Source organism: Papio anubis, chromosome 12 (assembly GCF_008728515.1).
Source record: "Papio anubis isolate 15944 chromosome 12, Panubis1.0, whole genome shotgun sequence".
Taxonomy (NCBI): domain Eukaryota; kingdom Metazoa; phylum Chordata; class Mammalia; order Primates; family Cercopithecidae; genus Papio; species Papio anubis.
Genome location: NC_044987.1, coordinates 123141918 through 123279405, shown reverse-complemented (window position 1 = coordinate 123279405; position 137488 = coordinate 123141918). Strand labels below are relative to the sequence as shown.

The 137488-nt window shown below is 57.6% G+C and overlaps 6 protein-coding genes, 1 long non-coding RNA gene and 1 pseudogene across 16 annotated transcripts; 4 read left to right on the top strand and 4 right to left on the bottom strand.

Annotated features, from left to right (window-relative positions):
* The first annotated feature begins 13879 nt into the window (after positions 1-13879).
* B4GALNT4 (beta-1,4-N-acetyl-galactosaminyltransferase 4) lies at positions 13880-25759 on the top strand. Its single transcript, XM_003909311.3, has 20 exons — positions 13880-14337; positions 16412-16515; positions 16979-17071; positions 17163-17258; positions 17337-17427; positions 17503-17603; positions 17754-17821; positions 18047-18125; positions 19308-19374; positions 19480-19614; positions 19688-19797; positions 19921-20021; positions 20102-20202; positions 20272-21175; positions 23110-23393; positions 23558-23711; positions 23822-23894; positions 23984-24137; positions 24504-24630; positions 25305-25759. Exons 1-20 carry the CDS (start codon positions 14166-14168, stop codon positions 25426-25428), a joined length of 3138 nt encoding a protein of 1045 aa, XP_003909360.2. The 5' UTR covers positions 13880-14165; the 3' UTR covers positions 25429-25759.
* A 9364-nt stretch (positions 25760-35123) lies between these two features.
* Positions 35124-43173, top strand: PKP3 (plakophilin 3). Its single transcript, XM_031653982.1, has 10 exons — positions 35124-35465; positions 37563-37642; positions 37769-38394; positions 38485-38744; positions 39978-40431; positions 40633-40762; positions 41340-41529; positions 42193-42238; positions 42477-42564; positions 42798-43173. The coding sequence occupies exons 1-10, from the start codon at positions 35234-35236 to the stop codon at positions 42831-42833; spliced, it is 2142 nt and encodes a 713-aa protein (XP_031509842.1). The 5' UTR covers positions 35124-35233; the 3' UTR covers positions 42834-43173.
* A 776-nt stretch (positions 43174-43949) lies between these two features.
* Positions 43950-45690, bottom strand: SIGIRR (single Ig and TIR domain containing; the record flags this gene model as incomplete). The annotated part of the gene is given in 5 exon segments (XM_031653981.1): positions 43950-44283; positions 44576-44765; positions 45064-45266; positions 45361-45565; positions 45568-45690. Coding segments are annotated over 5 exon segments (885 nt in total), but the record flags the coding sequence as incomplete, so codon positions are not given.
* Positions 45691-56470: 10780 nt separating this feature from the next.
* ANO9 (anoctamin 9) lies at positions 56471-68144 on the bottom strand. The gene is made up of 14 exons (XM_031653855.1): positions 68023-68144; positions 61464-61538; positions 61264-61377; positions 60911-61056; positions 59599-59648; positions 59447-59505; positions 59294-59367; positions 58708-58842; positions 58507-58618; positions 58012-58095; positions 57468-57572; positions 57221-57385; positions 57104-57140; positions 56471-56946 (listed from the first exon to the last, which is right to left on the bottom strand). Exons 1-14 carry the CDS (start codon positions 68026-68028, stop codon positions 56831-56833), a joined length of 1278 nt encoding a protein of 425 aa, XP_031509715.1. The 5' UTR covers positions 68029-68144; the 3' UTR covers positions 56471-56830.
* A 5668-nt stretch (positions 68145-73812) lies between these two features.
* On the top strand, positions 73813-112315 carry PTDSS2 (phosphatidylserine synthase 2). 4 transcript variants are annotated; one of them, XM_009185186.4, is made up of 12 exons: positions 73835-73962; positions 86855-86956; positions 98360-98442; positions 102982-103049; positions 107844-107978; positions 108331-108381; positions 109105-109218; positions 109356-109474; positions 110274-110388; positions 110462-110607; positions 110866-111051; positions 111386-112315. In XM_009185186.4, coding segments are annotated over exons 1-12 (1284 nt in total). In that variant the 5' UTR covers positions 73835-73960; the 3' UTR covers positions 111549-112315. The 4 variants fall into 4 exon arrangements, with proteins under 4 accessions (XP_021781046.1, XP_009183450.1, XP_003909364.1 ...); XM_003909315.5 differs by lacking the exon at positions 73835-73962 and adding an exon at positions 75829-76182; XM_021925354.2 differs by lacking the exon at positions 98360-98442 and having other exon boundaries at positions 73813-73962.
* A 2688-nt stretch (positions 112316-115003) lies between these two features.
* RNH1 (ribonuclease/angiogenin inhibitor 1) lies at positions 115004-128663 on the bottom strand. Of its 7 annotated transcripts, none has more exons than XM_003909316.4 (10): positions 128504-128663; positions 123199-123370; positions 121380-121550; positions 120733-120903; positions 119959-120129; positions 119709-119879; positions 119400-119570; positions 118916-119086; positions 115371-115541; positions 115004-115270 (listed from the first exon to the last, which is right to left on the bottom strand). In XM_003909316.4, the coding sequence occupies exons 2-10, from the start codon at positions 123282-123284 to the stop codon at positions 115183-115185; spliced, it is 1371 nt and encodes a 456-aa protein (XP_003909365.1). In that variant the 5' UTR covers positions 123285-123370; positions 128504-128663; the 3' UTR covers positions 115004-115182. The 7 variants fall into 7 exon arrangements, with proteins under 7 accessions (XP_003909365.1, XP_009183455.1, XP_009183451.1 ...); XM_009185191.4 differs by lacking the exon at positions 128504-128663 and adding an exon at positions 125908-126112 and having other exon boundaries at positions 123199-123302; XM_009185187.4 differs by lacking the exon at positions 128504-128663 and adding an exon at positions 125908-126111.
* LOC103877353 lies at positions 123347-124693 on the bottom strand (annotated as a pseudogene).
* LOC103877352 lies at positions 128543-129557 on the top strand. Its single transcript, XR_637009.3, has 2 exons — positions 128543-128659; positions 128950-129557. It is a non-coding gene; the product is annotated as an uncharacterized LOC103877352 (long non-coding RNA).
* Positions 129558-137488: the final 7931 nt, after the last annotated feature.

Below are 137488 nucleotides of genomic sequence, written 5' to 3'. Positions count from 1 at the left end.
ATTCCAGCAAGTTGTTTTGTGGCTACTGACAAACCGATTCCAAAGTTTCTGTGGAAACTCAAACACTCAGAATAGCCAATATCATACTAAAAAAAATAATAAAGTTAGAGGACTGACACTGCATGACTTACTGTAAAGCTATAGTCATCAAAACAGCCTGGTATCAGCAAAATAAGAGACAAATAGATCAATGGAACAGAATTGGGAGCCCAGAAATAGGTCCATACAAATATAGTCAACTGATCTTTGAGAAAGGAACAAAGGAAATTCAATAAAGAATGATAACCTTTTCAACAAATTGTGGTGGAACAATTGGACATCCATATACAGAAAGATGAATCTAGACACAGACCTTACACTTACCACAAAAATTAACTCAAAATGGATCACAGATCTAAATGTAAAATGCAAGACTATAAAACTAGATGATAACATAGGAGATAATTTAGGTGAGCTTAGATTTAGCAATGAGTTTTTTAGATACATCATGAGCATCCATGAAAGAAATTTAGGCCGGGCACGGTGGCTCAAGCCTGTAATCCCAGCACTTTGGGAGGCCAGGACGGGCGGATCATGAGGTCAGGAGATCGAGACCATCCTGGCTAACACGGTGAAACCCTGTCTCTACTAAAAAATACAAAAAACTAGCCGGGCGAGGTGGCGGGCGCCTGTAGTCCCAGCTACTCAGGAGGCTGAGGCAGGAGAATGGCGTAAATCTGGGAGGCGGAGCTTGCAGTGAGCTGAGATTCCCCCACTGCACTCCAGCCTGGGCGACAGAGCGAGACTCCGTCTCAAAAAAAAAAAAAAAAAGAAAGAAATTAGTTGGACTTTATTAAAATTAAAAATTTGGTTCTGGGCTGGGCGCAGGGGCTCACGCCTGTAATCCCAGCACTTTGGGAGACCGAGGTGGGTGGATCACCTGAGTTTGGGAGTTCGAGACCAGCCTGACCAACACGGGAAAATACAAAATTAGCCAGGCATGGTGGTGCACGCCTGTAATCCCAGCTACTCGGGAGGCTGAGGCAGGAGAATCGCTTGAACCCAGGAGGCAGTGAGCCGAGATCACACCACACCACCCTAGCTAAGGTGACGAGACCCCGGCTCTACTAAAAGATACAAAAAACTAGCCGGGCGTGGTGGCGGGCGCCTGTAGTCCCAGCTACTCCGGAGGCTGAGGCAGGAGAATGGCGTGAACCCGGGAGGCGGAGCTTGCAGTGAGCCGAGATCGGGCCACTGCAATCCAGCCTGGGCGACAGAGCGAGACTCCGTCTCAAAAAAAAAAAAAGGAAAGAAAAGAAAAAAGAAAAAGAAACAGTGAATGGATAAACTGTTTAGAACATTCATATAATGAAATATTGCTCAGCAATAAATAAGAGCTATCAAGTTACAAAGAAACATGGCTGACCCATATGTGCATATGGCTAAGAGAAAGGAGCTAGTCTGAAAAGGCTGCATGCTCTACAATTCCAACAGTATCACATTCTGGAGAAAGTAAAACTACAGAGACCAGAGGCACAGGGACCTGGGGATGAAATGAATATGGGAAGGGCAGAGGAATGTCTTAGAATGGTAAAACTATTATGTATGATACTGTAATGGTTGATACATGACAATCAAAACCTTGAAACTGGACAACACAGAGTGAACCTTCATGAATGAAAATTTTGTTTTATTTTTGAGACAAGGTCTTGCTCTGTCTTCCAGGCTGGGGTGTGGTGGTATGATCACCGCTCACTGCAGCCTTAACCTCGTGGGCTCAAGTGATCCCCCCACCTCAGACTCCCCAGTAGCAGAGACTGTAGGTGCACACCACCACACCTGGCTAATTTTTGTGGGATCTCGTCATGATGCCCAGGCTGGTCTTGAACTCCCGGCTCAAGCGATTCTCCAGCCTCAGCTCCCAAAGTGCTGGGATTACATACCCAGCCTCAAAAAATTTAAATAATAATTTAGGAGGGCAGGGGATCCCAAGAAAGATGTAGAATGTGACAGAAGAATGCAATTGTGTTACAAAGGTATGAAAGACCTTGTTGAAGCGGGCAGGGGAGAGGAGCTGACCTAAGTGGCTCTGGAAATGAGTGGGGTCTGTGAGACCAAAGGCAAAAGGAACTCGCATGTGCAGTGTGCTTTAGTTGATGCAGTTGCTTCCCACGGGGATACAGGTTGGCAATTCTGATATCACGGTACATCCGTACTGGGGTTGAGCAGCTAAATAAGTAAAGAGCAGATGGTGGAGCTCCGTCCCTCGCTCGCAGAGGCGAGTTTAAAGATCATGAAGGGGAGGCAGCTGAATGATCCTGGTGGTGACAGGCGGGACTGGAGGCATCTGTGAGGGTTCCTGTTTAACTTAACATAGACACAGATGGCTACAGACAAAACTATGTACAGGTGAGTGCATATACATGTTAGCACACACACGTATTTATTGCTTTTGTCTGCAAGGGAACATAAAGGAAATAACACCCCAGCAGCAGTGAACACACCTGGCACCCGGATCTTGGTTTCCTAGTCCCGTTCTGCCCGAAGGCAACCAGCGCTCCATGGGGAAGTGGCTGATTCTAGGACTGGGACGGGAAAAATACAAGGTGGGTCTGGAGCATCCTGCACTGCCAGAAAGGAAGGAAGTGCTCAGAACAAACAAGTACAGACCCCACACACACGCACACACATGCACCATGCACACACACACACCACAAACTCACACACACACACCACAAACACATACACATGCACAATGGACACACACACGCACACACATGCACCATGCACACACACACACTATGCACACACACACACCACAAACTCACACACACCACAAACTCACACACACCACAAACACATACACATGCACAATGGACACACACACGCATACACACAAAGGCACCATGCACACACATACACACCACAAACACATACACACACCACAAACACAAACACACACACACCACTACACACCATGCACTCACACGCAGGCACCGTGCATACACATACACACCACAAACATACACACATACATTCACACACATGCCACACACACACACATGCACCATGCACACACACACATACACACCACAAACATACATACACTCACACACACCATGCACACACACACCACAAACACACATACACACACTACAAACACACATGCACCATGCACACAAATATACACACACACACACACACACCATACACTCACACACAGGCACTGTGCACACACACACATACACACCACAAACACACATACACACCACAAACATACATACACACATACACTCACACACACACCATGCACACATATACACATCACACACATACACCACAAACACACACACATACATACACACAAAGGCACCATGCACACACACACACCAGGCACCATGCACACACACACACTCCACAAACATACATACACACACTCACACACACACACACGACAAACACGCATACATACACATACCACAAACACATCACATACACCATGCACACACGCACACACCACAAACACACATACACATACACCCACCATGCACATACACACACCACAAACATGCGCACCATGCACACACACACCACAAACACACACCTTGCACATACACATACACACCACAAACATACACTCACACACATGCACCATGCACACACATATACACACACCAGACACATACATGCACCATGCACATACACACCCCACACGCATACACACATGCACCATGCACATACACACCATTAATAATAATAATAATTCATGCACACACATATATACACACCACCTGCATACATATGTCATACACACATACACCACACACACACATACAAACACACCACAACACACATATACACACACCACAAACACACCACACACACATCACACACATACACAGCACACACACTACACACATGCACCATGCACACACATATATACACATACCACACACACCACACACACATGCACCATACACACACACACACCACAAACATACATACACACATACACTCACACACATACACACCCAAACTCACACACACACCATGCACACACCACAAACAGGCATACATACATACACTTTTACACACACACCATACATACATACACACACCACCAACACACATACAACATACACACACCAGAAACACATACACGCCCCATACACACACACATACACACACCACACATATACACATACACCACACACATACGCATGCACCATGCACACACATACACACAACATACACATACACACCACAAATATGCACCATGCCCACAAATACACACACACCACACATACAACATACACACAAGCACCATGCACATACACGCACCATGCATACACACATATACCCACATATACACCACATACACATACACACGCACATACACACATACACTAAACGCATACATATGCACACACCACACACACATACACATGCACACACGTGCACATACACATGTATACACATACACATGCACACACATACACACCAAACACAAAGATACACACACACCCTCGATGTAAATATGCGAGTGGACCCAGCGTCCAACGGAGTGAACTCCCAGAGTTTGAGCAACACAATGAATGAAGTAGCACCTCATTCTACATCCCTAACCCAAAGTGTGCTGTAAATATCTACAAGTCCATAGCGATATAAATAAGTGATCAAATAAATTCACAAATGGGGGAGAAGAGACCAATCTCCTCTGTGGAAGAATTCTAAACCAATGGTGTAGACACTGCCCCGAAGGAGGAGCAGAGCCCCCCACCCAGCCCCTCGACTTCGGCTGGCACAGTGCCGCTCGTCCAGAGAGCGCGGGGTGGGAAGGGCTGGGCTCCTTCTTCGAGGCTCCACCTGCAGAAACCCTCGGGGCTGGCTGATCCCTCGTGGCTAGCAGAGGAGCCTGAGGGCTCTGCCGCTGCAGAAGACGAGGCCGGAGCCAAGTCAGGAGTCCACCGATGATGTTGCCCTTAATAGGATGGATGAAGATGCTGCTTCACCTCTGGCATCTTCTTCCAAAAAACCTGTAACTCCAGCCTCATCATGAGAAAAAGAGCAGGCGAATCTCAGCAGGGACATCCCGCCACGGACCCGGCCTCTTCGGAGCTGTCCAGGTTGTCAAAAACAAGGAGTCTGTGAAATGGCCCAGCCCAGAGGCCCTGGGAGACAGACGCTGAGGAATGTGGTCCTGGAACGCAGAAAGGATGTCAGGGAAAACAAATGAGGGAATCTGAACCGTGACTTTATTTGGTCAATAATGCGTTGATACTGGTTCATTCATTATAACAAATATACCAAACTAAGGCAAGACGGTAATAACGAGGCGAACTGTGGGTGGGGTTGGGGGGGCAGGGAAGCTCTCTGTATTATTTCTGTAAATCTCAAACCCTTCCAAAAAATAAAGTCCATTCGTTTTTTTAAAATGCTAAACTGGGGCCAGGCACAGTGGCTCATGCCTGTAATCCCAGCACTTTGGGAGGCCGAGGCGGGTGGATCATCTGAAGTCAAGAGTTTGAGACCATCCTGACCAATATGGCGAAATCCTATCTGTACTAAAAGCACACGAATTAGCCGGGCATGGTGGGGGATGCCTGTAGTCCCAGCTACTCGGGAGGCTGAGGCAGGAGAATCACTTGAACCCGGGAGGCGGAGGTTGCAGTGAGCCAAGATCAGTCACATTACTGCACTCCAGCCTGGGCGACAGAGCGAGATTCCTCGCCTCAAAAAAAAAAAAAAAAAAAAAAGCAAAACTGACTATGTTGTCATGCTCCCCCCTCCCTCCTAATTATGAAAGGCACAATTAGGTGTTGCAGTGGGCCCTGGAAATGGGGTCTCTCCCGGCCCCAGCATGGTAGGAGGGGGATGGTACCTCATGTCTACAGACAGGAGGATGTGGCCACAGAAACGGGCAGTGCGGCCCAGGCAGGGTCAGCATGGCTCCACCTGCAGAGCCCTCGGAGCTGGCTGACCCATCTTGGCACCCCTTGGCTTGGGGCTGCCCGCTGAAGCCTCACTTGGTTTGTGTAATCAGAAAAACTCTGGGTGTGGTGGATAGAAGTATGTCAGTCAGCTCAGTCTGCCATCACAAAATACCGCAGAACAGAAATGTATTTTCTCCCCTTTCTGGCTGCTGGAAGCCTGAGATCAGGGTGCCAGTGTGGTCAGGTTCAGAGGCTCTGGCTCCATCTCTGTGTCCTCCAGGGGCTTTCCTCAGCATATGCATGTTGAGGGGAGAGACAGAGAGGGAGAGAGAGATGGGGGAGAGACAGAGAGGGAGAGAGAGAAAGAGGAGAGAGAGAGGGGGGAGAGACAGAGGGAGAGAGAGGTGGGGGAGAGACAGAGGGAGATAGGGATGGGGGAGACACAGAGAAGGAGAGAGAGATGGAGGAGAGACAGAGACAGACAGAGAGAGAGATGGGAGAGAGACAGAGCGGAAGAGAGAGATGAAGGAGAGAGAGAGACAGAGAGAGATGGGGAGAGACAGAGAAGGAGAGAGAGATGGGGAGAGACAGAGATAGGGAGATAGATGGAGGAGAGAGGGAGAGAGAGACATGGAGACAGAGAGAATTTGCAGGGAGAGAGTGCATGAGCTCTGGGCTTCCCCTGTTATCAGGGCACCAACCCTGTCCTGTGAGCCCAGCCTCAAGACTTTATCTGACCCTAATCACCTCCCAAGGGCCCCCTCCAAATGCTGTCACATAGGCTTAGGGCTTCCACATATGGATTTGTTCAGTCCACAGCGAGAAGCCTGGGTTCCTCACAACAGAGCTGTGGCGCCTCTGCCAATTTCCATTCCAAGTCAGTCCACAGAGCCAGGCCCTGAGGAAGGACCTGATGACTCTGCCGAGGGATTTTTTTTTTTTTTTTTTGAGACAGAGTCTCGCTGTGTCGCCCAGGCTGGGGTGCAGTGGTGTGATCTCGGCTCACTGCAAGCTCCTCCTCCCGGGTTCACGCCATTCTCCTGCCTCAGCCTCCCAAGTAGCTGGCACTACAGGTGCCCGCCACCTCGCCTGGCCAACACTGCCAAGGATTTTACTGTAAATTTCCTTCCTGGACTTCCCATAGGCCCCTAAGAACCACGTGCCAGATGGCTATGAAGGGAAGGAGAGAAACACAGTCTTTTCAGGGACCTGGCTATGCATGGATGTTGATTCCACAGTGGTCTGCTCGGCATAGCAGGGGCTTGTGGCCATCTGGTGATCCCTGAGTTCTAGCTGAGATCTGTCTCTGGCGAGGGCAGTGACCTGCTTTCTGGTTTCGGAATGCATCATTGGCACAGACATCCTCAGAATCCTACATTGGTCCCTGACCCATGGGATGAGGCGTCTCATGTTGGAAAAGGCCAGAAGGAGGCCATAGAGCTGCCTCTTCCCAGGAAAATAGTTCATCGAAGTCAGTCCTGCCTCCTGGAGGAACAGCAGAGAATAGTGCCACCGTCGAGGACCTGAAGATGCAGGGCTGGAGATTCCACCACAGCCCAGTTTGCCTCCCTTATTTGGCCTGTGCAGAAGGCAGATGGATCTTGAAGAAGGACAGGGAATTGCTGTAAAAATAATCAGACGGTGGTTAGTGTAACTACCGCTGCTGACATGCTTTCGTTGAGCAGCAAATCCACACGTCCCTCGCGGCCTCATGGGCAGCGTATTCATCAGGGAAGGCCTTTGTCTCCACGCCTGCGGGTGAAGACCATCGGGAGACTCTGCCTTCAATAGGCAAGGCCAACAGTTCACCTTCACTTCCCTCCCTCTAGGGACGCCAGCGCCCAGCTCAGAGTCGTCCTCTGGTGACGGGAACCCACATCGCGCTCGCTGCCCTCGCTTGCAGGGAATCACACACCGCTCCTTCCGTGGGAGGCCATCGTGTGGACTGGACTCGCTGAGCAGAAAGTAGCCGCTGCCCTCAACACCTCCCTTGAGCATCTGCGAGCCAAACGCCTGGGGCCCACACTCCGGCACATCTAGGGACCCAGCAAGGCCTACCCCCTTCCCAAAGCTACAAAGGCAAGTGCCTCAGCAACCTTCCCACACAGCAGAAAACAGTGTCTGCTGCTGCCAAACTTAATCATGTAAATCAATCAGATCATAAGGGAATATAAAATTAATATAATAATATCAATGATAATGATAAATTTAGGACTCCCAGAGAGGAGGAAGATTATGATGTTCAATGGGAAATATGAGATGGACTTGAGTATAGAGAGATGGATGATGATGGATGATGATTAGACCAGATGGGGAGGTGATGATTGCATTTATTTGATGACACGACGATGGTAGGCATTATTTATTCACGGCATTATTTCACTTGATTACTTTCACCCATGCATGACGGCAACTGCGGCTGCTCGGCCACTTGGACCCCATGGTAGGGGCCACGCGCCACGTGGGCTGCTCTGCCACTTGGACCTCATGGTAGGGGCCACGCGCCACGTGGGCTGCTCTGCCACTTGGATCTCATGGCCGAGCAGACCCAGTGGTGCTTGAACTGTGTGGAGCTTCTGGCTGGACCTCTAGTTGGCCCCTGCACTGACCTTCAGCAGAGCGTTGCCACCATCTGGAGAGAGGTGTCCCAGGGGTCCACCATCTGGACAGAGCTGTTGCAGCCCATGTCATCTGGAGATAGGTGTCCTGGCACCCACCATTTGAAGAGAAGTGTCCTGGTTCCCACCATCTGGAGATAGCTAAGCCAGACCCACCATCTGGAGAGAGGTATCTCGGCTCCCACCATCTGGGGAGAGCTGTCTGGCTCCCACCACGCTCCAGATACTGAGCAGGGTCAAGGGCCACATTCTTTTTTTTTTTTTTTTTTTTTTTTTTGAGACGGAGTCTCGCGCTGTCGCCCAGGCTGGAGTGCAGTGGCCGGATCTCAGCTCACTGCAAGCTCCGCCTCCCGGGTTCACGCCATTCTCCGGCCTCAGCCTCCCGAGTAGCTGGGACTACAGGCGCTGCCACCTCGCCCAGCTATTTTTTGTATTTCTTAGTAGAGACGGGGTTTCACCGTGTTAGCCAGGATGGTCTCGATCTCCTGACCTCGTGATCCGCCCATCTCGGCCTCCCAAAGTGCTGGGATTACAGGCTTGAGCCACCGCGCCCGGCCCACATTCTTTTTTTTTGGATAAGGTCTTGCTTTGTCGCTCAGTCTGGAGTGCAGTGGCATAATCACGGGTCTGCAGCCTCGACCTCCCAGGCCTCAGCAATCCTTCCACCCCAGCCTCTCAAGTAGCTGAGACTACAGGTTTGACCACACCCGGCAAATGTTTGTATGTTTTGCAGAGATAGAGTCTCCTTGTGTTGCCAAGGCTGGTCTCAAACGCCCGTGCTCCAGCGATCCTCCCACCTCCACCTCCCAAAGTGTTGAGATTACAGGCATAAGCCGCCGTGCCCAGCCCCAAGGGCCACATTCTAACGCCTGGGCTGCCGTCGTGCCCTGGGTGTGGTCGGACCCACCAGCCTCAGGGCTGGGTGTGCACAGCAGATGCCACTGACAGAAGTGGTCTATGCCTGATCAGCTCAAACAGGTCCTGGGGGGCCCGAGGTCCTGAACAGGCGTGAACAGGCAGCTCCCCTCACTCTGCCTCATCTCTCTGAAATACACCACTGGGTCGTGAGGAGTTCCCTGGGACCGGATGACTAACAAAGCACAAATGCAGCCCTGGTCACAGATGGCTCTGCATAATAAGCTGGCACCACCCCGAAGTGGGCACCCCAGCACGGCAGCGCCACCTGGGTGTGGGAGGCCAGGCCTGCACGACAGACGCAGAGGCAGGTCCTCGCCGGGCAGAGCAGCAAGCAGGATGAAGGAGGAGGCAGAGCTCCGTGGACCCCCCGCCATGGCCGACCATCTAGCTGACAGCCAGGCACTTGGAGGGGTATGACTACAAAGTCAGAGATGAAAAGGTCTGGGTGACAGTGTGTAGACAGACCTCCTGGGGTGGGCAGAGTGTGAAGAATTTGTGTGCAAAGACCTGCCTCAGCAGAGGAGGACCCTAACAGTCAGATGGACAAAATGACCCATTCGTGCGCATAAGCCAGCCTCTTTCCTCAGCTCCCCTTGTCCCGAGTCAGGGCCAAGTGGCTGTGGCAGTGGGAAGTGGATTACCCTGCGTGCCCCGCAGCCAACAGCAGAGACCAACACTGGCCCCTTCCTCCACCATGGAGGACGCTTGGCCCAGCAGGAAGGGCTCCCACCCCGGCTGTGGAATGCTCAGTGCCCTCAATGCCTCTGCCCAAACCACCACCCCGCACATTCGAGGCACCTCACCCACCCACGGGGTGCTCCACACGGCGGCGCTGCCATTGTCCTGGGGACAGCAATGGGCCGGTGCTCCTGGAACCCACGGATCTCGCCGTGTTCCTCACGGAATGGCCTTTGGGAGGCTCAGTTTTGGCACCAGCTGAGTGGCAATGCTGTGGATTCGGGGTCCTCCGGATGCAGCGGACCCACTGAATCAGCACCTGATCTCTGGCTTTTCCCAAAGCTGGGGCTCACTGGTCCAGGTGTGGAGGAGTGGAAACCACAATGTTTTCCCATTGTCATTAATCTCCAGTGAGCCACACATGAAAGTTTTGCCCCCTGCAGTGTCGCCCGCTGTTGGTCTAGAGGCCTCAGATTCCCAGGGACCAACTCATTCCAGTTGGCTTAAGACTTTGCCAGGTTTAAAACGGAAAGTCCCATGTCCTAGGAATCCCCCTGGTCCTGGGAAAGCTCTGGAGTGCTTCCACCAGGGGACACGTTATGCAGGAAGCTGAGACTGCCCACCTGGACGAGGGTTCCTCACACCGGGGGGTCGACAAAGAAGAGGGTCCCTGTGCTGGCCGGGCTGACTGACCCTAACAAGGGGAACCTGGAACCCGATTACAGAATGGGGCTAAGGAGGAGAAATTTGGGGGGCAGGAGATCATCTGTAATATCGCGTAGCTCCCCTAAGCCTTGTATAAAACGCCACTGGAAAACCAGAACCACCCCATAAGGCAAAAGTGCTAACGGCATAGGCCTTTTGGGAAGGAACGTTTGGGTCACCCCACCAGGCAATGAACCATGGCCAGCAGTGGTGCTTGCAGAGGGCAAAGGGCCCACACAGGAGTGACGGAAGAGCGTGGCCATAAAGACGGCACCAGCCACGACCACGTGACTGTAGAATTGAGTACCTCTTATCCTCACACAAGTCATATTTGTACTAACATTATCCAATCATTCTTCCTGCTTTTCTCCTCTTCCGTTGCCCTGTTATCTGCATAAAATGTGTTAACAATAGTTAACTTCACATTTCATATCAGTATTTGTGTCATCCAACCCCCGAACATGCTCTTTGGAGTGTCAAGTGTTAAATGCTCTTAGAGAAACTGAGTGGAAGAACAAGGATCATCTTCTGAAATGTGGATAAAATGACACGAACCTTTTGTTCAGTCCCTTCTGGTTGGAATATTTGCATCATATTATGTAGAAGCATGAATTTGTTTTTTGCTTTATTCGGAAGTTAAATGTGGTTTTTAAGCGACGTGTGCGTGTGTGCTGAGTTGTCAAGAGGAGGGCCCTGCCAGGTTGTCCCCTTATTCCAAGCTGGAGACCCGTTTCCCAGAACCTTTGCCTCTGTGGTTGGGTCACACAGAAGTGAGGCAGTGGCCATTCTTCTCTGGAAGGGGCCAAGATGGATGTGGTATCATATGGAGCATCTGTGTCCGGCAGATCCCAGCCTGCCCCTCAATTGCACAATTGAGCCGGTCCCTCAATTGGATCCACAGAGGACACCATCTGGCTGTGGACCCATCAAGCGTCCCAAACGCGTCTCTCCCAACATTGCCAACACTTGCCTTCTAAGAACCCTGTTTATGGATCAGGCCAGCCGTTGCCTCCCCAGAGAGAGACTGTGGAGCTGAAGCCAGCCTCCCTCCATCCCCCATCTCATCTCCTTCACGTCACTCACCATCAGCAAAGTTACTATGTGTTCACTGGTTTGTCCCTGCCTAGTAACATGTAAACTCCATGAAAGGGGGCCCCTTTCTGTCTTGCTCACTGCTGTGTCCCATAAGTCCCAGCTCGTCAGGACACTAGAATATTAGGTAACGTCCACTGGCTGGATGAGTGTGCCTAGGATGGGGTGCCATGCAGTGAAAAGACGGAAAGCATTAGATGCACAGCAAGACAGACACACATAAAAATTATGGAGGCCTTGGAGAAACAGAATGATACATAAAAGAGCACTATTGGCTGGGCACAGTGGCTCACACCTAGAATCCCAGCACTTTGGGAGGCCAAGGCGGGAGGATCACTTGAACCCAGGAGTTCGATGCCAGCCTGGGCCACATGGTGAGACCCTGAGTCTATTAAAAAAATACAAAAAATTAGCCCGGCATGGTGACGCCTGACTGTAGTCCCAGCTCCTCAAGAAGCTGAAGTGGGAGGATCGCTTGAGCCCAGGAGGTCAAGGCTGCTGTGAGCTGAGATTGCACCACTGCACTCTAGCCTCAGAGACAGTGAGACTCTGTCTCAAAAAGGGGTGGGGCACTATATTTTAATGAATATGCAGATAACAGAAATATGGAAAGTGGACTGCAGGAGGTAGGAGAGGAGGAGCTGATGGGGTAGGGGAAGGTTTGAGAGATTGGGTGTTGTTTAAGGGCTGCTATGAACAGCAGGATGCAACCAGCTTGCTTCTTACTTGGAAGTTACGGGAGGAGGGAGGGGAAGGAGGGATGAAGGCAACTTCTGGGCAATCTTCCACTGTGAGGTGGGGTCCACGTCCCCACAACCCACAAACTTGGGTGGCCATGGCGGCATGTGGCAACCTGGCAGGTGATTCCAAGAGGCTTCACTCTGTGTGCTGGACCGGCAGGCTGCCCCGGGAGCTGGGCGTGCAGGTGCCCTGGCCAACCACCCAAGGTGAGCCCAGCCATTCATGCCCAGGGTGCGCCCGCTCAGGGCAGAAGCCTCTGGATGGCTCCAGCCTGTCCCGCAGAGCCGGCCCCACCACTCACGTCTTCCCACGGGAGGCCAGCACCTAGAGAAGCAGAGAGGAGCTGTTCCCGAGTGCCCCGAGTTCCTGACCCACAGAGGACACCATCCGGCTGTGGACCCATCAAGTGTCCCAAACAGGTCTGCCCCTCTGCGGAACACAGGAACGCTGTAGTTGGACAGCACTGAGGTTGGGTGGTTTGTTACACACCCAGAGACAGCTGAACAGAGGGAGAAGAGTAGGGTCAAGCTGGCAGCTGGACAAGGGAAGTACTTGGGGGACAAAGGGATTGGCGGGGGTTGGTGCAGACCAGGCGAGAAAGGGCACAAAGGGGTACAAGGTCCCGGTGAGAGGCATGGCACGGTTACCTGCCTCAGGCCGCGCTAGATGGGGCGAGGGCCACCAGCTGGGGCCGCTCCTGCCGCCCAGACAGGCGAGATCCCGCAGCGACTGCCACCCCTGGGCTGAAGTCGGTGCTTGCCCACCCTCCTCCCGCCTCTCTCGGCCTCCCCCATCCCCACCCTCATTCCCCGCCCCCCAGCTCCCCGGGTCCCTCCCTTCCCTCCTCGTTGTCTGGCTCCAGTCCTTCGGGTCACTGTTCTCAGGAGGCTGCCCCGCTCCTAGTCGGGCTGTGCCCATCCCCTGCCGTCAGCCTCCTTACTTGTCCCCGGAGCCGCGCCTCCAGGGCTCCAGGTGACGCGCCCCGCACCCCCGTCCCCCGCATCCCTGCCCTCCGCCCCTGCACCCCGCGCCCCTGCCCCATCCCTGCCCACCCTCCTGCATCCCTGCTCCTCCGCTCCCACACCCGCGCCCCGCACCCCTGCCCCACCCCCGCGCCTGCCTCGGGTGCCTCCTACTCCTGCCTCCGCCTGCCGCCATTGGCTCCCTGGCTGGGCGGCCTGGCTCGGCCCGATTATCTCAAGGCGGCTGGGGCCTGATCCGCGGGTGGCAGCTCCAAGGGATGCTGGTCCCGCTGCCGCCCCAGGAGCGCGGAGCTGGAGCGTCAAGGGGGCACCGCGAGGAGGCTGCCCTCACCCCCTCGGGCCAGCCCAGGCCGAGGGAAAATTGTCGCGGCTCGGCATCTCCGGTGGCTGCACGCATGACAAAGGACTGACACAGTGGGGCTGGGTGAGTGCTGAGCGCGCGGCGCGGGCAAGGGCTGGGATGGCGGGCGGCGGGGGCCGGGGGTTGCAGCGGCGGCACACGCTGAGCGCGGCCTGCTATGGCGGGCGCGGCGGCCGCGATGCCGCGGCTCCCGGTGAAGAAGATCCGCAAACAGATGAAGCTGCTGCTGCTGCTGCTACTGCTGAGCTGCGCCGCGTGGCTCACCTACGTGCACCTGGGCCTGGTGCGCCAGGGCCGAGCGCTGCGCCAGCGCCTGGGCTACGGGCGAGGTACGGCGCGAGGGGCGCGGGCGGCGGGGGCCCCGGGGCGCGGGCCGAGCCTCCCACCGCACGGGGGTCTCTGCTGGGCCCGGCCCGCCCGGAGACCCCGCCCGCTGTTCCCCGCCCTGCGATTTGTGAGGAGGGGGCGCGGTTCGGCTCGGCCCGGACGCTGGATGACGTCCGCAGTGACGCGCGCGACCCTCTCTGGGAGGGACCCTGGCTTGGATCTGGTAGTGAGCGGCTGACGGTGGGCTCCCGGGGGATTCTCTGCCCCAGACCCTGCTGAGCCTTCCGAGAGGCCTTCTCAGGCCTCGCCTCCATCCCCTGCCCGCTTAGCAGGGCCTCAGTTTCCCCGTGTGCTGGGGACCCGGGCCCGGGCTTGGCGAAGTGGCCGGTGCAGCTGGGACGCTTCCCGGCGGGGGCGCCCTCGGTGAACTGTGCCAGTGTTGTGGGGGTCCGTGCGTGGGGATGGGGCCCAGCTTGCAAAGCCTGGCGTAAACTCTCCCGACCCCAACCCACAAACAAAGCAGATCGGGTCACGGTGAGCCAGCCGGGGTAGGGCCCCCTGGAGATGCTGATCTTTGACACACACCAGACAGGAAGGCGCAGATGAAAGCCTGGGGGGTGGGGGGAGAAGGAGGGACAAAATGCCCCCTCCTGAGGAGGAGGGAGGTTAGTGCCATGCCCAGACCAGGAGAGACCCCAGCTGGCTGCCTCTGAGCCTTCTCCAGGGAGCCGGGTGTCCTGAGGGGGCAGAACAATGATACTGGCGGGGGACACCTGGGCCACTCCACCTGCCAAAGCTCCTCTGTCTTCTCTTCGTGCGCTGGGAGGCCGGGACCCACACAGGCCAACGGTCTGGGGCTTGTCCCAACCCACATACCTCGCAGCTGCCACCCCCTCAAGAGACCCCAGATACTGCTGAATCCCTAAAAGAAGCTCCACCCCAGCTCTTAGCAGACAGGGCAGGATCCACAGCTGCCCCAATGACACAGAACAGAACCAGCCCCCTCCGCAGGAGCCTCTGTAGTTTTCGGAGCAGCGAAGGGATCTAAGCCCAATCTGGAGGGGGCGGATGCATAGGAATCCCCCTTCCAAGGACCCCTTGAGGCTAAGCGAGCTCCGCCCCAGGGCACCTGTACTACTTGCTACCTTTGAGGCCAGGGCCAGGACAAGAGGAACTCAACAGCTGCCCAGGGAGATGGGGAGTGAGCAGACTGTTCTGTCGGGGGAGCTGGGGCCAAAGTCGGGGGAGCCCCCCGAGGACCCTTCCCAGGTCTGCCTGTGGACATCTCTACTGCCTCCCCACAAGCCTGGGCAGGCCAGCTCTGCGCCCCAGCCCTCTCCACTTCCTGGACCTCCCTAAGCTGAGGACCTAGACATCCTGACTGCGGCCCCAGGGGGTTCCACGCCCTGGGACCTGAGCATCTGAAGGGATGCTTCACTTCACCCCATTTCTGCCCCTCCTGGTCCTCCTACCCAGGGACACTCAATCCAGGGCCACCCTCTGCTCCAGGGCCACGCCTGGGCTTCCGCATCCATGCCTGTCCCTCAGTCCAGACTTTGAGAGCTCAAATCCTTCAGGAGAGGCAGTGCCGGCTTTCCTGACTACAGTCCCTTGGCACTAACCCTGAGTTCTCAGTTCTGGTAAGGGAGGCAGACATGGAACACACCAGCACACAGAGAAAGTGCTGAGGGCACAGGGCAGTCCTGGGGTCTTCCTGGAGGCAGAGCCACTTAACAAGAATGGCCAGATGGGGGTGCATGTGGGTGCCTACACACACCAGCTGGCGCACCCAGCTTTCCTCCCTCACACCTGCTGGAGGTTGGGAACAGCCTGCTGGAAGGCTCAGCCCGGGCTGCCCCACCAGAGGTGGGGTGTGGAAGAAGTTGCCTCGCTGTGGGGTGGGGCATCTGGTGGTAGAGGACGCAGATGAGGAGAGATTTGGCTTTAGTGAGAGACACCACAGCCTCCTTGCCCTGCTCTGGCCATGTGGGTCCCCAGCCTGGCTGACCCCAGCAGCAGGCAGAATGGCCTTGGAGAGAGCCTGGGCCCGAGACAGGCCTCACGTGCCACCTGCAGATGGTGAGAAGCTGACCAGTGTGACCGACGGCCGGGGGGTCCATGCTGCGCCATCCACACAGAGGGTTGAGGACTCCAGTGAGAGCCGTGAAGAGGAGCAGGCGGTGAGCAAGGCCTTGGGGAGAACGCGTGTGCACGAGACGAGACCCCAAAGCCCCGAAGCCACTTGAGCATTGGTGTCTTGAGAACCTGTCCCTTCTGGAGGACACAGCAGGGGGGCATGAGACACAGGACATGTGGGTGGGGAGCACAGCATGGCTTGTCAGTGTGAGCTGCAGCACCAGGCATCCTGTCTGGAGCTCTGTGTCTGGGGGCTGCAGCAGGTGCATGAATGCACCAGCCGGTCAGTATGTGGGGTGGCTGGGCATCTGCTTGGGCGAGAGTGACCAGGGGGTCTGAGTGTACGTGCCGGGGCCATGGGTCAGGGTTTGCGCGGCTGTGGGCTCGCAGGCATTTAGGCCTGTGTGGCTCCATGTTGGAAGGGGTCTTTGTGAAGGTCTGTCTTGCCGTTTGTGACCTCCTCCCTGCCCTTCCAGCCCTGACCCCGCTGCCTTTTCTCTCCTGCAGCCCGAAGGTCAGGATCTAGATATGCTGTTTCCTGCAGGGGCTGGGAAGCTGCCACTGAACTTCACCCATCAGACACCCCCATGGCGGGAGGAGGTGAGCTGGCTCAGCCTGTAAGGGGCTGGGAGGCAGGGCGGGGCTGGGGGGGCGGCGGGCCGTGCAGAAGGTAAGGCCCCCCGATCCCCAGTACAAGGGGCAGGTGAACCTGCACGTGTTTGAGGACTGGTGTGGGGGCGCCGTGGGCCACCTGAGGAGGAACCTGCACTTCCCGCTGTTCCCTCATGTGAGTGCCGGGGTTGGGGGGTGCAGGGCGGGCAGGGCACGCAGGGGGCTTCGACAGCAACAGTCACTGCCCCCTCAGACTCGCACCACCGTGAAGAAGTTGGCCGTGTCCCCCAAGTGGAAGAACTATGGACTCCGTATTTTTGGTTTCATCCACCCAGCGAGGGATGGTACGGGGGTGAGGGTGCCCTGGGGGAGGGGTGTCGTGAGGCTGCACCCCCCCTGAGCCTAGTCTTGTGGACTAGGAGACGTCCAGTTTTCTGTGGCCTCAGACGACAACTCGGAGTTCTGGCTGAGTCCGGACGAAAGCCCCGCTGCTGCTCAGCTTGTGGCCTTTGTGGGCAAGGTACCCCCACCCCACCCCTGGTGTCTTCCCAGGCCTCCTGCAGCTCAGTCACCTGTCCCCACCAGCCTCTTGGGAATGAGGACCCGATGGGTTTGGTGTCCCCAGGGAGAGAGTGAACCCCCCCGCCGCCCCTCCCCTATCACCCCCCAGACTGGTTCCGAGTGGACAGCGCCTGGAGAATTCACCAAGTTCAGCTCCCAGGTGTCCAAGCCCAGGCGGTGAGTGACTGTGGGGTGCATGTGCATGCACTTGTGTATTCGTGGGAGGGGGCTACGTGGTGTTTCCTTACCCGGTGCACGATTGCACACACTCTGCACAAGCACCCGCCCAGCCCAGCTGCCATCCTCCTGAGGGCCAGCCCTGAGGGGTGTGGGCACCACCTGTCCCCTTCCCTGGCTCCACTATGCATGGCGGGGCCCAACCCTTGCTCCTCGTGTCCCCAGGCTCATGGCCTCCCGGAGGTACTACTTTGAGTTGCTGCACAAGCAGGACGACCGCGGCTCGGACCACGTGGAAGTGGGCGTGAGTGCCCCCCGCCCCCGGGAGTTTCTGGAGACTCCACTTCCGCTGCCTCCCTTCAGGACAACTGCAGTGGAGTCCCCGTCCCAAAGCTGACAAAGCAGTTGGTCAGGGCCATGGGCCTGAGGTCAGGAGGGTCTGCTCCGCCCTCTTGGGGGGCTCGGTGAGGCCTCACTAGGAGTCACCTTTGAGTAGAGTCTTGAGAGAATGGAGACATTCAGTAGGGAGATGTGGGGGGCAGATAATTTGGGGTGGGGCGTATGGCGGGTGAATTCTAGACCACGAGAGCAGCGAAGGAACAGACCCAGCAGAGGAAGCGGGTCTTTGAGACTGGGAAGGCTCTGGTGGCCAGACCAGGCGGGGCCTGAGCACCACTCTGCACAGATAGGGCTTTGTCCTGAGAATGAGGCCATGGCATTTGCATTCCAGGAAAAAACCCCTGGCCACAGAGTGGAGAGAGCCTGGGGGAAGGGTTTTTACTGTGGCCTTTGGTCCTCGAACCCAGGGAGGTGGCTGTGGGGATGGATGGGGGAAGCGGAAAGGGGTTACACAGCAAGGCAGAGGGCCTGGAGCCTGGTGGGTGTTGCGGGCTGCTCCGTGGTGCCTGTGTCTGGTGTGTGGAGGGCGCGTTTCACCCCAGCTCAGCTGGGCAGAGGGCCCAGGCTGGAGACAGGGGTTTGAGGTGGTCTGTGGAGGCCCCAGGATGAGGTGGGAACAGAAGGACCCTGGAGCCCCAGCTTGGCGGTGGGGGCAGAGTGGAGAGGGAATCCAGCCCGGCCCTTAGGGGGCCAGCAGTGACCTCACTGGGAATGGGCAGGGTTGGAAGTCATAACCTGAGGCGGGCAGGGGGGCGGACCTCAGGGAGGGAGGGAGGAGGGGGAGGGGGGCCTCAGGGAGGGAGGGAGGGAGGGAGGGATGAAAGGAGGGGGGCCTCAGGTAGGAAAGGTGAGGAAGGGAGTATGGGGAGGTCTGGCCCTGCTCCCAGGGCCCCTCAGCTTTCTAGGCTTCCTTCCCCAGCTTCCCTGCTGCCCCTTGTTGGAACCCCCGGACCCCTCTACCATCTCCCCTCCTGCATCCTTTAAGGGATTGGTCCTACTAGTCCCCCGCCCTGAGCCGGGGTAGACCCTTTCTTCCCTGGACCCAGCCACTGCCCTGCCCCTGACGCCCACCCTCTCTGCCCCGCAGTGGCGAGCTTTCCTGCCCGGCCTGAAGTTCGAGGTCATCAGCTCTGCTCACATCTCCCTGTACACAGGTGCGCGGGCGCCGCTGGGGATGTGGGGCTCCTTGGGATGGGCTCTGGGTGGGAGCGGGAGGAATGGAGGAGTCTGAGCACACCCTGGAACCCCTCTTCCCCCAGATGAGTCAGCCCTGAAGATGGACCACGTGGCCCACGTCCCCCAGTCTCCAGCCAGCCACGTGGGGGGGCGTCTGCCGCAGGAGGACACCAGCGCAGACATGCTGCGGCCAGATCCCAGGGATACCTTTTTCCTCAGTGAGAGGGGGCCCGCGCGGGGGCGAGGGCGGGGGTGCCTGCCCCAGCCGCCCCATAACCGCACCTCCTGCAGCTCCGCGCATGGAATCTTCGAGCCTGGAGAACGTGCTGGAGCCCTGTGCCTACGCCCCCACCTACGTGGTCAAGGACTTCCCCATCGCCAGATACCAGGGACTGCAATTTGTGAGTGCGGGTGGAGACCTGGTCTCCCGTCCGGGACTCCGCGGAGCCTTCTCCAGCCCCTTGGGAGGCCGCCCCGGGAGGTCCCCGCCCTGAGCCCTGAGCCCGCCTCCTCCCCGCCCCCAGGTGTACCTGTCCTTCGTTTATCCCAACGACTACACCCGCCTCACCCACATGGAGACGGACAACAAGTGCTTCTACCGCGAGTCTCCGCTGTACCTGGAGAGGTGGGCTCGCAGCCCGGCTGGAAAATGCGGGGCGGGGCGGGCAGGGCGGGATCGGCTCTGATGCTTCCGCTCCGCCCCAGGTTTGGGTTCTATAAGTACATGAAGATGGACAAGGAGGAGGGGGACGAGGATGAAGAAGAGGAGGTGCAGCGCCGAGCCTTCCTCTTCCTCAACCCGGACGGTGAGTGTCCGCAGCGCCCCCAGCCCTTACCCACCCGCGCAGGGAGCTTCTGACCCGCGTTTCCCGCAGACTTCCTGGACGACGAGGACGAGGGGGAGCTGCTCGACAGCCTGGAGCCCACGGAGGCGGCCCCGTCCAGGAGCGGCCCCCCGTCCCCCGCCCCAGCGGTCCACGCGGAGCCCGGAGCCACCCCTGCTCCGCCAACCCCTCCCCGCCCCCGGGACGAGGGGGCCCCCAGGCACTCCCGGGCCCTGAGCTGGGCCTCCCGCGCCCGCCCCTTGCCGCTCTTCTTGGGCCGAGCTCCGCCCCCGCGCCCTGCAGCGGAGCAGCAGCCCCCGAAGGTGTACGTGACCAGGGTGCGGCCGGGACAGCGGGCATCCCCCCGGGCCCCAGCGCCGCGCGCGCCCTGGCCGCCCTTTCCCGGCGTCTTCCTGCACCCCAGGCCTCTGCCCAGAGTGCAGCTGCGGGCGCCCCCACGCCCACCCCGGCCCCACGGCCGCAGGACCGGCGGCCCCCAGGCCACACAGCCGAGGCCCCCAGCCAGGGCGCAGGCCACCCAAGGGGGCCAGGAGGGCCAGGCGCGCACGCTGGGACCTGCGGTGCCCACAGTGGACTCAAACTTGTCCTCCGAAGCGCGGCCCGTGACCTCCTTCCTGAGCTTGTCCCAGGTGTCCGGGCCACAGCTGCCCGGGGAGGGCGAAGAGGAGGAGGAAGGGGAGGACGATGGGGCCCCGGGCGACGAGGCTGCGTCGGAGGACAGCGAGGAGGCCGCGGGCCCGGCGCTCGGACGCTGGCGTGAGGACGCCATCGACTGGCAGCGCACGTTCAGCGTGGGCGCCGTGGACTTCGAGCTGCTGCGCTCGGACTGGAACGACCTGCGGTGCAACGTTTCGGGGAACCTTCAGCTGCCGGAGGCGGAGGCTGTGGACGTGGCGGCTCAGTACATGGAGCGGCTCAACGCGCTCCACGGCGGGTATGGGGCCGGCTCAACGCGCGCCAGGGCGGTTGTGGGGCCGGGGACAGCCGGGGAGAGGAGGTCCTGGCCTTGGTGGGCCCCTCAGACCTTCCCCAGGGCTCAATGGTGTACCGGCCTGGGCTGAGGCACCGCCCCCCACCCCAGCGAAGCCCCAGGTTCTCCCCTTCCTTCCCTGTGTCCTGACTGCCCAGGGCACTTGTCCAGCCTCAGGGACCTCCCTGGAGCCCCACCCAGGGCTGGCGCCTCATCCTTGCACCTGCGAACCCCACTTCTGTCATCCTGGACCTGGGCCCAGGGATGAGTCCAGGCTACATAGGTCAGCGTCAGTCCCAACCAGTTGCTGGGCAGACAGCCCCATTCAGGGGCCAGGCTGAGACACTTAGGGCAAAGCTCAGGACCCCTGGACCCCTCCTCCTCTCCCCTGGCAGTGCCCCTGGGTGTTCCCAGGTGCTCAGGGCCTGACTGCAGAGGAGGGTGCAGGGCTTCTGCCCATTGGCCCCTCTGCTCTCCCCCAGGCCCCAGGAATCTAGTGCTGTCTGCCCTCTCTGCAGGCTGGCGGGGGCGAGTGGGGAGTCTAATTTGGCCTCCGGGAGGCCTGTGGCATCCTAAGAAGAGGCAGCATCTGTTGTGCCCAGCCTTGAAAGCGAGTTAGGAGCTGCGCAGTGATGACAGGCAGAGGCAGGGTCAGAGGATGGAGGCAGAGCTGGGACTGTTTCTCCTGTGCGTGATGGAAGGTTGTGAGCAGGGCAGGAATTCCACCGGTTTGGGTACAGACAGGTGTGCCGCTGCCTGGAGGGGAAGGGATGGTGGTGGTGGTGACTGACAGCCTGGAGCCCTGGGGGGTGGGTGCTGGATTCAAGGTGGCTCAGAGGGCACGCCTGCCCCTGGCTCTAAGCTTCCTGAGAGCAGCTCATCATGCCATGGAGGCCTCATGGGATGGTCATTGTTGTGGTCCCACCTTTGCACACTTGGGTGTGGCTCAAGGAGCAACAGTGTAGAGAGACCAAGAGCATTTGGGGCAGGAGGTCTCTGACACTCAGGGCTTTGGGGTGGGGAAGGACAGGAATTGGAGGGAGGCCTCGGACCTCTCGGCACCCAGGTGGGCGTCCCCCGGTGAAGGGCACAGACTGCCAAGGGAGGATGTGAGGCCGACTGAAGAGAAAGCGTCGTCTAGGGCAGGATCCTATTTTCTCCAGATGAGGAGAGCAAAGTGGAGGGAAACTGAGGTTATCGGCTGGGCAGAATGAGGAGGAAGGGGCCGGGAACAGGCTCCCAGCATTGAAGCCTCCTCCACTCGGGGATCAGGACAGGCCCAGAGCTGCTGCCTGGGGGAAAGGGGTTCCGTGAAGGCACGGGGCGGGCGGGGAGGGCTTCTCAGAAGAGGTGACCCAGGGCCTGGAAGAGGAGTGGCTGGGAGGGCTGGGGCAAATATCCCAGGCAGGGGACTCCTCAGGACAAAGGAGAGGAGACAGTGGCTGTGCCTGAGGAGGAGTCTGCTACCCCAGTAGGAGGGGAAAATTGAAGGCCACAAATTCGACACTGCTTAAGGTCCTAGAATGCCATAGAAGCCGTTTGAACCTTGTCCCATGGGCAGTGGCCAACTCCTGAAGGTTTCTGAGCAAAGGGGTAACAGGACAGCTGGACATGTCATAAATGTCACCTGGGATGTGCATGGTGGCCAGGAGGCCCGCGAGGGGATGAGGATGGGCCTGGGCTTGCTGGTGTGCCCCCAGTCCTGCCCCGACCCTGGAGGGGTGGCTGGAAGGTGGACCTGCCTGCTGGGCCTGCCTGGAGGGGCAGAAGCTGTGCCGCGGAGCCCGCAGCCTCCCGCAACTCCAAGTCAGCTGAGTTTCTGTGGCCAGGGCGGCCCAGGGTTGCGGGTGGGGTGCAGGCTGGAAGCCTTCCTACCGGCTGACCACCCAGCCTTGCAGGCGCTTCGCGCTTCTACGCATTGTGAACGTGGAGAAGCGCCGGGACTCGGCGCGAGGGAGTCGCTTCCTGCTGGAGCTGGAGCTGCAGGAGCGCGGGGGAGGCCGCCTGCGACTCTCCGAGTACGTCTTCCTGCGGCTGCCGGGAGCCCACGTGGGGGATGCAGACAGAGGAAGTCCCGAGCCCGCTCCCGCGGCCTCTGTGCGCCCCGATGGCCGCCCCGAGCTCTGCCGGCCACTGCGCCTGGCCTGGCGCCAGGACGTGATGGTTCACTTCATCGTGCCAGGTGTGCAGGGCGGGCTCGGGGTCTCCGGGAGACCGCGTGGGAGGAATGTGGACCCTAATGACTAGGAAAGGGTGTGGGTGTCCGGGATGAGGTTCTTCGGAGCTGGGAGGCCCCAGCATACAGTCAGGGTCGGCTCAGCGCCCCGCCCCCCATTTCTCCTCCAGTGAAAAACCAGGCGCGGTGGGTGGCGCAGTTCCTGGCGGACATGGCTGCGCTGCACGCGCGCACCGGGGACTCGCGTTTCAGCGTCGTCCTGGTGGATTTCGAGAGCGAGGATATGGACGTGGAGCGGGCCCTGCGCACTGCGCGCCTGCCCCGGTAACGGCCCCTACTTCCACCTGGGCGGACCCAGCGCACCTTTCCTCCCCGGGAGGTGGGTTTCTCTGACCCCACCCCCAGAGATCGTGCCTGTGACTCCTCCTCCCCAGGTACCAGTACCTGAGACGAACCGGGAACTTCGAGCGCTCCGCCGGGCTGCAGGCGGGAGTGGACGCGGTGGAGGTCCGAGGGCCAGATGGGGGTCGGGGAGCAAAACGGGGCGTATCCGGGGAGGAGCGGAGGGCGGGGCTCAGACCTCCCGCACCCCCCAGGACGCCAGCAGCATCGTGTTCCTCTGCGACCTGCACATCCACTTCCCACCCAACATCCTGGACGGCATCCGCAAGCACTGCGTGGAGGGCAGGCTGGCCTTCGCGCCGGTGGTCATGCGTCTGAGCTGCGGGAGCTCGCCCCGGGATCCCCACGGTGAGGCCCCAAGCGCCCCACCCTGTGATGGCAAGGTTCCCACCAACCGCCACGGTAACGTCCAGGAACCCGGGGCCTCTCAGTCCCCAGGGGAGGCCTGGGAGTCCATCAGTGCTCCCCGTAGAGCCCAGAGCCCCAGTCCCCCGGCACCAGCACACCCAGGGCCATGCGGGGGTCCCCGGGGACCTCCTGCAGTATCCTGCGTTTATGCATCGCGCTCCAGGGTCATTACCGGGCACCGCCGGAAGCCCCCATGGTGATGGGACCCTACCCCTGAGGCCCTCCCGAGGTCTCCTGGCGGCCCTTTGCGGGGAGGCCTTGCAGGACCTGGTCTGAAGGGCAGCACTCCTCACCCGCCCGCCCCAGGTTACTGGGAGGTGAACGGCTTTGGCCTTTTTGGGATCTACAAGTCGGACTTTGACCGGGTCGGAGGCATGAATACGGAAGAGTTCCGAGACCAGTGGGGGGGTGAAGACTGGGAGCTCCTGGACAGGTGACCGCCTCCCACTCCCCTGAACCCTGCGTCCTCCTCGGAATGAGGAAAATGGTGCCCACATGCTGAGAGAACTCTACCCTTCCCCATCTTCCCAGTATCCTGCAGGCTCAGAGAGACCCCCTCCACCCGAATCACTCCTGAGACCCTGTCCCACCCCCAGGTCCTGCAAGCTCAGGGACATCCCTGAACCAGCTCTGCCCCCGATCCTGTAGGCCTTGGGTGGCCCTGAGTCCCCAACCTCCCACTAGGGCCCTGGAAGCTGGAGGCAGCCCTGACACCCCCAGTCCCTGGACCAGGGTCCTGATCACCTCTCTCTGCCCCCAGCCCCGGGTCCCGACCACCGTTCTGTCTGCCCCCGGCCCCAGGGTCCCGACCACCTCTCCTCTCTCTGCCCCCGGCCCCGGGTCCTGATCACTTCTCTCTGCCCCTGGCCCCGGGGTCCTGATCACCTCTCTGCCCCTGGCCCCGGGGTCCTGACGCCTCTCTCTGTCCCCGGCCCCGGGGTCCCGACCTCCTCTCTGCCCCTGGCCCCGGGGTCCCGACCACCTCTCTCTCTGCCCCCTGTCCCGGGTCCTGATCACCTCTCTCTGCCCCTGGCCCCTGGGTCCTGACCACCTCTCTCTCTTCCCCCTGCCCTGAGTCCTGATCACCTCTCCTCTCTCTGCCCCCAGGGTCCTGCAGGCAGGGCTGGAGGTGGAGCGACTCCGGCTGCGGAACTTCTACCACCACTACCACTCCAAGAGGGGCATGTGGAGCGTCCGCAGCAGGAAGGGCTCTCACACGGGGGTGTCCTGAGGACGGGCAGCCCCTCCCAGCCCCGGTGGGAGTCCGGAGGCAGCTGCTGGGGGCTGGGCTTTGAGCTTGGTCCCGAGGGACCCGGCAGGGCTGGTCAGGGGGGCACAGCCACCACCTGTGCCTGTTCCTCTCTGGCCCACTGGGCCCCAGCGTCATGCCCCTCCCTGGAGAGGCAGCCTTCACAGCGGGTCAGGGCCTGGCCTTGGTCCCCACTCTGCGATGATTTCTGTGAAATTTTGCTGTAGCGACGACATTGTTTTCAGGATTTCCAAGAGTTCTGTCTGTTCTGTTTTTTATTCAGAATGAAATGAAATATTTTTTTTAGTTCTGACTTGTCCTCTGTGCCTGTTCTCTTGAGAGGTGGAGTCCTCACCACTGGGGGACCCTGAGCACGACCTCCTGACTTCCAGCGGCAGCCCTTCCAGACCCCAGCTTCTCCCACCCCCAAGACCACTTTCCCCTTCCTGCCTGTGAGGTTCGGTGCCCAGCCCTGTGGGGAGGGGGCTTCCGACTTCTTCCTCCCGCCCTGTGTCTGTGGGGTCTGTGCCTGCTGATAACAGACATAGACAGCACAGGGCCCCCCCACACTGGGGCGAGGAATGAGCAGTCACCGCCACAGTGCCCCATTCTGCAAACAGAATCGGGTGTCAGTCCCACCCCAGCCTCCTCTAGGGTGGAGGAGCTGTGTGCACCCAGGTGAGGCATGTCTTGTGCTGGGGCTGGGGGTGATCAGGCAAAACTTGGGGTTGCCAGAAACAGAAACCCAACTCGAGCCAGTGAAGCCATAATCAGGGGGCCTGTATGACTTTGGTACCTTCAAGGTCAGGGTCAGCAGGGCACCAGAGAAGGACTGACTCAAAGGCTGGTCGAAGCCCACTCCTGCCTTGTCTCCTCTCTGCCCGTGGGTCCAGCTCGGTCCTGGCCTGGGCTGGGTCACAGGAGGGAGGCTGTACTCTGCCAGGCACCGAGTGGCCGTGTAAGTTCCTTATGGCTGCTGTAGCGAATTGGCACAAGTGTAGTGGCTTAAAAAATTTTATTATCTTACAGTTCTGGAGATAAAAAGTCCTAAAATTAAGGCTGGCACAGTGACTTATGCCCGTAATCCCAGCACTTTGGGAGGCTGAAGCGGCCGGATCCCCAACCACAGTGGTGTGTACCTGTAGTCCCAGGTACTTGGAAGGTTGAGGCAGGAGGATCACCTGAGCCCAGGAGGTCTGGGCTGCAATGAGCTGTGATTGCACCACTGCACTCCAGCGTGGGTAACAGGGCAAGGCCCTGTCTCGGAAAAAAAAAAAAAAAAAGGCCAAAATTAAGGTGTCAGCAGGGCTGGTTCCCTCTGGAGACTTAGGTGTGAGTCTGTGTCCATGCCTTCTCCAGCTTCTCCAGGCCACCTGGATTTCAGCAGCTTGGCCTCTTCCTCTCTCGCACTTCCTCTCTCTCCCTCTCTCTCATCTCCTCCTGTGACTCTGACCCTGCTGCCTTCTCTTGTAAGGCTCCCTGTAATTACACTGGGCCCTCCCAGCAAACCCACAGTAACCATCATGTCCCTCACTGGGTCACATCTGCAAAGCCCTTTGCCGTGAAGGTAACAGTCACAGGTTCTGGGACTAGAACAGGCACATCTCGAGCGGGCACTCTTCTTTCTACCTCCTCATTCACACTGGGTGGAATGGCTCATACGCCCAGCAGCCAGAATTGTCCTCTGAAGATGTGTCCTGAGGTCACCGCTCACCATGCACACAGGGCAGCTGGGAGGTGGAGCCGAAGGAGGAACCAGGTGGACCAGCCATTGACCAGAGCGGCATCCAGTCACCTGGTGTGGGTTTCACAGGTCCCACTGGTCCATAGGGGAGAAGTGCCCCCAGGGCAGAGGACATGGCTGGTCACACACGCCCAGAAGCCATGTGATGACCAGCTGTCCTGCCCACTGATCCCTGTGTATCTAGTTCAGATGGAATTGTCCCCAATCACAAATGTTTCACAGCAAGAGAAGAACTAGCCTTGGATTTAATGATCCATGCTACCCCAAGAAAATGAGAAAAGGAGAGAAGAAGCGTAAACCACAGGTGGGGGAAGCCCGCATATCAGAAAGAGAATTAACCTCAGAAAACAAGTCAAAATTCCATGTAATCTGGACGATTCACACCATCGTTTAATCCATTTGGCAATGATTCATTGCACACTCACTACACGTCACGCACTGAGGAAAAGGCAGGGGACGGAACAGACAAAAACCGCTGCCCCCAAGGATCTTACATTCTAACACGGGGGGGGTGGGGCATGACGATGCCATCAATAAAACACCTGGTATACCGGCTGGCAGCAAGGGCAGCGGAGGGAAAGGAAGCCCGGGAAGGCAACAGCCTATGTGAGTGTGACTGCGTTTCTGAGCAGGGTACTCAGAAAGACCAGGTCTGAGAAGGTGAAGGTGGCCGAGGACACAGGCGGGGGAGGGCAGGGTTCAGGGGCAGCCTTTGAAGAAATTCCTTAAAAATCAATGATAAGGCCGGGCATAGTGGCTCAAACCTGTAATCTCAGCACTTTGAAAGGCTGAGGCAGGAATGATGGCAGCAGTGGCCCGTCTAGAATGGCCGATGCCAAGATGCTGGCCGCAGCGGGGAGGCGTGGCTGGGCCTCCCACTCCATGGGGCAGGCAGGAACCCGGCCCTCCCGGGCACTGGGTTCATTTGCATGCACCTCAACATTCCTGTGCTCTTTGGGGCCCAAGAAGCCCCCCCCACTCCCTGTGGGCTTGGAAGTACCTGCTCCTGCCCTCACTGCGGAGTCTGGTGCTCCCTGTAGCTGGAGCCAGGGCCCACAATCCTCTCCCAGAGGCTTCCCGCGGCATGGTTGTGAGTCGGGCGAGGGGGGTGCCCCAGGCTGCCCCTGAGTGTTGGAACTGCAGGGGAAACTCACAGTGACATCGCCTCCCTGTGCCCCGGATGCCGGCCCGGGTACTGTGAGGGCCTAAAGCCTTCACCCCAGGCTGCAAGGAGATGGACAGGGCAGCAGGATGGCTGCAGGAGCAGCAGTGGCAGCAGTAGGTCCCCTGTGCCCCACGTCCCCAAGGCTGCCTACTGTGCCACCTCCACCCTCGCACGGCTGGGCAAGACCCACTCCCAGGCCTGGAGCCCCCACAGCCGCCTCAACCTCGCTTCCTGCCGTGTCCCGGGAGCCCATGAGCACCCGGCTGAAGGCACAGCCAGGATTCATGGAACCAGCCCTGGAAGCATTGGGTTTATTTGTGCAGGGTGGGAGCACTGCAGGTGCAACCACAGCCGTCCAGGTTGCAGCTGTGGGCCCAGGCCTCCTGCTGGTCTTGGGGACCAGGGAGGACCCCCTAACACCACAGACTTGGGGGTGTCTCTGCTCCTGGCACCCACTCTGATCTTGGAGTGGGGTTGGGACCAAGCCCGGGTGCTGTTGCAGCCCAGCCAGGTGTGCACCCTCAGAGCAGTGCTGACACACCAGTCCCCTGCCATCTCAGCCCCTCCAGACTTTGGGCACCAATGAGTGTGGGAGGGAGGCCAAGATGGGGCTGGGGGCAGCTCAGTGCTGGCCTGTGGGCATCCCTTGGCACCAGCAGCCTGGGCACCATGGACGGCAGTGGGAGGCAGACAGGCTCCTGGGAGGCAAGAGGCAAGTCCCTGGTGAGGCTCCACCTTCAAGCCAGGGTGGGCCTGAAGGCTGGGGGCCACGCTGACACTCCCGAGGACCAGAGTGGGGACTTGTGGTGCCTTTTCCGGGCCCACTCATGGCTGCCCATGAACCAGTAGGCACGAATTTCCTCCCCTCTGAGGCCCACAAAAGCCCCGGGTTCAGCCAGAGTGGAGAGGAGGACGGAGGGGACAGGATGGCCAGCTGCAGAGAGGAGCTGCCCTCTCTAGGGCTTCCTCTCTGCTGAAAGCTGCAGGCATTGAGTTGACCAACTGCAGAGAGGAGCTGCCCTCTCTGCTGAGGGCTGAACACTCGTTGGGATGACCTGCCTGCAGAGAGGAGCCACTTACTCCCAGCCTCCTCTCTGCTGAGAGCCTCTGAGCTGTTCTAACACTCAATAAAGCTCTTTTTGGTCTTGCTCACCCTCCACTTGTCTATGTACCTCATTCTTCCTGGACACAGGACAAGAACTTGGGCAAAGGTGCTCCCAGCCACAGAGGTTTCTGGTCAGAATAGCAACACCCCAAATATCCCATAACATTTTTGGGGGCTCGTCTGGGATCTGTGGAAGGGTGAGCAAAAGTGGATCTTCTCTTTCTGTCCTTTCTTTGTGGTTCCTAAACTCCACAACAGCTGAAATGAAAGAAAAATACCAGGCCGCTATCAATCAGCTAAACGTGACGACTAGTCTCCAAGTGCCAGACTCAACACATGGGGGCCAGGCTTGCTGGGGAGGACACTGTCAAGCTCCCATCACCCTCAGGTGTTGGGAATGTTGGCTTTGTTCCAACCCAGTTTTCCTTCATGGAAGTCTAGCTGTCACGTGGGACCAGAGGGAGGTCCTAGGGCAACTGGGGGTATCTGGCTGAGGTTACCCCTTGGTGTTATCCAAACGCCCCTGGACTGGTTCCAGTCCCAGGTCTCCCATGAGGGTGTTGGCACGAGGACCTCCACTCTTTCCTATCGTTCTTTTCTTTCTTTCTTTTGTGACTGTCATGGTTCCTATCTCTTCTTTATGTATGATGTTAAGTATTAAGGATGTTGTTGCAAACCAGAAATATTACTGGGTAGAATGAGCATTTGGCTGAGTCATCTACAGATGAAGCTAAGTGTGCCTTGGTATCTGTACATAAATTTGTGGCAAAAATGCTCTTGTTATTTCCTTGGTCGCCAACTTGGTGCCAAACACCTTGAGACCCAGAAGAGAAGCATGGTCTCGGGAGGAAGCTTTTCTGTAAACGTGAGGGCCAGTGGTCTGAGGCCTCGTGTGTGCAGGCTTTCTTTGCTTTGCAGGGTAACTTGGACCTTTACCTCTGTTGTAGGATTGATCCAGCCCTCGTAGTGGCTGTCTCAGGAGAGGCTGCGAGAGGCAATCCCAGGGAAATAGAGAAGCAAACCCCAGAGGCACCTCCAGTGGAGGAATCAAACCCTTCGCTCCTCCCTATCCAGGTTCTCTCTCAATCTTTCCCCAGCCTAGAAATCCTCATTTTAGGCAGTTCCCAGTCAAATTAAGGGAGATCTTGGCAAGTTTTTAGATGGCCCTGACAGATAAATAGAGGCTTTCCAGAACCTAACCCAAGTATTTCAGCTCTCCTGGAAGGATGTCATGTTGCTTCTGAATCAAACCCTGACCACTTCTGAAAAGCAGGCCACCCCGCAACTGGCAGAGAATTTGGGGGATGAGCTGTATATCTTATCTAGGGCCAGGGAAGAGGAAACGCTTTATCCAATTGGAAAAATAGCAGTACCATTGGAGGACCCTAAATGAGACCCCAGTGATAAAATGGGAAAATGGAGGATGAAACACTTTCAGATGTGATACTGGAGGGCTTGTCAGGGACTGGGGCTGGGCCTCTCGATTGCACCAGGCTGGAGGGCTCGCGAGGGAATGGAACTGGGCCTCTCGATTGCACCAGGCTGTCCGTGGTAGAGCAGGGATTGGCCCCACTGCCTTCCCAGGGGATGGCAGCGGCCTTGGTGAAGGGTGGCTCTCTGTCTCCTGATTCAGTCAACGAACAGCTGGTGCTAGGGGATAAGGGGATGAGTTTATTGCACAGGCAGCCCCTGATGTCGGGGACATATAATAGGGAAGCAACAGCGGGAATGGGCTGTGGGACCAGATGGTACTTTGGGGGCATCCTGGCAGGGGCAACCTCGGTTTTTTGCAGTGGGGACCGGGAGGAAGTCCAGGAAAGAAAGGGAACGCAGAGGGTCTAATAGCCGCCCTGTGGGCTCATGGACCCCAGAATCCCTGGATACACCTGTGACTGCTGCAAAGGTGTTGGGCCAGGGCCCTTCAGGAGGGTTTCCAGACAGTGCAGGGAGGAGGGCCCTTCAGGAGGGTTTCCAGACAGTGCAGGGAGGCCACCTTGGCCCTGTCCAGTTTGCCTTGGGGACCACTGGAGGACAGACTGTCCCTGGAGACATGGGTTGCCAGACCTAGGGCCGGTCTCCCAAATGGTACAGCAGGACTGATGGGTTCCCAGGCTCCTCTCCCCAGCTCCAGTCGTCCAGACCACCACTGCCATTCAGGAGCCCCAGGGATTCTGGAGGAGGATGGACCACCTCCCGGACTCCAGAGCAGGCCTTTCAGTTCTCCTGTCCAATCTGGGCCCCACTCCCCATCTCTTGGCACAACTGTGAGTGGCATCTCAGGCCTCCTTCCTCCACCATGTCAGGAATCAATATAGTCTTGTGAATACGGGGAGCTTTTCTATGGAGGGTTTAATGTTTTTTCCTTTCAAAAGGCACCTTCTTAGGCCAGGCCCCCAGTTCCTGGGACTTCCTTCCTCCCCCTTGTTTGAGGAGGACGTGGCCCCACAGCTCCACCTGTTTATAACAGAAAAGCAGCAGAGGAGCTGCCACCACCTGTTAGTAGCTGCAATTTGGTGAGGGACACTTGGGACTAATTTAATGGGTCCCTACACCCTCCTGAGGCCAGACTCCAGGAGAGCCCCCGGGAGATGCCCCACCCGTCTCGGACATATGCGCCCTTCCCCAGAGCAGCGCCGGGGGCAAAGGAAGAGCCCGAGACTCATCTGATGAATGAGTGGATGGACGGATGGACAGACTGACCAACAGGGCGGCAGCGGATGGGGTGTGTGCAGACGAAAGGTGTCCCCCCAAGAGCCTACTGGGGCCGTACCCCTCAGCTGCCTTCCATGCCAAGGACCAAGGCCAGAGACCTCAGAGCTGCCCACCCACAGGCCCGGGGCAGGGGCAGGGGCCACACTCCGTAGGGTGAGGGGTGGTGCCCATAGGCAGCAGGGTAGGTTCCGTGGAGGGGCTGGGCCCTGGGCTGGACTTGGCTGGAGCCCAGGTCGGAAGGTTTGCAAAGCGTGGGCGCCAACAGGAAGCGCCAGGACGCTTGCCTCTGGGTGAACTGTGCCCCCACACTGGGTCCATCAACCACCAAGGGGCCCCCCAATGCACTCCCCACCCCGCCGCTGCAGGCAGTGGGAACTGAGGCAGCCTCCCAAGCCTCTCTGTGCACCAGGACACTCCTGAATTCGGTTTTGACTATTATTTTGCTTCTAACGTCCTCACACCTTTCTCCCCAGATCCTCCCCCTTCTGCTCCTTAAGGCTCCCACCCCATCCCCCTCCACCCAGGCAGGCTCTGCCCTGTAGACTTGAGTCTGTGCCCTCCCACAACTCCAGGCATGCACCTGGCAGCTCCACCCCCGACCTGGGCCCAGCCCACCTTCTCTGTGAGTGTCTCCCATGCCCCCCACGCTGAGCCCACCGCACCCCGAAGCCCTCCTGCGCCCTCTCCCACCTCCTCTTGGGAGGTGATTGACAGGCCACCTGCCACCTGGGATCCAAGAGCAGTGCTCACTCACCCTTCGAGGCCCTCACGTTCCGGGTTCTCAACCTGATTGTGCACCCAGAGCGACCTGAGGCTACATGCAGATTCCAGGCCTCACAGACAACCGCCTCCTCCAGGAAGCCCACCGCCTCCTCCAGGAAGCCCACCACCAAGCCCTCGTCCAGGGCTCCTGTGCCAGGAACTGGCTCCAGGGAGAGCGAGACACTCAGGGCTGGTCACAGGGCTCAGATAAGACTCCTCTGAGCCTGGGGCTGGAAGCTGCAGCGGTGGTCTAGCAGGCATCGCCATCCCTCTGGCCTGACTGCGGTGAGGGAAGGTGCACCCCAGATTCCTGGCTTTGCCAAAACTGTGCCTGGCAGGGACCACACATCCTCAGGGAGGCGCCGCAGCTCTGGGGGTACACCTGCAGCCCTCTCTGCCAAGGGGAGGAGGGAAGGTCGGCAGAGGCCCTCCAGGCTGGCTTCCCCTGCCACGCGGCCCCGCCTGGCCTCTGCAGGGCCCCAGGTGGGCCTGGGGTGGACCTGGATGCAGGGCGGGGCCCAGTCCATGCCAGGCACATACCTCCAGGCCCGCTCTGTGCCGCACAAACTTGTCTCCCAGGATTTTTCCACACGAAACCCGTCTCCCAGGGAATCAGCCAGTCTGATGAGCTGGGCGTTCCCACCCCGCCCTCCAGGGCCCCCACAGTCCTGTCCCACCGCAGAGGCTGCCCCGCACGCGCCAGGCCAGGGATGGAGCCCAGGACACCTCAGCTGTCAGCAGTGGCCTCTGGGATGAGCTGGGAGGCTGGCGGGATCCGGACCACGGGCAGGGTAGGTCTCCCACCCCTGCCCCACCACCCCGACCCCACCTGGTGGCCCAGCCCAGGCCTGGCCTGTCCTTTCAGTGGGCCCTCCCCTCCCCCTTTAGCCCCCAACGCTGATTTCCGACTCCCACCTCTAGCTTCCTCCCCCTCAGCACTGACCTCACCCTTAATGCTGCCTCCTAACCCTGGATCCACCCTCACTGAGGGGAAGGGTATGCCCGAAAGGAGAGTCCAGAGCCCGGGTCCAGGGTCCAGAGAGAGGCAGAGGCTGTCAGATGAGCTCGTGAGAGAAGCCCAGGGGTTGTCAAGATGTTCAGCTCCCACCCCCAGCCCTCCTAGGCTTATCCCCACCCCCCTATCTACCAGGGGCCTGTCCCGGAGGCCAGAGGGCCTCAGAACCTGCCTGCTGGCTCCACTGGCTGTGGTGCTCGAAGGAGACCTTCTGAGCACAAGCCCTGCTTGGTCTGGGCCTCCCCCCCCCCCCCACCCCCACCCTCACTCCCTCTCCATCCCGGCCTCTGCTCTCCCAGACCCCCTGGTTCTTCAGCGCACACCGCTCCTGCCCCAGCCTGGCATGCGCTGACAGGAGTACAGGCCCCTCTGAGTCAACCCCCTGGGGCAGCCCCGCCCCCCTGCACCCTGACTCATGTGCTGGGAACGGCCTCCCACCCCAGGGCCTGGGGGGCAGGAGCAGTGGTCCCAGGGTCCCAGAAGCCAGAGAGGGTCAAGTCAGCCCTTTGGAGGCCTCTGTGGGGGGTGAGGGGGTCCTGAGGGTGAGTTCCAGGGTCTGCAGGCCTCGGGGGAGGGCTGGTCCATCCACATGCTTCCTGGTGGGAGGGGGCTCTCTGGGTTCCAAGCACCAGGGCCTCCATGGAGTCCGGTTGGACCCTAAAGCTCTGTCCCTCCATCCTGTGTCCTGACCCCGGCACTGACCCCTGGCTCCCCACAGTGTCTCCTGCCAACCCCTTCCTAGGCCTCATCCCCGCCTCACCAGCAAGGCTGGGCTACCGTGGAGGCTGTCTGGTCCTTGGAGCTGCCTAGGGCCCTAGACCCCCCAGGGGGTGGGACACCCTCCCCTTCATGCTGGGGGTGGCAGGACATAGGCCCCCTCAGGACCTCTGCCCTTCCCTGACACTCAGGACACAGAGGGCCCCTCTGTCCCAGCCCCACGACAGAGGGCTCGGTCCGGCCTTTACAGGCTGAGAACAAGAAGGACCCAGGGCCCCCGTGGCCTTGCCATGGGATGGGAGAAAAGGAGGCAGGAGGCCAGGCTGGGACCTGGGGCCTGTTCTTCCGCCCAAATTCCACCTTAAGCAGGCGGTGGCCCCTCCCTCCCACCTGGCCAGGTGTCCCCGCCCCCAGCTGCGCTCAGGGCTGGGCAGGCGTCTGTCTCCAGGCGGCTCTGGGTGAGGCTGGCGGGGCGGGGACTTCAGGGAGAGGGCCTGGAGGGACAGGACGTGAAGATAGTTGAGTTTGGAGGCGGCCGCCAGGCCCAGGCCCGGTGGACCTGCCGCCATGCAGGATGGTAACTTCCTGCTGTCGGCTCTGCAGCCTGAGGCCGGTGTGTGCTCCCTGGCGCTGCCCTCTGACCTGCAGCTGGACCGCCGGGGCGCCGAGGGGCCGGAGGCCGAGCGGCTGCGGGCAGCCCGCGTCCAGGAGCAGGTCCGCGCCCGCCTCTTGCAGCTGGGACAGCAGCCGCGGCACAACGGGGCCGCTGAGCCCGAGCCTGAGGCGGAGACTGCCAGAGGTAGGCCAAGGCACAAGGCAGGTGCCGGGCAGAGGGGACCGCGGCGGGGACGATGGTGGCGGAGAGAGGTGTCTGTGGGCGGAGGTGGTAGGGCGAGGGCAGAGGCCGCAGTGAGGCTGGCTCCTGACTCACCAGGCCTCACACTGAGTCACGCACCCCGCCCCAGCGGGCGTGGGGAGAAGCCATGGGTGGGGCTCCCCATCCAAGCAAGGACCCCCGGGTCCTCCAGGGACAGAGCCTGGCCAGGCCCCACCTGTGTCCTCAGCCTAGAGCCTCCCCCGTGGGGGATGACAGGGAAGGCTGGCACATGGCAGGCGGGCCAGGCCCCTCAATCGGCAAACCCGGAACACGCACGCGACTGCCCCAGAAGCACAGGCTCACGCACGGTCTCAGGGACACCCAGACACCCACGCTTCTCCCACACCTCATGGGAATGAGCAGAACAGGAAAGCGGGGAGAGGTGTGGGGGGGCTGGGAAGTCCTGGAGGAAAGCCAGGCCTGTCTGGACCAGGGGCTCCCTGAGGAATTAGAGGGGAGGGCCCCGCTGGAGTGACCCAGATTTCTCTGTGGGAACAGCAGGTGGAGGAGCACACCTCGGTGCCAGCCAGACCCACCTGTGGCGGAATCCTGGCCCCACTCACGCGAGTGCGTGTGCATGCGTGTGAGTGTGAGTGACAGGAGCACACAGATGCTGTGGTTGAGGGCAGTGGTTCTAGAACGTCATTTCCTCCTTCGCCAGCTACAGCAACAGGGATTAAGGTCAGACAGTAAGAGGAACCTCCCAGAATGCCAGGGACCCAGATGCCAGTTCATCGTGGTGTTTAGAGGGGACCCCCAGGACTGGTCTCCAGCTACTGGCCGGGGGGAAGTGAAGGTCGCCCAGCGGAGGGGCCGGCCCGGCGGCCTGGACTGTGGGGTCCTCCCTCCAGGGGCCTCAGCCTTGCTGGTGACCAAGTCGGGTGCCCAGGGGTCATGGGGTGGAGGACGGTGAGGGAAGGGTTAATTACCACCCTGGCTACCCTGCCAATTAGAGGGGGGTGGATTATAATTGGGGGGGGGGGGTGAGGTCCCCAGGCTGGGGCGTGCCCCTACTCCGGGCTGGGCCTCACCAGCGTCAGAGAGTTAATAGCCCCGGCCCAGAAGCCCCATTAACCAGGGTGAGTCTGGGGCCCCTGCTGTGGGGGTGTCCCCAACAGAGCATCCAGCTCTGGGCAGAGTTGTGGGAGGGCCACGGCCCCCTTCCCTGTACCCCACACTGAGCCCCTCAGCCAGTGGTCGCTCTGCTGGGCCTTCTCATGCCCCCACCATCAGCCCGTCCTCTCTGCACCCACCCACGAGTCCATCCCTCTCCCCACTCACCATCCACCTGCGGTACCCACCATTGTCGCCGGCTCTCCCACCCCTCCGTCCACCACTCTGTCCATCCTTCCAACAGTCACAGCAGCCCTCCCATCCTCCTCCTGCCTGTCTCTCCATCCACCCTCCGCCCTCCACCCTCTGTCCACCCGCCTGTCTGTCCACTCACTGTGGAGTCGGGCTGACGCAGCTGCCCTTGGCGTGTGTGTGGCTGGACGGGGTGGGTGTGGCCCCTGCCTCGGGCTCTGCCGGGTGGGAGAGAGCACTGCAACAGGGCATACTGGTCCAGGGAGACAGTGTCACTCTCCTGTGACTGGGCACAGATGAGATTTGGGCACAGGAGGGGCTCAAAAGGAGTCAGTGTGAGTTGGGGCAGGCCAGGTTGGCTTCCTGGAGGAGGAGGCTGGGTGCTGTACCATGGCAGGGATTGGAGAACTGATGTCAGAGTCCCTGGCACATTCCTCCAGGCGACCAGGAGGTCAGTGGGTGAGCGCATCTGCCTTCTTGGGCAGAGGAGGCACAGCTGGGGGGTGGGCTGTGGAAGGTGGACCACCAGGGCTGACATGTGAGGAGACCAGGCCATGGCAGGAATGGGGAGGCCCTGGCCCTGAAGCCCCTGGCCTCCCTGCCCTGGATTGGAGGCTGCTCCTGGGGTTGCGAATAGCGATGGAGTGGGGAGGAGGCAGGAGGCCGGGGCTTTACTGTGTGGCAGAGCTGGGCTACCACCGTCCCTCTCCGCAGGCACATCCAGGGGGCAGTACCACACCCTGCAGTCTGGCTTCAGCTCTCGCTCTCAGGGCCTGAGTGGGGACAAGACCTCGGTGAGCAATGGGCCCAGCCCGAGGGGGACGATCTGAGCTCTGCAGTTCGGAGAGGGGGAGGCTCTGCGGCAGGGCTGGACACAGGTGAGCCCAGGCACGTCCTTACCGCCCCCTCTCGACCCACAGGGCTTCCGGCCCATCGCCAAGCCAGCCTACAGCCCAGCCTCCTGGTCCTCCCGCTCCGCCGTAGACCTGAGCTGCAGTCGGCGGCTGAGTTCCACCCACAACGGGGGCAGCGCCTTTGGGGCCGCTGGGTACGGGGGTGCTCAGCCCACCCCTCCCATGCCCGCCAGGCCTGTGTCCTTCCACGAGCGCAGTGGAGTTGGCAGCCGGGCCGACTATGACACACTGTCCCTGCGCTCGCTGCGGCTGGGGTCTGGGGGCCTGGACGACCGCTACAGCGTGGTGTCTGAGCAGCTGGAGCCTGCAGCCACCTCCACCTACAGGGGCTTTGCCTACGAGCGCCAGGCCAGCTCCAGCGCGAGCCGGGCAGGGGGGCTGGACTGGCCCGAGGCCACCGAGGTTTCCCCGAGCCGGACCATCCGTGCCCCTGCCATGCGGACCCTGCAGCGATTCCAGAGCAGCCACCGGAGCCGTGGGGTAGGTGGGGCAGCGCCGGGGGCCATCCTGGAGCCTGTGGCCCGAGCGCCATCTGTGCGCAGCCTCAGCCTGGCTGACTCGGGCCACCTGCCGGACGTGCGTGGGTTCAATAGCTACTGTGGCCACCGAACCCTCCAGAGACTCAGCAGCGGGTGAGTGTCTGGGCCCTGCTTTAGGAGGGCTTGCCACAGGCCCAGCTGGGAGCCCAACGTTAGCCTGACCCTTGACCCCTGGCTCTGCAGTTTTGATGACATTGACCTGCCCTCAGCAGTCAAGTACCTCATGGCTTCAGACCCCAACCTGCAGGTGCTGGGAGCGGCCTACATCCAGCACAAGTGCTACAGTGATGTGGTGATGAGCCAGTTGACCGCCGTTCACCCATCGCGCCCTGGTGACATCAGGTTACCACCTCCCGCGGGCTCTGCTCGCACGATGCCCCTCCTGGATCCCCAGGCCCCGATAGACCGGATACCTGATGATCCAGGTCCCTCGGCCGGAGACGGTGAAGTTACCGGTTTGGTCACCAGATAAATCACCTGCATGCATCCATGCGGCTTGTGTTGCCTCCATGCGCCGCATGCACCTCGATCCCTCCATGCCAGCATGCACCGTCACTTATCCGCCATGCCTCGTCACTTTATCCATACGCCGCGCATGCACCTGGTCACCTCCATGCCGACATGCACCTCGTCATCCATCACGCAGCATGCACCTCGCGATCATCGTTACGCCTGTAGTTGCCATCCTGCGTAATCCATTTATCCATCCATCCATCTTCCTTCCATACCATTCCCTCCCACTTCCACCCATTCCTGCTCCTTCCAGCCCCTAATTGGCATCTTCAGGCTACTCTGGTTTTTGGGGCTCTGGGGTGATGGCTTTCCAACGTCCACAGGTGCCTGTCCCCCTCCTCCACTACCTTCCTTCCTCCACCTATCCCCCACCCCCTCCACCTGTCCTCCATCTACTGTGTCCTCCATCTACCCCTCCTCCACCTGTCCTTCCTCCATCTACTGGTGCATCTGTTGTTCTTTATCCGCATGAATAATCAGATCTTACATGATCATCAAGATCTTTGCATCATCATATGGATCGTTCGTCGATCGCCAGCGAGTACATCTTGGCGTTTTATGATCATCATCATATGATCACTGCATCATCATGAGTCGTTTAATCAGGTCAGCACATCGTCATGGCGCATCATGATCGTCAAGATCTTATTTTATCTTGCGGTCATCAGATCTGTACATCATGATCTTTATCGCGGAATCGTCCGTCTGGCATCATCAGCGCGATCATCGATCATGTCATCATCATGATCGTTAAAAATCATTCGTGCGTTCATCAGATCTTTGCCCATCATCATATTTTTATCCGCATATTTTATCCGCGATTCTTTGCATCATCATGATCGTTGCCATCGCGCCAGTCATCCGGGTCTTGTCGTCTGCACATCATCGTTTCATCGATCTGTACCGTTCCACATCGCATGATCACATTCCACCTCCTTCCATTCCATTCCATTCCATTCCTTCCACCTCCACCCCCCTCCTTCCATCCATCCTTCCACTTATGATCATCCAGATCTCCTTTGTTCGATCTCTTCCATTCCATTCCCCTCCATTCCCCCCTGTCCATGTCCATTCCATTCCTCCATCCATTCCCCTTTCCTGTCCTTCTGTTCCTTTGTCCCTTTTGCTGGCCATGTTTCTACTTGGGCCTCCCCTGCCCGCCTCTTTCCTGGACCCCTGGCCACTCTGTCCTGTGGCTTTGTCTCCTTGGAGCCACCTCCCGCACCAAGCCTGCTCACCACACCCCACATTTTGTCCCCTTTTGCTTGGTCCCAGCTCTATCACCCCAAATGCCACCCCAGGGTCTCCCCAGCAGGGCTTGTGGGTGAGGCACAGAACACCAGGCCAGCCCCTGGGGAGAGGCAGGACCTCCTCACTCCATGCCCAGAAAAGCAGAGGGAGTTGGAGGGCAGACGCTGAGAGCAGCCTCCCCCGTGGTCCAGGGATCCTGTGGAACCTCTCATCCAGTGACCACCTGAAGGACCGCCTGGCCAGAGACACGCTGGAGCAGCTCACTGACCTGGTGTTGAGCCCCCTGTCGGGGGCTGGGGGTCCCCCCCTCATCCAGCAGAACGCCTCGGAGGCGGAGATTTTCTACAATGCCACCGGCTTCCTCAGGTGCGCCAGCCTGGGGCAGTGAGGCAGTGGGGTGGGGACTGCGGGCAGGTTCATTGTAGGGACTCCGCCTGGCCTGGCGTTCACAGCCCCACACACCGCACGCCCCGCACTGGGGGATGGGCGTGCAAGGACCCAGGATGGGATGGGACAGGGCCTGGGATGGGGGGTCCCTGGGGGGCTCTGATCCGCCTCGGTCCCCAGGAACCTCAGCTCAGCCTCTCAGGCCACTCGCCAGAAGATGCGGGAGTGCCACGGGCTGGTGGACGCCCTGGTCACCTACATCAACCACGCTCTGGACGTGGGCAAATGCGAGGACAAGGTGAGGGGCGCGGTGCGGGCGGGGGGGGGGGCCGTGCACCCCGGGCCGCCGCCCTGACCCGCGCTCCCTGCCGCCAGGCGTGGAGCCACTGATGTGCGTGCTGGAACCTATCCACCGCCTGTCACTGCGACGAGATACCGCAAATCTTTGCAGCCCGGCCTGGAGTCATGGCCCATAGGGACCTGGCCAAGGAGCGCCACGCAGGGAGAGGTGGTGGGAGCTGCCCTCACACCCATAGGAGCCAGGCTGCACTTGAGGCTTCCAGCCTGGGCCAGGGGCGTGGGGGTGCTGCGACCAGCCCCGCCCGGGCCCGCCCGCTCACCCCGCCCGCTCCACCCCACGCCCGCTCACCCCCGGCCCCGCAGCTCACCCCGGCCCCGCTCACCCCGGCCCCGCTCACCCCGCCCCGCTGGCCCCCACTGGCCCCCAGCCCCACAGCCCCCCGCCCCCGCCCCAGCCCAGCCCCCACTGGCTGACCCCCACTGGCCTAGCCTCCCCTGCCCAGCCCCAGCCCCGCTCCCCAGCCCCGCTCACCCCGCCCACTGACTCAAGCCCCGCTGACCCCGCCCCCACTTGTCCCACGCTCCAGCTCAGCTGCCTCGCCGCCGATGCGCTCACCTTCGCAGAGGTGTCCAAGGACCCCAAGGGCCTCGAGTGGCTGTGGAGCCCCCAGATCGTGGGGCTGTACAACCGGCTGCTGCAGCGCTGCGAGCTCAACCGGCACACGACAGAGGCCGCCGCCGGGGGCGCAGGGGCAATCACGGCAGGCGACCACCCAGGTGGGGCACCCAGCCGGGGCCCGAGGGCTCCAAGAGTTCATGCTGGTGGGAGGCAGGGGAAAAGAAGGGGAGGGAGGGAGGTAGGGGCCTCAGAGCCCATGGGAACCTCGAGGGTCAGTGTCCCAGTGGGGCAGGCCTTGGGCCCTGGGAGGACTGGAAGTTCTGCCCTGGGTTTGAAGGGAGGCACCTGATGCAGGCTGCGGATGATGTCCCCAACTGGGGGCAAGGCTGAGGGCGCAGAGGCCCCTGAGGTGGCAGGAGGATGCAGCGACATTGGCCAGGCTGGGAGTGAGGGTCTGAGGCCTCCAGTCACGGCTCACACCCTCCCTCCCCACAGTGGTCGGGGGTGCTGAGCCGCCTGGCCCTGGAGCAGGAGCGTATCCTGGAGCCCCCACTGCTAGACTGATGTCCAGGACGCGAGACCACCACCAGCTGGGCTGGCCCGGCCTCATCGAAACCTGTCTGAGATACTGGGAACAAGGACGAGATGTGTGAGTCAGGCAGACCCTCGTCCCCGCCCTGCTGGGCCCACACATCAATTTTGTCTTTACATGTGGGCTTCCAGGCCACTGGAGTCAGTCCAGCTCCCTGAGGGAGGCAGGGGACCCCAGGTGCCCAGGTGGCCGGGAGTAGGAGTGTAGACTGACCCCCGGCCTCCCACAGCCACGAAGGTGGTGAGCCACCTGATCCGAGGCTGCGGGCAGCGTGGGTGAGAAGTGAGCCCCAGGGGTGGGTGAAGCATCATAGCTGTGCTCAACAACCTGGTGGTGAAAGCCAGCCCATTGCCATGGGCCTGCCTGTGGCCGGGCTCAGAAGCTCATCTTCATCAAGAGAAGCAGGGACAGGTAAGGGCCCCGGCCAGGGCATTCAGCAGCCTGGCCAGGGGTCCTCCCAGCCCACCCTGCTTCCTGGCTGTGTGTCCCCTCCTGACTCCCCTCAACCCTCAGCCCCGACAGTGAGAAGTCCTCCCGGGCAACGTCCAGCCTCCTGGCCAACCTGTGGCAGTACAGCAAGCTCCACCGTGACTTCCGGGCGGTACGTCTCCGGAGCCCAGAGCGAGCAGGGACCCGGGTGCAGGGCGTGGGATGCCGGGGGAGGGTCACAGAAACCCACGTGAAGCAGACAGTGAAGAGGCCAATGGGAGAATGGAGACCAGGGACCCAGAGGGGAAGGGTCCGGGCCACACCCCGCACACTGCAGGAGGGACAGAGGGCAGAGGGCTGCACGCGCAGACATGTACCCTGACCTTGGGCCTCTCTCCACTGTAGAAGGGCTATCGGAAGGAGGACTTCCTGGGCCCATAGGTGAAGCCTCCTGGAGGAGGAGAAGGTGACGTGGCCCAGCGTCCGAGGGACAGACTCAGCTCCAGGCTGCTGGGCGGCCCAGCCTGGAGGAGAAGGCTGATGACCGAGGGGCCCCTCGCTAGGACCCCTGTGTGCACCTTTGAGAGTCCTGGGCCACCAGGAGGGGCAGGGGCTTATAGCTGGGGACTTGGCTTCCGCAGGGCAGGGGTGGGGCAGGGCTCGAGGCTGCTCTGGGGTATGGGGTGGTGATCCAGTCACATTGGCAGAGATGGGGCTGGCCGTAGCCTGGCAGTATCTTGGGATAGCCAGCACTGGGAATAAAGATGGCCATGAACAGTCACTGCCCTGTGTCCTTCCATGGCTGGCCCGACCCTGTGGCTGGCAGCATGATCCTGGGACGTGAGGTGTCCCCAGGCACCCCCCTGCTCCTGAGGACACCCACCCCCTGGGCTCACACACAAGCCTCCCAAGGTCAGAAGATGCAGGACACGGAGAGCCCAGCAGAGGGACAGCTGACACCTCAGGGCCGAGAGGGGACAGGGCGGGCAGCAGGTACACCACAGACACAGATGGAGCAGAGCTGGGGGCCTCAAGAGCAGAGGGTGACCGGAGTGGGAAGAGGGGGGCTGCCTCGTGGGCTATACTCATTCAGTAAAAGAACCCAACTCCCTCTCCGCCCACCTTGGGCCCGGAGTTGTCTGGACCAGGGGCTCTCACACTGGCTGCCTGAGGTCTGGGGGGCGAGTAGGCTCTCGGACACCTCCATCCATCTCACCCAGTGCCAGGCCATTTATTTGTGAAGTCACTGTGGATATTTTTAAAACAGAAATCTTCTGTGAAGCTCAGAACTTGAGGTCTCTAAGGGGCCCTGCTCCGTCCAGAATCTGCCTGCATGGGAAGGGTCTAGGAACAGTCACGTCACCAGGCAGGGAGGCCCAAGGAGGCTACTGTGAGCACGGGACATGCCTGAGCTGGCTTAGGAAGGGGGATGGAGAGAGGGCGGATTTGGTGATTTGTGGGGTGGGGATGAGAGAGGGAGGGGTGGAGGGCTGAGAGAGCCACAGAGGGGAGCCGAACCGAAACCTTCTGCCGCATGGGAGGAGACTGAGGCCCAGGCAGAATCCAAAAGGACTTTATTTTCTGGCACTGGGAGGCACCCCTGAGGCCACAGCCTTTTCCCCAGGGTCCCAGGGCTGCTGGCAGGGGGTGTGGTCCTGCTGAGCAGAGGAGCGATCCCCCAGCCCTGGCCCCCGCTGTCCCTGTGATCCTGCACTCTGGGGTGGGAGCTACATATCATCCTTGGACACCAGGCAGTAGAAGTCTGTGCGGGCACTGTAGTTTCGCGAGCCGAGGTCCGAGACGTCCACTTCACTGCTCCGGCCCTCTCCCAGCGAGACCCCACTCGTGTGCGGTGGAGCTGATGGCTCTCCAAAGACAGGCCCCCGGACACCTGGGATGGGGAGACCGATACGCCTGAGGTGGCCACCCACAGCCTTGGCCCAGACCCACTGCCAGGGGCTGCCCCTGCTCACCCCCTGCTGTGATGGCCTGTGAGGCCCAGGAAGTTCCCAGGCAGACCGAGGGCCAAGCACCTCCCGGGCAGAGAGGCGGTGCAGGGGCCCTCGGTGCCAGGAAGAGTCCTCACCACCTGGGGCCCCCTCCAGGCCCTCTGCCCTGTGCCTCTCCCCACTCCGCCCTGTGCTGAGCTTCTCCAGTCGGAGAGTGGGGCTGGGCGGGCATACCCAGGTCTCCCTCAGGGTCAGGGTCCACCTCTGAGTCCAGGGCCCGGCCCTCCGGGACTCGGCCTCGAAGAATCAGCATGGGGTCCTTGTCGTCCTGGAGCTGCGTCTGGGGGTCTCCTTCCACCGGCCTGTAATGCACCTTCCGCGGCAGCGCCAGCTGTAGTTCTTTCCAAAACTCGGAGGAAGGAGTCTGGGGGCCAGGTTGGGGCGGTTCGCAGGTGTGAACACCTCGGAAGCCCCTGGCGTTCTGGCCCCCAAGGGCACACCTGCAGCTGCCCATGGGTTTAACGTCCTGCAACAGCTATTCCGCGGGGCCCTCAAGGGCCGCTCCCCGAATCGGGGTCCCAGGCAGCGGAACCTCCCCCCAGGGCCCATTCAGAAAGCATGGTGCCGCAGGAGCCCCCACGGGTGCGGGTCCCGGCTCAAGAGCCCGCACCGCCCATCTCCAAACCGCCGCTCGCCCCGGCCCCCCCACGCCTGCTCCGCACCACGGAGCCGGGCCTCCAGAGCAGCAAGGTCACCAGGTGGCGGTGCTGGCGCAGCAGGCGGAGCGCCGGGTGCGCGGGGTCGCGCCTCTGGCCCTCGAAGGTGATGAAGATGGGTCTGCGGGGTGAGCCCAGCAGCCGGCACAGGCCCTCCCTGCGGGCCGGGACCGTCAGGGGGGTGGGTGCTAAGCTGGGTCCCACCCAGCCTCAAGCGGCACCGGAGTCAGGCAATCCAGGGTCTCGGTCTCAGGAAGGCCTGGAGCCAACACCGGATGGCGGCGGCAGCGGTCCAGGTCTCACCAGGAGGTCTATGGGGTCTGGTGGAATGGAGGTGGTGGGCAGGAATGGAAACTGGATTGTGGGGGCGGGACCTCTGGGGCAGGGCCCAGTGGGGCGGGCCCTGCGGGTGGGCGGGCCCTGCGGGTGGGCGGGGCCCGGGATACCAGCGCGCGGCAGGGGAGGTCGCGTGGTCGTCCAGGAAGAGCTTGTAGTCTCGGACGTGCCGCCCAGCTGCTGCTTCAGGATGAAGTTCACGAACTTGCGGTCCTCTGGGCAGTCGCTGTAGGAGACGTAGGCGTCGTAGAGCTTCCCGTCTGTGGATGGCGGCCAGTCATCCCGGTGGCTCCTGAGGCGTTACTCCAGCCCCCTCGCCCCCACCCCTGGGGAGGCCACAGGCTCCCAGACAAACCGCATCTGCACGTGGGCACACACACACACACACACACACAGGCGAGGCCACAGGCTCTGACACGTGCTCCAGACACTGTCTGTTACAGGTGGCCTCAGTTTCTCCCCCTGGAAATGGCACATTGGGTTATTTTGTGTTTAAAATCACTTGCTTTCCATAATATGAGAAATACATGAACTATCTTAAACCAAAAGTCAGGCTCGTGGTGAGTGGTGAAATCCGAAAGCATTCCTATTGTAGCTCACGACAACCGGTATTTAACACGGTTCTGGAATTCCTTGCAAATCAGCAAGAGAAATATAAAGTATAAATAGTATACATTTGCAAAGGAAACAATGGCTCTTTTTAGAAAACATGATTATATACCTGGAAAATCAAAATAAAACAACTGAAAGGCTGGGTGGATAAATCAATCGGGTGCTCAAGTGGATACAAAGTGAGCATCCGGCAGCACTGGCTTGTCTGTGTGGGAAAAAGCTGCAGGGAAACGTGGCGTGAGAAAGCATCGGTCGCCTGCAGACACCAGCACCAGTTATACCATAACGAGACTGAACTGCTAAGGAGCGTGAAAGACTTGCGTGGAGAACCTTGTTCTTCCATAAGAAAACGCAGGAGGTATTTGTAGTCAGAGCGAGGGGCCACAAAGATGTCCACGTGCTCATTCTTGGAGCCTGTGACCACGTTCTTACCTGGCAAAGGAATTTTATCTCACATGGCAGATGGGATTAAGGCTGCGAGTCAGCTGGCTTTAAGATGGGGAGATTATCTCGGGTTATCTGGTTTTCCCGGTGTAATCACAGGGGTCCCTCCATGGGGACAGGGAGCAGCTGGGAGCTGGCCTGACTCAGAAGGACTCAGGAGTCAGGAGGACTCAGCCCCACACTACAGGCTCTGCAGGGGGAGGAGCAGCCATGCACCAAGGAGAAGTTGAAAATGAAATCTCCCCTAGGGCCTCCAGAAGGAGCCCAGCCCTGCTAACCCCTTGGTTTTCACCTGGTGGGACTCATCTGGGACTTGTGGCCTGCAGAACTGGGAGGTAATAATTTGACTGTTTGAAGCCACTAAGCTGTGGTCATTTGTTATGGTAATTTTCTTGGAAATAACGTATCATTTCACTTCTACAATCTTAAGACAAGTCCCACGGTCCCACAGAATTTTCTTTTTTTTTTTTTGAGACAGAGTCTTGCTCTGTCGCCCAGGCTGGAGGGCAATGGCGCGATCTCGGCTCACTGCAACCTCCGCCTCCTGGGTTTAAGTGATTATCCTGCCTTAACCTCCTGATTAGCTGGGATTATAGGCGTGCACCACCACGTCCAGCTAATTTTTGTATGTTTAGTAGAGACGGGGTTTCACCCTGCTGGCCAGGTTGGTCTCAAACTCCTGACCTCATGATCCGTCCACTTCAGCCTCCCAAAGTGCTGGGATTACAGGCGTGAGCCACCGTGCCCAGCCGGTCTCACAGAATTTTTAGGTAATTTGACAAAATGATTCTGACATTCATCTGAAAGAATGAACATACGTAAATAACCATTAAAAAGGTAGAAAAGAAGAGTGATGGACAGCAGCTAGCCCCACCCTACAGTAAGGCATAAAGCAAGAATACCCAACATGGCAAGGGGCTAGCCCTGGACTTGTCAGAATCCATGAAAAGACAATATATAAGCAAAGAATGGAATTTGGTGTATGATGAAGAAGGCATTTCAAACAGGCTTCCCTCATTTCAAACAGGCTTCCCTCATTTCAAACAGGCTTCCCTCCTCTGCCCCTTGCAGCAAAACAAATTCCTTACAAGTCAGGGATTTGAAAGTTTAAGGTTTTTTTTGTTTTTTGTTTTTTGTTTTTTGTTTTTTTTGAGACAGGATCTCTGTCACTCAGGCTGGAGTGCAATGGTGAGATTATGGCTCACTACAGCCTCCACCTCCCAGGCTCCAGTGATCCTCCCACCTCAGCCTCCCAAGTAGCTAGGACTACAGGCCCACACCACCACATCCACCTAATATTCTATTCTTTGTAGAGATGTGCGGTGGGGGCTGGTGGGGGCAGTGGCATGAAAAAATAGAACCATAAAGGAACATATTGTCAAAAAATATATTCCCATGTAGTGTAGCATGGGAAACCAGATACATTTTCACCTCTGTTTTTCAAGAGACCCCCTGTGCAAAGAGGCACTGCCTAGAACTAAGCTCTAGAGCCAGACTTCGGGGTTTTTATCTGTTCCACCACCCACCGGCTGTGTGTCCTAGAGATAGTTTCTTAACCTCTCTGATTCTCAGTCATCTAATCTGTAGATCAGCTGTGCCCTATAGGGCTATTGTGCAGATTAAATGAGTTAATGATAGAATGTGTGAGTGTGCAATGGATGTAGCTACTATTATGCCACTCCTCAAGATTAATGAATATGTTCAACTGTGGGCCGGGTCCAGTGGCTCACACCTGAAATCCCAGCACTGGGAGACTGAGGCAGGCAGATCACTTGAGGTCAGGAGTTCAAGACCAGACTGGCCAACATGAAGAAACCCTGTCTCTACTAAAAATACAAAAATTAGCCAGGCGTGGTGGCGTGAGCCTGTAGTCCCAGCCATTATAAAGACCCATCTCATCCATTGAGAAAAATCAATTCAGATCTTGGGTCTTTAATATGAATGAATACCCACGAAGGTTTACTCACAAGAGGGAAACCACCTGTGTAACAGGAGGATAATGATTAAAAACCAAAAATGGACCCTTTAGGAAACAAGAGATAATCAGGGAACAGATGAGAACTTAGGGAGAAGGAAAACCTAATTGAAATCCTCAAGAAAATAAAAACACAGATGGGATGCTGTGAATAAAAAATAAATAGGGACCAAAAAACACTCTTAGAAATTAAGACTTTGGCCGGGCGCGGTGGCTCACGCCTGTAATCCCAGCACTTTGGGAGGCCGAGGCGGGCGGATCACAAGGTCAGGAGATCGAGACCATGGTGAAACTCCGTCTCTACTAAAAATAGAAAAAATTAGCCGGGCGCAGCGGCGGGCGCCTGTAGTCCCAGCTACTCGGGAGGCTGAGGCAGGAGAATGGCGTGAACCCGGGAGGCGGAGCTTGCAGTGAGCCGAGATTGCGCCACTGCACTCCAGCCTGGGCGACAGAGCAAGACTCCGTCTCAAAAAAAAAAAAAAAAAAAAAAAAGAAATTAAGACTTTAATAGTTAAATGTAAAACAAAGAAATCAATGGATGGAGAAAAAGGCAAAGTGAAGGAAATCTCCCCAGATGTTACAGGAGGAGACATAGAGACGGGACGCGCTGGCGAAAAAGGTGAGGAGCGTGGTCAACAAGCCCACAAGGACCAGAAGCTCCGTGAAGAGAAAGCAGAAGGAAACATTTTTAAAACCAAACCTGAGGGAAAAAAATATTTAAAAAAGAAGAAAATTTAAGGAGCCTAGACAGGACACAGGATTTCAATGGGAAGGGCTCACCGATTGCCCAGCACAGTGATAAAGAGAAACCCACCCCTATATTGGTCCCCAGTTTAAAGAGAAGGTCCTAGAGCTTCCAGAAGGAAAAAAGTAGTATTGGTCCCCAGTTTTTATTTGTTTGTTTGTTTGTTTGTTTTTGAGACGGAGTCAAGCTCTGTAAGCCCGAGGCTGGAGTGCTGATGTCGGCGTGATCGGCTCACTGGCTCCGCCTCCCGGGACCCGCCATTCTCCTGCCTCAGCCTCCCAGCCTGGACTGAATGCCGCCACCTCGCCTGGCTAATTTTGTATTTTAATGAGGCGAGGTTCCTACATGTGCTAAGATGGTCTCAGTCTCACGACGTGATCCCACCTGCCTCGGCCTCCCCAGAGTGCTCAGGATCCCAGACATGGTGCAGTGCTTCAACCGTGGTCCCCGGTTTGAAAGTCCTGGGGCTTCCAGAGGAAAGAGTAGAGGCCTGGGAAGGAATGAAAATCAGGTTTTCACACACTTCTCTTAGTCGCTTTTATTGTGTTAGAGAAGACTGACAGAGCAGTGCCTTTTCCAGGTTCTAGAAAGGACATTTATTTTGAACTTAGATTGCTATACCAACCATATCAATCACATGCGAGATTAAGAATAAAAAGACATTTTAGACACAGAAAAGTTTAAGAAGAAGTTTACCTCCAAATATACTTTTGAAAAAAGAGCAAAACCAAGAAAGAAGAAGATTGGCTTAGAAATTCAGAATAATTATTTCTTAGGAGAAATGTAAACAGAGTCAAGAGACAGCCAGTGAAAGAGACAGGAGCAACCTGCCAGAGTGGGTAGAGGAGGTGGGAGGGCTCCCAAGGAGGTCTGGAAGAAAGGGAGTCTGTGCACAATTACATGGTGCATTAGAGGCTGGATAAAATTGAGGAGGATATGATAAAAGTAAGAAAAAAACAGAACAGGAGATCAGGAGGCGTTCGGGATATCGAGATCGGATGGATCGATCACGAGATCCGGGCATTTCCGATCCATCCGGATCCATCTTTTTGCCACTTGCCGCCGCCGCAAGAAAGAAACTTGGCCTTGGTGCTCACGATAAAAATGCTTAGATAATATGAACAGTCCAGTCCAATGGTAGGGAGAAAAACACAATGGTCAATAAATATCTGGAAAGATGCTAAGAGCCTCACCAATAGTTTTTTTTGGTTTTGGGTTTTGAGACTGAGTCTGCAGTGTCACTGCCCAGGCTGGAGTGCAGTGGTGCGATCTCAGCTGCTGCAAGCTCCGCCTCCCAGGTTCATGCCATTCTCCTGCCTCCAGTCCCCAGTAGCTGGGACTACAGGCAGCATCCTGCCTCCCGGCTAATTTTTTTGTATCCCTGGTAGAGACAGTGTTTCACATTGTTAGCCAGGATGGTCTTGATCTCCTGACCTCGTGATCAAGCCCGCATTCCGGTATCCGACCAATGCACTGGGATGGCAGGCCCACCAAGGCCACCATGCCCGGCCCCTCACCAATATTTTTTTTTAAAAGGCACATTTAAAAAGGAAATGAAAAGACTTTATCGTTGGCTCAGGATGGGCGTTTGCTTTTACTGTGGGTGACTTTTCTTTGTTGCTGACCACGGCCTTTCTGGAAGTCTCTTTAGCAGGATCTATGTTAATGTAAACGCACACTCCCAAGTCACGAATTGAAGCTGGCTGACTGCAGGCGCGGAGGAGGCTCACACCTGTCATCCCAGCGCGTGGGAGGCGAGGCGGGAGGTTGCTTGAACCCGGGAGTTGAGGGTGTGGAGGGCAATGCGTGATCTCGGCTCACTGCAGCCATTGCTCTATTATTCAATCCATCATTATCAAGAGGCGGTTTCACCCTGCTGGCCAGGTTGGTCTCAAACTCCTGACCTCATGATCGATCCATGAAAGCCTCCCAAAGTGCTGGGATTACAGAAGCGTGAGCCACCGTTGCCCAGCCGGTCTACAGAATTTTTAGGTAGTTGACAAAATGATTCTGACATTCATCTGAAAGAATGAACATGCATTAAATAACCATTAAAAAGGTAGAAAAAGAAGAGTGATGGACAGCAGCTAGCCCACCTACAGTAAAGGCTATAGCAAGAATGCCAAGCATGGCAAGGGGCTAGCTGGACTTGTCAGAATCATGAAAAGACAATATATAAGCAAAGAATGGGTGGTGTATGATGAAGAAGGCATTTCAAACAGGCTCCTCATTTCAAACAGGCTTCCCTCATTTCAAACAGGCTTCCCTCCTCTGCCTTGCAGCAAAACAAATTCCCCTTACAAGTCAGGATTTGAAAGTTTAAGGTTTTGTTTTTGTTTTTGTTTTTGTTTTTTTTTGAGACAGGATCTGTCCTCAGGCTGGAGTGCAATGGTGGTGCTTGAAACACTACAGCCTCCTCCCGGGCTCAGTGATCCTCCCACATAAGCCTCCCAAGTAGCTAGGACTACAGGCCCACACCACCACATCCACCTAATATTCTATTCTTTGTAGGGAATTGCGGTGGGGCTGGTGAGAGAACAGTGTGAAAAAAATAAGAACCATAAAGGAACATATTGTCAAAATATATTCCCATGTAGTGTAGCATGGGAAGCCAGGCCACATTTTCACCTCTGTTTTCAAAGAGACCCCCTGTGCAGAGGCTGCCTAGAACTAAGCTCTAGAGCCAGACTTGGAGGTTTTATCTGTTCCACCACCCACCGGCTGTATTGTCCTAGAGATAGTTTCTTAACCTCCTCTGATTCTCAGTCATCTAATCTGTAGATCAGCTGTGCCCTATAGGGCTATGCAGATTAAATATGAGTTAATGATAGGAGAATGTGTGAGGTGTGCAATGGATGTAGCTACCTATTATGCCCTCCTCAAGATTAATGAATATGTTCAGCTGTGGGCGGGTCAGTGAAACACCTGAAATCCAGCACTGGGAGACTGAGGCAGGCAGATCACTTGAGGTCAGGAGTTCAAGACCAGACTGGCCAACATGAAGAAACCCTGTCTCTACTGAAATACAAAAATTAGCCAGTGGTGAAAGAGGCCTAGTCCCAGCCATTATAAAGGAGCCCATCTCATCCATTGAGAAAAATCAATTCAGATCTTGGGTCTTTAATATGAATGAATACCACGAAGGTTTACTCACAAGAGGAAACCACCTGTGTAACAGGAGGATAATGATTAAAAACCAAAATGGACCCTTTAGGAAACAAAAGAGATAATCAGCAGGGAACAGATGAACAGGGAGAAGGAAAACCTAATTGAAATCCTCAAGAGAAAATAAAACACAGATGGGATGCTGTGAATAAAAATAAATAAAGGGACCAAAAAACACTCTTAGAAATTAAGACTTTGGCGGTGGTGCGCCTGTAATCCCAGCACTTTGGGAGGCCCGTGAGGCGGATCCACAAGGTCAGGAGATCGAGACCATGGTGAAACTCCGTCTCACAAAATAAGTCTTGGTACTTGGCGCCTGGTCAGCTACTCGGGGAGGCTGAGGCAGGAGAATGGCGTGAACCCGGGGCCGGGCTTTACAGTGAGCCAGTGCGCCCACCTCCAGCCACAGGCTGACAGAAACAAGACTCGATCCTCAAAAAAGAGAGATAAGACTTTAATGGATTAAATGTAAAACTCCGAAATCAATGGATGGAGAAAAAAGGCAAAGTGAAGGAAATCTCCCAAGATGTTACAGGAGGGAGACATAGAGGCCGGAGACAGCTGAAGCGAAAGGTGAGGCGTGGTCAACAAACCCTGGGACAGAAGCTCCGTGAAGAGAGAGAAAGCAGAAGGAAACGACACAAAACCAAACCTGAGGAAAAAATATTTAAAAGAAGAAAATTTAAAGACCTAAGACGGACTACAGGATTTCAATGGGAGAACTCACGGTGCCCAACACAGTGATAAAAAGAAACCACTATATTGGTCAGTTTAAAGAAGGTCAGAACTTCAGAAGAGGAAAAGTAGTGATTACCCGGTTTTGTTTGGGCAGGGGCGGTGCGGCTCTGTAAGCCCGAGCTGGAGTGCAGTGTAGCTGATCTGCACTGCAACTCCGCCTCCAGTTCCATATTCTCCCTGCCTCAGCCTCCCGTGGCCCCTGGACTTCAGGAATAGCAGCCACCTAGCCTGGCCCCAATTTTTGTGTTACAGCCAGAGGCGGGGACTCACCATGTTAACACCAGATGGTCTCAGTCTCACGAGGCCAGCGTGATCCACCTGCCTCTCGACACTCCCCAGAATGCTGAATACAGACATGAGCACCACTGTGCTAACCATTGATCCCCGGTTTGAAAGTCTGGGGGCTTCCGGAAGGAAAGAGTAGAAGGCCACAGGAAGGAATGAAAATCAGGTTTTCCACACACTTCTCACCAGTCGCTTTGTGTGTTAGAAGGCAACAGAGCAGTGCCTTTCAAGTTCTAGAAGGACATTTATTTTGAACTTAGATTGCTATACCCAGCCATGTCAATCACATGCGAGGGTAGAATAAAGACATTTTTAGACACAGAAGAATTCAGAAAGTTTACCTCCCAAATATACTTTTTTTAGTGAAAAAGAGCAAAAACCAAGAAAGAGGGCAGGCAGAGATTCAGGGAATGGTGGCTAACCCAGGAAAGTAACACAAGCAAGTCCCAAGAAGACAGACGTGAAAGAGACCCAGAGAGCAACCTGCCAGGCGTGGGTAGGAGAGTGGAGGGCTCCCAAGGAAGGTCTCTGGAAGAAAAGGGAGTCTGTGCAATACATGGTACACCGTCGAAGAATGGATCCGATCAAAGAGATCATCAAAACAGTCAGCGTCAGCTCCGGACCGAACAGGAGTCAGAGGTCGGGCAGGACCATCAAGATGGATCAGATCGGATCGTCAAAAGACAGGCATTAATATTATCGTCATCCGGTCCGGATCTTTTTTGCAAGAAGAAAGAAAGAAAGAAAAGAAAGAAAAGAAAGAAAGAAAGAAAGAAGAAAGAAAAGAAAAGAAACTTGGTAGCCAGTTACTCGATAACAAAATGTAGATAATATGAACAGTCAGTCAATCGTAGGAAAAAACACAATGGTCAATAAATATCTGGAAAGATGCTAAACCTCACCAATAGTTTTTTGGTTTTTTGGGTTTTTTTGAGACTGAGTCTCACATTGTCACCCAGGCTGGAGTGCAGTGGTGCGATCTCAGCTCGCTGCAAGCTCCGCCTCCCAGGTTCATGCCATTCTCCTGCCTCAGTCCCCCCAGTAGCTGGGACTACAGGCAGCCGCCACCACGCCCGGCTAATTTTTTGTATCCCTGGTAGAGACAGTGTTTCACCGTGTTAGCCAGGATGGTCTTGATCTCCTGACCTCGTGATCCGCCCACGTCGGCCTCCGACAATACTGGGATGACAGGCCTGAGCCACCATGCCCGGCCCCTCACCAATATTTTTTTAAAGGCACATTTAAAAAATGAAAAGACTTTGCCCGTTGGCTCAGGATGGAACGTTTCGCACACTGTGGGTGACTTTGTTGCTGACACGGCCTTTCTGGAGGTCTCTTTAGCAGGATCTATGTTAATGTAAACGCACACTCCCAAGTCACAATTAAACTGGCGACTGCAGGCACGGAGGCTCACACCTGTCATCTCAGCACGTGGGGAGGCCGAGGCAGGAGGATTGCTTGAACCCAGGAGTTCGAGACCAGCCTGGGCAACATGACAAAACCCCGTCTCTACAAAAAATATAAAAAATTAGCCAGGCATGGTGGCACATGCCTGTAGTCCCAGCTATTCAGGAGGCTGAGGCAGGGGGATTGCTTGAACCAGGAGTTTGAGGCTGTAGTGATTGTACCACTGTACTCCAGCCTGGGGCAATGGATCAAGATACTGTCTCGAAAAGTAAATAAATAAAATAAAATGACAGGCTGCTGACACCCACTATCAGGTATCACCTTACAGGTAGAAGGGAACTGGAGAGGCCTTCAGTCCACTCAAGACATCAGGCTTTCAGGGGAGACACTCAGGAAGCAATCCAGCCCTGCCGGGAGCCCCAGGAAGCCTCAGGACTTGGCTACCCTGGTGGCTTGGGGGCACTGAGTCGGAGAATGCAGCCACAGCTGGAAGGTCCCTGGGCCTCCTACCTGACCACAAAGCCCCCTCAGGAGGACTAGAAGCTCACTAGGGTTTTCAACAACCAAGGACTCAGCACACAGGGTTGGACCAATTGACACTGAGGCGCCACAGTGTCCTCCCCAACCCCAGCCCCAGCCCCAGCACATAGACAGCGTCCTCCTGCCTGCAGACAGGAGACCAGGGTTCACCCCCAGGAACTTCCAGAGTGAGAGGTCCACCAGGAGATACATGGCCCACAGCAAGCCATGGTGCATGCCTTTCCCAAGACGGATGGAGGTCAAGAACCAACATCTACAGGGCCAGGCGTGGTGGCTGACACCTGTCATCCCAGCACTTAGGGAGGCCAAGGCAGGTGGGTCACCTGAGGTCAGGAGCTCAAGACCAGCCTGGCCAACACGGTGAAACTCCATCTCTACAAAAAATACAAAAATTAGCCAGGCGTGGTGGTGGGCGTCTGTGGTCTCAGCTACTCGGGAGTCTGAGGCAGGAGAATTGCTTGAACCCAGGAAGCAGAGGTTGTGAAGTGAGCCGAGATTGCCCACTGCACTCCAGCCTGGTGACAGAGTGAGACTCCATCTCAAAAAAAAGTACAGCTGGTCAAGGCCGTGGCTCACGCTCTGTAATCCCAGCACTTTGGGAGGCCGAGGCGGGCGGATCATTGCTGTCAGGAGATCGAGACCACGGTGAAACCCCGCCTCTACTAAAAATACACAGAAAATTAGCCTCGGCTGCCAGGGCCTGTAGTCCTGCCCTCGGGAGGCTGAGAGGCAGGAGAACATGCGGAACCCGGGAGGCGGAGCTTGCAGTGAGCCAGATCAAAGGCCATTGCACTCCAGCCTGGCGACAGAGCCGACTCCGGCCTCAAAAAAAAAAAAAAAAAAAAGTACAGCTGCAGCCAGCATCCCTCTCACCTCACCTTCCTAATTAGTGAAATGAACCTTTCTGGCTCCGCAATCAATGTGCACCTTCTTTTGGCCAGGTGCAGTGGCTCACGCCTGAAATCCAATACCGAGACTGAGGCGGGACGATCGCTGAGCCCAGGAATTCCAGACCAGCCTGGGTAACAAGGTGAGACCCCATTTCCACAAAAATTACTAAAATTAGCTGGGTGTGGTGGTGGGCACCTGTAATCCCAGCTACTCATGAGACCCAGGAGGTCAAGACTACCATACAGTCAGCCAACATTGTGCCACTGGACACCAGCCTGGCGGCAGCGAGACCCTGTCTCTCTCATGTATATGAGGATGCGTGGACAGGCACCGAGTGCATTTCCAGCATAAAGAGCAGGTGCCGTTATTCCCAGGACAAGCCATTTCTGCCAGTGCTGTTACGTGCCTGCAAATGCATGAAGCAGCCTGGGAGGCCACCAGACTGTCTTGATGGACCTCAGGGCCTGGAATTTACAAGCTGGGCTCACTGCAGGCTTTGTTCACGTGTCTCTAGGTTGGATTTCCACTTGCTCTCAGCAGAAATTATTTTTAAAATTAAAAGAATGGATATTGCCACTTTAAAGGCGGTGGAACAAGCCCTCGTGAGTTGGGTTGGAGGCAGCCTGGCGCCGGCCCTACCTGCCCAGGATGAAGGCGATATAGATGAGAGACGAGAAATGGGTGAAGAACTGCAACGTGAAGAAGCGGATGGTGAACCTGCTCTCTCGCTCCGAGTGGGTCCTGGGCATCTCTGGAACGGAATGGGCCCTTACCTCTCTCCCTGCTCATGGGAGAGGCCCTGGGGCAGCAGGAAGGGCCCCCTCCCTTGCTGTCTGACCACAGCTCCAAGGCCCAGCCCTGAGTCCTCCCGCCGGGTCCCCCAAGAGGGCCTGGGGTTGTCCTCTCACCGAAATCACAAAGCTTCAGGGCCACGTACTTGTTGATCTGCGGAGGAGGGCACCGAATGGGCTCACTGGGGCCACGGCAGACCCCCCAGCTCGCGCCTGCCCCACTCCCGGCCCCACCTTGGTCATGATGCTGATGGTCACATAGTGCACCAGGGCTCCGGTCACCACCACTGCCGTGGTCACCTGATCCTCCAGGAAGGGCAGGGCCGAGCTGCTGAAGAGTGCAGAGGCCAGGACGCGGTAGACCACCAGGATGTGGGCCATGCCGATCATGAGGCAGATCTGCGGGACGGCTGTGGTGGGTGGGGGCCAGGGCAGGTGCGCAGCCCAAGTCTCCAGCCCCACCACGGTGTCCCCCGAATACCATGATCAGGGACAGGATGAGGATGACGGTGCTGCGCAGGTAGGAGTGCTGGTGTGGCCGGAGCTTGTAGTCAGGGCAGTTAATGAGCTGAAGTGCCATTTCCTCCTGGGGAGAGCACCAGACAAGCCTCAGACATGGGACACGCCTCACAGGTGGACAGACGGGACACACGTCCCACACGTGGGGACATGGACACAATGACACGCCTCACAGGTGGATAGACGGGACACACGCCCCACACGTGGGGACACGGGCACAGGGACACGCCTCACAGGTGGACAGACGGGACACACGCCCCACACGTGGGGACACAGACACAGGGACACGCCTCACGGGACAGACGGGACACACGTCCCACACGTGGGGAGATGGACACGGGGACACGCCTCACAGGTGAACAGACAGGACACACGCCCCACACGTGGAGAGACAGACACGGGACACACGCCTCAAACACGACAGGCATATGTAGGCCGTGCAGGGCACCAGGCGGCCATAGCCTGTGCCCAGGTCCGCCTCAGCTGTGCTGCCAGCTCCACCTCACCTGGTCTTCGTCCCACGTGTACAGGTCCCAGTGCAGGACCACGCGGGCACGCTGCCGCTTCCAGATCTCCAGGAACACCGTGGGCTGTATGGGGCAAGGGAGGGGCATCACCACACGTGGACCTTGGAGCCCAGGTTGGAGACCGCCCCGAGAGGTGGCCAAGAGCAACTGACCCAGAGACATGAAGATGCATGAACACCAATAAAGAGGAGTGGATGGGGGTGGATGGTGGAATGGAGGGGTGGTGGAGCCGTGGAATGGAGGGGGGTGGAATGGAGGGGGTGGGGGTGGAGCCGGGGGTCGTGGAAGGGATAGGAGGTGAGCCGGTGGGGGGAGGTGGGCCGGTGGGGGTGAGCCGGCGGGGGGGTGGGCTGGGGCTGGGCCTCCCCCTCAGCCCTGTGGGGAAACTGAGCAGCTCTGCAGGGCTCCAGGCCTTGGCCTCCCCACCTCCGGGTGGGTGCACTGTGCCCATCTTCCGCAGGCCCTGGGGTGGACCCAGAGGTGACAAACCTTGGCGAAAGTGCAGGTTTCCGAGAGCCGCTGGTACCTGCGGCTGTAGTCGCCGAGGGGACACATGAGGATGTCGTGGGCCTCACAGATCTCCTTGCTGAAGGGGCAGGGATGAGGCTGGGGCCAGCTCCTCCTGGCAGCAGGGCTCAGCCCGGACCCCCACGCCCGGCCCCTGCTGCAGCCCACCTGATCTGGCTGGCATCAAACAGCGAGAATCCGCTCAGAAAGACCAAGAGGCCTGTCAGGGCGGCCGGCACCAGCATGTAGTTGTACCAGCCCAGCCAGGCGAAGTACAGGGCCACCTTTTCCCCAAAGTAGTTCCTGCAGGCAGCAGCAGTTAAGGCCCGCTCCGCTGGGCACGTGGCTGTCAGGGGGCGGTGGGGGAGGGACGGGGGTGGGAGGGGGCGTAGAGGTGGGACGAGGGTGGGGGGAGGCAGTGGGGGGGGGAGGGACGGGGTGGGGGGAGGCGGCGGTTGGGGAGGGACAGGGGTGGGGGAGGCGGGTCTCTCCTTTGGTGGCATCAGTGAGTCTGAATGGGGAGCACGTCTGTGGGCATGGGGGCATCTGTGGGGGTGTGGGCAGTGTGGGGGCATCTTCTGGGTGGTGTGTGGGGGCGTCTACAGGGGTGAGGGCAGCCGTGGTGGTGTGGAGGCATCCACGGGGGTGGCAACTTCCGGGTGGTGTGTGTGGGTTAGCCTGCGGGGCTGTGGGGGCTCCCGTGGGTATCTGGGGGCATCCGTGGGGTTCCTGTGATCTCTTTGGCCAGCGTTACCTGATCTCGTCAACTGGCTGCTCGCGGAACATGTGTCTCCAGCCTGCCCACGTCTTCTTCAGGTGTCCCTCCCCCTGGCTCGGGTGACAGGAAATGAGAGCCCCCATCCCAGGGTCCCACCCCAAGGCCCTCTCCCGGCTGCCCACTCCTCACCTTGTGCAGGGGGAACTTGGCCTCGAAGACCCCGTCCTTTTCCAGATCCTCGAAGGTCTCTGTGGGTCACAGGGGCTCACGAGTCAGGGGGAGTGAGGTGCTGGGAGGAGGCTGCCCACGGCACCCCGTCGGTGCCCCAGCCCTGCCCTCACCACCAGCCGAGGTCTTGGTCTTCATGACAACGAAGTTCACAATTCGGATTCTGAGATTCAAGAGCCAGAGCAGGGTGGGCCCGTGTGACCACAGTGGACCCTGCCTCCAGGTCTCGACCTGCCCTCTGGTCTGGCCAGGCCCAGGCCCCTCCCTGTCCTGGCGGAGCCCCCAGCCTGCCAGCCCTGACCGGAACTCAGAATCCACAGCCCATCCGGGAGCTCCCCCTGCACCCTCCTTAAAGTGCTCCCAGGGCCTGACCTGCCCCACGGCATCCAGGATGAGGCTGGGCTGGGGGCTTCCTCTCCTCCCAGCCCGTCCCTCCCAGAATCCCAGACCACAGCCCCCACCTCCAACCACACCTCCCACCTGCGGGCCCCTTGTGTCCAGAGCACACCCCGGCCTTTATCTGCACACACCCTCCTTATACCCTGGGAGCTGTTCTGTTCTGCCTGTGCAGAGACTGGGGCTCAGGAAAGGGAATGTCCCGAGGCCACACAGCCACGAAGCAGCACAACCAGGTGTCCGACGGCACAGCCGGGCTCCGAGCCTCCCCCTGTGCCTAGAGACATGGCTCCTGGACACCCCAGGGCACGTCGCAGGCACGCGCCCCCTCAAGCCACCTCCCCTCCTTTGATGCCCCCTCGCGACCCCCGAAGACCCACAGCTCTCTGTTCACAGATGTTCACAGATGCCCTCCACTGCCCCCTCCACTGCCTCGTGACCAATGCCAGGAGTGTCCTTGGCTGGTCCACAAAGCAGGCTCTGGCTGAGCCCTGCAGGGCCTGGATGGGGCTGGGCAGGTCATGGGGGCATGGAGGGCCAGGCTTGGAGGCTCCCTCCTGGGCTGGAGGACTGGGGAGAAGCAGGGCCTGAGGGAGTGAGGAGGCTGTCCCTGCCAGGCCTCTGGGTCTGTGCCTGGGAGGCCAGGGACAGTGTCCAGGAAGGGGCATCAGACCTGGAGAGGAGGGGTCTTCAAGAGACACTGGCCTTGGTCCAGGAGGGGCCACTGGGCCTCTGCAAACCCCGCCCACCCCCTAAGGCTGGCTCTGACTCTGTCCCCAGGAACGCAGGCAGCCACACGGGGCCCTCAGAACGCTCTGAGAGGTGAGAACCTCCATGATCCTTTATTGGGATGGGAAGCTGAGGCTCACACGGCCAGTGGGTCTCACACCTGTGGCCCCTGCCCTGAGACCACATGGCTGTCCTGCCTTGGCGATGCCCGGAGCCTGGCACTGTCTCCTGCCCGGTCTGGACCAAGCACACGGGTGGCAAGGGATCCTCCTGGCCGCAGCTCTGGGTGCAGCCTCTCACCTCGTGGTGACCGGGATGGGGGTCGGAGCGGCCAGCTCGGCGTGGGGGGCAGGCCCCTCGGGCTCCAGGAGGAGGGTGCGGTACAGGTCGAAGATGCTGTTGTCAGCACGGATCCCAAAAAAGACCCGTTTCTGGTCCTGTATCCTCTGAGGGTGGGGAGCACACGGGACCCTCTATTCCACCTCCGAACCTTCCCTACCTCTGCAGCCCTGGCCCAGACCACGGAGCCTCCTCGCTTCTCACGCCCCTGCTTCTCCCCAGTCCTCCAGCCCAGGAGACAGCCTCCAAGCCTGACCCTCCGTGCTCCCGTGACCAGCCCCACGCCCCCTGCCCCTCACTGGGCACCAGCCCACCTTGGTGCGGAAGCCCTTTCTCCTGAGCTCCTCCAGGAACTGCTCTTGCCGGGGGTCTCCCTGGGTGCGATGATGGGCCACGAGGACATATTCCCACTGCTCAGAGGCCTCGGCCTGCAGGGAGGAGGCACCGGGCCAGGTGCAGGTGAAGGGGCAGGACAGGGCCAGGGGGGGCCTGGGAGGGGCCCACGGACACCCACCTCACAGGTGCCGATCTCCATCAGCGGGAAGCTGTCCCCTTCGGGCTCCACCAGGATCCGGAGGCTGTCTTTGCCCTGGGGGTTTGGGGGCAGAGAAAGGGATAGGAGGATGTGATTGGGGGCAAGAGGCCCCTCACTGGCGGGTCCCTGCGTCAGACCACATAGTCACACACCGTCCTTCCCCACAGCGAGAACAGCAGAGTCCCAAGGAGTTGGCTGTAGGCGGGTGACAGGCCAGAGGGCCAGGACCTCCTGCAAACAACCGACAAGACTGTGGAGACGGAAGCACGTGAGGGTTCCTGCAAATGCAAAAGGGAAGATGCAGCCCACAGAGGCCAGCGGGATTGTACGGAAGAGGAGCATGGTGAGCAGCCGACAGGGGAGGCGACGGGAACGCCAGAACAGCCAGGGAAACGCAGGTCAGAGGACCAGGAGACGCCGATGTGCGGGAGAAGCCACAGGCACCCCTGCACACTCCCGGTGCTGTGCATATCAGAGCACGGGTTTGGAAACCTGTTGGACTGTGTTTAAAATCGAACGCTCCCAGCTCCTGGCCCAGCCCGTCCACCCCTGGAGGTGCAGACAAGGGCACTCACAGCGGCCCCGTTTCACGTGAGGTCCTGGGGGCTGGGCAGACGGATGGACACCATGCCATCCTCACACAGGGAGGGTCCTGCAGCAGGCGAGGTGAGTGCCTGCAGGGCACAGTGCACGGGGCTCCCGCGGGGTGACTGCCACAGGCACATCCCAGCAGACACAGGGACATGAGAGTCTGGGGCCAGAACCTTCCGGAGGAGGGGAATTTGCAGGACCTCAGAGCGTCCGCCTGATATTTGTTAATTACTGAGGCAGTCCCCATGCCGTCTCTGGCTGCATCACACCCGGTCCCTGCACCTTAGTCCCTCCCGTCTCCCTGCTGCATCCTCGCCAAGCTCAAGACCTGCCTCCTCCGGAAAGTCTCACTTGACTGCTTGAGCCTGTTGGCCCTTGAGGGCTGCCGGGTAAAACAGAGGCCACCCAGTCACACTTCATTTCCAGATAAACAACAGAAGGATGTAGTATAGAGATAGGGTAGGGTAGGGTAGGGTAGGATAGGATAGATGCCCCAGTGATTGCATGGGACACGCCTACACTAAAAATGTTGTTTATCTGACATTCAGCTTGACTGGGTGTCTGTGTCTTTTTTTTTTCTTCTTTTCCTTTTTTTTTTTGAGACCGAGTTTTCCTCTTGTTGCCCAGGCTGGAGTGCAGCGGTATGATCTCGGCTCACCGCAACCTCCGCCTCCCGGGTTCAAGCGATTCTCCTGCTTCAACCTCCCGAGTAGCTGGGATGACAGGCACCCACCACTGCACCCGGCTAATTTTGTATTTTTCGTAGAGACAGGGTTTCTCCATGTTGGCCAGGCTGGTCTCGAACTTCCGACCTCAGGTGATCCGCCCACCTTGGCCTCCCAATGTGCTGGGATTACAGGCGTGAGCCACCGCGCCTGGCCCTGTCTCTTATTTTGTTTCGCTAAGTCTGTAACCCTAGTCAAGGTCTGCCCTCCAGCCCCCACCCCCCACACACACACCAGGAGCTACTGGTTCCGGGACAGGTCTCCCCATTCTCTCTAGTGTCTCAACCACAGAAGCCAGGAAATGCATCCAACCAACCCCAGAATGGGAGGCTCTCAGGCAGGGGATTGGTCCACAGCTAGTATCAGTCCTCGGCCAGTCAGGAACCGAGGAGAGCAGGAGGTGAGCAGGGGGTGAGCAGGGGGTGAGCAGGGGTGAGTAGGGGGGTGAGCAGGAGGTGAGAGGGGGGTTAGCAGTGAATGAGCAGGGGTGAGCAGGGGGTGAGCGTTCCCGTTCCTGCCTGGGCTGCGCCTCCCGTCAGATCACCGGCAGCATCAGACTCTCGCAGGAGCGAGAGCCCTGCTGGGAGCTGCACATGCAGGGATCTCAGCTGCTCCTTATGAGAATCCAGTGCCTGATGATCTGAGGTGAGACAGTTTCATCCCAAAACCATCCCACCACACCCACAGCTGTGGAAAAACTGTCTTCTGTGAAACCGGTCCCTGGTGCCGAAAAGTTTGGGGAGCGCTGCTCTGAGGCCTCCGACGCCCCGGTCACGGGGAGATGGGCTGCGCAGACACCATCTCAGCGCCCAGTGCCATACTGCAGCCTCCCTGGATGGGGAGGTTCTTGCCCTAGTTGGCCCACGGGGCTCACCTGGCTCTTCTGCCCCGTCCTAGACCAGCAGTTCTTCCTGCCTCAATCAGCCCTTCCTCTGACTCCCTGCCTGGCCTTCCCAACAGCCCACGGACAGATACCTGCGCTCAGGTGTGGCATGCCACACTGAAACTTCTCCCCCGTCCTGGGTCAGAGGAGAAACCTCCATCCTCGGACAGATATGCAGGGAAGGGCGTGCCACCTGCCCAGGCGGGAGAGGCACCTCTGTCTCAGTGCAGAGGGCAGCCTCGCCCGAGGGGACTGGTGGCCCTGGGGGACGTGGGCGTCACAGCTCTGGCTCTGTGGCTTGCCTCCGTAGGAGCCCGGGAAGTGTGTCAGTGGGGTTTGTGGGGGAATGGCCCCTCACATGCCTGGCTTCAGACCCAGAATGAGGGTCCCTCCTCTGCCCAGAACCCCAGCTCCTCTGGCAGACGCTGAAATTAGAGACCCCCTCCCATCAGCCTGGGCCCAAAGCTGAAAGCAGGCAGGATGAGCCCAGACCCCTGAGAAGGAAGGGACGAGGCAGGGACCCCAGGCTAGGCAGGACTTTCAGAGAAGCCTGGGAGAAGGGACTGTCCTTGGGGATCACTCTCAAAGGTCGAGGTCGGAAGTCATCCTTCACCCCAGAAATGAGGCACAGAAACCTCTTCCCCACCAAAGACATCATGCAGCCCTGGGGTGATGACCCCACGCCTCTGGAAACAGCCGAATCAGCCTACCCCGGGGAGTGGGGTGTGGAGCCCTCATCACTGACGTGGGCTGACAGGCAGCTCTCCACCCGGGGCAGAGCTACACGCATACCTGGTGCGTGCCAGCCCCTGGCTGCCCTTAGCTGCTCCCTTAGACCAGGCAGAAGCACTAGGGCTGCCAGGTGGAGCCCCCCCAACAGCCAGACAGGTGGAGCCCCCCAGCACACACAGCCAGACAGGTGGGGCCCCCCCAGCACACACAGCCAGACAGGTGGGGCCCCCCCAGCACACACAGCCAGACAGGCCTCAGGCTCTGAGACTCTGCTGCGGAACTCTGGGCCCACCGGCCTCCAGGATCTGCCGTCCATCTGTCCATCCATCTCCAGGGCCAGTGTTTACGGAACCACACTCACCGGCCCATCCCCGGGGCCGCAGCCACCAGCCTCCAGGACTGGGCCGTCCATCTGTCCTTCCATCTCCAGGGCCTGTGTTTATGGAGCCACGGGAGCCTGGCTTCTCCACACTGCCCTCGGGGTCTTCACAGGTGGGGGCTGGACCACCTGAAGTCACCTCTACTTCCACCCAAGCAGACTGTTTGAGAGGTTTATCCACAGTGAGAGGTCTGGGACCCCCATGTCCCCAGTCCATGGGCTGCACCTCCAGGAAGCTGTGTGTGGGCCCACAGGCTCCCAGCTCCCAAGGCAGGGACCGGGGCTGGCCCTACACACTCAGTCTTGGGACCTCTGAAGCTTCAGCCAGCCTTGCTGTCTGCAAACCCAGAGAGGGAGGCCAGCTCTGGGTGGACAGCCGGCCAGGCCGTGGCTCTGACACCACCGAGACGCCCCAGGCCTCAGTTTCCTCATCTGTACAACAGGGTGCCCTCACCCCAGCCCCCAGAGTCACCTGAGCGGTTTGCAGACACAGGAAGAAGGTGGACAGAGCCACACACTGTCCTCCCCGTCCTTCCTGCCCCACAGCCCTCGCAGGCGACACACCCAGTAACCCAGGGCCCCAAGGAGTTGGTGGGGGGCCCCTGGCACCCTCATTGTGGGCATAGGCCAGCATCCAGTGGGCAAGCCCCCGGCTCCCAATGAGGAAGCTTCTAGAGACACTGTAGCCCGCAGGAGACCCTCCCTTCCAAGGGCTGGAGTGTGAGGACGGAGCTGGGGGTCCTGACCATCCTTCCTCTTCCCAGTCCAGCCTCCAGGTTGGGGGCAGGCAGAGGAGATGGCTGTGTAGATATGACCCCACCCCGCTCTTGAGAGGCCTGGCCAGGGGTCCCGTGACGCACGTCCCCCCAGGTGTGCATGGGAAGGTGTTTGGGCCTCATCTCCTCCTGAGGTCACGTCAGGCCTCTTGGCCAGCGCCCTGAGCCCTCTGAGAATCTGGCCCTTGAGAACTTTAGTTTCGTCATCCACGGAGGGTCCCCTCCTGCGCCCACTGCAGTCCCAAGCACACAGAGGCCCACCTTGTGAGCCACATTGCCCAGCCTCTGCCCAGCCTACGCATCCTCTGAGCAAACCTTCCCTTGGAGGCCCTGAAGCCAGTCGTCCGTCCACCCAGCTGCCCAGTCTGTCATCTGTCAGTTCACCCATCCATGTGCCCGTCCATCCCCAGACACTGACGGAGTGACCTGCATGCAGCCCTCCCAGGCAGTGCATGGCGTTCGTGGACGCAGGGGCAGGGGCCTACTTGGCAGGTGAGGAGGCATGGAGCTTGGCATTGTAGGGTAAGAGGTTGGCAGAAGGTGAGAAAATGGGAGCAGAATTCCTGGGAGAAAGAACATGTGTGGGCAGGCCCTGAGAATCAGGGTGCAGTTGGTATCTGGGACTCAGCAGTCAGCACCTCCCAGGGACTCAGCACTCAGCACCTCCAAGGAGGACTTGGTAGCTACTACTCCTGGTGACTCAGCACTCAGCACCTATGGAAACTGAGTCCAGGGACTCAGTCCTTGGCACTTCAGCTTTGCAGAAGCATAAAGGACAAGAAGGGAGCTGCCAGAGGGGAGGCTGGAGGTTGGCAGAAGCCAATCAGGGAGGGCTGCTTGGCCAACTGGAGAGCTTGGACTTCAGCAGGGGACAGTGGGGAGCCATGGAAGGGGTTAGAGCAGAGGAAAGGCACGCTCAGATCCAGCCTGGAGCTGGGACTACCAAGTCCTCCCCGTGTCTGCAACTGTCCTTTTTGATCACCACGGGAGTTTGGACCTGCTCCGTTTCCGACCCGGACCGGTTCACCCCTCCTTAGGCAACTGGGTGGTCCCCTGCTCCTGGGAGGTCACCATATTGATGCTGAACTCAGTGCAGACACCCAAACAGCCTAACACACTACAGCCCAGAACTCCCAGGCTCGAGCAGTCCTCCTGCCTCAGCTTCCCCAGTGGGACTGCAGGCACACGCCACCACGCCCGGGTTTGAGCAGTCCTCCTGCCTCAGCCTCCAGAGTAGCTGGGACTGCAGGCATGTGCCACCAGGCCCGGGTTCGAGCAGTCCTCCTGCCCCAGCTTCCCAAGTGGGACTGCAGGCACACGCCACCACGCCCGGGTTTGAGCAGTCCTCCTGCCTCAGCCTCCAGAGTAGCTGGGACTGCAGGCATGTGCCACCAGGCCCGGGTTCAGGCAGTCCTCCTGCCTCAGCCTCCAGAGTAGCTGGGACTGCAGGCACACGCCACCAGGCCCGGCTATAACTGTCCTTTTTGAAGGACTGATGCTCTCACTTCTGGCAAACCAGGTGCTGCCTCTCCCAACCCAATCCCTGGCCAGCCCCAAGTCTCTCCTCCACCCCCAGCATGGGAGGAAGGGGCTGGCAGTGGGGACCCTGAGCTCAGGCCAAGGGGCATCAGGTGCTGGGCTGAGCAGCCAGGGTGTCGGAGCTGGATGTGGAGGGCGGAGGAGAGCCCTGGGCAGAGGTGAAGCAAGAGGCCGCCTGTGCAGCCCACGGGTGGAGGCCCTGGCAGGCCGAGAGAGAGTCTGGTTTCACTCTGCACCTCACCACTGCCTCCTCCCTGGGCCGACCAGGTGCTGACCCGCCCAGGTGTTGGCCCCTGGCCCCGGGTGACCTCTTCACTGGCAGAGGGGAGAAAGGATGTCTTCCTGTGTGTTCTCCTGCACCGCGCCCCCTTCTGCTCTGGACCCCCACCCCCAGAATCGGAATCCAGCTGCAGCAATCGGCCCCACCTGTGCCTGGGGAGGGCTCCTTGGGGAGCAGAGAGCCCACAGCCCGCCGGCCAGTCTGCAGCTCCCAACTCTGGGGCAGCCCGCCTGGAGCCCACGGCCCCTCCCCCTTAGGGACCAGCTGCAACGTCTGGGGTCCTCACCAGCAGCCCCAGCCCCGGTGGACTTGCCCGCTCCATCTCATATTGAGGACTCTGGTAAAGGTTCCCGGTCCCACACACTTGCTAAGAGCCCGGCCCTGGTGTCCTCAGAATCCCGAGCTGGAGGGAGGAGCACTGCCCTCCTCCAGCACTTCCAACCCCCAGCGTGCCCCAGGGGTCCAGCAGGCAGCTTAGCTGAGCCGGGCTCTCACCCTCACCATACCTGGCAGCCTGCAGGGACACAGGCGCCTTCCTGGTGGGGCTGGTGGCGGGTGGCTGGGGCCGGGTGGCCCAGGTGTGGGTGTGGCTGGGGGCACGCAGGTGTGGACCCTTTTGAGCGCAGAACTCACCTGCATGCTGGCTGCGGCTGCAGTTCCGGCCGGGGTTTGGCAGCCAGGAGAGCAGCTGCCAGTGGCGGGCGCTCCTACCTGACTTCCGCGTGGGGTTCGCCCCTCCCTCCTCCTCCTCTGGCGTCCCGCAGCCTCTGCGCCTGGGTGTAGTCGGGGAGGAGCTGGCGTCCGGGCCAGGAGAGTCCCCCAGCCCCTGGGGCCTGCGACACCTTCCTGGAGCCCAGATGGCAGGTCAGGGGCCGGAGGGGCAGGTGGGGGACTCCTAGGCTAGGGTTCCCGAGAAGGGGGTTTCCACTGTGAGATGGAGCTCATGACACCTGGTCCTAGGGGGAAGCAGGATGGCACAGAGCCCCTGACAGAGCTGGCACCAACACCCCCACTTGCCTTGCCTCTCTCACCCCTGCTCACACATCCCCATGTTCCCTCCAAAAGCATCCCACCCCAGGCCACCGCCTCCCCACCCCACAGGTCCAGTGTTGATTCCCTTAGAGGAGAAATGGGGGCAAGGAGGACTAAGGACGAGACAGACTCCCAAAGAAACTGTCTTCTCCCACCGAGTCCCTGCTTTCTGGGCCCCAGCTGGGGAGTCCTTGGAGTCTTGGGGACACGAGGCTGGCCCCAGGCTGTGTAGACAACGGAGGAGGAGTCCCCCACCCCACATCCCCAGGCCCTGAGCACGTTCTGTGCAGCCTGGGCTGAGGGCGGCAGCTGGGCAGACTCTGGGTGTCCTGAGAGTGACCGTCCAGTGGAGTGCCCCAAGGATGGAGGGGATGCAGGGAGTGGGGGCCCAGGCTGTGGGCTGGCAGGCATTGTCTGCAGTGTGTGTGGCGAGGAGTCCGCTTCTGAAAGCTGCTGGGAAGCTGGGGAAGCAGGGACAGGGCTCTGCAGGCAGACGCTGTCACACCGAACAGCACCAGGCCCGCTGGGGCCAGAGCACCCCCCGGCAAGCCCAGCAGCCCTCTACTGTGGTTCAGGCCCAGGGCTGACAGTTGGCTCCGGTTTCCCCAAGGGTTAACATGGCCCCACCCATATTTATCCTTGGGGGTCCTCCTGACAGGCTGGGACAGCAGCAGAGACCACAGCTTTACCACTTTGGCAAAGACAAGGGAGTGAAGTGGTGGCCGAGGACCTGTGAACTCAGATGGAGCAAATCCAAATGGAACACATTAAGATTTGTGTGCAGAATGGTGGTGGCTTCGACAAGCTGTGTATTTCTCCTGTAAGTGAAATCTGGAGTTGGCCAGGCGCGGTGGCTCACACCTGTAATCCCAGCACTTCGGGAGGCCAAGGCGGGTGGATCAACTGAGGTCAGGAGTTCGAGGCCAGCCTGGCCAACATGGTGAGACCCCGTCTCTACTAAAAATACAAAAATTAGCCAGGTATGGTAGTGTACGCCTGTAATCCCAGCTACTCGGGAGGCTGAGGCAGGAGAATCGCTTGAACCTGGGAGGCAGAGGTTGTGGTGAGCCGAGATCACACCATTGCACTCTAGCCTGGGTGACAGAGTAAGACTGTCTTTTTTTTTTTTTTTTTGAGACTGAGTCTGGCTCTGTCGCCCAGGCTGGAGTGCGGTGGCCGGATCTCAGCTCACTGCAAGCTCCGCCTCCCGGGTTCACGCCATTCTCCTGCCTCAGCCTCCCGAGTAACTGGGACCACAGGCGCCCGCCACTTCGCCCGGCTAGTTTTTTGTATTTTTTAGTAGAGACGGGGTTTCACCGTGTTAGCCAGGATGGTCTCGATCTCCTGACCTCGTGATCCGCCCGTCTCGGCCTCCCAAAGTGCTGGGATTACAGGCTTGAGCCACCGCGCCCGGCCAAGACTGTCTTTAAAACAAAACAAAAGTCTGGAGTTGGCTAGTCCTGGACTAGCATGGCCGCACTACAGTCATCAGAGACCCAGAATGCCTTTAGTTTGTTGCTGTGCCGCCTTAAACATACGGTCCCATCACCTGGTCCAAAACAGCTGCTCAAGCTCCGGTCACCTCATCCACATTCCAGCCAGTGGGAAGAGGAAAGGGTGAAGGAGGCACCCTTCGTCACATGACCACACTCTATGGCGAGGAAGCCTGGGGCATGTGAGCTCTTTTCCCACGGAAGAAAGCAGGGTAAGCGGGAGACGGACCATCCAGTAGTCTCACCAGAGAGTCACAGCTGCCAAGTTCGATCTAGTTCAGAAACAGAATCTGCAGGGCTTGTTGAGCATGGGAGGAACTTACACGCAAGATCCACGTGCCCAGCTCCTGCACTGTCCGTGACGGGTGTGGCTCCCCAGTCCCCAGCTCAGCCTGCCCAGGATTCTCTGTGCTCACGTTGTCATTGTGCTAAAGCAATCTGCTGGCAGGTCGTGTGAGTTACTCAGGCATCACTTCAGCTGTCCACACAGCTGCTGTGCTCTTTTTCAATGACTTTTTCAGCATTCCAAGTTTCATTGCAGAAACTGTGCCTCCTCCCCCCACACCTTCCGTGGGCATCACCTGAGAAATCCTCAGTCACTCCCAGAGTCCTGGCTGCAAGGCCAGCTCGTCCAGTGTCAGGGGAGAGAGCTCACCGAGGTGGCTGCACTGGCCGCGGGCCTCACCTGTTGTGGAAGTTCCCTCACATTCAGTGAAGGGTGGAGAGGGAGGGGGACCCCACCCAGTCCTATCTGGACAGAAAACCAGTACAGCCCTTTCAGAAGGCAATTCGACTATAATACGTATTAAGAGCCTTAAAATTGTTTAGACTTTGGTCCATTAATCTAACTTTTTGTAAACTGTTCTAAAAAAAATGCAAAGTAATGAAAATACGTATATATGTCATTTGCAGCAAAAATTGTAAACCACTAATGTTCAACAATAGGAAAATATCAGCGAAAACGTGGTATTCACATTTATATGCTGATTAAGCAGACATTAGAAGTTATACTTTCAAAGAGTTTTTGAGAACATAGGAAAATGCTTATGTTATACTGTTAAATAAAAAAACATAGATTACAAACGTATAAAAAAATTTTGCAGATTAAAATAGATGTATTTATTATTTTTTTTTTATTTTTTGAGGTGAAGTCTTGCTCTGTTGCCCAGGCTGGAGTGCAGTGGCGCGATCTCAGCTCACCCCAACCTCCGCCTCCCGGGTTCAAGGGATTCTCCTGTCTCAGCCTCCTGAGTAACTAGGACTACAGGCATGTACCAACACACCCAGCTAATTTTGTATTTTTTGTAGAGACGGGGTTTCACCATGTTGGCCAGGCTGGTCTCGAACTCCTGGCCTCAGGTGATCCGCCCACCTCGGCCTCCCAAAGTGCTGGGATAACAGGCATGAGCCACTGCACTTGGCAGAGATTAATTTATTTTTTTAAATATTCTTTTACTTTGAGTTCTGGGATACGTGTGCAAAACGTGCAGGTTTGTTACACAGGTAAATGTGTGCCATGGTGGTTCGATGCTCCTATCACAAACATGTATAAAATGTTTATTTAAACTAAGCTAAGGTGCATTAAAATATGGGAAGAGTAGATTGATACTTGATATTTACATTTGCTTAACAATGTCAATGAAGGATGGTGTATTATGCTTTTCTTCATTATGTTTGTTTTCAAATTTTCTAACACAAACACGTAACACTTTAATAAACTGTCTTATTAAATTTGCTTTATTTCCATATTCAAGTCTATTACTTTAAACTTTCTTTCCCCCACACTCAGTCTGACTCTTGGCTTCCGGGTTTGAATGCAGCTCCTAAGAGGCAAGAGTTTGACCTGGACGTCCTGGCAGTTGGCCCTGCCCTGCGTTGGCAGAGAACTTTGGTCGAAGGCCCCGCAGGCCTCCTGCTCTTCCTCTGTGGACCCTGGACCCTGCTCCTCTGTCCTTCCTCCTCCCACTTCAGAAGACCCCGTCCACCAGACCGCCTCCCCCTGAAGCCCAACGTGCAGCAGAGCCCGCTCCTCCATCCCTGAAGCCTCCTTTTAACTGGGGGATATGGCAGCCACCCGTGGAGAGGTCAGATGACAAAGCTGGCAAGGGCCAGGGAGCGCCCAGGTGAAATCCCTCGGGCAGGTGTGAGCACCAGTTGTCATTACCTTTGCTCTGGGCCCCTCAGAGACCTGTCCTCCCCCACCCCACAGCTGGGCGTGGCCACAGACACTAATGCCTCGTCCAGAGCACTGCTCAGAGGCAGCCCCTGCCCCTGTATTCTCTCCGGGCTGGTCTCAAGCATCCTGCTGGCTCCAGCCTCTTGGCTGACAGTGCTTGGCAGGTGACCGCCAGCCTCAGGCCCCTGCAGGGGAGACCCTCTCCCAGATGGGCCTCTGCCCTTGAGGTCCACCTGAAGCCGTCCTTGCCTGCCACACCAGGCTGGCATTGGGGTGGGGACCCAAACCCCTCATGTCTTCATTGCAGGGACAACTGGGTCTCCCTGCTGCCTCCCCAACACCTCCGGGCCTTAAATTTCCACCCGTTCCAGCTTCTTGACTTGGGGATCAGTCCTGCTGTGCACGCTTCCTCCAACAAGCCGGAGAAAACGCCCAGGCATAGGTGTGCGCGTGGCACGGTAAGTTTTCTGTAATCCACTCACCTTTACGGATTTACCGCACCAGGGGAAATATTATAACAGGCATTGTTACTTTAGAAATTCCTGGGCTTCCTCTCCCTTCCTTGCAAGGGCATTTTTAGAAAGCATTTCGCCAACATTCACTATTTACTACCATAAATGTGACTCTGGCCAGCTCTGTCACTGGGTAAGGCCGGAATTGACCATTTTCTTAAAAGTTCCTGCGCCCTAAGGCTTCTGGTGGGCATCTCCGCAGCTGAAGAAGGCTTCTGTCCCGTGCACCCTTCCCCAGGCGGGGGACCCCCAGTTCTGCTGCTTTGGTGTTTCAAAGAACCAAGTCCTCCAAGCTGCTCCACTGCCTCCTAACACCAGCCACGGTGCTCCCTGAGCCACAAACCTCCGGCCTCACCCCTGCCTCTCAGGCCCATGTCTTGCAATGGACTCTGCCAGTCCACGCATGCCTGGGGGGGGGGGGTGCACTTATGCAGCTGGGGTGAAGACAGGGACAGGGTAATGTGAGACTCAGATATGAGACGCCAGGTGCAAAACTGCAGGTAGAGAGCTCCCTGTAGAGTGCAGGGGTTCAGGGTAGAGGCTCCGGGGTCTGGAAAGAGGTGGGTGTAGCTTTCACCAACCTTTCTCTGCCTTAGCTTTTTTTGTCTCTAAGCGACAGTCAAAAATAGAACCTAAGGGGTGTGTTAAGATCGTAATAGTTGGCCGGGCGCGGTGGCTCACGCCTGTAATCCCAGCATTTTGGGAGGCCAAGGCAGGCGGATCACCCTGAGGTCAGGAGTTCAAGACCAGCGTGGCCAACTTGGTGAAACCCCCTCTCTACTAAAAATACAAAAATTAGAGGCATGGTGGTGGGTGCGCCTTTAATCCCAGCTACTCCGGAGGCTGAGGCAGGAGAATCACTTGAACCCGAGAGGCGGAGGTTGCAGTGAGCCGAGATCGCGCCACTGCAGTCCAGCCTGGGTGACAGAATGAGACTCTGTTTAAAAAAAAAAAAAAAAGATCACAATAGTTAGCATTTACAAAGCGTTGGGAATTCTACTTGGCACTTGGCCAGAGCTCCGTAGTGATGGGCAACGAACACGTGGTCTGCGCGCCCGGGGCCGAGCGGTCTGGCAGCGCCCCGCCTTCCAGATCACGCTACTCCGGGTCCCAAGGCCCCGCCCACAGGCCCCATCCTCGGCCCCGCCCCCGGCCCCGCCCCCGAGCCCACTGGCCAGCGCGTCATTGCGAGGCCGCCTCGCGCGCAGCGTCCTTGGGGCCAGGGACCCCAGTGGGGCCGGTACATCTCCCCGCCCCGGCCTCTGCACCCCGGAGGGACGGCAGGAGGGCTCTCTGTGCAGTTTGAGGGAACACTCATACGCAGGAAATGACCCCAACACCACCGAGAGGCGCCTGGAATGTGAGCGCCACCGGCTGGGATGGGAAGAGGTCTGGGAGGGGACCTGAAGGATGGTTCACAGGGCACCAGGCCTGTCGGGTGATTGCTGGAAAGATGGCATGGGCGGGAGCTGGCTGCTCTGGCCACTCAGCCGACCCCAGCTGGACGGGGCCAGGGCCTGGGGCAGGGGGCCAGGGCCAGGGCCTGGGGAGATCCAACAGCACGCCTCTTGGGGCCGGCGCGTCCCGCACTGCCTAGCCTTGTGTGTCAGGAGCTGGGGTGAAGGTCCTGTCACAGGCCCCATCCCTGCTGGGCGTGGCTGTGCAGGAGCCCCGCAAATACGTTTATGTATTTAGTATGTGAGTTATATTTCAATAAAGTTGATATGAGATATACTTCACATACCATGCAGTTCACCCGTTCAACTCGTTTCTAGCGAACAGTTCAGTGGTTTTTAGGACATTCACAGATAGGAGCCGAGGTCAATTTTACAGCATTTTCATCGCCCCAAAAGGAACCTGCTACCCTTTGTAGTCGCTCCTTATTACCCCTTCCCCAGCCCCCGGTGAAAACTCATCTAATTTCTGTCTTCATGGATTTGCATTTCCTGGACATTTCATACAAATAGATCACAAAAGGCGTAGTCTCCTGTGACGGGCTTCTTTCACCTAGCATAATATTTTCTTTTCTTTTCTTTTCTTTTCTTTTTTTGAGACGGAGTCTCCCTCCGTCGCCCAGGCTGGAGTGCAGTGGCACAATCTCGGCTGACTGCAAGCTCCGCCTCCCGGGTTCAAGGGATTCTCCCACCTCAGCCTCCCGAGTAGCTGGGATTACAAGCGCCCGCCACAACGCCCGGCTAATTTTTGTATTTTTAGTAAAGATGGGGTTTCACCACTTTGCCTAGGCTGGTCTCGAACTCCTGACCTCAAGTGATCTGCCCGCTTCGGCCTCCCAAAATGCTGGGATGACAGGGGTGCGCCGCCGCGCCCGGCCTGCCTAGCATGATGTTTTCAAGGTCCAGCCGTGCTGTAGAAGCGCGTGCTTCGCTCCTCTACGGCTAATAACATGCCGCTGTTATCAAAATGCTGCAGCCATGAGCGCTGTGTATAAGTTTGGCGTGGACACGTGTTTCCATGTTTGAGGAGCTGCCACATTGCTTTTCAAAGTGGCTCAGGAGCTAATTTTTTTGCGGGGTACCATGTCAACAATTTGGGTCAACCAAAACCAGCGTGTCCGCACCATTCTCGCCGCCCAATTTCGCGCGATCTCGCGAAAGAATGACCCAGATCAGTCCGGGCGCGGTGACTCACGCCTGTAATCCCAGCACTTTGGGAGGCCGAGGTGGCAGATCACAAGGTCAGGAATTCGAGACCAGCCTGGCCAACATAGTGAAACCCCGTCTCTACTAAAAATACAAAAATTAGCAGGGCCTGGTGGCGGGCACCTGTAATCCCAGCTACTCGGGAAGCTGAGACAAGAGAATCGCTTGAACCCGGGAGGCGGAGGTTGCAGTGAGCGGAGATCTCGCCATTGCACTCCAGTCCGGGCGGCGGAAAAGAATGACCCAGATCGCTTGGGGTGAAGGATCGAGAAGCGCCCCAAAAGGAGAACGGGGCTGGGCTTCGGGATCTGTCGGCGAGGAAGGGGCGAAGGGGTGGAGGGACTGGGGCCAGGCCGCCAGGGATGTCTGTGGTTACCTCCAAGCTCTGGCGGCCTTGGCGAGACCCGCGCCACCCGCAGCTGGGTTCCCGCGACCTCAGCCGCAGGGCGGTTCGGCTCTGGTTTCCTGGCAACCAGGCGGCATCCTTCCCAGCAAGCACTGCGTCCAACTGGCGACGCCGGATCACGAGGCCCAGTATGCCCCGCGCGGACTACAAGCCCCACAATGCACCGTACACCCTTTCCTGGCCGGCCCCGCGCCGCTCTCCTGAGACCCCGCGGGCCAGCGCCGCGACCCCTTCCCGGCGCTCTTCGCGCTGTGGGCGGCGCGTCCTCTAGCCGGTGACCCGGTGTGCGTGGGGTCGAGGGGCCGGGCGGAGCGGCTCCGGGCCGAAACGCCATGCGGAGGGGCGAGCGCAGGGACGCCGGGGGTCCGCGGCCCGAGTCCCCGGTGCCCGCGGGCAAGGCCTCGCTGGAGGAGCCGCCTGACGTGCCGTCTGCCGGCCGAGCCACCGGGCCGGGCGCGGGCCGCCGCAGCACCGAGTCCGAGGTCTACGACGACGGCACCAACACCTTCTTCTGGTGAGGGGCGGGGGGCGGCTGCGGGGCGGCGAGGGTGTCCTCGGCCTGGGGGTCCCGGCACCGCTGGCCTGGGGGTCCCCGGCAGCGCCCTCCCGCCGTCTTGGAGTCCGGGGCTGCGGCCGGGGATTCGAGGGTGTGGCAGCACCGCCCCCCGGGTCCCGCGGAGCGGCCGGACCGAGCTCCCGACGCCGGGTCTGACGGAGGGCGGAGGGCGGCGCTGTAGGCGGGGGAGACCCTGGGCAGACCCTCCCTGCGGCCGCTTTGCGTCTCTCTCGCCGCCCTCCCCACCCCTGCCCGCCTTGCCTCTGACCGCGCGGTTCTGCGATCCTGACCCCTTCCCCGCCACTCGCCTCCAGCGTCACCCCAGAAACGCTTTCTCTGTCCTGCGGTCCAAGCTTCGCCTGTGTCCCCCGTCATTCTGCCTGTGGTTGCTCCTCAGTGCTTGCGGCTGCAGGAAATCATCTTGTGTGTCGCCCCCGGCCCCACGTGGCGATCGTGTTGATCAGCAGAGTGTTGTGCGTGTTTCAGGAGTGTAGTCGGTGTTCGTCGAATCAAGGCTCCGTTTCTCTCCTCAGTTGCCCCTAGCGGGGCCAGCGCCTCCTCCCTGCACAGCTCAGCCCCAGCTAAACCTTGGGGTCCCCCTGTCCGCCACTCTGCCTTTAATGGGGGTGGAGAAGGAAGAGGACCCCGGGAGCAGCTGGAGTGTGGCACTCTGTGTCCAGACAGGCTCCAGGCGCCGGTCCTCCTCCCGATGGCTGCGACCCTGGGCTGGCTCTTTGCCGATGCTCTTCTGTGAGAAGGATCAAGCCGTCGACCTGAAAGCAGGCTTCCTGAGAGGAGGGTTTGGCTTTTCTTGACTGCAAGGTGCCCAGTTCCCATCCTGTGGAAGGCCGGGGGGCACAGGGGCGGTAGAGGTGGCGTCAGCCCCAGGAAAGCGTGTGGGAGACAGGCACCTGCGGCCAGCAGTGGAAGGAAGGCTGTATGGACGCTTCCAAGAGAACCGTACTGTGGGATGGTCGGAGAGCAAATCTGAGGGGTGAGAGAGCTTGATGGAGGAGTAAGGGACATGTCAGGGGAAGGTACCACCACAGACAGAGACTTCACCAGCCCTGGCCTGTCACCGGCAGCCAAAGCTCTGGAGAGAGACTGTCCAAGTGGTGGGAAAGTGGGTTAGGGTGGAGGAGGCCCCACGCAGGGTCTTCCGTGAGGTGTGGGCAGCTGCTGTTGCGAGGAGGGCATCCGAGCTCTCCTTTGGGGAGATGAATGCACCAGGTGGCTGTGGGGCCCTCGGGAGGGAGAGGAGATGGGGTGCCTGCCACGTGGACCCTCTGGCCTCCCGGCCCTGTGGACATCAGGCCTCTCCGTCAGGTGCCCTGCCACACCCCTTCAGGCCGTCCTCACACAGCACAGCTGGGGACCACCGGAGTCTCTGAGATCCTGGAGCAAGAAGACTGGACTGGCTCTCCTTGTTTCTCATTTGACCGTTCAGCACATTTTGGGGACCCCTACTGTGTCAGTTACCGTTCTACGGGACACAGCAGAGAACTAAACAAGAAGCTTAGATTCTGGCACAGGCATGGAACTTCAGAAGGCACAAAATGTGCTGGCTGGAGGGGTGCTGAGTGTGGCAGAAGCCAGGGGGCACACACAAGCCCACCCAGTACCAGGGAAGCAGCAGCAGCAGCTCAAAGGTAGGAGGTGCTGGTCTCTTTAGAAGCACAGACCAGTGGTCCCTGCCCACAAGGGGTATTTGGGACACAGACGCCTGGGCATAGCAGGGCTTGCCTGTCAGGAGGCCAAGGGGGCCGGGGGGCTCTCCAGGAGCAGGTGCAATGGGGCTGGCTGGTCCGGGTACCTCCTTCCTGGGTCTTCTGGGTGGGTGGCTCTGGCTCTGGCTTTCCCCTCGACCCTGTCCCTGTAGAGACGCATGGGGCAGATTCTTGCTGCACCTCCTCCCTTCCCTGTGCAGAGGCAGGAGCTTCATGCTTCCGCGTGGCAGGTAACTCAATGCCTGTCTGGTGAGAATTCTGTTTACCTGCAGAGCCTTGCACTGACCTCCTGAGTCCACCTGTACTGATTTGCTGTGCTGGCATTTTTTTAACTCTTAATTTTGTGTTTTAGATAGTTTTACTTTTTATTTTTTATTCATTTTTATTTATTTATTTTCAACAGAAACAGGGTCCCCCTGTGTTGCCCAGGCTGGTCTTGAACTCCTGACCTCAAGTGATCCTCCCGCCTCAGCCTCCCAGAATGCTGGGATTACAGGCTTGAGCTACCACACCCAGCCAGGGCGTTCATTTTCCAGGATGGGTGCACTTCCTCCGGCCAGTGATGGCTGCTGTGTGTGAATTTTGTTTCTCTGTGATTGCTTGTCAGCCTTAGGGATAGGGCTTGCAGTTAGATTCAGGGCTCGCCTGGCGCTGGGAGCACAAGGCTGAGCTCTTCTTCTCTAGATTCATTCAGGGTAGCAAGGACAATTGTGGGGAACGTCCAGAGGAAAACGTTTGGATCCACAGACTCCGAGAAGCGCTGTGCGAAGACGTGGCAGCTCGTGTGGTCTGGAAATTGTTTGGGAGAACACGTGGAGACCCCTTACCTGGCGAGGTGCCTGTGAACGTTGTCGCCTGTCCGTGGAAGACGATGAAGCAGCTTCGGATGACCACACTTGCTGATCAGCTCCCGCCGGGGACCACTGTGATGTTCTGAGAGTTTTTATGTTTATGTCTCGGAATGGGCGCCTCGAATGAGCCTTCTCAGTGACCCCCGGACTTTGTGTGTGGGGTGACCTCTGACCTTCAGATACCCCAGGTTTCTGGAAGATGCCTTTCTCTGTCGTCCTGGATTGGGGCTTTCCCAGCTTTGCCTGTACCTGGGAGCACGAATAGCCAGATGAAGTCTTTCTGGTCTTGCTGGTCAGAGCCAGGAGGGCCAGTGCCCGGTCCAGGAGCCTCTCGCAGGCCTTGAGCAGCCCATCTGGGCATGGCCTTTCCTTGGCATTTTCCTCTTGGTCTTGGCCTTCCTGCCCACCATGAGAGTGGGCATGAGACTGGCCATCTCCAAGGAGGCAGCTGGGTCTTTTCCACTCCCCGTGGCAGGGAGCCAGCTCTCCCCATGGCCTCACCCTAGTGAAGTGGCTGAATTCCCAGGATTTATCACAGCTCTGTTCTGTGTCTGATCACAGAACCCACACCTTCCCGGGGAGTCTGCCGAGACAGCAGGGGGATGGGAGGAGCCATTGAACAGAACTGGCATCCTGAGAGGGACACAGAAGTCTGCCTTTAGAGTCTTGTGCTATCTTGAGCAGCACTCTGTCACTTCCAAGATGTGTGGAGGTCATGCTGTGTGTAGCACAAGGACCAGAACTCACTAATACGGATCGTACTTTCCAGGAGCATTGGATTTGAGCAGCTTTGAGACGTGTCCTCCTGCAGGGCTGCTGTGCCCTTTCTCTGGGTCCCTTACCCTCTGCCTCCCTTCCTGCTGGGTCCTCTGTCTTCCCATTTCTGCTTCCCCAGGGCCAAGAGGGTGCTGGGCACGTGGTGGCCCCCTCAATGACTGTGCATATTTACCTGAAGGGACAAAGGGTTGTCTTTATATTTGAGGTAATCTCTGTGTTTTGGGGAAATGGAAAGATGGTGTTGGGTTAGGGTTGATTAATGATCAGAGTTTCCCTGGGCTACACAAGGAGTGAGTGTCGGGTTGGTGGCCACTTTAGAAACCACAGGAAGGTCTTTGTCATGGAAAGTCGTGTTACAGAAGTCAAGTGTCCCACCTGTAATCCCAGCACTTTGGGAGGCCGAGGTGGGTGGATCAGGGGGTCAGGAGTTTGAGACCAGCCTGGCCAATATGGTGAAACCCAGTCTCTACTGAAAATTCAAAAATTAGCCGGGCATGATGAGGCTGAGGCAGGAGAATTGCTTGAACCCGGGAGGCAGAGATCGCGCCACTGCCCTCCAGCCTGGGTGACAGAGCAAGCAAGATTCCATCTCACAAAGAAAAACCAAAGTCAAGTTTTAATTTTAACTTCTGTTAGCATGTGATCCTGTCTTTGTGTGCTATAGGGACACGGGCTGCTCGCCCCACCCCTCCAGCTTTGCGTTTATTCCTGGGATCCTGCATGTGAATTGGAGCCTGTGCTGCGTCTGGCAGACACTGACTGGGGTGCGGGCATGTCTGAGGGTCAGGGTGGGGCCAAGCGCAGCAGCCGCCTCCTCCGGTGGGTCTGTGTGTAGAGTGGTGGCATTCTGGGTCTCCCTGAGGCCTGGTTGTTCCCATCTTCTTCCTGAGCCCACGTGGAGAGGACGAGGGGTTTCCTCTGGGTCCTGCAGTGTCCTCAGGTTGATCTAGCTTCTGGGTCTCCCATTCTGCATCTGAGCAGGTTGATGGGCTGTCGTCTCTTCCATGGTTAACCTCCCTTAGGCTGGGGCTCCTCCACCCGTTTTCTTATAGACATTATGCCCAGAGTGAGAACCCCTCATGTGGGGCGGCCGTGTGGTTCCAAGGCAGGGTCCTGTGGAGGCCCTGTTAGCTTCCCCACTGGAGGCCTCCCTCACAACAGGCTCCTGTCCCGGCACCTGCTCTCCAGCCAGGCAGAGTCCCGCTCCCGTGCACACCACACCCTGTCTGTCTGTGCTGTGGGCCCTCGGCAGCGTTCTGGGTGTCTGGAGCCCCTTGACCTTGTTCCTCTTACAAGATGGGCCTCATCAGGAAGCCCCAGGATGAGGCTGTCCCTGTCCTCCGAAGGTCACTTCAGCCATGTGCACCCTTTGGAGAGGTCCCTGCTGTTTCTCAGAACTGCTGGGGATGGAGGCTGAGCTCGAGACTGCTTGCTCCTCATGCTCCTTCCTTGCTGTGGTCTCCGGAGATGCCTCCCAGGCCACGAGCCCTCCTGGCATGGTTTTACTGGGACCTGGCTTTGCAACAAAAATAGTTGTTTTAACCTCCCTAATCACTCCCATCCCTCTTGTTTTTCTCTATAACGTGTAGGGTTTCTTAGCCCGCCTGTACTGGTCTCACTCCACTGGAAGGAAGGCTCAGGAAGGCTCAGGAAGGCAGGCTGTGCCTTCTCCAGGGTGCGGCTGAGACGGAGGCTCAGGGAATGGCTGTGATGGCTGAGTGTCCAGGAGGCTCCAGGCCCCGCCGCCCGCCTTGCTGTATGACCTGCACAGTGTCACTTACAGCCCTGACTTGCCTGCAGGCACCACACACACTGCATGAAGGTGCCCTGGCCGGGCACGTACACAGCCGGAGCCACCGTGCTTCTGCTCGTCATCACATCAGTGGCTTTGTGATCTAAACGCTGCTTGTTGTTTTTGGTTTGTTTTTCTTTCTTTTTTTTTTTTGAGACGGAGTCTCGCTCTGTCGCCCAGGCTGGGGTGCAGTGGCCGGATCTCAGCTCACTGCAAGCTCCGCCTCCCGGGTTCCCACCATTCTCCTGCCTCAGCCTCCCGAGTAGCTGGGACTACAGGCGCTCGCCACCTCGCCCGGCTAGTTTTTTTTTTTGTAATTTTTAGTAGAGACGGGGTTTCACCATGTTAGCCAGGATGGTCTCGATCTCCTGACCTCGTGATCCGCCCGCCTCGGCCTCCCTGAGTGCTGGGATTACAGGCTTGAGCCACCGCGCCCGGCCGTGTTTGTTTTTCTTTCTTTCTTTTATTCTTTCATTCTTTTTTTTTTTGAGACAGGATCTCACTCTGTCACCCAGGCTGGAATGCAGGGATGTGATCTCAGCTCACTGTGGCCCCCAACTCCTGGGCCGAAGTAATCTCCCCTCACCCTGCCTCCTCCCAAGTAGCTGGGGCCAGACACATGCCACCACGCCCAGTTATTTATTTATTTATTTTTGGTAGAAACAGGGTCTCACTATGTTGCCCGAGCTGGTCTCCAGCTCCTGGGCTCAGTTGATCCTCCTGCCTCAGCCTCCCAAAACTCTGGAATTACAGGTGTGAGCCATGGCACCTGCCCCCAAACACTCCTGACTCTTCTTATCCTAACCGGGGTCATCTTACTCTCCTCACCGAAATCTGATGTCACCTATATGGAGGAAAGGGTGGGCCTCATGGAGGGGCAGGCCGGGGGACACAGGGGACCCCTGGGCCCCAGCTGAGCCCCAGCCCGTTTCCCCTAAAGGGCTGTCTCCAGGAAGACGCGTTCTGTAAGTGTAGTGTTGAGCGGAGAGTGAGTTTCTGGGTCGCCAAATCCAGGCACCCTTAGGAGTGGAGGTCTGCAGGGCCTTCTGAAATGGGTCCTCTGCTGTGATTGTGGCAGGTCTCTGAAGGACCCCACTGTACTGAGCTCAGCGGGAAGGCTGAGGTGCCCTGCATCTCCTCATGGCTTAGGACTCAAATGCAAATGTATTTTTTAAAAAAGGTGGTTGATAGTTACAATGAAACTTTTATTTACCTCTGGTTGTCTTAAATGCCTAGTATTGTAAAATATGGCAGAAGAATTCATTTTTATGCCTGTAATCCCAGCACTTTGGGAGGCCAAGGCAGGCGGATCACTTGAGTTCATGAGTTTGAGACCAGCCTGGAAAACATGGCAAGATGCCGTCTCTACGAAAAATACAAAAAAATCCAACCTGGCCAACATGGCAAGACCCCCATCTGTACAAAAAATACAAAAAATTCCAGCCTGGCCAACATGGTGAAACCCCATGTCCACTAAAAATACAAAAATTAGCTGGACATGGTGGTGCGTGCCTGTAGTCCCAGCTACTCAGGAGGCTGAGGCAGGAGAATTGCTTGAACCCAGGAGGCGGAGGCTGCAGTGAGCTGAGATCAATACCACTGCACTCCAGCCTGGGTGACAGATCAAGATTCGGTCTCAAAAAAAAAAAAAATTAGCTAGGCGTGGTGGTGTGCGCCTGTAGTCCCAGCTACTCAGGAGGCTGAGGTAGGAGGATAGCTTAAGCCCAGGAGCGGGAGGTTGCAGTGAGCCAAGATCACACCACCTCACTCCAGCCTAGGCAATGGAGACAGACCCTGTCTCAAAAAAGAAGAATAATTCATTCCCTGTTTTCTTCACTTGGGGCTTGAAGGGGACCAGCGCCCCCCCACCCAGCCCCGCCACACACACACCTGTGGGCGTTTCTCGTCAGGTGGAACGAGAAACTTAAGAAAAGAAACAGAGACAAAGTATAGAGAAAGAAAAGTGGGCCCAGGGGACCAGTGCTCAGCATACAGAGGACCCGAGGACCCACGCCAGGCACTGGTCTCTGAGTTCCCTCAGTATTTATTTATCATTATCTTTACCATCTCGGAGAAGGGGAGGGGGGGCGTGGCAGAACAGTAGGGTACAGTGGGGAGAGGGTCAGCAGGAAAACATGTGAACAAATAAATGTCTCTGTGTCATAGACAAGGTTAAGAAAAGGGGCTGTGCTTTGATGTGCACACACACAAACATCTGGGGCATAAGGCACGCTCACCTCCAGCCCTAAGGCACGCTGGCCTCCAGCCCTAGGCGTGCTCGCCTCCAGCCCTAAGGCGGTTTTCTCCTATCTCAGTAAATAGAACACACAATCAGGTTTTACACCCAGACATTCCATTGCCCAGGGACCAACAGGAGACAGATGCCTTCCTGTATCTCAATTGCAAAGAGGCCTTCCTCTTTCACTAATCCTCCTCAGCACAGACCCTTTACGGTGTCGGGCTGGGGGACAGTCAGGTCTTTCCCTTCCCACGAGGCCATATCTCAGGCTATCACATGGGGAGAAACCTGGACAATACCTGGCTTTCCTGGGCAGAGGTCCCTGCGGCCTTCCGGCCTTCCGCAGTGTTTGTGTCCCTGGGTACTTGAGATTAGAGAGTGGTGATGACTTTTAACAAGCATACTGCCTTCAAGCACTTTTTTAACAAAGCACATCCTGCATAGCCCTAAATCCATTAAACCTTGAATCAACACAGCACATGCTCTGCGAGCACAGGGCTGGGGCTCGGGTTACAGAATTGTTCTTAGTACAGAACAAAATGCAGTCTCTCATGTCTACTTCTTTCTGCATAGACACAGTAACAGTCTGATCTCTCTTTCCTCCGCAGGGCTAGTCTGCTTAACATAACCGGGTGGGCATAAAACAACTCCGAAATAAATGGAGAAATAGGCCGTGTCTCATGAATGGGAATCCTAAATGTTAGTCACCCAGCAGTTCTCCTCACACTACTTTGTAAATTCAATTCCACTCCAGTCGAAATCCTAATGAAATCATTTGTGTCAACTTGCCAAACTGCTGTTTAAACTAATATGGATTAAAATTAATGTGGAGTGAATGTGCAAGATTAATTAGGATTAAAAATTATAAAAAGGGCAGCATTCCGAACACAGGTGGACTCTGGCCAGGGTCTAGCCTGGAGCCCCCACCTGCACTCCTGCAGCTCTACCCTGGCTCTTCATGAAACCGGCTGAATCCAGGCGTGGGTGCGTTCCGTGGAGCACCCATTTTCAGGTGACACGTCCGTGCGCCACCACAACCACGCTCACTGGAACATTCCATCACCCAGAAGGCCCGTGTCTCTGCTCCAGTCTGCTTTTCGTGGATGTAAACTCTTTTCCTTGAGTTGTGTGTGGGTGGCAGCAGATGGGAGGTTTCTTTTGTGCCTGGCTTCTGTAGCCTCTTTTTCTTTCTCTTTTTTTATCTTTTGAGATGGGATCTCACGATGTTCACGATGTTGCCCTGGCTGGTCTTGGCCAAAAACAGTCCTCCTGCCTGGGCCTCCCAAGTGGCGTGTCTTTGAGATCCGTCCACATTGAGGCCATTGCCAGCAGCACGTTCCTCTGAGTGCTGAGCCGTGCTCCGCAGTACGAAGGGACCACAGCCTTTCGTCTACTGATAGAGTTTTGGTTTGTTTCCCGTTTTAGGTTATTATACCTGAAACATCTGCATATAAGTCTGACTGGACCTGTGTTTTCATCTATCTCAGGTCCACATTTGGGAGTGTGTGGCTGGCTGGATGGTGGACATAGGTCTCACTTTTCTGTGCCTTTTTGCAGTCCCACCTGCAGTGCATGAGCATCTTGCTCTGAGACCTCACCAGCCCTTGGCGTTGTGCTGCTTTTAACTTCAGCTGTTCTAGCAGATGTGTACTTAAGTTGTGTCATGGCTTGGATTTGCTTTCACGGTGACCAGTGACGCTCCTCATTTGTCATGTGCTTATTGGCCATTTGAATGTTTTCCTTGTGAAGTGTCTGTTCAATTATTTGCGTATTTTTTCATTAAATTTTTTATTGAGCTGTATGAGTTCTTTATAAATTCTGGATAAAAAGTCTTTTGTTTTGTTTTGTTTTTTTGAGAGAGATCTTGCTCTGTCTCCCAGGCTGGAGTGCAGTGGCACGATCATCCTAGCTCACTGCAGCCTCGACCTGGGCTCAAGCAAATCTACCACCTCCCGAGTAGCTGGGACTGCAGGTGCCCTCATCATGCCCAGCTAATTTTTTATAGAGATGGGGTCTCACTGTGTTACCCAGTCTGGTCCTGAACGCCTGGGCTCAAGCAATCCTCCTGTCTCAGCCTCCCAAAGTGTGGGGACTGCAGACATGTGTGGCCTACAAAGTTTTATCAGATATGTGTATTGTGAATATCTTCTCCCAGTTTGTGCCTTGCCTTTTCATTTCTTTAGGGCACAAATAGTTTATGTTTCATGGAGGCAAGTCCTGGGCAACTGCTTTAAGTGCGTTGTTCACTTAATTTTCATGATGTCCTTGGAGGTCAGAAGCTCCCCCATTTAGACATGAGGAAACTGAGGCAGGGAGGGGGTGCATCATCTCTCTGAGGACACTCTGGTGGATGTAGGACCTGGGTTAGACACGAGGACACACTCTGGTGGATGTAGGAACAGGGTTAGACATGAGGAAACTGAGGCACGGAGGGTGCATCCTCTGAGGACACACTGGTGGAGGTAGGAACTGAGGAACTGAGGCACGGAGGGTGCATCCTCTGAGGACACACTGGTGGAGGTAGGAACTGAGGAACTGGGTCTCTGCCTCCATTTGCAGGTGGTTGCGCAGAGGGGTCTCAGGCGAGTGTCTGGCACAGGCAGTGGCTGGGGTCCGGTGGCCCCCGGTTCTGGTACTGGGCTGGTTGTGGGCTTTTCCACCAGCGATGGGACAAGACAAGACTGCAAAGGGAGTGCCCTGCCTCCTCCTCCCACGTCTGGGCTCTGACAGGCCAGAGGACGGCAGACCCGCGGCTCGCGTCTTCCCCCACCTGGCAGCGGTCACTCTGCAGGCCTCTGCTCAGGCCCCTTCTCAGCTCTTGGTTTCTTGGGCTGCTGCACTGAATGCCAGATGTTATTTCATGGACTGAAAGACTGGTTGTCTCGGCTTGTCTTGCGCAGTGAAGAGCACCATGTTTATGTGTCCAGTTGCTCTTACTAGCAGACACCTGCCCTGGATGCCATGTGCGGCACATGCCCTGTGAGCAGCAGCCTTCAGCTCCCTGGGAACGCGGGGCTCTTCCTGTCCAGCCTCCTGGGGGTTGGTCTCAGCTGTGACTGGCCAGCAGACGCTGGGTCATCTCAGAGTTACCCAGCCAGGGACTTGCAGCCAGTTGCTGGCTGGGAGTTGGAGTGTGGAGTTTAAGCCCTCTCCTTGATGTAGAGAGGATTTGGGGCCTGTTACGTGAGTATTTAGCAACGTTGCCCAGGCTCTGACACCACGCTTATGCGTTTTTGGATTTCAGGCGAGCCCACACCTTAACCGTGCTCTTCATCCTCACCTGTACGCTTGGCTATGTGACGCTGCTGGAGGAAACACCTCAGGACACGGCCTACAACACCAAGAGGTAACCTGTCATCTCGTCCTGCCTTCTGAACCTGCCCTGTGCCCCTGTGTGGTGGGTGTGCGTCCTTGCTGCTCGGGCTGCCAGGGGCTCAGAAGGCCTTCACCAGAGGGCTGTGTGGGGCCGCCAACCTCTCCCTTGAGTGTGTCTGACGCGCGGACTCCCGGGACTGCCCTTGGTGCTGCACGGCGTTCCTGGTCAGCCCCCTTGCCTGTCACTGGGAGCCAGGAGTCTGTGTCATCTCCATGTGGCCGGCAGCCTGTGCCACATTTCCCCTGAGTTTTGCATGTTGAGAGGCTGGGACGAGCTGCAGCAGCTACAGGGCTGAGCCCTTGAGTTTGGGTGTCTCCGGGGGTGAGGTCCCTGTGGTGGCCGCATGCTGGTTCCGTCGGCCCGTGGGGCTCTTGCACGGACGGGGGCCGACACGGACCGCTGACCATCTGGTCGGCAGCCTGCGACCTTGCTTATGTGGTCAGGAAGTGAGTAAACTCATCTTCTCAGGTGTATCTCCACAGGCAGGCTAGACGTTGGGTGTGTCCTCTGCCTGAATTCCGTGGAATCTGACGCCAGTCTCAGAAGTGTGTGTGGAAGAGAAGCTGGTTTTCTTTTTTTTTTTTTTTTTTTGTGAGACGGAGTCTCGCTCTGTCGCCCAGGCTGGAGTATAGTGGCCGGATCTCAGCTCACAGCAAGCTCTGCCTCCCGGGTTCACGCCATTCTCCTGCCTCAGTAACTGGGGACTACAGGCGCCCGCCACCTCGCCCGGCTAGTTTCTGTATTTTTTAGTAGAGACGGAGTTTCACCGTGTTAGCCAGGATGGTCTCGATCTCCTGACCTCGTGATCCACCCGTCTCGGCCTCCCAAAGTGCTGGGATTACAGGCTTGAGCCACCGCGCCCGGCCGAGAAGCTGGTTTTCGAGCCTATAAGTCAGTCTTGAGTTTTCTGCACGGCGAGACTCTCTTCTTGCATTGCTCTTCCGACGCGCACCCAGGGTGTGTCTGCCCAGGGCTGCCTCCTGCCCAGCAAGGCCGCTGTCACCATCAGGGCTTGGGCCCCGTTTGCTCCGGCGGGAGGAGGCCGGAGCAGGGTCCGGAGACCAGCACCAGGGTGGGGACAGAGGTGGAAGGAGGCATTGGAGGCCTGTTGGTGCTGGGGCCGCAAGTCGGCTCTGGTTGGCGGGAGCCCGGGGTTTGTGGGACTCCGCTGTCCCTGCAGCTCTCGGGCCAGCACTTCATTTTGTAAAGCAGGAGTCTCGATGTCTTCGTGAGTGTTGGATGGCGTGATGGGTAGGCATGGTACGAACGTCGCCACGCTTGCATGGGCGTTGGTAGCCCTGTTTGCCCATTGACTTGCCACCAGCCCTGTGGGCTCTAGAACACAAGCACGCCCAGTGCCCTGTCTGTAGGCGACCGGGATGCTTTAGAATCACGCACAGCAGACCTCATAACTGAGCCCCTCTCCCTGGGGGCAGTGGGGCATTTCTGGTTAGAAATTGCCGTTGGGGTGCCTGGACCCAGGGCTGTGCGGCCTGCTCCCCAGAGGAGCTCACCCTCCATCCTCACCTGGGAGGCGCAGGTGGCCTCTCCCGTCCTGGTCTCCCTACCCGGCTCCTGGCTGCATGCTCTGTGGGTTCTCTCCCACCTCGCTGCCATCCCTCTCCCAGTCAGCTTTGCCGGCCCCTCCCCTTTCCTGCCAGCTTGCTCCCCGGCCTGGCCTGGCCAGTGCCTCCCATCCTGCAGGCCCAGCTCACTCCTCCTCCCTTTCTCAGGCAGTCCCAGCAGGGGTCACGTGCAGAACCTGCAGGCCTGGTGTGCACTGGGTAACTAGGCTCCAGAAATAGATGAGGCAGCATGTGCCGTGCCTGGGGCCCCTGGACCTGTGGCTCTGGAGGCAGCGAGGCAGTGGGCAGGAGCCCCATGTGTGCCTAGAGGGAGCTTTCAAGTAGGACTTGGTCTTTCTTGAATTCATCCATCAGCACCTGGCTAGGAGGGTCTGTGGCATCTGCCGGGCACAGCAGGGCAGGTGGATTGGGAAGCAGGACTGGGTCTCACCTCAAGTGTCCCACATGGCAGGAACTGTCAAGAGCAGGAGTACAGGGGATGTCTTGGGAGCGCTCCCCGAAAGCATTCACCAGGCCCCCACCAGGCGCATCACAAAGCCTCACCACCCCAAGTCAGGCCCTGCCCTCCCAGGCCTGGGTCCTGTGGGAAGCACTGGGTGACCCAGACCCAGAGGGGCCAGGAGCTTAGACCCCTGAGGGGGCAGCAGCAGAGGGCATGTCCCCCACTTCACCCAGCGCTGGCCTCTCCTGAGTGGCCCCCGACGTGAGAGGCTGGGTTCTGCCATCCTGTTCTCTACAGCAGGGAGCCCCTGTGTGTGTTCACTGAGAGGGGCCAGGAGACGGGAATTCACAGGGCCCTGGGCACCTTTCTCTGAGGTTCTGTTTTGGGGACACTGTATGTGCTCCCAGCTCACATTCTCTGCCCCCCTCACCCTCTTTGAGGGCACAAAAGAAGCCACCCATCCTCTGCTGCTGGCACCTGGAACCTGCTCCGGGCTCCTTCCTGCAAGGCTCGGCTGCTGTAGGTCACCCTGGCACTGAGCGTGGCTCTGCGGCTCCTTCCAGTGAAATTGCCGTGGTGCACCTGTCCCGAGTCCATCTCATGGCCTGGACCCGCACTGCTGCACACCAGGAGCCCAGTCACACACACGCACAGGGCAGCCACACACACACAGGGCACCCACACACAGGGCGCTCACACACACACAGGGTGGCCACATGCAGGGCGGCCACGCGCAGGGCGGCCACACGCAGGGCAGCCACACACACAGGGCGGCCACACACCACACACAGGGTGGCCACACACAGGGCGCCCACACGCAGGGCGGCCACACGCAGGGCGCCCACACGCAGGGTGCCCACACACCGAGTATCCAGGAGGCTGGGGGGGCTGGTTTACTTTTAATACGAGAATTATCTGATGTCCTCAAGGGTAGATTTCTTATGTAGAAACTACCTTCTAGGCCGGGCGCAGTGGCTCACGCCTGTCATCCCGGCACTTTGGGAGACTGAGGCGGGCAGATCACGAGGTCAAGACATCGAGACCAGCCTGACCAGCATGGTGAAACCCTGTCTCTACTCAAAATACAAAAATTAGCTGGGCTTGGTGGCTCATGCCTGTAGTCCCAGCTATTCGGGAGGCTGAGGTGGGACAATCGCATGAACGCGGGAGGTGAAGCTTGCAGTGAGCCGAGATTGCGCCACTGCACTCCACCTGCTGACAGTGAGACTCCATCTCAAAAAAAAAAGAAAAAGAAAATACTTTCTAGAAGTTAGGCTTATTTTTTTTTTATTTGTTTATTTTTTTGGAGATGGAGTCTCGCTCTGTCCCCCAGGCTGGAGTGCAGTGGCGCAATCTTGGCTCACTGCAAACTCCGCCTCCCGGTTTACACGATTGTCCTGCCTCAGCCTCCTAAGTAGCTGGGACTACAGGCGCCGCCACCTCGCCCAGATAATTTTTCGTATTTTTAGTGGAGACAGGGTTTCACCGTGTTAGCCAGGATGGAAAAAAAATTATTTTTTTCTGTCAACATTGACCAGGTTGGCCTCGAACATGTAGCCTCGCCTCCCCGAGTGCCAGAACAACCAGCCTGAGCCACCGCAGCTCCCAGCCTTATTTTCTAAAGTTAATATTTATGTTATTAAAGGTAAAAAGTTATAAAACTAGCTAGTGTGTCTTCCTTCAGCTTGCTGTCATTGTTGTTTTTATGCACCTAACAGGTTCCCCACCTTGGGGGATAGTTTTCTTTTTTCCCTGTTTTTTTTTTTTTGGGGAGATAGAGTCGTGCTCTGTTGCCCAGGCTGGAGTGCAGTGGTATGATCTCGGCTCACTGCAACCTTCACCTCCCAGGTTCAAGCAATTCTCGTGCCTCATCCTCCTGAGTAGCTGGGATTATAGCCGTGCACCGCCACACCCCACTAATTTTTTTATATTTTGGTGGAGACAGGTTTCACCATGTTGCCTAGGCTGGTTTTGAACTCCTTAGCTCAGACAGTCCACCCGCCTCAGCTTCCCAAAGTGCTAGGATTACAGGCGTGAGCCACTGCGCCTGGCCCCATTTTGTTTTTCTTGAGTCAGCTTTATTGACCTATAATCTATGTCTGATTTGCGCATACGGCTGATGACTTTTAACGGATTCATACCCCTGTGTGCCCACGACTGCATGGAGGTGTGGAAAATGTTCATTGTTCAAGTTTCCTCTGACCCTGTGCTCAGAGTGCCTCCCTGCGCTCGGGTCACCCCAGCTCGGGCAGTGCCTGTGCATCTGCCTGGGTGAGGGCGGGGTCTGCGCTGCCGACCCCTGCTCCTTGTGAACGCAGTTTCTCCTCCGGCCCGGACTCACCCGCTGGAGGGCGTCCTTGCTGTGCCTGCCAGTGGCTCGCTGGGGAGTTTCCACTGCGTGGACACGGTACTGTTCACTGATCTGCCTGTGTCGGGGTGACCTTGGGGGAGTGTCCAGCTTTCCTCACCAGCCCATTACATTTTTATCCCATTTTAAACTTAGTAAATTAAACCTCTTCACACATTTTACTCAATAAAATACATGTAACATATATAAATATAATACACTTAAAATATAAATATCCTTACTTGTAATACATATGAAACAATGCATATAAATATACTCATAGAGCTGAAGAATAACAAAGTTGGAGACAGACACTACACAATTTCAAGACTTCCTGTCAAAAATACACCAAAATACCGAGCCCAGAAACAGGCGCGCACAACTACAGGCAACTGATCCTTAACAGAGGAACAAAGGCGATTCCGTGGAGAGAGGACAGTCTTTTCAACACTGGCGCCAGAGCAACAGGACATCCACGTGCAGATCTGGACACAGGCCTTGCACTTCTCACGACAATTAATTCTAAATGGATTTTAGATAAGCCTCAATGTAAAATGAAAAGCTATAAAACTTCTCTTTTTGTTCGTTTTTGAGACAGGGTCTTGCTCTGTCACCCACACTGGAGTGCAGTGGTGCAGTCATAGCTCACTGTAGCCTCCAACTGCTGGCCTCCAGCAGTCCTCCTGCCTCAGCCTCCCAAGGAGCTAAGACTACCGGTGTGCACCACCACACCCAGCTACTTTTTAAAATTTTTTGTAGAGATAAGGTCTCACTATGTTGCCCAGGCTGGTCTCAAACCCCTGCTTTGGCCTCCCAAACTGCCGGGATTACAGATGTGAGCTCTCATGCTCAGCCTTAATTATAAAACATCTTGGAGAAACCACAGGAGAAAGTATAGTGACCTTGGGTTTGGTGATAATAAAATACCAGCAGCACAATCCATGAAAATAAAAACTTGATCAACTGGACTTCATTACAATTAAAACTGTCTACTGGGTGTGTGGCTCATGCCCCTAATCCTAGCACTTTGGAAGGCCAATCTAGGATTGCTGGAGGTCACAAGTTCAAGACCAGCCTGGGCAACATAATGAGCCCCCTCCCCCCCATCTCTACTAAAAATTAGGAAGAGATAAGTTGGCTAATTGTGGTAGTACAAGCCTGTGGTTCCAGGTACTCAGGAGGCTGAGGCGAGAGGATTGCTTGAACCCAGGAGGTCAAGGCTGCGGTGAGCTATGATAGCACCACTGCACTCCAGCCTGGACCCCAGAGTGAGACCTTGAAAAAATTAAAACTTCTGCTTTGTAAAAGACGCTGTTGAGAGAATGAAAAGGTGAACCACAAGCTGTTAAAAATGTTTACAAAACATCTATCTGACAAAGGACTTGTATTCAAAATATGCAAAGAACTCTTAAAGCTCAAGAAGAAGAAAGACAGGCTGGGCAGGGTGGCTCACACCTGTAATTCCAGCATTTTGGGAGGCTGAGGCAGGACGGTTGCTTGAGGCCGGGAATTCCAGACCAGCCTGGGTAACATGGTCCATTAGTCTGTTTTCGTACTGCTATAAAGAAATACCCAAGATGGTAATTTACGAAAGACAGACGTAAAGACAGATAGTAACGATAAATGAGCATCAAGCCACGACGACAGGGAGGAACCTGAAATCCACATTCCTAAGAGAGAAGGCCACGCACCGCGATTTCAGCTCGATGACCTGGAAGAGGTGAAATGATGTGGCGGTGAAAGCATCCGTTGTTTCCTGGGGAAAGGGGAGAGTGGATAGAACGCAGCATGCGTGTGGCAGTGAGGCCGCTCTGTGCTGCACCGTCCTGGTTGGTACACGAGACTGTGCGTTTGTCCGAACCTGTAGAACTGGACAACACAAGAGCAGACCTTGTGCAGATTTTAAACATTCATTGAGGACATGGGGGTCCCAGCGGGGGAGGCCGACGGACGAGAATCTTAACTACTGCAAATGCATTCTGTGACCTTCCTGAAGGGTGTTCAGAGGAAGGTGCTGAGTAACTTTGGAAATGAGCAGCGTCTGTAAGGCCAGAGGCAAAAGGAATGACACAGACCCTGCTCTAGTCGATAAAGTTTTTCTCCACAGAGGTGCTGGGTGGCAGCTCTTGTCACTGTGGTGTGTGTGATGGCTGTGGGAGGGGAGACTGAGTAATCAGAGGGAGGAGGAGGGGAGTCTCTGGGTAATCAGAGGGAGGAGGAGGAGAGTCTCTGGGTAATCAGAGGGAGGAGGAGGGGAGTCTCTGGGTAATCAGGAGTAGGAGGGGAGACTGGTAATCAGGAGGGAGGAGGAGGGGAGTCTCTGGGTAATCAGAGGGAGGAGGAGGGGGGCCCTGGGTCAGAGGGAGGAGGGGAGGGAGCCCTGGGTAATCAGAGGGAGGAGGAGGGGAGTCTCTGGCTAATCAGAGGGAGGAGGCTGGAGTGACCCCTGTGATGGGATTACTATTGCACATTTAGCCCAGAAGAGACACAGATGGTTAAACAGTGTGTGTGCAGTGGTTAATGGATACACACGTATCTTGTTGCTCTGCAAGCTGAGGGGGACTAGAACCAGTTATGCTTGCAGCAGTGAGCACACCCAGGCCCAGATCCTGGTTCCTAGTGCCCTCCAGTCCATGGGGCCAGGGCTCTGTCTGACAAGAAATGGCTGATTCTAGCACCGGAACAAGAAATGCCCAGGGTCAGCTGATCCTGGCAGTGCCAGGAAGTGAGGAGCTCGGCCGGACGCGGTGGCTCACGCCTGTAATCACAGGACTTTGGGAGGCCGAGGCGGGTGGATCACGAGGTCAGGAGATCGAGACCATCCTGGCTAACATGGTGAAACCCTGTCTCTACTTAAAAAAAAAAAAAAAAGCAAAAAATTAGCCGGGCGAGGTGGCGGCGCCTGTAGTCCCAGCTACTTGGGAGGCTGAGGCAGGAAAATGGTGTGAACCCGGGAGGCGGAGCTTGCAGTGAGCCGATCGCGCCACTGCACTCCAGCCTAGGCGACTGAGCGAGACTCCGTCTCAAAAAAAAAAAAAAGTGAGGAGCTCAGTGAACAAAACCCCACAGTCACAGGATTATGTCCCAGCGAAAGAGCCTCCCAGTGGCCAAAGAGCAACAAATCAATCAAGTAGTATTAGAATATAACCCAAAGTATAAAATAAACATGCACAAGCCCATACTGATATAACTGATTGAATAAATAGAGGGAAAGAGACCAACCGTCCCTGCAGAAGGTTTTCAGTAAATGAGGTAGAGCCCCCGTTCCAGGAGGTGGCGAGCTCCCTGCCCCACAGTGCGCTGCACGTGGCGACCTCCCTCCTCCCTGCCCCACCGTGCGCTGCGTGTGGTGACCTCCCTCCTCCCTGCCCCGCCGCGGGCTGTGCATGGCGACCTCCTTCCTGGGCGTGCAGCACGGAGAGGGCGGTGGGATGGGGACGCTGCAGTGGAGGCGCCCGCAGACACCCCTGGGCCCGGTGGTCAGGTCAGCATCCACTGGTCATGTTCACAGTGTGGCCGATGGTGAGGCTGCTGCCAGATCCTCCCAACCCTGACGACCCCAGCCCGGCCACACGGAGGCACAGCCCACCGTCTCACTAAGGAACGTTCCACAGAATTCCTCACCAGGCCTCCTCCAAACCGTCCAGGTCATCAGAGACAAGGAGAGTCTGAGAAACCGTCCCAGCCTAAGGGAGCCTGAAGAGACAGGACGAGCAGATGTCGAGGAAGGGATTGTTGGTGGGGGTGGATGAAGGGGGAAGGACGTCAGGGGAGAACAAAGGAGGCGTAGGCCTCGGCAGTCGTGTGGCAGCACTGGCTTTTTTTTTTTTTTTTAAATGTTTATTTATTTATTTTTGAGACTGAGTCTCGCTCTGTTGCCCAGCCTGGAGTGTAGTGGTGTGATCTTGGCTCACTGCAAGCTCCGCCTCCTGGGTTCAAGTGATTCTCCTGCCTCAGCCTCCTGAGTAGCTGGGATTACAGGTGCCCGCCAGCACGCCTGGCTCATTTTTTGTATTTTTAGTAGAGACGGGGTTTCACCATGTTGGTCAGGCTGGTCTCGAACTCCTGACCTTGTGATCCACCTACCTCGGCCTCCCAAAGTGCTGGGATTACAGGCGTGAGCCACCGCGCCCGGCCAGCACTGGCTTATTAATGGTGAGATGTTAATGGGAAAGCTAGGCGTGTGAGATATGGGAACTTTTACTATTTTTACAATAATTCTGTAAATTTAAAACCATTCTAAAATTAAAAACTTATTTTTGAAATGCAATATATTTGCTTTCCTTTTAAAGCACTTCCCTCATTCTTACCCAATGGACACACCTTCTCAAGTACTTAAGTAATTCTTTTTTTTTGAGACTGAGTCTTGCTGTCACCCAGGCTGGAGTACAGTGGCTTGATCTCAGCTCACCGTAACCTCTGCCTCCCAGATTCAAGTGATTCTCCTGCTTCAGCCTCCCGAGTAGCTGGGATTACGGGCGCCTGCTACCACACCCAGCTAATTTCTTGTATTTTTAGTAGAGATGAGAGTTTCATGTTGGCCAGACTGGTCTCGAACTCCTGGCCAGGTGGAACTTAGTGATCCACCTACCTCAGCCTCCCAAAGTGCTGGGATTACAGGCGTGAACCACTGCACCCAGCAAGTAATTCTTATGAACAAATTAGCCTTATAAAGTTGTCATAAACATGTGATGTGTGGCCAGGTTAGAGTCCCGTGTGACCTGGTCTGAGCTGGCCTCTGGGCGGCGTGCCTTGTCGGGGGTGCCATGGGCTGTTTTGGGGAGCACCAGCCTGGGGTGACACGCGCCTGTCCGGCGGATGGCGGCCTGGGGTCACGCGTGCCTGTCGGGCGGATGGTGGCCGGGGGTGACGCGCGCCTGCACCAGGAGCAGCTTTCCTTGGCCAGTGCCCATGTTCCTGTTTTCATTTTTATCTTTTCTGGGGAGGACAGGAGATGATTTCAGTGTCTTTCCACTGAATGTTACGACCCGCTCCATGCACCGTGGAGGCACAGCTGAGGTGGGGCCTGTCTGGCTTCAGGGGGCCCTGGAAGGTACTTTTCACACCTCCCAACCCTCAGCACTGAGAGACTTCGGGAGGGGCACCTGTGACAGGGACGCGGGTCCCACCTTGCTGAACCCAGCAGCGAGGGCATCTCTGCTTCTGTCCCTGGAGGTTGACAGCAGTAGTGTGGGAGCTGGGGCCTGGGTGGAGACCGCGTCAGAAACTCTGGTTTCACCTGGGGGGCCATGAATGTCCTGCCAAGGGTGAGACCCTCGGGGCTCTGGGTGGAGAGCAGCACCTGCCCAGAACCACCAGACCCTTGTCCCGGCTGCACCAGGGGCCAGTGGCCTTGTGCCCTCCTCCATCCTCCGTCCTGCAAGCCTCCGGCGGGGCTTGGCCTCACCTGCCTCTGTCTACTCAGGACTTTCAGGACCAGGCACTCCTGCAGGCAGAGAGGGGAATTTCTCGGACTGAAGTTGTTATTAGGTATTTTTTAAGAATGTTGTCTTAAAAACAGATAGCTTATCTCTGTGGTCCCCGCGCAGCAGCGGGCTCCACGGCAGCCACATCCACAGAAGCGGGTCCAGCGTGAGCACATCCACAGAGCGGGTCCACGGTCAGCACATCACGACAGAGCGGTTCCACGGAGCACATCCACAGATGCAGCGAGCCACGGAGTCACAGTCCACAGAGCGGAGTCCACGGAGCACGTCCACAGGATGCGGTGCATCCGAACGGATGCACGTCCACAGAGCGGGTCCAGGGAGCACGTCCACAGAGCGGGTCCACGGAGCACGTCCACAGAGCGGGAGCACGGAGCACGTCCACAGAGCGGGTGCACGGAGCAGGTCCACAGAGCGGGTGCACGGAGCAGGTCCACAGAGCACATCCACAGAGCAGGTCCACAGAGCACATCCACAGAGCAGGTCCACAGAGCACATCCACAGAGCGGGTCCACGGAGCAGGTCCACAGAGCACATCCATGGAGCAGGTCCACAGAGCGAGTCCACGGAGTAGGTCCACGGAGCACATCCACAGAGCAGGTCCATAGAGCACATCCACAGAGCAGGTGCACAGAGCAGGTCCACAGAGCGAGTCCACAGAGCAGATCCACAGAGCAGGTCCACAGAGCGAGTCCACAGAGCAGGTCCACAGAGCAGGTCCACAGAGTACATCCACAGAGCACATCCATGGAGCGGGTCCGCAGAGCACATCCATGGAGCGGGTCCACGGAGCAGATCCACAGAGCGGGTCCGCAGAGCACGTCCACAGAGCACATCCACAGAGCGGGTGCACAGAGCAGGTCCACACGTCGGATGCAGGGGCGGATGTGAGCAGTGTGCCTGTGGCCAGGGCTGTGTGTCTGCACGTCCACCAGCCTAAGCTGCTTCTCAGTGAAACCCACTGAGACTCTGGCTGAGGCCTGCCCCAAGGAGCTTTGCCGAGGAGGGAACCCCTCGCGCCCTCCTTCCCGTGGGCCTGCGTCTTTGGTTGCAGCTACAGCTGTCATGCTTCCATCTTATGAATCACAGGAGTCCTGTTGGTGTTGGATGAGTTGACCCCAAAAAGACACAAGAACTCTCTAGAGACACTTCCTGGGGGTCCTGCGCGCTGGATCAGGGAGGCAGTAGCTCCTGACGCCTTCCTCCTACGTGGGCTTTGTGATCACTGATGGTCACATGGGGGGCGTTTGGTGGCCTCTGTGTAGAGCGAGTGTCTTCCTGATGTGACACTGGGAACCACCAGCAGCCCGAGCACAAGGGCTCCCGGCCACTGGGCGGGCGGCAAATGTGAGGGCGAATGTTGGGCCCAGGGTGGTGGAGGTGTCCGGGCCTTGCCCGCCCCGGAGTTGCCCAGCTCTGCCCGAGGCCCTTCCTCCCGCCCCAGCATCGGGGGCTCTTCCACAATGGGTGTCTGGGGGTCCCTGCAGCCTCCCACCTCCCTCCTGGGAGAAGCCTGCACACACTGAGGGGCTGTTTGTTCTTTATTTGCAGAGGTATTGTGGCCAGTATTTTGGTTTTCTTATGTTTTGGAGTCACACAAGCTAAAGACGGGCCATTTTCCAGACCTCATCCAGGTAACTTGCCATTTCCTTCTCCGTGTGCCCCGTGGCAGTTCTGTTCTGAGCAGCCGTCTGTGTCTGTGCTGCTGGGTGTGAGTGTCCCGTCCTCCCCTCCGCCCGGCCCTCCCCAAGGCCTCCGAGGCCACTTCCCACGTGGACAAGGACGTGGCGTTCTCAGCTGGCCGTGTGCTCCTCCTCCAGCCACCAAGGGTCCCTCCAGGCCTTCTCCGGCCCTTTCACTCTTCCCTGTCCAGGGCTCTCCGGCCCTTCTCTTCCTGCTTCTGCCTCCTCTTTCCACACACCCGGTGGCAGAGGGCTCCAGGTGGGGCTGTGAGGCCAGGGACTGCGGACTCCGGGTGGGGCTGTGAGGCCGGGGACTGCGGACTCCGGGTGGGGCTGTGAGGTGCTGCCCACCCCCTGCCCAGCACACTCTGCCTCGGCCTCCACCCCACCTTATGGCCCTGACTTCTAACAAACCCTCGTGGGCCAGAGCTTCCCCCAGTCTCAGTGCGCTGTCCCCACGTCCCACCCCAGGGAGGGGCTCAGGCTTCTGTAGGGTTGGTGGTTTCCCCAGAGTGGCCACACGAAGTAATTAGAAACATAGTTTCTGGTTCAACAGGAGTAGGTGTTATAGGAAATTTCAAAAATACAAAAAATACTTAAAAATAAAACTACCCACAAATAATAACCACTGTTAAATTTTCACGTTTGTGTATATGGACATATTCACGACCTCGAAAGACTGGAATCCTGAACGTGTGGCTTCGTGCGTTCCCCACTTCAGGTTCAATAACTTCAGTCATTTTCTTATAATTTTTTTTTTTTTTGAGACGGAGTCTTGCTCTGTCGCCCAGGCTGGCGTGCAGTGGTGCGATCTCAGCTCACTGCAAGCTCCACCTCCCAGGTTCACGCCATTCTCCTGCCTCAGCCTCCCGAGTAGCTGGGACTACAGGCGCCCGCCACCACGCCCAGCTAATTTTTTGTATTTTTAGTAGAGACGGGGTTTCACTGTGTTAGCCAGGATGGTCTCAATCTCCTGACCTCATGATCCACCCGCCTCGACCTCCCAAAGTGCTGGGGTTACAGGGTAAGCCATTGCACCCGGCCCTTCCTTACTGATTTTTTAAATGACTTTAATCATTTCCTTACTAATTTTTTGACAGCTGAAATTTTAATGACTGCTTGTTTAGCTGTCATTTGAATGTACTACATTTAACCAATTTATTTAAGCCATAACACTGTATATTTAGAAAGTTTCCAGTTTTATTTTAATAAACTAGGCTGTGGTGAATTTTTTCCCTATGCTCTGTGTAAATATCTGATTATTCATTTAATAAAATGTCCCAGAAGTAAGTATTGAATTATAGGACACACACAGTTTAAGCCCGTGATACGTGTTATAAAATTGGCCTCCAGGAGAGCGGCGTCTGCCCCGCGAGAGCGGTGTCTGCCCCAGGGTCAGCGCCATGGTGGTGAGTGAAGCTTCCCCATCCCCAGAGGCCCTGAGCAGGGAGCCGTCCGGTGACCCAAGCAGGCTGGTCTCGCTGGCCGCTTCCTTGCCCAGGGCCTTGAGAAAGGGCTCCTTGAGTGCCTGGTGGGCCGCTCTGCTGACTGACAGCTGTGTAGGAAGGGCCCAGGGCTCTTGTCTGCCCAGTCGGCTGAGCACAGACGGTCTTGCCTCAGATGGGTTTGGATTGCTCAGCAGAGCAGTGGAAAGTGCAGCGATAGTCTAAAAACTGCCTGTCACACAGTGAAAAGCCTGGTGCAGTTACGTGTTTGTTGGGTGGATTTGGAGGGAAGAAGAGCTGCTGGAAGCTCAGCCAGTGGCCGTCCTTGCTTGGAGATGCACCAAATCCCTCCTGGGTGCCGGCATCACCGGGTGCTGGGACGCAGCCGTGAGTGGGGCAGACTGGTCAGCAGGCAGCAGCTTTTCCTGGCATGTGGCCCCGGCACAGGGAGAGACTCCCGGGAGGTCCTCAGCTCTGTGCAGTCTAGGAGCTCCGGCTGCAGGTCCCCTGGTGGGATGTGGAGCATCTGGGCCTGAAGGTCTTGACGCTTCTGAAAGCTCCAGCCATGGCTCCTCTGAGCTGTGGCTTGTCCCCTCCTGCTGGGCAGGGCTGGGAGTTCCCAGGGTGTTCAGTTTTGGTTTGAGCTCTGCTCTACCTTTCTTCTGTTAGTTTAGTTTGCTTGGCATAAATTCCACGTTACTTTGCCAGTCTTCAATTTACTGATGGGGAAGCCTGTCCTGGAGCCACCTTCTTCCACGTGTCTTGTTAACTCAGGGGCCGGCAGGGAGCCCTCAACCCTCTGCAGTCACAACACGTTGAAGTGGACAAGTGAATCCTGTACACCGGAGGCTCTGGGAGACGCAGGGAGAAGGGTTCTCCAGAAAGGTGGTCCCTGTGGGCTCTGCCCACCTTCTTCCCACTCCCCTGGGTCTGGCCCAGGAATGCCCAGTCCGGCGGCTGTAGCCGTAGCCATTAGCGACTGGGCCTCATGAGGAAGAGTGGAAATGAGCCCAGCCCGGCCGTGGAGGGAGCCGCTTTCTTTGGAAACTTGAGTTGGCTGCAGCTCGGAGGGAGGCGGAGGGTCCTGGGCCACTGAGACGGGCACCCCTTCTGTGTAAACTGCATTTTCTTCCTGGCTCCCTCTGAAGGCTGAGTCAGCCACAGTGTTGCCAGGGCTGCTGAGGCTGCCTGTCTGTCTTTCCCCTGTGGTGTGATGTTTAGAAAGGCAAACGAGCGCTGGGGGCTGGAGGTGGCCCTGGGGTCAGGGAGGTCTGGAGTTGCTCCGGGGAGCGGGGAGCGAGGCAGGAATGCCGACCCAGGGCCTGCTGGGTATTCGGGGGCGGCAGCCTGGTGCTGGTCACATGTGAAGCCTGAGTGGGGAGAGGAGTCCGAGATCACCTTTCTGATCTGGGGCCTTCCCCAACAGGAGAAATGTGAGAAAGATTCGACTCGGCAGTGGCGGGGAGGGAAGTTAGCCCCGGACGTGGTGACCTGTGGCCCACTCAGAACATTGTGGTTTCATGGGTATAGCTGTCCCCTCAGAGAGCGCCTGCAGGCCGGGCACCTGCTCCGAAGGTGTCTCCTTCAGTCAGTGTCAGAGAACGCTGGCAGGCCGGGCACCTGCCCGAAGGCGTCCCCTTCAGTCAGTGTCAGAGAACGCCGGCAGGCCGGGCACCTGCTGGCGAAGGTGTCTCCTTTCCAGTCAGTGTCAGAGAACGCTGGCAGGCCGGGCACCTGCTGCGAAGGCGTCCCCTTCAGTCAGTGTCAGAGAACGCCGGCAGGCCGGGCACCTGCTGCGAAGGTGTCTCCTTCAGTCAGTGTCAGAGAACGCTGGCAGGCCGGGCATCCGGGCTGGGCGCCCCTTCAGTCACGGGGTAAGCCAGAGAATGCCGCAGGCCGGCACCTGCTGCGTAAGGTGTCTCCTTCAGTCAGTGTCAGAGAACTGGCAGGCTGGGCACCTGTTCGGCTACGCCCCTTTCCGTCAGTGTCAGAAAATGCCGGCAGGCCGGGCACCTGCTGCGAAGGTGTCTCCTTCAGTCAGTGTCAGGCGAGGGCTGCCCCAAATTAGTCTCACCACGACCTTTAGCTCTTGGGCCACTGGGAAGTGTTCAGGTTCTCACCCCGCACGTGAGGAATCAGTTTGTGATCTCAGCTGTCTGTCTTGGGTCCCAGACCTCCCTAAGCAGCTTTTCCTAAGAACACCAGGGCGTTTGTATTTCCTGCCGATGGAGGGCGGCTTTTCATGAGCCATGGTGGCCATCTTCCCCTGAGTACGTCGGGGCCTCCTGTGTTTGGTCCTAAAACCTCACGTCTGCGTGTCTTGCCATGAGCTGCTCGGAGCCGTGGGAAGTCAGGAATTGAGGGATGGTTTCACATTAGAAGTCTATTAACGTAACTCATCACATCAACATGAAAAAATTAATCCCCTTAAATGCAGAAAAACAAAAATTCATATTCATCTATGATAAAAACTTAACATACTGGAATTTAAAAATTTTTTTAACATGATAAAAAAGTATCCTAGTCTGGGCAACATGTCAAAACCCCATCTCTACAAAAAAAAAAAAAAAAAAAAAAAAATTAGCTGGATGCGGTGGCAGGCACCTGTGGTCCCAGCTACTCAGGAGGCTCAGGTAGGAGGTCGCTCGAGCCAGGAGGCAGAGGTTGCACCAAGGTTGCGCTCCAGCCTGGGCGACAGAGACTCCATCTCAAAAAGAAATATCCACCAGAAACCTACTCCAGACTTAATGGCGCAAGGTTAGAAGCATCACTGGTGAACAGGACAGGGATGTTTGCTGACTGATTCTGTGCAGCAGTTCACAGGCCGAAGATTTAAGGGCTGGAATGGAAAAAATGAAGAAAAAAATTCACTTTTTAGAGGGAAATTGTGCCTAATTCTCAGTTACAGCTTTATAAAGGCTCTCCAGGGACCTGTGAGGGGCCCAGAAGAGACACCGGGTGTGAAGGAGCCAGGAGCCAGCCTGGGGCTGAGCGGGGCCCGGAGGCCTGGGCCGGGCGCACTCACCTCTGTCATCTGTCTTTGTAGCTTACTGGAGGTTTTGGCTCTGCGTGAGTGTGGTCTACGAGCTGTTTCTCATCTTTATTCTCTTCCAGGTAAGCCGTTTTCTGGGTTGGATAGCAGGGCCAGACCTCAGATGACGGTATGGCCGCAGCCGCAGGGGCCTCCAGGAGCATCTGTGCACCCGGCTCTTGAGTGATGGGAGGAAGCAGGGCCAGACCTCAGAACGTAGGCCGAGCCACGGGGGCCTCCAGGAGCATCTGTGTGGCCCTTGAGTGATGGGAGGAAGCAGGGCTAGACCTCAAAACGTAGGCCGAGCCGCGGGGGGCCTCCAGGAGTATCTGCTGGTGGGGGGCTGACTGTGGCCGTGTAGCAGGGCCACACCTAAGTGTGGACACAGACGAGGGCAGGGCCAGTGGTGCAGCTGCCAGGGTGGCTTTGCCCACAGCTGTCTGAGTGCGGGTAGGGACTGGGCATGAAGGAAGCAGCAAGGGACCTGTGATGCAGGCCAGCATGTGTGTGGCCAGGGCACATCTGGGCCTCAGAGGGGCCCCCAGCGCCCAGAGGGACAGGGTCTTTGTGTCTGTGTTTTGTGGTTGACCAGTGTGGCTGTGTGTGCTGCTTCCCCATCCTGACCACCTTCCGCAAGACGGGCGGGTGCAGGTGGGAGATGCAGCTCCTTTGTAATTCCTGGGTCAGGCTATGTTGCTGCCACAAATGCTTACTTTATTAATACTCTCTGTTCCGTTTAACTCAGTTTAAACACACATTTTGGGGCTGTCTTCAGGTTACAAAGGACTTTGCTATTCCCAGTCTTAAAACTCTGTCAGTGCGTGACCAGATTTTTTATCATCATGGCAGAATTGGCTTTTCTGGGGTAGTGTACGTTCTATGAATTTTAGCATTTGTGTGGACTTATAGAAACACAATTAGGACGTACAACAATTCCACTGGCCCCAAAATTCATTTGTGTTACCCCTTGGTAGTCGTACCCACCCCTGACCCCTGACTGCTGGTGAGGGACGCTTCTGTCTCCGAGAGTGTCCTGTACACGGAATCATGCAGTGGGCAGCCTCTTCCCGCCCTGCACGGTGCCTCTGAGGTTCATCCAGGTTGCATGTGTCTTCCCACGCTCCTCTTTCTTTTAGTATTTATCTGTTTTTGAGACGGAGTCTCACTCTGTCACCCAGGCTGGAGTGCAGTGGTGTGATCTCGGCTCACTGTAGCCTCCACCTCCCGGGTTCAAGTGATCCTCCTGTCTCAGCCTCCCAAGTAGCTGGAATTACAGGCACCCGCCACCACCCCCCACTAATTTATTGTAATTTTTAGTTTCATCGTGTTGGCCAGGCTGGTCTTGAACTCCTGACCTCAAATGATCTGCCCGCCTCAGCCTCCTGAAGTGCTGGGATTCCAGATGTGAACCGCCCCGCCACCCTGGGCTCCTCTTTCGTGGCAGTGACAGTTTCTCAGGCTCCTTGTGTTTGGTGACCTGGACAGTTTTGTGGATTGGTCAGGAATGTAGTGGAATACCCCTCAAGTGACATTTGAAATTGGACAGTGTGAGTTCACCCAGGTTGTTCTTTTTCAAGATGGTTTTGAATCATCTGGGTTTCTTCCATTTCCAAACAAATGTGAGGATCACCCTTTCCAGTTCTGTGAAAAGAACAGGTGGAATTTTTTATAGGGATTGCATCGAATCTGCAAATCTGTTTTGGGAGTAGTGTCATCCTAACAATATTAACTCAGCCCTTGAAAATGGGATGGCTTTCTGTTTATTTAGGTCCGTAATTTCTTCCAACAATGTGTTAGAGTTTTCAGGGTTTAAGTTTTGCACTTCCTTTATTACATTTACATCCAGTTATCTTATTCATTTTATGCCCTTGTAAGTGGAACTGTTTTAATTTTACTTCTGCATTGCTCATTACTAGTGTATGGAAATGTAGCTTATTTTTGTGACTGGTCTTGCATCCTGCAACCTTGCTGAACTTATTAGCTCTAAGAGTTGTGGGGTGTTGGGGTAGATTCTTAAGAATATGCTATAGTCAAGATTATGTCTTCTACAAATAGAGTTTTACTTCTTCCTTTCCAGTCTAGATGTCTTTTATTTTCTTGTGTAGCTGCGCTGGCCAGAACCTGCAGCTCAATGTTTCCTAGAACAGGCAAAGATGGGCTTTTTTTTTTTCTTTTTTTTTGGAGACAGGGTCTTGCTCTGTTGCCCAGGCTAGAGTACAGTTGTGTGATCATAGGCCTCCACAGCCTCTAACTTCCCAGGCTCAGGTGATTTTCCTGCCTCAGCCTCCTGAGTAGCTGGGACTACAGCCATGTGCCACCACGCCTGGCTTTGTTTTTTTGAGACATAGTCTTGCTTTATCACCCAGTCTGGAGTACAGTGGCATGATCTTGGCTCACTGCAACCTCCACCTCCCAGGTTCAAGCTATTCTCATGCCTCAGTCTCCGAAGTAGCTGGGATTACAGGCACGTGCCACCACACCCAACTTTTGTATTTTTAGTAGAGACAGGGTTTCACCATGTTGGCCAGGCTGGTCTCAGAATTCCTGGCCTCAAGTGAGCCACCGCACCTAATTTTTAAATTTTCTGTGGAGGTGAGGTTTCGCCATGTTGGCCAGGCTGATGTCAAACTCCTAGGCTCAAGCTATCCATCCCCCTTGGCCTCCCAAAGTGCTGGGAGTATAAATGTGAGCCACTGTGCCTGGCCAGATGGACATTCTTACCTGATTCCTGATCTTAGGGGAAAAGCATCCAGTCTTTCCCCACTGAGTGTGTTAGCTGTGAGTTTTTCCTGGATCTCCCTTACCGAGCGGAGAACATTCTCTGAGTTTTTCCTGGATCTCCCTTACCGAGTGGAGAACATTCTGGGAGTTTTCATAGATCTCCCTTACCGAGTGGAGAACATTCTGGGAGTTTTCATAGATCTCCCTTACCGAGTGGAGAACATTCTGTGAGTTTTTCCTGGATCTCCCTTACCGAGTGGAGAACGTTCTGTGAGTTTTCATGGATCTCCCCTACCGAGTAGAGAACATTCTGGGAGTTTTTCATAGATCTCCCTTACCGAGTAGAGAACATTCTAGTATATTCCTAGCTGGTTGAGTGTTTTTATCATGAAAGGTTGTAAGAGTTTTGTTACATGTTTTTTCTGCATCAAGTGAGATGATCATATGGGTGTTTTTCCCCCTTTGTTAATATGATGAATTACATTTATTTTCTTATCCTGAACCAACCTTGCATTCCTGGGATAAATCCTGCTTGGTCACAGGGTGTGCCTTTTTACATATTGCCGGACTTGCTTTCCTAGCATTTTATCTGAGATTTTTGCATTCATATTTGTAAGAGATACTGTCCTTTAATTTTCCTGGAATGTCTTGTTCTGGCTTTGGCACCAGGGTTTGTGAGGATGTGTCTGATGTTTTCTCATGATTCGTCTGGGGTGACGGCACACACTGGCACCATCACCATGATGCACCCGTGGTGCTGTGGACCTTGACCGCCGGGTGAGGTGTGTCTGTCAGGCTTTCCACGGTCAATCCGTAGTGCCTTCTCCACAGGGGGTCACTGGTGCAGCCTGCACAGAGGGAGGGGAGTTTCGTTGCCCTCCTTGGAGTGTGCGTCTGTGCGCTACCTGGAACTCTTGTGCACGGGAGAGATCCTGCTTCTCTTCCGTTAGGTATTCCATCACGTGTTTGTTTATATCAGTGCGGAATTACAGATACGTGTCTTACACGTGGATATTTATTTCAGCGCTGCTGTATTTATCATGGTGCCCAAATTCTTTTGCCTTTGGGAGTTTCCACTTGGTTCCTGTATTGCTTTCACACGCCATCACTGAGTTTTTGGCTTTTTGTTTTGTTTTTCTGAGCACATCCTGACTTCCTAGCACTGTGGGATGCTCCAGGCTCCTCCTGTCCACTCCCTACCCCAGTCCTGGAATGAACCCCTTCTCTAAGAGCCCTGGGTCCTTCCTGAATATTAGGGACTGAGACCTGGGTGCTGGGTGGGCTGCGTGGTCCTGGGTGCCACAGCTCACTGTGTGCTCAGACGTCTGTAAATGATGTAAACCTCCCTTGAGGTCAGGCCCAAGAGCCTGCCTTGCCCCAAGGCCAAGAGGTGCATCTGGCTGACGCCAGCGTATGGGTGCATCTGGCTGACGCCAGCGTATGGGTGAGGAAAGAGTGATGTCCCGCAAGGGTGGCTTCTGTGAGGGTGTTGGCCTGAGCACATGTGTGGGGAGGGGTCGGGGGTGGGACTGCGCAGCAGGAACTCGGGGCCCCGTCCCACTGCTGTCTGTCCAGTGGTCCTAGTCCCCCATGTCCTGAAGCGCACCTGTGCCCACCTGGCCCCGGGGAGCACAGGTGTGGAGACTTGGGTTGTCATGCCGGGGGTTCCTTCTATACGCGCTATCCCACCAGGATTTCCCTGGGGTGGGAGGGCTGCTGAGACAGGGCGCTGCCCTCCTCCAGGGTGACTGAGATGCAATTTACAACCATGATCTCCCGGCCGGGCGCAGTGGCTCACGCCTGTAATCCCAGCTCTTTGGGAGGCCGAGGCGGGCGCATCACGAGGTCAGGAGATTGAGACCATCCTGGCCAACACGGTGAAATCCCGTCTCTACTAAAAATACAAAAAAAAAAAAATTAGCCGGGCGTGGTGGCGGCGCCTGTAGTCCCAGCTACTCTGGAGGCTGAGGCAGGAGAATGGCGTGAACCCGGGAGGTGGAGGTTGCAGCGAGCTCAGATCGCGCCACTGCACTCCAGCCTGGGCGACAGAGTGAGGCTCCGTCTCAAAAAATAAATAAAAAATAAACGACCATGATCTCCCGTTTCAAGTTGCCACCACTAACTCTAGCCCCACTGACGGGGCACTGGCCTTGCAGACTGTCCAGGACGGCCGGCAGTTTCTGAAGTATGTTGACCCCAAGCTGGGAGTCCCACTGCCAGAGAGACACTATGGGGGAAACTGCCTCATCTATGACCCAGACAACGAGACTGACCCCTTCCACAACGTCTGGGTAAGACGCCGGGAGCCCTGAGGTGGATCCCTCCCCAGGTGTGGCCTGTGCCGGACCAGGCACCATCCATGCTCCTGCCTTGCCCCCTGTGCCCCTTGGCCCACATGTGGGGTCTCCTCCTGGCCCAGAGATGTGCTGAGGCCCTGTCCGTTTGGGTGGTGCTCACGATGGCCGGGCCCCGCTCTCTAGGCTGTCAGGGATGTGGTCTCCACAGGCCACAGCAGCACCTGTGAGTCCCTGGCCTTCTTCCCGGCGTCTGGCAGGTGCTGCTCGGTTGTGGGTTTGACCTGCCAGTGTGGGGGGTGGGGGTGGCTGTGCCCCAGGGTCAAGGCTCACACCCTGTTGCCCACAGGACAAGCTGGATGGCTTCGTTCCCGCGCACTTCCTTGGCTGGTACCTGAAGGTACGGCACCTCCTCTTCGCGGCCACCCTGCCCCAGTTCTCAGGCCTGCCCTGTCCTCTGGGCCCATGGGGCTGAGCTCAGGGTGCTCTGAGTGTGGTGGGAGGGTGTCGCGCTGCACCCTCCCTGGAGCCCTGGAGCCGAGCCCTGACCCTGGCCGGGTCCTCACTCCGTCCTCAGGGTGGGGGCGGCGGAGAGAGGCAGCAGGACAGGAAGTCCCGGCCCCACCTGGGCTCAGGCACTGCCCCGTCCCACTTCTGAGGGGCCCTGTGCTACCTGGGGGGCCAAGAGCAGTACCCGCTGGACCCTGCAGCACACCCGGCAGCCCCTGCACGCAGCCTCGGCTGGCTTGGCAGAGGGACCAGTACCCCGGCAGTCTGGTGGCAGGCCCCGGGCATGGGGATGCTGCCTTGTTTGCTGACAGTCATAGCATCGAGGCTGCTGGAGGGGCAGCCACCCCCCCCACACTCACCCTGAGACCTCACTGGGGGGCCGCCCACCCACACTCACCCTGAGACCTCGCTGGGGGGCCGCCCACCCCACACTCACCCTGAGACCTCGCTGGGGGGCCGCCCACCCCACACTCACCCTGAGACCTTGCTGGGGGTCCTGCCAGTGCTCTCAACTCCAAGAATGCTGCCAGCCGGGGTGGGGGCCGTGTGCACCCGTGGGCAAGGCCGAGCGTGGCAGCACATCCCACACTCTGGTTGACCCTGGCACCCGCAGACCCTGATGATCCGAGACTGGTGGATGTGCATGATCATCAGCGTGATGTTCGAGTTCCTGGAGTACAGCCTGGAGCACCAGCTGCCCAACTTCAGCGAGTGCTGGTGGGACCACGTAGGTGCCGGCGGAGCCCCCAGGGCAGTGGGTGCAGGCTGAGGGGCATTCTCGGTTCCCCTGTGCCCTGCTGGGGTCTTCCTCAGGGGCCCCGTTACCCCCCAACCCCTGCGACGAGTGCTGGCCCCTCCCCGCAGTGGATCATGGATGTGCTTGTCTGCAACGGGCTGGGCATCTACTGCGGCATGAAGACCCTCGAGTGGCTGTCCCTGAAGACGTACAAGTGGCAGGGCCTCTGGAACATTCCGACCTACAAGTACGTCGTGGGGGCTGCAAGGGCAGGGCTGGGTGCGGGTTACCCAGAGGCAGCCTCAGCGTCTGTGCCCCAGCGGACCCCGAGCACCAGGCCTGTCCAGCGTGCGGCTCAGCGGGGTGACTGCGGGGCTTTGCCTCCCGGAACCTCCCGTCCGACCCGTTGTCACTTGAGCCTGGCCGCCCCTCATGGTGGCCACGGCGTCTGACCCACTCACCTCGCTCCTCAGTCTCCGGCCGGCCTGGCTCAGGGGCTCTGGGATCCTTCCGTGCTTCTCCCTCCCCTGGTTGCTTTGGTTATGAAATAGTTGCTGGTACTTTGTCATTATGACTTTGGAATTTTAAAAAGATACAAAAGTCTAAGGAAAGGCCTGGGGGGCGGGGGTCTCCCCTCCTGCCTGTGGGTACCCCGGCTCTGCCTGGACACCTCTGCACACGTGGCCAGCTCATGGCGCCGTGGAGCGCCCTCTGAGGCGCTGCAGCCACTGCTCAGACTGGAAGAGACTGAACAGCAGAGGGCTGTGGGGAGGCAGGGCTTGTGGCTGCGTGGCCAGACCTCGGAGAGCGGCCAGGCAGCAGCTGGGTAACCAGGAACAGAGTCCGTGGCCCGATGCCGCAGGGTGGGGCCGGGTGACCGAGAGCTGAGCCAGCCCAATGGCGCAGGGTGAGGCTGGTGACCAGGAGCAGAGCCAGCCCGTTGGCGCAGGGCGGGGCCGGGTGACCAGGAACAGTCTGTGGCCCGATGGTGCAGGGTGGGGTTCGGTGGGCTGCTGTCCTCAGGCTGCCGGCTCTGTGGTTCCCAGGGGCAAGATGAAGAGGATCGCCTTCCAGTTCACGCCCTACAGCTGGGTTCGCTTCGAGTGGAAGCCGGCCTCCAGCCTGCGTCGCTGGCTGGCCGTGTGCGGCATCATCCTGGTGGTAAGGCCGGGCTGCCTGGCGACGGCGTGGCGGGCTGTGGGCCAGAGCTGGTGCTCATCTTCTCCTCCCCTAGTTCCTGTTGGCAGAACTGAACACGTTCTACCTGAAGTTTGTGCTGTGGATGCCCCCGGAGCACTACCTGGTCCTCCTGCGGCTCGTCTTCTTCGTGAACGTGGGTGGTGTGGCCATGCGCGAGATCTACGACTTCATGGATGACCCGTGAGGGCTGCGGGGGGCCGGGTGGAGACACCCCCGGGGCGGGGGGCCAGGTGGAGACACAGGTGGTGGGCGGGGTCCGGGCGGAGACACCCCCGGGGTGGGGGCTGGGTGGAGACACCCCCAGGGCAGGGGGCCGGGTGGAGACACCCCTGGGGGGCAGGGGGCCGGGGAGCAGAGCCTGGGAGGCTGGGGCCTGGGCAAGGCCTCCTGGAGGACCCTGGGGGGCCCGGAACGCTGAGTCCCCTGCTACCCCTGCAGGAAGCCCCACAAGAAGCTGGGCCCGCAGGCGTGGCTGGTGGCGGCCATCACGGCCACGGAGCTGCTCATCGTGGTGAAGTACGACCCCCACACACTCACCCTGTCCCTGCCCTTCTACATCTCCCAGTGCTGGACCCTCGGCTCCGTCCTGGTGCTCACCTGGACCGTCTGGCGCTTCTTCCTGCGGTGAGTGGGGGCGGGCGGGTGTGTTCCGAAGGAGGGCCGCTGTCCGGGTCTGTGGGAGTTTGGTGGTGGTGGTGCCTCCTGTCCCTGCTCCAGCCCTCTGGCTGCTTCTGTGGGAGGGGCCTTTCCTGACCCAGCCCTCGGGTCCTTCACTCTGCACTGATGGATCCAGGCTCCTCAGGGCTCCAGTCAGCCACGGCTGCTGTCGCAGGGCCGGGGTACCCGGCCCCCACCCAGCCCATCCTGGACCTCCACAGGGACGAGGTGCCAGCTGTCCGTGGGGCCTGCAGTGGGGGCTGGTGTGGAAGCAGGTGATGACACTGCCCCCTGCCCCCAGGGACATCACTTTGAGGTACAAGGAGACCCGACGGCAGAAGCAGCAGAGCAAGGATGACCAGGGCAGCGCCGTCGGCAACGGGGACCAGCACCCGCTGGGGCTGGACGAAGACCTGCTGGAGCCTGGGGTGGCCGAGGGCGAGGGGCCACCAACTCCAAACTGACCTGGGCCGTGGCTGCCTCGTGAGCCTCCCAGAGCCCAGGCCTCCATGGCCTCCTCCTGTGTGAGTCCCACCAGGAGCCACGTGCCCAGCCTTGCCCTCAAGGTTTTCTTTTCCTTTTCTCCCGTGCATCTGGCAAGGCTGAAGGCAAGGGGTGGAGGAGGCCCCAGCACAGCCTCATCTCCGTGTGTACACGTGTATGTGTGTGTACACATGCATGGCCACCTGTGGTGTGCACGTGTGCTCTTCTCCAGTGCCGGGAGCTGGCTGGCGTGGCAAGGGTGTGCTCTGGGGCAGCGTGTCCCTCAGGAACCAGGTCCTCCCTCCCCTTTCTGCCTGGTCAGCCCCGTGGCCTCTGGCCCACCAAGCTCCCTGTCACTCAGCCACGGCATGGCCCCGGCAGGGACGTCACAGTACCCTTTCTGCACTCCGTGGGCCCCGGGTGCGCTGAGGCCTGGAGGAGTCCACCCTGGCTCCACATCCACCTCCGCAGCTCGCGTGGGCGTTCGTCCACAAACACTCCATAGCTGAGAGGCAGTGGATCCAGGCGGCGACGCTGAGCCATTTCCTCAGAGCCTTCCTTTCACACAGACCACCCTGAAGGACACGCGGATGGGGTCAGAGATCACTGAGCTGGCCCCTCCAGGGGGCCTGGAACCCGGATGCTGGGGCCATGACGCCTCTGTGGCTCCAAGTTGAGGGTCATCTTCACGAGCAAAGAGAACCAATAAAGTGACAACGAACGTCTGAGGCTTCCAGCCCTCCCCCCAGCTCCCCGTGTCCTGCTTTGGGGTCCAGTGCAGCCCCCCAGCCTGCCCTCACACCCAGTGTCCACTTGGGGAAAACCACACAGAGGACGGGAGGCACCAGGGTCAGCCTCAGCCTCTGCGCCTGAGCAAAGACTTGGCGCCCGCCCCGCCCTGCTTCCCAGAGAGAGCAGGTGCCGGACGCAGCCCCTCCCCCAGGCTCCAGGAGGGTCCAGCACCCACCCTCTACTGCATTTGTCCCAGGGCCGGCGACCACTGGGCAGTGGACACAGGATTCCTGGAGAGGGGCAGCTGCCTTCTCGGGCCACTTTTTTTTTGAGATGGAGTCTTACTCTGTCACCCAGGCTGGAGTGCGGTAGCACCATCTTGGTTCACTGCAACCTCTGCCTCCCAGGTTCAAGCAATTCTGCCTCAGTCCCCCAAGTAGCTGGAATTACAGGTGCCTGCCGCCACTCCCGACTAGTTTTAGTATTTTTAGTAGAGATGGGGTTTTACCACATTGGCTAGGCTGGTCTTGAACTCCCAACGTCAGGTGATCCACTTGCCTCGGCCTCCCACAGTGCTGGGATTACAGGCGTGAGCCACCGTGCCCAGCCAGGCCACTATTTTTAAAACTTTACCATGAAAATTTTCAAACACAAATGGAGAGAAAAGGGGTTCCCTGAGCCCGGTTCCTAGCAGGGGGGAGGTAAGGGGTGTCGGTGGCTGGTTGGACACAGCCTGAGGGGACTCCAGGAGCCAGAAGCACCCACACTGCCTGCTCTGCCTCAGGGCCCCAGGCTTTAAACAGCTTTACTTTTTTTGACTACTTTTGGGGAAATTTTCAACCCCTGTATGTCAAGGGCTGTAATGTGGAGCATACATGAGAGCAGCCTCCCGGGCTCGGCAGGAAGATGTCCTGTGTGGCCACCACGCCCGGTGCCCAGCAAATCCCTTTTCCAGTCACAGCTACTCACAGCTTTGGCCTCTGCGGCTCTGCCCTGTGCTGCAGGACACGGGGCCTCAGCATCTGCTCTTTGCAGGTGGCAGCTTCGACCCCTCAGGAGGAACTCCGCACTGTGGGGGCCCCTCTCCCCTCCCTCCCTCCTGTGGGACCCACTGTCACTCCACCCGCGCTCTGCATCCCCCTGATGCTCTGAGCCCCGTGGCGGCCGGTGGGGTGGTGGCAGGCGGGGGTGGCGGCAGGCGGGGTGGCGGCCGGCGGGGGTGGCGGCAGGCGGGGGTGGCGGCCGGTGGGGGTGGCGGTCTGCTCGTGGTCACCGTCTGCTCTTCCCAAGGAGCAGGACAAGGCGGGGCTTGGGATGAGTCCTGTGTTCAGGCGCCCGCTGTGTCCCAAAGGCGGCCCCTGGGAGCCTTTCCGGCAGCAACTCAACCCCAGACAGCGCCCAAGGGCTCTGGTTCCCCACACACCGAGATGCTCCGAACTCACGTTGGGCATCTCTTGCCCCAGGCCTGGCATCACCCATGTCCCCAAGGAGCCCTGTTCCCCTGACTAGGGGGGTCATAGTTAAGAAACTAAGATCCTGGGTCATTTTTTAATGTAGGTATGTGTGTATATATGTATGTATGTATGTATTTTTGAGATGAGTCTTGCTCTGTTGCTGGAGTGCACTGGCGCAATCTCAGTTCACTGCAACCTCCACCTCCCAGGTTCAAGCCATTCTCGTGCCTCAGCCTCCCGAGTAGCTGGGATTACAGGCATGGCCACCACGCCCAGCTAAATTTTGTATTTCTAGTACAGACGGGGTTTCATCATGTTGGCCAGGCTGGTCTCGAACTCCCGACCTCAGGAGTTCCCGACCTGATCCACCCACCTCAGCCTCCCAAAGTGCTGGGATTACAGGCAGGCGTGAGCCACTGTGCCCGGCCTCCGCACCCAGCCCCTGGGTCGCTTTAAAGGGCTTTATTGGGCCGGGTGCGATGGCTCACACCAGTAATATCCAAGACCAAACACCAGCCTGGGCAACATGGCAAGACACTGTCTCTACAAAAAATACAAAAATTAGCCAGGTGTGGGGGTGCACGCCTGTAGTCCCAGCTACCTGGGAGGCTGAAGTGGGAGGACGGTTTGAGTCCCGGAGGTCGAGGCTGCAGTGAGCCAAGATCGCGCCACTGCACTCCCACCTGGATGAGTGAGAGACCTTGTCCAAAAAAGGGGGGTTGCCGGGGAGCTTCTTTGCAATGAATTTGTAGTTGCTGACGCAGCATCAGACCTTTGAAAGCTGACAAGCGTCCCCCCTCTTGGCTGGGCAGGGCACCCCGGGCTGGCCCACCTTGATCAGCTGCCCACCCGTGGGCAAGATGGGCTGCCCCTGAGGGTGGGCCCCACCGTCCCACACAGAGCTGCAGACAAAGCTGGGGCGAGAACTGGGCTCCAGGCAGGACCCCAGGTCGGGCTGCGCTGGGCAGTGCTGGGAGCTCCTGAGGCTCCAGGGTGGGAGTGGCTGGGCCTGCGGGCAGCTCCCAGCAGGCGTCACCCTGCACAGGCAGAACCAAGGGGCATCCCCCACCCCAGGCAGGGCCTGCCCTGTGCTCCCCAGTGTGGGTGGGGTGCGGCTCACAGGACCCAGGGCCTTGGGCTGCTTCCCTGGTGCAGGTCCCTTAGGCAGTGAGAAACCCATGCCACGTGAGGTGGTGTCGTCTCTGATGCCAGCACAACTCGCAGGGACCCCAGGAAGGACAAGAGCCCCTCCTGCCAAGAAAGTGCTTTAATGGTTTATAAAGTGTCCAAAATATACTGGCAAAAATAAGCGGATCTGAGCGTTTCTCTTCAAACCTAGGATATGCAGGGCGAGGACATGGCAGGGGCTGGTCAGCCCCAGGGGTGCCTCGAAGCCGGTCGTCCAGGGAGAGCAGCGACAGGAAGCGCCTCAGGAGATGACCCTCAGGGATGGCTTCTCCTCCTCCAGGGCCTGCAGCCGGTCCTCCATCGCCTCGGACCAGTAAATGTCGTACAGGCTGCACAGAGGCCAGAAGGGAGGCATGGGCCTGTGTCCTCCCCAACCCCCGCCTTCCTCCCTGGGCAGCCCTGGCCACACCACCCAACGCGTCCACATACACCAGCTGCTCCAGGAGGCAGCCCGGCTGCCGGACACTCTCCACCAGCTGCAGGACGCCCGCATCCCCCAGGCAGTTGTTGCTGAGGTCCAGCTCGCGCAGGCTATGGTTGGCCAACAGGGTCGCGGCAAGGCTGCTGCAGCTGCTGTCACTCATATCACAGTCGCCAAGCCTGGGTGGAGCAGGGTGGGGGTCAGGGTGTGGGGCGTGCCTGGCACCACATGACCGGCCGAGCAGCCTGGGCCTGGGGGGCGCGATGGAGGCCCACGCCGCGAAGCCCAAGGACCGACGGACACCTGTGCTCGGCAACTCGGGACCCTCCGGTGGGGCCGTCCCCAAGGCTCAGCCTTGGCAGCTTGTCTCACTGTCCCTCTATGGCCCTGGGCAGGTTCCCCACCACAGACAAAGGCCACACAGACAAGTGGGGCACGGCAGCCTGACACCTGAGACCTCCCGCAGGGAGGAGAAAAGACAGGAGGGAGATGCCGTCCACCCAGAGAGCCACACCCACTCCCTTGCCTCTCCTCGGGGTGGGCTTCAGAGGAGAAGCCAGCTAGAGGCCGAGGGGCAGCTGTGGGGAAACGAGGGTATGGAGACCACCAAGAAAGGCACAGAGTGGACAACAGACTTGAGGTTCCAGAGAGAAACGAGGGTACACAGGCCAGACAAGAGGGTGGAGGAGACAAGACCCGACACCCACTTCCCAGGGTGGAGCCGCCACAGGCCGGACAGCAAGGCCAAGGAGTTGCGCTGGGCCTCTCCAAAGTGGGGGCCAAGGAAGCTGCAGGACTCCCACCCTGTGCAGTGGCTCAGGGGGAACCAGTCTGCAGTGACCAGGACCCAAGGTTCCTCTCCACACCTGGAACACCCACAAGGTCCTGGCAGCCAGGATGGTGTCCCCTGGCAGGGAACTGGAAATCCCCCAGCAGGAGGAAGCCCTCGGGAAACATAGCCATGACTCGGTCTGCAGGACCCCCTGACCAGCATGACTCAGCCTGCAGGGCCCACTGTCCAGGGCTCCGAGGCCTCACTCAGAACCTGGTGCCCAGCCCAGGATGACCAGCCACCCATGGAAAGCCCCTGGCAAGAGGCACACGGGAAATAGCAAACAAAAGACAAAACACTGAGGATGGAAATTCAGTAGACTGGCTGGTAAATGAGAACATCTCCCAAAAATAAAACATCGAAGAGAAAGAAAATTTGGAGAGCACAATTAGAGGGCCAGTCCACAAGACATCAGGACAGGCTCATGGGCACACCAAAGAGAAAGGGAAGAAAAGAGAGAAAAAAATCAGCAAAGGCATATTTTCTTAGAACCAAGTATCCAGCACAGTCAAAGAACAAGACCCACATCAAGGCCAAGCACATGGAACCCCGAACACAATGGACAAAGAAATCTGGAAAAACTGCTGAGAAAAAGCAGATCATGCGCACAAGATCACAGTGGCTCATGCCTGTAATCCCAGCACTTTGGGAGGCTGAGGCAGGCTCATCATTTGAGGTCAGGAGTTCAAGACCAGCCTGCCCAACATGGTGAAACCCCATCTCTACTAAAAATAAAAAAATTAGGCTGGGCATAGTGGCTCACTCCTGTAATCCCAGCTCTTTGGGAGGCCAAGGCAGGTGGATCACGGGTCAGGAGATCGAGACCATCCTGGCTAACATGGTGACACCCAGTCTCTACTAAAAATGCAAAAAACTAGCCGGGCGAGGTGGCGGGCGCCTGTAGTCCCAGCTACTCGGGAGGCTGAGACGAGAATGGCGTGAACCCGGGAGGCGGAGCTTGCAGTGAGCCGAGATCTGGCCACTGCACTTCAGCCTGGGCGACAGAACAAGACTGTCTCAAAAAAAAAAAAAAAAAAGCTGGGCACAATGGCACACGCTATACCCAGCTAAATGATCCAAGGGCAGAGCAGGGGCACAAGGCCTCCAAAAATTACCTTCTGCAGAAACATTTCTCAGGAAGCTGCAAGAAAACGTGCTTCAACAAAGGGAGGAAATCCGGAAAGACATCCTGACCCGGAAAGACATCCTGACCCGGAAAGACATCCTGAGCCGGGCAGGGTTCCCGCGCGGGAGGAAGGTGGGCGGGGCTTCCAGGAAGACGGACCACAGGGTGGCCAGGGAGGCTAGAGCCGCATAAAGCTCTCAGATTTCATGAACTATGACCTCTTTCAAAGCTAAAAAGAGAACTCAAAGTGGTGCCACCACCCTGCCTTGCCCAGCACATGAACATGCATGCTCGCTCTCACCCATGTACTCATGCACATGCACACTCGTGCTGACACGTGCTCACACAAATGCTCACTCTCACCCATGTGCTCCCACACATGGACAGTCGTGCTCACACTCATGTTCTCACACACAGACACGCATGCTCACTCTTGCCTGTGTGCTCATTCTTGCTGTGCTCATACACTCATGCTCACAGACACGTGCTCACTCTCGCCCATGTGCTCCCACATGGACAGTCGTGCTCACACTCATGTTCTCACGGACACTCATGCTCACTCTTACCCATGTGCTGACACAATCATGCTTACACGTGCTCACATGGACACTCGTGCTCACACTCGCTTGTGCTCACACACTCATGCTCACGTGCTCACTCGTGCTCTCACCCATGTGCTCACAGACTCGTGCTCACACACACGGACACGTGGCTCACTCTCGCCCATGTGTTCACACACACGGGCAGTCATGCCCACACGTTCTCACACACGGACACTTGTGCTCACACATACGAACACTTGTGCTCACTCTTGCCCATGTGCTCACACACACAGTTGTGCTCATTCTCACACGGACACTCCTCTGGCTCGTGCTCACACACACGGACACTCATGCTCACATACACAGACACGTGCTCACTCTCGCTCGTGCTCACACACACGTACACTCGCTCACTCTCGCCCATGTGCTCAGACACGCTCATACACACTAGTGCTCTCACCCATGTGCTCACATACGGACACTCGTGCTCACACGGATACTCGTGCTCACCCATGTACTCACACACGGACACTCATGCTCACTCTCGCTCATGTGGTTACATGAACACTCGTGCGCATGCCCATGTGCACAAACGGACATTTGTGCTCACACTCGGGCTCTCTCACCCATGTGATTTCACGGACACACATGCTCACACTCATGTGCTCACACAGACACTGCTCATTCTCGCCCATGTGCTCACACACACGGACACTCGGGCTCACACATGCTCACATTCATGGACACTCGTGCTCACACATGCTCACATGGACACTTGTGCTCTCTTGCCCATGTGCTCACAGACACCCATGCTCACACTCATGCTCACACACACGTGCTCACATACGCCTCACCCATGTGCACACTCATGCTCACACACTTGTGCTCACACCCACATGTGCTCACACACGGACACTTGCGCTCACTCTCACCCATGTGCTCACACACACGGACACTCGTGCTCACACAGACACTTGTGCTCACTCGCCCATGTGCTCACACACGTGCACATGACCTCCCAAATATGCGTACTCGTGTCCCTCTCACACTCACCAGAGCACCCGCAGCACGGAGCCGGGCTGGCCCAAGCCCTTGCAGAGTTCCTGCACGCCCGCGTCCCCCAGCCTGTTGTTGCTTATCTGCAGCTCCAGGAGAAACTTATTCTGGGTCAGCACTGAGCTGAAGTGGGAGCAGCAGGCGGCTGTGAAGCTGCAGGACTTCACCCTGTGGACAGACAGGACTGAGGCCTGGCAGGGGACCAGGCTGGCCCACAATTGCAACTGGCCCTTCTCCTGAAGGCCCCACATGGACCTGAGCAAAAACATCTGAGAGCCTCCCAAGGTGTGGGCACCTGCACCTGGTCCTCAGCCCCAAGCACCGTTACTATCAAACCACAGGCTGCTCCCTGGCCCATGCATTCTGAACGCTGGAGCTGAGCCCAGCACCTCCACTGGAGTCGCTCACTCCTCCCCTGGTCTCCTTGGTGACCCTGGCCCTCTCTTGGGCGACAGGGCCCTGCCCCGACAGCCACACTCACCACAGTGACTCCAGCTGGCAGCCGGGCTCCAGCAGCGTCTCACACAACAGCCGGGCACCCTCGTCCCCCAGCTCGTTGCCGGCCAGGCTGAGCTCCTTCAGGCTCTCCTTGGTCCTGAGGACACGGCACAGATCCGCGCAGCCCTTGGCGGTGATGCCACACTCCCAGATCCTGCAGGACATGGACCCCCCCAGACTTTCCTCAGCGCCATCTCATGGCCTGAGGTGCGCCCAGCGGGTGGGGGAGGGCTCTGAGGACGGCCCGCGGCCCCTTACCCTCCAGGAAGGAGGCCTCGGGGAGGTGACTCACCACAGGGTCCTGAGGCTGGAGCTGGGGTGGAGCAGCCCTGGGCACAGCTCTGCAATGCCCACATCACCCAGCTTGTTGCTGCCCAGGGCCAGCTCCCGCAGCGAGGCCTTGGAGGCCACGATGCTGCACAGGTCCCGGCAATTGTTTGACGTGATACCACAGCTCTCCAGCCTGGGGACGCAGGTCACGCATGAAGCAGCATGGGACCCCCCAGCCCACACCCCGCACCTCCCCAAGGCCCAGGGCCTACTTGAGCGCCTCCAGCTGGCAGGGGGAATCCTTCAGGCCCTGGCACAGCACACGGACGCCGGCCTCATTGATGTCGTTGTTGCTAACCGTGAGCTCCTTGAAGTCCGGCTTGGCCCTGAGCACGGAGGCCAGGGGCTCGCAGCTGGCAGCCGAGAGGTTGCAATACTCAAGCCTGGGGGGTAGCCGAGCTTAGCACCACACAGGAATGTGCACCAGCCAAGGGTGTGATGCCGGGGAGTGCAGGGGGGTGCTGGTGTCTCATCTCTCCCTCAGCCTTCTCCTGCCTAGGCATCAGGTGGCAGTGCTGAGGGCCCCCCCAGACTCATCCAGAGGCCCAGGCCTCTGTGGACACCGGCATTCCTTCCGGAAACCCCTCACCCCCTCCCCGACCTCGGACCTCGGGGCCCATCCAGGCCCAGGAGAAAGAAACCAGCCTCTGGAGGGCAAGGCCGCCTGCACGTGCCAGGCCGTGGTCAACTCACAGTGGTCGGGCCCCCCACACACACTGAAGTGGTGAGTGGAGCCGGACTCACGGCCAGGTCTGATCCCACTGTCAGGTCCTGGGGCAGCTGTGCCTTGCAAAGGGCAACTGGAGGGGGAGGGAGGGCGACGACAGATCCCCCCAGTCCCAGCATCATGAAGAGGGGAGAGCACCACAAGGACCCTGTGACCTGAGTCCCTCCTCACGGCTCCTGGCAGGCGATGTGCTATATAGGGGGCTGGCTGGGGGACAGGCAGTGGAGAGCATGGGTCCTGGGGCAGGGGACACACTCACTGCAGCTTTTCCAGGCGGCACTGGGGGTCCAGGAGTCCCTCGCAGAGCAGCTGCAGGCCCGCATCCCCCAAGAGGTTGTCGCTGAGGTGCAGCTCCTGCAGCGTGGGCAGGGAGCGTAGCGTGCCGGACAGGACCCCGCAGCCGGCCCCCGTCAGGTAGCAGTTCTGGAGGCTGGAGCATACCTGGCCGTCAGCAGGGCTCCCCTGAGCCAAACTGCCACACCCTTCACCTGCCAGAGCCTGGAGCCCGGAGCGGCGCTCTGCAGGCAGTAGGTCTGTACTGCTCCTTCCCTGGACAGGGCTCTGGGGTCTCCAGGCCGAGTGAAGGAGGGCACACGTGTGGCTTGGCTCAGGGAAACCTTGTCTGCAGACACACCCTTCAGCAGGGGTCCTGTGGTGATGCTGGAAGGCCAGGGATGGCAGGCGGGCCCAGACCTTGGGCGCAGGGGCTGGGACAAGGCAGGAGGGGCCCTGTTCTCCCGCCATGAGGCCACCAGGCCTGTGTGCCTCTGGCTGATGCTGGAAATGCCTGCTGCCACCGCCTGCCCACCCACAGCTGCCCACGAGCCCCTGGCAGCTTTGTCCCCTGCTGCCGGGCTACCAAAGCAGGCCGCACCAGGCCAGAGGCAGTGCCAGGCCCCACCTCACCTCAGCTTCTGGATCTTGCAGGAGGGGCTCTGCAGGCCCTGGAGCACGCAGTGCACGCCGGCATCACCCAGCTCATTGCTGCGCAGGCTGAGTTCTGTCAGTGCAGGGTTGACTCGGAGTGCCGAGCTGATGTCGCCGCACCGTGCCTCTGTGAGGCCACAGTCGTCCAGCCTGCAACCAGACCCCAGGGTCATGCGGGCCACGCTCAGGCTCCACCACTACCCCACGCGCAGATTACAACCCATCAGCGGGCCCAGAAGACAGCAAGGCAAGTCACACAGGACGTTGCAGAAATCAAACAAAAAAGAGGGGAACTGTTCTGTGAAAGTTTTAAGATGCTTGCACGTATGCAGACATGTGCCTGAGGCCTCACGTGCTCCTCACCTCCAACCCTGAGGCACGAAGCACAAAAGCTCCTGGTCTGTCTCTAGGGAAAAAAATCAAACCTGTCTGAGGTAACACCTATGGGAACTGCCTGGAACAGGACGCAGCAGGTAGTTCAGACACCGGAGCAAATACACAGTGACACCAGCTCCTAACATGACAAATACACATACTCCAGTGCTTCCTGATTAAATGAATAACTGAATAAATACAGCTAGGAAAAAAACCAGGTCTTGCTCACAAAAGAATGACAATTGATCAATGTGGAAGAAAGAAAAAAATTACAAAATTCAGACCGGGCGCGGTGGCTCACACCTGCAATCCCAGCACTTTGGGAGGCCGAGGTGGGCGTCACCTGAGGTCAGGAGTTCGAGACCAGCCTGGCCAACATGGTGAAATCCGTCTCTACTAAAAATACAAAAAGTAGCCGGGCGTGGTGGCAGGTGCCTGTAATCCCAGCTACTCGGGAGGCTGAGGCAGGAGGACTGCTTGAGCCCAGGAGGTCGAGGCTTCACGAGCCATGATGGAGCCGTGATGGAACCACTCCAGCTTGGGCAACAGAGCGAGGCCCTGTCTCTAAAAACAAAAAGAATTTAAAGTATCTCTCGAAGGCACTGATCGGTCACAGGAGGAAAGGCAGTGGCGTCACAGTGAAGAGGATTCTTGCCAAAAATGCGGGACTTCAACCATGAGAAACCATCAGACAAGCCCCAAGAGAGGACGTCCTACAGGAGCACGGCCAGAACCTCAGATCACCAGAACCCAGAGAGATGAGGGGACAGTCACAGACGTGGAGAGGGCTAAGGAGACGGAGGACTGAGGGCCACACAATCCTGGACCAGTCAGGAAGAAGAAAAGGGCAGGACGGAAAAGCAGACTCTGCCTGGAGGTGCTGGGCCAGAGCCAGCGTCCGCAGGTACACAGGACCCCTCACCAGGGAGCCCCGTACAGTCCTCATCACCCTCCGCAAACCTGACACTACTTCAAATAACCAGCTAGAAAGAGACAAGATGAGACCCACCCAGGCACTCATGTCCTGCTTGTGAAGCCACTGGGGTTGTGAGGACCTCGAGGGCCAAGGACTCCCAGCCCCCAGCTTGGCAGGGACAGGCAGCGCCCCACGGAGGCTCATGGAGGGGACCCCAGCTGTGTCCTGCCCTCGTGTCTGCAAGGGAGGGAGATGGGCGGAGACACCAGAGCCAGAGATCCACTGGCCAGTGCCGGTTCACACTGCACGAGCCTGGAACGGGCTTTACGTTTCTAAATGGTCGACGAGAAGCACAAGAATCACATTTCATGCACGTGGAAGCTGCATGGAATTCATACTTCACGTCCATAAACAAGGCATTCCAGAGCAGTGCACCCTTCAGAGGAAGCCGCCACCCGCGAGCCTGCCCCTGCCAGCACCCCAAGGCCACCCCGAGGGCAAGCGTACCTGACCACTTGGCACTGCTGGAGCAGGGGGAGGAGCTCAGCCCACCTAGCGTCACTCAGCTGCTCACACTGGATGTCCAGGCTCATGGTGGAGGTGAAGAGTGGCTGGGTGGGAGGCAGAAGGAAGAGAACGTCTTGGCCAAATCCCCTCACCGTTTCACAGGCCGGAGATTCTGCAAACGAGAAAAGTCCAAACAGGACCCACAGCGCTGATGTTTCAGGAGGAGCCGCAGCCACTCCCGGAGCAAACACGTCCTCTTCAGCACCTTCCCCACCTTCGTCTCTGGAGCAGACGTCGGGAGTGGGGCAGGGGGGCAGGGACCAGCACCCACCCCCAGAAAGGCCACCATGGGCAGCAGAGCTTGGGAACACAGATGCCAGCCCACCACCTGGCTGTCGCCACCCAGCCTCTGTGGGCACCTCCTCCTGCCTTATAGAGGGCGGGACAGCAGCAGTCCAGGAAGCCCATGCCTCTCATTTGCCTGGGCAAGGACAGGGTAGGGTGGGGTGGTCTGTGAGCCTGGAGGCCCCCGCAGGGGAGCAAGGGAGTCTGTGCACTTGGCCTGTGTCTCACTCTGAGGACAGGCAGACTGGGCGGGCCAGGCAGGCGGCCCACAAAGCCAGAGACCTCCCAGGATGCCAGGATCCTGGACCCGGCCAGTGTCCCAAGCAAGACAGAGCAGATGGTGCAGTCACTTGGGGTGCCAGCTTCCATGGCCCCCTTCTGGGGCTGGGGACTCTGCACCAGGCCAGGGCACATCCCCTGTCCCACGGCACACCAGCCCAGAGGCCAGACTGCCAGGCAAGCTGGGAGAGTCAGCCTGGGACGGGCACGGCTGCCACATCCTGAAACCTCCCCAGGCACAGGCCCTGAATATGGAAGGAGGTTCCCGAAGCCCTGCGAGCACAGCTCAGGTACCTGCCAGGGGCCTGGGGAAGGGAAGCGGTCAGGCAGAGACAGCCACCCCAAACCTCGGTAGGTGGATACATTCCCTGAGCACCTGCCAAGCACTGGCCTGGGGACTACAGCAGGGCAGGAACCTGGAGAGGAGGCTCGATGGCCAGGAGGCCTCCCTGGAAGCAGCAGCCCTGATGCCACACTGAGGGGGAGGGCGGGCAGGGCTGGGGAGAGGCTCTCATCCAAAAGCCCCAGGGAGCTGGCAGGATCCACTCCAGGAAATGACGCAACCCCAGCTGCCCTTCAGAAAGACGGCCAACAGGACCGCTCGAGAGGCTCCTGGTGCCCCGACACCCCCAGCTGCCTGAGTCTGTGTGCCAGGCACTCCTCTTCCCGGGGCTGGTTCAGAGGCGGCTGGTCCACTCCGGATGAGTGGAGGGAAGAGGCCCCTGGTACCAACCAGGAGGAAAGAGGCAAGGCTGGGCTCGGGTCCACACGCCTGGGCCCCAGGCCTGCAAGGACAGTGGCAAAGCGCGGTGACACCCCACGGCCCCACGCGGAGGAACTGAATCCACCCGACCCGAAGCACGTGAGCAACACCGACCAGGGTGTGGTCACCCAAACTCTGACTCCAGAATCCAGTCATCGGGAGGTGCTGTGGGCGGCAGGGGGTCTCAGGCGGCTGCCCAGGCTGCACATGCTCTGCACATCCAGCCCGACACTCCTGTGTCCTCCGTAGCCAGATGAAAGGTGGCCCCAGGGTGTCCTCCTCCTGGGAAAGCTTGGTGGGGGCTCAGGGAGGCCAGCGCTCCTGTGACCATCTGGAACTAGGGCTGTGGGAGTGGCCCCGTCCCCACCCCTCAGGCTTGGCCAGACCCTGCTGTATCCCAGGAAGGCCCTTCTGAACCTCTGTGGGTCACAGATCCCACTGAGAACCTCACAAAAATGTGGGTGTAAACGCCCTTCTCTGTGACTGGAGGAGGCCCTGGCTCCCTACACAGCCAGGGCTAAAGCACATTCAGGAACCCGCCACCACCAGCCAGCAGCCTGCTTTGGTCAAGGCAGGGGTCTGAACAGCGGCCCTAACGGTCCCTTATCCGGAAACCAGACCTTCCCAACCTTAGGGCGGGACGTCTCCGCAGCGCCCAAGGCCTGAGCCCCCCCGCCCCGGGGAGCCACACAGGAGGGGCGGTTCGGAGGCCAATTCAGGTCCTTCGGTTCCGACGTGATGGGGACGTGGACACGGCGACCTCCGAGGGGCGCAGGGCCACCCTCTAGGGAGACACGGGCCACGCTCAGGCGACGCGCAAAGGTTCCCGGTCCCTGGGACTCCCGCCCGCGTCGAGTCCCTCGAACCCGCTAGTTCTGGACACCCTGCCGCGCACTAAAGGGCTGGGAGGGAACCTCAGAAAAACACGGAGGGGGTCTCCCCTGCTTCTCTGCCCCGCCCGCGCCCGCTCAGCCGGGACGCTCACCCGGCGCCGCCGCCGCAGACCCAAGGCCCGGGCCGCTTCGCGCTCCTTCCGCCCAGGCGGGGGCGGGCGGAGCCTCCAGCCTTGCCCAGCTCAGTCCCCGGGCCTTGTTCCAGTTACTACCCCAGCTTCCCCACTCCCCCCTCGGTCGGGGGTGAAGCCTGACGTCCGCATCCCGTTTCCCACCGTCTGGCCCCAACCAGCCTTTCCACTTAATCTCCCGGAACCGGCGCCTGCACCCGCCTTCCCCCAGACCATCCCTCCAGCTCTGGCAGCCCCTGCCTCCTCCCACAACCAGGCCGGATTCCAAGAATTCCCCAAACACTAAAATAAAGCAAACCTGAGACACCCCTTTTTGCTACCAGACTGGAGATGATGGAACAGATTGACGATGATTTGTTGTGGCTGACGCGAAATGGGCGAGGCAGTGAGGAGAGGTTTTAGAGAGCCACTGGGCCCTCCTGAAAACTTTGGACACACCCTCCGTTTCTATCAGTCAAGAGTTCTGGCCGGGCGCGGTGGCTCAAGCCTGTAATCCCAGCACTTTGGGAGGCCGAGACGGGTGGATCACGAGGTCAGGAGATCGAGACCATCCTGGCTAACACGGTGAAACCCCGTCTCTACTAAAAAATACAAAAAATTAGCCGGGCGCAGAGGTGGGCGCCTGTAGTCCCAGCTACTCGGGAGGCTGAGGCAGGAGAATGGCGTGAACCCGGGAGGCGGAGCTTGCAGTGAGCTGAGGTCCGGCCACTGCACTCTAGCCTGGGCGACAGAGCGAGACTCCGTCTGAAAAAAAAAAAAAAAATTCTTCTTCATGCCTGAGCTCGGAAAACACGTTCAAAAATATTTTGTTTGGTCCCACCTTTCTGGACCAAACCAATGTGTATCTTAAATGTATTTCATTGATGCCTCGTATCTCTCTAAAACGTATAAAACCAAGCTGCCCCAACCACCTTGGACACATGTTCCCAGGATCTCCACCGGCCGCGGTCACTCATTTTTGGTTCCGAATAAATCCCTTCAAATATTTTACATTTTAACTATTATTATCGACAGTACCTTTTTAAAAATAAGAATGGCCCTGAAAGATGTCAACATCCGAATCTTCAAACCTGTGGTGTTACCTTACGTGGCAAAAGGGACTTTGCAAATATTAGGAATATTGAGATGTGAAGGCTATCCTGGGGTATCTGGGCGGCCGGCATATTATCGTGAGGCTTCTTATGCAGAGACACCAGGTTTTGAAGATGGAAAAAGATGGCCTCTAGAAGTTGGAAAAGCAGATTCTCCTTGGGAACCTCCAGAAGCAACCACCCTTGCCAACACCTGGATTCTAACCTCCTAAAACTCACTTTGGGCTTCTGAGCTTCAGGCCTATAAAACAACCTATCTATGGCAAATTCGTTATAGCAGGGATGAGACAATAGCTCACTGCAGCCTCCTCCTCCAGGGCTCAAGCCATCCTCCTGCCTCAGCGTCCCAAGTAGCTGGGACTACAGGCGTTCACTACCGCAACTGGCTAATTTTTTCTATTTTTTTGTAGAGACGAGGGTCTCACTATGTTGGCCAGGCTGGTCGCAAACTCCCGGGCTCAAGAGATCCGCCCGCCTTGGCCTCCCTAAGTGCTGGGATTACAGGCTGCACCAGCGCATCCAGCCAAATGTAACCTTTTTTTTGTCTGAGACGGAGTTTCACTCTTGTCACCCAGGCTGGAGTGCAGTGGCATCATCTTGGCTCACTGCAACCTCCGCCTCCTGAGTTCAAGCGATTCTCCTACCTCAACCTCCCAAGTAGCTGGGATTACAGGCGGCTGCCACCACGCCCGGCTAATTTTGTATTTTTAGTAGAGACGGGGTTTCACCACGTTGGCCAGGCTGTTCCTGAACTCCTGACCTCAGGTGATCCGTCCGCCTCGCACTCCCAAAATCCTGGGATTACAGGGGTGAGCCACTACGCCCGGCCCCAATGTAACTCTTAATGGCAATATCGTGTGCAGTCTCCCGCTCGTATTCGCTTTACTCGACCAATCGCTAAGACGACACTTGAGACTGTTTTCAGATCTTTAGGCTTTCCACCATCCTAGAAAGGGGCCTTGCCTGGTGCTAACGCCGTTCTGAAACACTACCCAACTGTCCTCGGGAAACGGTGCAGAAGTCCTCTGGTTTCCCCCGAGGCGCGTGGGCACCTTGGCTGGAACCTCGCCCAATAACACGATGTGCCTGGGGCCCCTTCATCATTTCCGCCAACCCTGGGGACAGCCCTGACGCCGGCCCCTAAGAGCCGTTCCAGTTCTGTCGCTCTCCTCCCCGCAGCCCCAGGCGGTAGCTTCGCGGCCCGGCGTCCGGTCTCCCGGTGGTCCCAGAGCGAGGCTCCGCAATGGAGGGCGAAGGACCCTCCCTCCCCGACCTCGCACGACCGAGACCGCCCACCTTTCCCCCAACGCCCGGCGGTGGGAGCCGTTCGAGTCTTCTCCGCCAGGGCGGTCCTTCCCGGGAGGCCGGTTCTTTGGGGGAATAAGGTCAAGGGTTACGTGATTTGGGGAAGAAAGCTCGGCTGGACCAAGATTGCTTGTAGCTCGCTGGAATCTAAAGCACTAAGGGGCAAGACGGCCACGCGACAACCACCCAAGTAGGCGCAGCACCGCCCCCCGCCCCGCGCAGGGACTTCCGGCGCGCCCCAAAGGGGAGCTCGCGGCGCGATGACGTCTTCAGGGAGCGCCACATCCGCCGGGCGGCGCATCTGCCCAGCGCAACCTCGGCCCCGCCTTGCCGGCCCCAGACCCCAGCCCCGCCCGACCCCGCCCCGCCGCGGGAGCGCGCCACTCGCCCGCGCAGCAGGGGCCTCAGTAGCGGTAGGCGCGCGTCTTCCGAAAGCCCGACCGAGGCCGGCGTGGGCGAGGCCTGGCTACAGGCTGACGCACCGCTGGAGCTACTGACCTCGGGACGACTGGCGGACGGTCGCGGGCCTGGAGACCCAGAGCGAGACGGCCGACTTCCTTCTTGAGCCAGCAGAACGGGTTGAATGTGTCGACACCTCCAGCCGCCAGAGTCAGCGGCGCGGGCGTGTTGGAGCCGGCTGGTGGGCGCGGTCAGGTGCGGGGGCGGGGACTACTGGGCGGGGCTCGGTGCAGGGGCGGGGCCTGATGGGCGCAGTCTCGATGCGGGGGCGGGGCCTAGAGGGCGTGGCTTGGCTCGGGGGCGGGGCTCGGCGAAGTACAGTCTTGGCGCAGGGGCGGGGCTCGTGGGGCGAGGCTCGATGCGGGGGCGAGAGGGTCTCGTGGGGACGGGGTCTCCCTAGTAGGCGGGGCTTGGTGCTGGGGGCGGGGCCTGGCGGGCCGCTGCTGTGGCCTCGCACTGGCAGACACTGCTCGGTGATTCCTCAGAATCCTCGGAGGAGGCGGCCAGACCCGGAGCGGCAGCGCCGTGGAGGCGGAGTCGCAGGCGCGGGTCGGGCCTGGCTGGGGCGCGGAGCGCGGTCCCCGGAGAAAGCGGCCGCCTCGGGACAGGAGGGACCTGGGAGAAGCCCCCCTGGGGCGGCTCCGCATGTCGGGGTCGCGCCTCTAGGCGACCTTGGTAGAGGGGCTCCTTTGCGCCGAGATCGCGACCCTCGAAGGAGCCACGGCCCGGTGATCCACGCTGCCCGTCCCGGCCATTGGCTGCGCCTTTGTTGCGTGGGACCCCAGCCCGCAAGGCTTGCAGAGCTGCGGCCTCTTCCCGAGTGTTCTCATCGCGGACCCAGCTGCTCCCGCGTCCATTCTGTGGCCAAGACACCCGAGCGCCGCCCGGAGCCCTGGCACTGAGGGGCGCAGGCCGAGTTCCAGACTAGCCTGGGAAACGCAAAGCGACCCCACCTCCACAAAAGTGGGTTTACTTTAAGTTTTTGACTAGTCCCCAGTTCACAAAATTGACATTTTGGCAGATGAAGATTGCAAGGAAACTGACGGTACGTTAGATTTGTTCTTTAGCAATTTGGTAAACCTCTTCTCTGACTGCCTTTATTATGTATTTATTTTCCAGACAAGGTCTTACTCCGCTGCTTAGGCTGCACTGCAGTGGCGCGTTCCCAGCTCACTGCAGCCTCCACCTCTCGGACTCCAGCGATCCTCCCGCCTCAGCCTCCCAAGTAGCTGGGACCACAGGCGCCAGCACGCCTGGCTAATTGTTTTATTTTATGTAGAGAAGAGGTCTCCCTGTGTTGCCCAGGCTGGTCTTGAATTGGGCTCAAGTGATCCTCCTGCTTCAGCCTCCCATAGCGCTGGAGTTACTGGCAGGAGCCACTGTACCCGGCCTGATCATCTTTAAAGAAGGTGGTTCTGGCCGGGCGCGGTGGCTCAAGCCTGTAATCCCAGCACTTTGGGAGGCTGAGGAGGGTGGATCACCTGAGGTCAGGAGTTCAAGACCAACCTGGCCAACATGGTAAAAACCTGTCTTTACTAAAAATACAAAAATTAGCCAGGCGTGGTGGCAGGCACCTGTAATCCCAGCTATTCGGGAGGCTGAGGCAGGAGAATCGCTTGAACACGAGAGGCAGAGTTGCACTGAGGCTAGACCACACCATTGTACTCCAGCCTGGGCAACAAGATGAAACTCTGGCCGGGCACAGTGGCTCATACCTGTAATCCCAGCACTTTGGGAGGCCAAGGCAGGCAGATCACCTGAGGTCAGGAGTTCGAGACCAGCCTGGCTAGCATGACAAAACCCCATCTCTATTAAAAATACAAAAAATTAGCCAGGCACGGTGGTGCTTGCCTGTAATCCTAGCTACTTGGGAGGCTGAGGCAGGAGAATCACTTGAACCCAGGAGGCAGAGGTTGCAGTGAGCCAAGATCATGCCACTGCACTCCAGCCTGGGCAACAAGAGCGAAACTCCATCTCAAAAAAGAAAAAAAAAAAAGAAACTGTCTCACAAAAAAAGAAGGTGCTTCACACACACACACCCCCCCCCAAGAAAGCTCAGGGCCGGAAGGCAGCCAACCTGGCCGTGACCCTCATCCTGCACACGTGAGCTTGGTGACCAGTGGCTGATTCTTTAACCCTCTAAGCTTTGGAGTCTAGATGTGAGGTTTAAAATTCATGACAAGAAGCTGGAAGGATGCCTCCAGCCTGACTCCTGGACTGGTTCTCTTGACCACTTCAAGAATGACATCTTTGCGAAAGCTGCTAAAATGTTCTGGTTTCATTTCATTCTTTTCTATGCCATGACCTCTTAGATTTGTTCCTGGCAATTCTCATAAGAGTGAAGGAAATGTTTAAAGTGGCTGTTTGGGCTTCCTTTTGTGACACCCTGTGGGGAAGGTGCCCAGGTATGTATGGGTGCTGAGTGTGCGGCCAGCACGGTGTCTGTGGCTGGGCCTCCCTCCTGGACAGTGCGGCCACAGCCCCTGAAAGGTATGTCTTCATTTTTATTTATTTTTATTTTATTTTATTTATTTATTTTTTGAGACGGAGTCTTGCTCTGTTTCCCAGGCTGGAGTACAGTAGCGCCATCTCGGCTCACTGCAAGCTGCGCCTCCCGGGTTCACGCCATTCTCCTGCCTCAGCCTGCCGAGCAGCTGGTACTACAGGTGCCCGCCACCATGCCCGGCTAACTTTTTGTATTTTTAGTAGAGACAGGGTTTCACCGTGTTAGCCAGAATGGTCTCAATCTCCTGACCTTGTGATTCGCTCGCCTCTGCCTCCCAAAGTGCTAGGATTACAGGCGTGAGCCACCGTGCCCGGACTTCATTTTTATTTTTGAATTTACTTGGCTCACCTAGTTATGTCTTTATCTTGTTTTTTAACTTACCCAGTTCACCCAGTGTGGAATTAGGAGTATATGGACGTATTCCCGCCCCAGAGCTGACCACTCTTGGTCGCTTCTGCTAGGTCCTGGCCGACTCGAATGTGCCTTTCCTCCTGATCCTGCACCACACAGGGCTGAGGGATGCTACCCTTTCCTTCTTCACCTGCCCCTCCCTCACATAGCCAGCCCCACCAGGCTACACGTTAGCTTAAAGAGGGAGCTTTCACATTCCCCATGAAAGGGAATCCAGGGGCAGGCTGAGGCAGGAGACCCCCAGTGTTCATGAGATGCCATTCTAGAGAAAGCACCATGGTGCTGAAGGCCTCAGTCAGACCCCGGGGAGAGATGCCCCAGGGTGACTTTGGGTGGAGAGTCCTGTGCCTGTTCTACTTCTATAAAAATATCCAGGCCAGGCATGGTGGCTCATGCCTGTAATCCCAGCACACTGGGAGGCCGAGGCAGGCAGATCATTTAAGGTCAGGAGTTCAAGACCAGCCTGGCCAACATGGTGAAACCCCATCTCTACTAAAAATACAAAAAAATGACTGGGTACTGTGGCTCACACTTGTAATCCCCACACATTGGGAGGCTGAGGCCGGCAGATCATTTGCGGTCGGGAGTTCAAGACCAGCCTGACCAACATGAAGAAACCCCGTCTCTACTAATACTACAAAAATTAGCTGGGTGTGCTAGCACTTGCCTGTAATTCCAGCTACTCGGGAGACTGAGGCACGAGAATCACTTGAACCCAGGAGGCAGAGGTTCTGGTGAGCCGAGATCGCGCTATTGCACTCCAGCCTGGACAACAAAGAGCAAAACTCCGTCTCAAAAAGTAGTAATAATAATATAAAAAAATGAGCCGGGCATGGTGACCTGCACCTGTAATCCCAGCTACTCAGGAGGCTGAGGCAGGCGAATCACTTGAACCCAGAAGGTGGAGGCTGCAGTGAGCCGAGACTGTACCACTGCACTCCAGCCTGGATGACAGAATGAGACTGTCTCTCTAAATAAATAAATAAATAAATAATATGTTTGTCTAAAAATGCCTTTTTAATTATGAGGTATGTACAGAAAGCGCACATAGTGTAAGTGTAGCACACACTGGACTTTCACAAGTGACGTGTGAAATGGGAAAACATTGGCCGGGCATGGTGGTTCATGCCTGTAATCCCAGCACTGGGAGGCCGAGGCAGGCGGATCATGAGGTCAGGAGATTGAGACCATTCTGGCTAACATGGTAAAACCCCATCTCTATTAAAATACAAAAATTAGTTGGGCGTGGTGGCACATGCATGTAATCCCAGCTACTAGGGAGGCTGAGGCAGGAGAATGGCATGAACCCAGAAGGCAGAGCTTGCAGTGAGCTGAGATCATGCCAGTGTACTCCGGCCTGGCCGACAAAGCGAGACTCCATCTCAAAAAAAATTTTAAAAAGGCCGGGTGCGGTGGCTCACGCCTGTAATCCCAGCACTTTGGGAGGCCGAGGCAGGTGGATCACAAGGTCAGGAGATCGAGACCATCCTGGCTAACACGGTGAAACCCTGTCTCTACTGAAAATCCAAAAAATTAGCCGGGCATGGTGGCGGGCGCCTGTAGTCCCAGCTACTTGGGAGGCTGAGGCAGGAGAAGGGCATGCCTAGGAGGCAGGGGTTGCAGTGAGCCGAGATAGCGCCACTGCACTCCAGCCTGGACAATAGAGCGAGCCTCCGCCTCAAAAAAAAAAAAAAGAAAAAGAAAACATTGAGGATGAAGTAGCAAATATTTGAGAATTCAACTTGATTGGTGGCTGTTACAGGTTCATATCTGAGTGGTTACATAGTGGGTAGTTTTTCTTTAACTTACACTGGCAATGAATGACAGCTGAATTTTGGTGACTGGACTGCTCCTAAGGTTTGGAGTGTAGGGTACCTCTGATTCATGGGCTAAGTTCTGCCGCTTAGCAGAAGGAGCTCATAAAGAGCAGGCTGAGGGGAAATCTTTGCCCCATAAGGGCTCCTCACTGCAAGTGAGAAGGTCTTGGCTTAAGCCACCAATTTCAATCAGACAGAAAGCAGACCAGTGAGCAGGACGGTGTATGCCTCAAGAGATCCGTGCTGATGTGGGGGCCTCAGATACACGACACCTGTCAGGGCCCAGGCATGACCCTCTCCTTCCCTCCTGCGTGGAGATGCTGTGAGAATTAGCCACTCCTACAGGGCCCTGTCAAACACTGAGCTAACCTCCGGGAACCCGAAGATATTCAAAACACCAGCCAGTCCCCCCCCAACACACACACAAGGTGCTGGAGGGGACAGCTGTGCAGCAGCAGAACATGGGAGGTCTTGATCAGTTAATTAGGAGGTGACTTTTTTTTTTTTTTTTTGAGATGGAGTCTTACTCTGTCACCCAGTCAGGAGTGCAGTGGTACCATCTCTGCTCACTGAAACCTCCGCCTCCCGGGCTCAAGCAGTTCTCCCACCTCAGCCTCCCAAGTAGCTGAGACTACAGGTGCGTGCCACCACACCCAGCTAATTTTTGTATTTTTAGTAGAGACAGGGTTTCACCATGTTGGTCAGGCTGGTCTCAATCTCTTGACCTCATGATCTGCCCGCCCTGGCCTCCCAAAGTGCTGGGATTATAGGCGTGAGCCACCAAGCCCAGCCTTTTTGTTTGTTTTTGCTTTTGAGACGGAGTCTAGCTCTGTCGCCCAGGCTGGAGTGCAGTGGTGCAATCTCGGCTCACCGCAAGCTCTGCCTCCCCGGTTCACATCATTCTCCCTTCTTAGCCTCCCGAGGCTATAGGCACCCACTTATAGGCCTGGCTAATTTTGTTTTTGTATTTTTAGTAGAGACGAGGTTTCACCATGTTAGCCAGGATGGTCTTGATCTCCTGACCTCGTGATCCATCTGCCTTGGCCTCCCAAAGTGCTGAGATTACAGGTGTACAGGTGTGAGCCACTGCGCCCGGCCCTTTTTTTTTTTTTTAGACGAAGTCTCACTCTGTCACCCAAGCTGAATGAAGTGCAGTGACACAATCTCAGCTCGCTGCAACCTCTGCATCCCAGTTCAAGCAATTCTCCTGCCTCAGCCTCCTGAGTAGCTGGGATTACAGGTGCCCACTACCACACTTGGCTAATTTTGTGTATTTTTAGTAGAGATGGGGTTTCACCATGTTAGCCAGGCTGGTCTCAAACTCCTGACCTCAGGTGATCTGCCTGCCTCGGCCTCCCGCAGTGCTGGGATGACACTGAGCCACCGTGCCCAGCCAGGAGGTAACTTGATCTGTATGTTTGCATTTACATGGTGCGAGGAAACAGCACCCTAGGTAGATAGAACAGCGTGTACAAAGGCCCGGAACTTTAAAATCACCAGTCTTCTAGCCTCTGTATTCCTCATACTAACTTTGCCTATTTTGAACTTTATATAAATGGAATTACATTGCGTGTTCTCTTTTGTATCTGACTTCGTTTTCTCAATACTGTGTGAGTGGTATCCATGCCATTTAAAGTAATGGTCGATTAACTTAATGCTACGTGGCCTTCTAGTTGATGGAGGCCAGGCAAGACCCACAGTGAGGCTGAGCCTCTCGAGGGTTCCTGGCTTTGCCCAGGAAACAATTCAAGGGCAAGCTGGAAGTGAAAGAAAACAGGCCAGGCGTGGTGGGAGTTACTACCCCTGCCCTAGAAACTTTTGCCTGAGCCGCCCCTTAATCTGCATGAAATTAAAAGTGGGTGTAGGCCGGGCGCGGTGGCTCAAGCCTGTAATCCCAGCACTTTGGGAGGCCGAGACGGGCATATCACGAGGTCAGGAGATCGAGACCATCCTGGCTAACACGGTGAAACCCCGACTCCACTAAAAAAAAAATACAAAAAACTAGCCGGGCGAGGTAGCGGGCGCCTGTAGTCCCAGCTACTTGGGAGGCTGAGCCAGGAGAATGGCGTAAACCTGGGAGGCGGAGCTTGCAGTGAACTGAGATCCAGCCACTGCACTCCAGCCTGGGCGACAGAGCGAGACTCCGTCTCAAAAAAAAAAAAAAGTGGGTATAAATGTGGCTGCAGAACTGCCCTGAGCTGCTGCCCTCAGCACATTCTGCCTATGGGCCTGCAGGGGCCATCACGGAGCTGTAACCCTGCCGCTTCAAGCTGTTTTGTTTTGTTTTTCTTTTGAGACAGTCTCGCTCTGCCTTTCCAGTTTAAATATCACGCAGGCTGGAGTGCAGTGGTGCAATCTCAGCTCACTGCAACCTCTGCCTCCCGGGTTCAAGCAATTCTGCCTCAGCCACCCGAGAAGCTGGGACTACAGGCACGTGCCACCATGCCCGGCTAATTTTTGTATTTGTAGTAGAGACAGGGTTTCACCATGTTGGTGAGGCTGGTCTCGAACTCCTGGCCTCAAGTGATCTGCCCACCGCCCGCCTCGGTGTCCCAAGGTGCTGGGATTACAGATGTGAGCCACTGCGCCCTGGAAAAGTGCTTTCTTGAGATGGAATCTGCTCCTGGTGAAGATGCTCTAAACACTGCTGAGATAACAAAGGATTTACAATATTCCATAAACTTCGCTGGTACAGCAGCGATAGGGTTCGAGAGGATTTTCCACCTGTGAAAGAAGGTCTGCTGTGGACAAAATGCTTCCAAACAGCATCACGTGCTACAGAGAAATCTTTTGTGAGAGGAACAGGCTCAATATGGCCAGCTTTATTGTCTTATTTTAAGAAATTGCCGGCCGGCCGTGGTGGAGAATCACTTAAACCCAGGAGGCGGAGGTTGCAGTGAGCCAAGATCGTGCCGTTGAACTCCAGCCTGGGCATAAGAGCGAAACTCCATCTCAAAAAAAAAAGAGAAAGAAATTGCCACAGCCACCCCAGCCTTCAGCCACCACCGCCCTAATGAGTCAACAGCCACGAACAAGACCTTTCACTAGCAAAGAGATCCCAACTTCCTCAAGCCTCAGATGATTGTTGGCACTTTTTATCAGTATCTTAGTTTTTATTTTATTTTTTAATTTTTATTTATATATTTATTTTTGAGACAGAGTCTCACTCTCTTGCCCAGGCTGGAGTGCAGTGGCACCATCTCGGCTCACTGCAACCTCCACCTCCCAGGTTCAAGCGATTCTCCTATCTCAGCCTCCCAAGTAGCTGGGGCTACAAGCACATACCACCACGCCCGGCTAATTTTTTTGTGTTTTTAGTAGAGACAGGGTTTCACCGTGTTGGCCAGGCTGGTCTCGAACTCCTGGCCTTAGGTAATCCATCCACCTTGTCCTCCCAAAGTGCTGGGATTACAGGTGTGAGCCACCGCCCCCAGCCATGTTATTTTATTTTTGAGATGAGGTCTTGCTTTGTTGCCCAGTCTAGAGTGCAGTAACATGATCTCGGCTCACAGCAACCTCTGCCTCCCAGGCTGAAGCAATCCTCCCACCTCTGCCTCCCTAGTAGCTGGGACAGGTGCGCACCCCCACACCCGGCTAATTTTTTGTATTTTTGGTAGAGACAGGGTTTCACCATGTTGCCCAGGCTGGTCTCCTGAGCTCATGCAGTCTGCCCACTTGACCTCCCAAAGCACTGGGATTACAGGTGTGAGCCACTGTGCCCAGCCTATTATCATCATTATTATTATTATCATTATTGGTGTTGAGGGAGGGTAGGGTGGTGGAAGCCTAGTTTGGGGGGAGTGAGGAGTGGTCAGTAAAGTATTTTAAATTGAGGCACATGCCTTGTTTTGTAAAATGTTTGCACACCTGACTGCACTGTGGTATCAACGTAACTTTTATATGCAGTGGAAAACCGAAAAATCCCTCTGACTGGCTTCATTGCGACATTTGCGTTATTGCCGTGTCTAGAACTGAACTGTGATATCTCCGGTCCGCCTGTGCTAACTTCCAGCACTACAGAGTTGGATGCAGCTAGGTGGTTTTCTCCCCGGCTCGTTGCTGCTTCTCACCCACGGAGGAGGTGGAGCCCTCGGGACCCGGCAGAACACAGGGCTGCCTCGTCAGCACTGCCTGGCTTAACCTGAAATTGGGTCATTAGACTTGAAAGGGCCACCAGTAAATTCTTCTTTCTTTTCATTGGTTTTCCTCTGCTTTTCCTCCTCCTGAAGTTGGGGTCATGTCCTAAGAAGACCCGCAAGGCCTGACCTGTGGGTGCACACGTGCGGAGGG

Excerpts from the sequence above, each read along its gene's own strand:
- B4GALNT4 (XM_003909311.3), top strand. The coding sequence starts at position 14,166 with ATGGCGGGCGCGGCGGCCGCGATGCCGCGGCTCCCGGTGAAGAAGATC. Across the intron at positions 16,516-16,978 it reads GCCGTGAAGAGGAGCAGGCG|CCCGAAGGTCAGGATCTAGA; the intron begins GTGAGCAAGGCC and ends TCTCTCCTGCAG. Across the intron at positions 20,203-20,271 it reads CCTCTTCCTCAACCCGGACG|ACTTCCTGGACGACGAGGAC; the intron begins GTGAGTGTCCGC and ends CGTTTCCCGCAG.
- PKP3 (XM_031653982.1), top strand. The coding sequence starts at position 35,234 with ATGCAGGATGGTAACTTCCTGCTGTCGGCTCTGCAGCCTGAGGCCGGT. Across the intron at positions 37,643-37,768 it reads TGAGTGGGGACAAGACCTCG|GGCTTCCGGCCCATCGCCAA; the intron begins GTGAGCAATGGG and ends CTCGACCCACAG. Across the intron at positions 40,432-40,632 it reads AATGCCACCGGCTTCCTCAG|GAACCTCAGCTCAGCCTCTC; the intron begins GTGCGCCAGCCT and ends CTCGGTCCCCAG.
- ANO9 (XM_031653855.1), bottom strand. Across the intron at positions 61,057-61,263 it reads GAAAGGGCTTCCGCACCAAG|AGGATACAGGACCAGAAACG; the intron begins GTGGGCTGGTGC and ends CCCCACCCTCAG. Across the intron at positions 56,947-57,103 it reads CCTGAAGCTTTGTGATTTCG|AGATGCCCAGGACCCACTCG; the intron begins GTGAGAGGACAA and ends ATTCCGTTCCAG.
- PTDSS2 (XM_003909315.5), top strand. The coding sequence starts at position 76,001 with ATGCGGAGGGGCGAGCGCAGGGACGCCGGGGGTCCGCGGCCCGAGTCC. Across the intron at positions 103,050-107,843 it reads TCATCTTTATTCTCTTCCAG|ACTGTCCAGGACGGCCGGCA; the intron begins GTAAGCCGTTTT and ends CTGGCCTTGCAG. Across the intron at positions 111,052-111,385 it reads GTCTGGCGCTTCTTCCTGCG|GGACATCACTTTGAGGTACA; the intron begins GTGAGTGGGGGC and ends CCCTGCCCCCAG.
- RNH1 (XM_003909316.4), bottom strand. The coding sequence starts at position 123,284 with ATGAGCCTGGACATCCAGTGTGAGCAGCTGAGTGACGCTAGGTGGGCT. Across the intron at positions 120,904-121,379 it reads TGCAAGATCCAGAAGCTGAG|CCTCCAGAACTGCTACCTGA; the intron begins GTGAGGTGGGGC and ends GGTATGCTCCAG. Across the intron at positions 120,130-120,732 it reads TGCCGCCTGGAAAAGCTGCA|GCTTGAGTATTGCAACCTCT; the intron begins GTGAGTGTGTCC and ends GCTACCCCCCAG.